This window comes from Trematomus bernacchii, unplaced genomic scaffold, assembly GCF_902827165.1.
Source record: "Trematomus bernacchii unplaced genomic scaffold, fTreBer1.1, whole genome shotgun sequence".
Classification (NCBI taxonomy): domain Eukaryota; kingdom Metazoa; phylum Chordata; class Actinopteri; order Perciformes; family Nototheniidae; genus Trematomus; species Trematomus bernacchii.
In genome coordinates, this window is record NW_022987905.1 from 138,723 (window position 1) to 260,618 (window position 121,896).

The 121,896-nt window shown below is 39.6% G+C and overlaps 4 protein-coding genes across 55 annotated transcripts; 3 read left to right on the forward strand and 1 right to left on the reverse strand.

The window, feature by feature from the left end:
• Window positions 1-10,869: 10,869 nt before the first annotated feature.
• LOC117470176 (von Willebrand factor A domain-containing protein 5A-like) lies at window positions 10,870-82,358 on the reverse strand. 50 transcript variants are annotated; one of them, XM_034114784.1, is made up of 30 exons: window positions 82,204-82,358; window positions 81,331-81,378; window positions 80,750-80,952; window positions 80,441-80,663; window positions 80,149-80,309; window positions 79,931-80,045; window positions 79,649-79,824; window positions 79,478-79,566; window positions 79,043-79,187; window positions 78,628-78,707; window positions 78,430-78,544; window positions 78,157-78,315; window positions 77,941-78,044; window positions 77,323-77,555; window positions 60,092-60,157; window positions 59,332-59,367; window positions 59,043-59,084; window positions 23,489-23,524; window positions 23,200-23,241; window positions 20,058-20,093; window positions 19,610-19,642; window positions 18,983-19,018; window positions 18,694-18,735; window positions 15,546-15,587; window positions 15,095-15,130; window positions 14,419-14,454; window positions 14,129-14,161; window positions 13,015-13,196; window positions 11,783-11,906; window positions 10,870-11,696 (listed from the first exon to the last, which is right to left on the reverse strand). In XM_034114784.1, the coding sequence occupies exons 2-30, from the start codon at window positions 81,371-81,373 to the stop codon at window positions 11,617-11,619; spliced, it is 2,748 nt and encodes a 915-aa protein (XP_033970675.1). In that variant the 5' UTR covers window positions 81,374-81,378; window positions 82,204-82,358; the 3' UTR covers window positions 10,870-11,616. The 50 variants fall into 50 exon arrangements, with proteins under 50 accessions (XP_033970675.1, XP_033970670.1, XP_033970673.1 ...); XM_034114779.1 differs by having other exon boundaries at window positions 20,058-20,099; XM_034114782.1 differs by lacking the exon at window positions 23,489-23,524 and adding an exon at window positions 58,589-58,624.
• Window positions 82,359-84,265: 1,907 nt separating this feature from the next.
• On the forward strand, window positions 84,266-85,994 carry LOC117470165 (zinc finger protein 239-like). The gene is made up of 2 exons (XM_034114759.1): window positions 84,266-84,283; window positions 84,779-85,994. The coding sequence occupies exons 1-2, from the start codon at window positions 84,266-84,268 to the stop codon at window positions 85,901-85,903; spliced, it is 1,143 nt and encodes a 380-aa protein (XP_033970650.1). The 3' UTR covers window positions 85,904-85,994.
• Window positions 85,995-89,232: 3,238 nt separating this feature from the next.
• vwa7 (von Willebrand factor A domain containing 7) lies at window positions 89,233-121,679 on the forward strand. Of its 3 annotated transcripts, XM_034114776.1 has the most exons (18): window positions 89,233-89,492; window positions 105,703-105,833; window positions 106,928-107,210; window positions 107,574-107,807; window positions 108,385-108,481; window positions 109,357-109,491; window positions 109,629-109,824; window positions 109,950-110,119; window positions 116,110-116,222; window positions 116,339-116,455; window positions 116,881-117,096; window positions 117,721-117,853; window positions 118,009-118,161; window positions 118,250-118,342; window positions 118,455-118,744; window positions 119,917-120,053; window positions 120,235-120,394; window positions 120,908-121,679. In XM_034114776.1, the coding sequence occupies exons 3-18, from the start codon at window positions 106,962-106,964 to the stop codon at window positions 121,451-121,453; spliced, it is 3,039 nt and encodes a 1,012-aa protein (XP_033970667.1). In that variant the 5' UTR covers window positions 89,233-89,492; window positions 105,703-105,833; window positions 106,928-106,961; the 3' UTR covers window positions 121,454-121,679. The 3 variants fall into 3 exon arrangements, with proteins under 3 accessions (XP_033970667.1, XP_033970665.1, XP_033970668.1); XM_034114774.1 differs by lacking the exon at window positions 89,233-89,492 and having other exon boundaries at window positions 105,495-105,833; XM_034114777.1 differs by lacking the exon at window positions 89,233-89,492 and having other exon boundaries at window positions 105,495-105,833; window positions 106,932-107,210.
• LOC117470179 (von Willebrand factor A domain-containing protein 7-like) lies at window positions 89,481-101,982 on the forward strand. Its single transcript, XM_034114832.1, is given in 13 exon segments — window positions 89,481-89,639; window positions 90,739-91,021; window positions 91,417-91,650; window positions 92,228-92,324; window positions 93,200-93,334; window positions 93,472-93,667; window positions 93,793-93,962; window positions 98,395-98,507; window positions 98,624-98,740; window positions 99,166-99,381; window positions 101,184-101,316; window positions 101,472-101,624; window positions 101,713-101,982. Coding segments are annotated over 12 exon segments (1,989 nt in total). The 5' UTR covers window positions 89,481-89,639; window positions 90,739-90,772; the 3' UTR covers window positions 101,889-101,982.
• Window positions 121,680-121,896: the final 217 nt, after the last annotated feature.

Genomic DNA, 121,896 nt, shown 5'->3' on the forward strand with positions numbered 1-121,896 from the left:
TCGGTAAATTATCAACGGGGGGGGGTGCTAGTGAGTTATCCGAGCGGCCCACCTCGGTGCCGCAAGTAAATACCGCGAGGAAATTGTCGACGGGGGGGGGGTGCTAGTGACTTATCCGAGCGGCCCACATCGTCAGTGGCCAGTCCGCCCCTGTTCAGAGATATCCTGTAAACAACACTTTATTGGAGGTCAATTAAAGTAAACAGGAAAGAAAGAAGCAAATGTCAAGTTTTTACACTTTTTTTGGTTCTTAAATGTATTTATCATGTGTAGTAAGCAGATACATGTAGGGCTGCATGATTAAAAAAATAATAAAGAATTGCGATTATTTGACTGAAATTGCAATAACGGTATTGGATGAAGTGGTTGTGCATCTGTATTCTCATATTAAAACAGAGGCTATGAAAGATTATTGCGAATTTTCGAGATCTGTATCCTAAAGATACGTTTTTTTTAGTAGGCCTGTATGGCTGCCGCATTACAATACTCCTTTCAAATTGTATTTTAACACATAACCTTCAACTAATATATTGATTCGTGCGATATGAATATTACACTAGTCCATATTGCGATTTCGAAAAAACAAAATTATTATCGATGAATTGTGCAGCCAGTCAGCCGACATGATGAAGACATTCTGCTATGCAGGCATGCGTTTGTGTGACGACAACAACAGGTGTTTGGACACTGGACACAGTTCATGATACTTATAACAACATCAATGCTGTTGTTTTGCTAATTAGGCCAAATAAGCCTAAAACTGACAGTTGCATACATGCCTAGCATCAAACAGCTGACAGACACAGTGGCGCATTTAGTGGCTAAAGAGCCAGATACATGGCGTGTTGATGGAGAGACTTACATGTTTGCGTCCAGAAAACGACTTTGAAGGAATGCCACGTGTGATCTGCTTGCAAGTATTGTTTGCTAACAACTTCAAACGTGGTGATCAATGTTGTGTTTAAAGATCGTTGTGCTGCCCCATGTGGCCAAACTAATATTGGTTCGATGAAAAATTCTATGCAAATGTGAAATGTCCATGTGTCAGAAATAAATGTTTTAATGAAATGGAAATGTTCCGCAGAATAAACAAATATAGAATCTTGTTGCTATAGAGATAAAGAAAAACAGGAGTTGTTTTTTTATGTTTTGCCTTCAGTGAAGCTCAGCATCACAATCTCCTTGTTTAATGTTACATGGCATGTTACACGCACACAATCAATTATTTATTGAACCTGGCTGTTTATTCCCATACTGAAAACATGTTGTAGCACAGGCAGCTGTCCCTACTGAGTCTTTTAATCAACAATAATGCAGCAGGTTGGGTTTCTAAGTTAACTTTTAAGACCTTGATAAGATAATGTGTTGCTATGTTACACTCTCGTCCTCATTTTTCCCCTACTGGTTTTGAGTTAATCACACCGAAATTGTACTTAAATGTGAAACTTGTACTCACACATTTTCTGTTACCATTGAGGTGTTAGTAAGTGGGTTGTGTGACATCTCATACAGCAACCAGTTGGATGATGACACTAGGTCACCACACACAGCAGGTTTTACATTTGTGTGTCTGCATGAGTGTGTGTGTGTTTGTGTGGGTGGGTGGAAAACAGAGGTGAGAAAAACAGAGAGATAAAGCCAAATTGGGCTGAAACTAAATTAAACAGTAGCTGCCCGTCAACATGCTATTTGTATTCACAGTCCTCCAACATTCATCGTTTCTGCATTAGCGCTGCAATAATTAGCAGAGGAACTTGTTGTTAAATACTGAAAACTTGTCAGCAAACAGTTGCTTATTCCAAATTCAGTGAGTGTAGACATGCCTGGCTAGTTATTCCCAGTCTTTGTGTTCATCTATGCTAACCGTCTGCTGGCTGTAGCAATATTTAATGAAGGAGAGTGGCAAAATATAAGTCTCCGCCAGAAAGAAAATAAAATGTCAAACATTTGAATGTGTGGGAGAGAAACTCCCTCTATCATACACTTTGGGATTGTAGCCTTTGCAGAACATTTACATGGACAAAAACCTATAACACACTACAGGAAAGGGAAAACCCCAAACAGGACAATAGGGCCCCTTTAAGTATTTACATTTGACATAACAACAAAGAACAACATACTTTAATTCAGTGACCTCTCATTCTACAGGTTTCATGCATTTGGAATATCCATCTTAACAAGGGCATTGATCATTGAGAGTTTAAATGTAATTGTTTATGGAATTTAGTAGAACATATTGGGGTGTTGGCACTGGGTTGGTCTTTTAAAACCATGGCACATAAAAAGCTATCTACTGACCTCATAACACAGTAAAGGAAAATTGTTTTCCTATATGTAATGATAAATCCTCAGCAAAAGCAGAAGGTGTTTCACTGTGTTGCAGATGATGAGTGTGCATAATGACGCAGTGTGTGTGTGAAATGAATTCACTGATGTCTCAATTAGGAAATGTCTCACAGAACATATTTGAAACTTTCTTAATTCAGTTTTTATTGTGTTCTCTTAAATGTTTTTTCCCATAAATCCAGGCATGTTTATTTTATTTCAATGCCTTTGTCTTACTCGTAATAACTTTCTATCCATGATCCATTGGCTGTGAGACTCCACAAGAGATGCAATGTTTCCGTCTTTATTACTTTTGTTCCCTCTTCGCTGCCTCTTCTCTCTTCCATCTCCCTCCCAACCGTGTAATAATGCATTTAGTCATTAGATGGATTCCCAGGGGGGCGATATACGCCCAGACGGATCCGAGGGACCTTTCTCTTTCCGTTCATCTATCTCTCCCTCCCTCCTGCGTCTAATAGGTTATTTGCGCATATGAGGTTTTCCAGGAGGGTTGCGGATTCAGAGACTGAGCTAATGCTGTGTGTTAATGGCTCCTGCCCTAAACATCCATCACCACCTAGTACATCTCTACCAACGACACACTGATATACGAGCACAGAATAAATAAACCTGCCTCTTTTGATATTCTTACCTGCATACTGACACCTGTTTTCTAATAAAGGAATAGTTTTAAGTTACAAACTGTTCTTTTCTAAGGCAGACTCTTGCATAGTTTGACTTCAACTGATGCATTAGTTATCCATGATCACATCTGATGCATTTTATTCCATCTAAACTAAGATAATTTTCTTATTATCATTAGGTGATCAGTTAATGGTTGTTGTACGTCTGCCTTAAAACTTGCTCCGATTGAGGCAAGCTCTGTGTCAACGGACGTCACAACACATTAATATATCATATTTGAAGTTATGATTCAAGCAGACAACAGTCTTTAGCCACAGGTGGTAGAAACACACCGAGAAAGAGAGTAATGCAGCAGCAAAGGCAGCGAGGAAGACTGCAATCTAGTCTGCCCTCTTATATAGTAATGGAGAGGAAAGCGGAAATACTTGAATAAAGGACACGAATCAAAACAATTATACTTCAGTACAATACTTGAGCTAATGTGAAAGAAAACACACATGGTGCTGTTATACAGGGGTGTGTTGCATCTGTGATAGACTGTAAAAAGGACACTTTGCACTTTAATTAATATTATTATAACCAATAGTAAAGCATTATAATCTAATGAATTCAAACTTTTATTTATTTTTGATTTATTTAATATCCCTTTGCTGGGACTATGGGAACTGCTCATTTTTCTTGGGTGTAGAAATGTGCACAGATATATGTACCGTACATACACTTATATAATATACCTATACATTTAACATGTTCTTATGTAATTCAGCCATTATCCTTATAGCTTCGCCTTTCTCATCTTTCACTTTCATTGAACCTTCTTCTTGTTAGCATTCTATTTTTATTGACCTACTCCCTTCCCCCCTATAGTTCTCTCTGCTGGTGGATTTTAGTAAAAGTGACAGCAAGCCCACCCATAAACGCACTCTTCCGGATCTCTCTTACACACACACACACACACACACATAAATGTACACATCCACACACACAATCACACACCACCAAAGATAGATACGGACATGCGCTCATGCATACATTCGCTTCTTGTGCACATTCATACACACAAATTAACGAGCTTTGACATTAGCACACGCACACGCACGCGAACACACACACACACACACACACACACACACACACACACACATTGCACCTCCTCCGCCCACGGCCTCCTCGGTGCCTTCACCCCCCCTCCTCCCTGTTGTTCACTCTTCCAGACGACTTTGATCAGAGAAAAACATTCATTTAATTCACGTCCTTCCTCTTCACTGCAGCTCTGGCATAAAGTATAAAGAGCGGCACATGGACCCCGGATCCAGCAAACACAATGAGAAACCTCCACAAGGGCAACTGCAAACACTAAGCCCACCTAAAAAAGATTTAATCAGGAACGCTCTGAGAATTTCTTCATGTTCCACTCGATAGATACACAAATAGAAACAAGCTGTGAAGTTTCTCCCATTCCTCCAGCAGTGACTTGTGTGTCACTCCATCAAAGCTGCATTGATCTCATCAACAAGGTATAATAAGAGAAGGATTCATAGAGGAAGAGATTGGTTTGGAATCAATTAGAGCCAAACAATAGAGAGAAGCAATTGAATTGAAGAGCAATAGAGGGTTGGAAAGCTTTGCATAATGATCTTCAAGAGGCGATGAGGTACAATCAGAGATGAGACTTAATTGACTGCAGGAGCATGTGTGACGGACGTGGGAAAGGAGGTGAGAGTGTCTGCAGGTGGAGGATGGATTAATGAAAGACGGTTAATGATGAGCAGAGTGAGCAGAGGAAGGAGGAGAGGAGAGGTGTGAGGAAGAGACAGCAGGTATTTGACTTTATCACCTCAAGAGGACGACTCAAGTCAAGATCGGTACAGATCAGTGAGAGAAAAAGCTTTGGCACAATGAAAAACATGACAAAAATAGAGGTATGATAATAAAGGAAAAGAGACCATTCACTTTAAAGGGGAATATACTTTTTATTTTGATAAACATTTTTGTCTCTGATGCGCAGCTATTCTGCTGGCTCTGCAGAAGCATTGACACTGGTAACGTAAATCACACGCAGCATGTGAAAGTGCATAATTGTGTGCATGCTCATGTGCATTGAAGAAACTGTGACGAATCCCAAACTCTCTCCACCTGAGAGGAACAGATTAGCCCCCTCTCCTTTGAGCTGGAATCAGAAGCCAATCGTACACCAGCACAGCAGGACTGTGATTTGTCAAGCCTCTTACTCTGGAATGCTGTGTCATGAGCCTTTCCATCTTTCTTTGTTATTGTCTTTTTGTTTGGGGGTTATTTATTCATATCTTGCACTCTGCATTCTACTGTAAATCTATTGGTCAATTTGTTTTGCTTTGTTTTTCTACATATTTCTTTTCTTATGTAAGCTCTTTGAAATTGTGTTGAAAGGTGCTGTATGAATACATAATCAATAAATTAACATGAGCATGATTTATGGCTTTTATGGATTTATGAATAAAGCCTGAATAAATAGTCCAAAATCAGCGATTTCAGACCATGCTTAAAGAGCTTCAGCTGAAATAATAACTCCACAATGAGCACATCTCACATCCGACAGATGGCAAAAGTATATAGAAAAGTTGGTGGTAATTTTAAACATTTACAGATGTTGTGAAATCTTTTTAAAAATTCAATACGTCACATATTTCCAAGAAAGATATATAGTTTCATGTTACATGTTACACAATTGATATTTCCTAGGAGTAAAAAAAGCAGTTTTGGAGAAAGTAGAACGCAGCGTAGCATACAGTAAGAGCCATAGAAAAGTCATAGAAGCTGCAGCTATGTCTATTTCTAGTTCATAAACATTTGCAATCATGAGGCACCATAAGGTTCTGGTTGTTACAGACTCAAATATGCTATCATGGAACAGGGTGAACCATCTCTGTTTTATTTCAATATTTTATTTGTAGGAGGAAGAATGCGTAAATCTTTCAAAATGACAGTCTCACTTACTAGAAAAGAGCACAATGAAAAATTATATTTTGTAAGAGGAATAACTGAAGTGCGTCACATTTTATTCCAATGATGCAAGTGGAATTTTACCTTCCTTTGCTTTAAAAGACTTAATTCAAAAGCTTCATCCCTTGTCTTGAAAGATGCTTAATGTTACTATTACCACTCACACGCAGAGCTTCCTCAGACTCATAAATCAAATAACATTTCCTCCTTCACTGCATACAGTAGGGACCATGTTTCCTTAGGGGGAATGTTGCTCACACACACACACACCACCATGTACTGTACTGTATATGCTCATGAACATGAACGAACACCCACTGGGATACATGCTGGAAAATTCATGCATGCATGAAGACATTTACCCATTGGCTCAGACTTCTAAAAATAAAACATTTATGTCCCAGAATGGTATCTGTTGCTTCCCCTTGAAGATCCTTCAGTGGTTTGAACACAGTATTTTGAGTTAAATAGATAAAAACATTGAGAAACACTGATCTTATCCTCCCACTCACATGCAGAAACTTGCACTTCATGCCCCCACTCACCATCCCCCCCCGCAATCAAACAACAACACACGCATAAACATAACATGGTGCCATAAACCATCAGAGAATATAGCACCACAACCAGACATTGCAGCACCGTTGCAGCGTTACTAGAAAGACAATTTGCGTGCCAGCAGGTTTCCTCTGGCACTCTCACAGCATGTACACACACACACACATCCATATGCAAACTCACGCCTATTCCACTCAAATAAAAACACACACAGAGCAATTCTTTTCCTCAACTTTAAGAAATTAAAAAGCACAAATAACCCTAGAATTAGATTCACACTTTACTTGATTGTGTGTGTGTGTAAGTGTTATACTAGCATGCAACTCACACAGGCTCCCTACTCCAGCTGGAGAGTTCTCACACAAATCAGCACACACACACACGCTCTTCCCATCATTCATTTGGCGTACAGTTACATGTGGACAGCAGCCAACAGCAGCAGCAGTATAACATCTCTGCTGTGTTTTTGCTCGGGTGTTAAAGCCTTACCTCGGTTCCCCTGCAGATCCTTTACAAGCTGGGGTGAACATCTCGCAGTCAGTGGATGGTGCAGCATTAGCAGGAGACCAGCTGCCAGAGCAGGAGAGGTTGAGTTTGTGTGTGTGAGAGAAGGAGGGAAGAGTAAGAGAGGAGAGGGAGTGCATATATAGGGGGAGGGTACAGCCGTAGAACGCAGGGTAGGACAGAATTATGAGATGAGAGACCTCAAGTAAATGTGCGTGTATGTGTGTAAAAATGGGAGATGGTGTTACCATGGTGAGGGCTACGCCTTAACTCTCTAAGACCAGGGGATTAAAAGACAGCTGACAGGGAAAGTCAGGTTAAAAATAAATGGCAGAATTCACTTTGACAAAGCGGAAAAGACAGACTAAACAGATCAAAGGAGAAAGGCATCATACATTGATATTAATAAGGTGGAAGGGTGAGGTGAGGGGGCGCTGGAAAAGTTCAAAGGCCATGATCAGGGGCAAGATGAGCTCTCGACTCGGATCATTAGCACCGACTGCAGCGCCACAATTGCCTCGACACAGGTTAAGTACATAATCCCTCAGTGGCTGAAGACAACTACAAAAACAACATTTGAAAATCTAATTTGAGGTGCTGACATGGGAGGAAAGCAGAAACGTAAGCAGGAGACGTTGGGTTAAAAGCACACTGTGACATATAAGGTTGTATCTTCTTCATTTTAAGCCTTTTCAAACTGAGTATTTTAACTAAAATAGAATTTGCGTACAGTAAACCCACACCACATCCTTAAAAAGCCTTTGGATAATCTTCACGAAATTATAAGGAAAGCAAAATTAGTTACATAAGATTTGTAGTTTTTTTTGCTACAAAAAACAACAACAATATTCATAACTCACGGATTAATATACTACGTTTTTCTTGTTATATATCTGTTCATCTTTGGTTTTCGGTACATTGAAATAAAAAAAACGAATTATTATTTGATTAAATACAAAGAAACATGAATTATATGTGGCATGGCTTGACCCCATGAGATTACATGAAACCATTACAATAAATTGAGATGGCAGCTAAATGTATGTGGGATTTGTTTTCTACATCATGATTTAGATTTGGATACTGCTTCATTCAATTATGTGGAAATTGATTACCAAGATAAACGCTAGGAGACATAGGACCATTTACTTTTATATTTACAGCTAAAGCTAGCTGTTGTCATACCAGCTAGCTTTCATATGATATAGCACTCTTGCTATAGTTAGATGGTTAGCTGTTTCTCTGTGACATTATAAGAAACAGAAGATCTTTATTGAAAATATAGTCGTGTACAATTACATGTTGCAGGCTTCTCTCTGTGCTGTTTAAAATAGAAAAGAAATAAACAAAAGCGTTGACAAACACAGTATGAAAAAACAAAAATAGAAGGTTTTAATTGTTTGAATTTGCAAAGTTACAAAAGTTTTCGGGTAAAGGCACACAATGTATAGACTTTGTTTATGTGTAAATGAATGGATATTTAAAATAGCAAAAATCAATTAATCCTTATTAATTTGCATTTGCAGTCCATGAGGGGTTGGTGTGTGTGTGTTTGTGTCTGTCACAGTCCTAACAGTAATTGAATAACGTTAATTGAAGGTTATTTAGCTCACGCTTTTATCCAAAGCAACTTACATACACTTCCATATAATGCTACATTCACACAATAGTGACCGACTGGGAAGAACAAGAGTTATTCTGACTCGGACAATGTTTGCTCATGGGTAACATCATTTACTTTAAGATTTGCATGGTTACGTATTTGAAGCAAGTGAAAATGTGTAAAGTGGTTTTTAATGCTTCCACTTGCCATTGTACCTGAGGTATCTTGTTTGAGTGCTCCGCAAATATCGTTGGTCGCGTTCAAGGGAATAGCGCCCGTCATGTTCTTCCCAGTGCTTGCCTGTTATGACCAAATATTAAGTGGGTGCGCTTTGTAGAGGAGTACGACTGTTGGGTGAATAAAACCCTGCCTGCACCTCAGGAGCGTGCTTGAAGGTATTTCAGTAAAGGTCACTTATTTTGACACACATTTTTTGCTCCCAGAGAAACTGGCACTGACACACATATCCTCACAATAACCAACAAACACATGGAATCATAGGTGCCTGTTACTCTATAAAGCTGATCCCCCATTGAAGTACAAAGGCTTCTGGATCAATCCCACAGTATGTGATTCATGTGCAGCTCAGAGGCCTCAGTGCTCCATTGATGACCTATAAAGAAAAAGAGAAACATTGGCCACTCTAAACTGTTTGTTATTGATCTAGTTTCCTGCCAGTGGCTCTGACAACACACACAGAGTCTAACACAGAGAGAAACACGGGGAGGGAAGGACAGATTGCAGGTTTAATTAAATCCTTCCCCCTAATGCACAGACCAAAGCAGACACAACTGAGCCCACAGGTGCATGCCTCTTTTTCATTGCCGCACGCACGCACGCACGCCCGCACGCCCGCACGCACGCACGCCCGCACGCACGCCCGCACGCACGCACGCACGCACGCACGCCCGCACGCACGCACGCACGCACAGACATCAGAGCGTCCTCCTTTGATTTGTTGTGTTTGTTTTGAGGATGTGTCTTCTTATACACTAATCTCCGGGCAGTTTAGTGCTCAGAGAACCTTTGTCAATTCTAATTGGTCCTTCTGGTTGGGGGTTGCCCTGGAAACCAGTTTAGAAAGTGTTGGTTGGAGGTCTGCCAAAGGTTCGGATAAGATTGGCTATAACGGGCTTCTGTAAATGACACTGCATCGTTGACGCAAACAGGCATGCCAACACTATGTATGGTGACGTTGGATGTTTATCCACATTGGAAACATGTAAAACTCCAAACACAATAAAGTGCACCGTGCAAATCTCACTTTGAGGATGACCAACATCCAAATAATTCATAACCTGAATAGTTAAGAGGATGATTTTGATGCTGTTAATTAGAGGAGCCCGGGTTGACGTTGGTGTGTGACAGCGGATATCACTGTTGCATGCAGTGTCTGGAATAGTAACAAGTCCCCCACAGGCCCAAATCTGTCTCCGTGAGCTTTAGTAACAAGCCACACGTCTGAGCCTTTGTCAGAGTGTGAGCTGATGGCACATGCCTTATGCTCAATGCAAGCTAAAGCTCATAGGCCCTTTTATATCTGTGAGAATTAAATTAAACCCCTCTGCAAACAAACCAGCTCCGCTATGGGCAACAATCTCTTCTTTACTTCTTGACACACACATCAAAAATGACTTGTTTTTGCAATTAACTTCATGAATAAATCCCCATTTTCCTAATGATACATGTTTTTACTCTAACATATGATAGAATGTATGTTAATATTAATCAATAAACTGCCAGCTAATAAACCCACCATACTCCACAATATCAATAAATTATACATTGGATTAGTAGAGCAGAACAATTCTGAATTGATTTGGAGTCGTAAAGTCACAATATGTAAGCTTTTTATAATTTAAAATAAAATTGTTTTATTCAGTACATATTTAATCTTTTGACATCCAGGATGTTTTTTATTTATAAATAGTTGTTTATATGAAATAGAGGATGGACTACATTTTAATAAAGAGATGTGTCCTACATGTACAGTCTAGTCGAATACAATGCTGCATTGATTTAGAAAATCGAAATTTGAAAAAGAAGATAATAAACAAATATCAATAAAGAAACTGCTTCATATTCATAACAATGTTCATAACAAGTAGAAGGTGAACACCCCGTGATATGGAAGCTGTTGATAAATATAAAAGTTTCTCTAATAAAAATGCAAATCCTTCCTAAGAATATTTATATAAAATACATGGTGCACTCAGTTCCAATAAAGAGAGATATGTCATACTTGTTCAGTGTAGTTTTATAATGTTGATTTAATTTGTAGTCATTGGGTCACATGATGTGGAAACTTTTAAAAAGAAATTAGAAAGAACTGCGGAATTTTCTTAATGTCCAAATAAAAAACCCCTACTTGTATAGTGTAGTAAAACAATTCTGAAGTCATTTTGGAGTCATATTGTCACATGACCTAGAAGCTTTATCAACAAAAACACTGTTTAATCTGCTGATTCTTTCTTAAAAATATTCATATCAAAATAGAAGCTGGACTTTTATCCAATTAAAAGATGGTACGTCTTATTCGTCCAGTGTAGTAATGATATCTGGTATGGATTGGGGACCACAGGGTCACATGACACAAATGCTATTTAAAAATAATTTGAAGTTTAAACAAATGTCAACACATTTATTATTTTTTTTTTTTCTTTAACATGTTCCCACACAATTTGAACTTTTAAAGAGTTTGCAGCAAGGAATTTATTGGCATATTTGTTGTCACTTTGCACACTTAACAGATGGAGATTATTTTGTGATTAACAAATATTTAACCAGAGGTTCAGGCTTCATTTTCACTAGATATTATATTTCACTAATATTCATATAGTTACTTAAAAAAACATGTTTTACATAAAGTAGCAGGAAGTAATAAAACAGTTGCAAATGTAAATGTGGATAGTGCAATTTTGATGAAGTAAACATTGCAGTAAAGAGTTTAAATGCTTCTGTGCAACAATCCTGAAGGAGAAGTTGCTTTAATGAAAACCTCAGATTCCCAGGGCATCTTTCTGCACCTTACAACCCAGCAGAGTGTTTCCAGCCTCCACACACTCCGCCACACATGGAGCTGAAAACAAACACAGAACCAGTCATCACCAGAGGAGAACAAACTGTTAAAAACAACAGAACATCGATCATTGTTCTGCTTATTACCGTTCGGAGCACGGAGCCATGACACAGCCTTCATAGCCAGAAGCTCCCACTCCTTCTGAGCATCCATCTTGAAACCATGAAGCCAGATCAGAGCCAGAATGGTGGCCCACACTTCCTTGTTCTCCTAATTTACCACAAAAAAACAATAAAACATGGATTAGAACCAACAGGCGAGAAAAAATGTCCCAAAATAATACTGAATTTCCTTGGTCATTTCATCTCTCATCTTCAGAACACAGCAGTAATGTCACCAAAACCTCACTTTAAATTATAATCTATGCCTAATTGCTCCCTATTTGTTTAATAATCCAATATTGTTTCATATTTTCTCTCGTTTGAGTGCTTCATTATTTAGTAAACTCTTGATTGTTGCAGCAATTAGTTTTTTAAGTTCAATATTTTCATTTTTAACAGTTACAAGACGATACAATAGTTAAAAAGCAGCAGTCACAGCCTTGAGCAGTAACCAGATGTAATTATGTTAAATGTGTTTCCATCATTTTAATAACACCATTCCTCTTTATGTATAATGCTATTTGGAACTCACTCATCAAGAGTTCCTCTTAACACATTAGATCATCTTTCCAATGGCAACATGGACATACATTTGAATTGTTGGAGTGCTTAAGTATTTAGTGAGCTCTTGATTCTTGCCACGATTAAATAATAATCTCACACATTTCAGTTTAAACCAGGGGTGTCCAAACTGCGGCCCGGGGGCCAAATGCGGCCCGTTTTCCATATCTAATTGGCCTTCAGCAAATTCTTAAAGTATAATGGTATATGGCCCCCACCTGAAACTCGTGCTTGTCTTATATTGCACTTCTTAAATATATATGTGAGCCTATATTACACAGTAGTTTTCACGTGTTAATAAGCCCACTTTTCAAATACATTCAATCAATTAGAGCTTAGAATCTTAGTTTGATTTCCATAACAAGCTATAAATAGACCCTTCATATTTCCCCTTAAGCAATCTGAGGTGTCTGTTTTAAGGGATGAGCTGCAACAGGATAACTGAAACCCTCTGGAGAGCTGTGAGGTTTCTTAAATCATATTCAAGTAGAAAGCATGATTGATTTTGCTGAATTATAACTTAACCTATGAGGCAGTATACGTCTAGTGAGGGGCCCCGCCCTTTGTATGTTTTTCTGTATGTGGCCCTCAGTGAAAACTGTTTGGACACTCCTGGTTTAAACAAAATGAAAGAACTAGATGAGCAAGTAACCCACCGATGCAGGTTTTGTGTTTTCCACCTCCTCGCTGGTCTTTCCCACAGCAGCAGCCAGAGCTGGATCCAGCTCCCAGCAGCCGGACGCCTTCTGCAGGGAGACCAGCTGCAGCAGAGGGTCTCTGGGAGGCTGCTGGGGCTCAATGTCCAGGGAACAGTTTAATGACTCACGTTGGACGACACCTTCATGTTCAAAAGACACAAGAATTAGCTTAGAAATGTAATGAAATACCATGAAAGTATAATATTTGGCCACAAGTATATACTTAAACCAAAGACATATTATTTCGGAAAAAATGATAGCCACAAAAAAAATCAAAAGGTAGCACAAGATGAAATGGAAAACAATCATCTCTAAAGAAGAGTGGGATTATGTGGAATAATAAATATGCGTGGCTATATGTGTGTTTTTGGTGGTTGGATGTATTGAGCTGTCAACCTAGTTATCTGAAGTGTTGAAGCGATCCTATTTATTTATTTTTTACTTTTATTGTCATTACACAGTAGGCCTACTTACTATGTAACAAAATGGTTTCTCTGCATTTGACCCATCCTAGTGTTAGGAGCAGTGGGCTTCCATTATGAACGGCGCCCGGGGAGCAGTGCCTTGCTCAGGGACACCTAGGTAGCACTTGGTCTTGCCGGGGACTTGAACTGTTGACCTTCCAGTTGCCAAGCCAAGTCCCTATCCACTTCGCCACCATCGCCCCCTATTGACTGTTTTTGTCTCTTTTATTTTTATAATCTAATGAGTGTTATTTCTCTTATTGTATCTTATTATTGTATTTGACTTTGTCTTAAAATGGGAATGTAATCCCCCCCCTACACTGTTGTTGTGTCCTTGTCCTAAAGCTAGTAAGAATGTAAACAATGTTGTTAAAAGAGCTTGGTGAGTCTCTTGCAAATGTCATTTGAATAAATGGACAATGACACAAAGTTTGCAGAAGCAACAATTGTCTATATATGTTTTAGATATTTACTGTATTCCAATAGACCATAGGGACTAGTTCCAATGTGAAGCTAGTAAGAATGTAAACAATGTCTTGTGTCTAATGTTCACAGTAAATACTGAGATACAAAAATCTGTGTGATGAGAAGAGGCTTTGGTTTCTTACCTTTCGATGTGGGCCTTCGTACACATGAGCTTACTTCCATCACCCCATAGAAGAACAAAAACAATAATGAGTCTCTTGCAAATGTCATTTAAATAAACTGGCAATGACACAAAGTTTGCAGAAGCAACAATTATCCATATGTTTTAGATATGTACTGTATTCCAATAGACCATAGGGACTAGTTCCAATGTGAAGCTAGTAAGAATGTAAACAATGTCTTATGGCTAATGTTCACAGTAAATACTGAGATACAAAAATCTGTGTGATGAGAAGAGGCTTTGGTTTCTTACCTGTTCTCCTCATGGCCGTTAAAAGTGTCTTCATTCCTATCATTCCACAGTAAAAAAAACAAAAAAACAAAATGTAGCCCCGGTCTCTTGTCTTTCAAGTCATTGTCTGATTACACAAGACTTACAGAAGCAACAATTATCTATATACATTTCACATTTCACATATTTAATATATATATATTTAATATGTTGTTTTTGGTGGTTGGATGTATTGAGCTGTCAACCTAGTTATCTGAAGTGTTGAAGCGATCCTATTGACTGTTTTTGTCTCTTTGTTTTATAATCTAATGAGTGTTATTTCTCTTATTTTATTATTTTATTTTACGTTGTTGTAAAATGGGAATGTAATCCCCCCCTACACTGTTGTTGTGTCCTAGTAAGCTAGTAAGAATTTACCATTGCTGCGCTTAGGCTTGCTTCCATCATTCCATAGCAAAACAAAAACAACATTTGAGTCTCTTGCAAATGTCATTTGAATAAACTGGCAATTACACAAAGTTTGCAGAAGCAACAATTATCTATATATGTTTTAGATATTTACTGTATTCCAATAGACCATAGGGACTAGTTCCAATGTGAAGCTAGTAAGAATGTAAACAATGTCTTGTGTCTAATGTTCACAGTAAATACTGAGATACAAAAATCTGTGGGATGAAAAGAGGCTTTGGTTTCTTACCTTTCGATTTTTTGGACATTGAACAGTTCTTCCTTCCTATCATTCCACAGTAAAAAAAAAAATGAATCCCCGGTCTCTTGCCAATGTCTTTCAAGTCATTGTCTGATTACACAAGACTTACAGAAGCAACAATTATCTATATACATTTCACATATGTAATATATATATATATATATTTGTTTGGTGGTTGGGTGTATTGAGCTGTCAACCTAGTTATCTGAAGTGTTGAAGCGATCCTATTGACTGTTTCTATCTCTTTGTTTTATAATCTAATGAGTGTTATTTCTCTTATTTTATTATTGTATTTTACGTTGTTGTAAAATGGGAATGTAATCTCCCCCTACACTGTTGTTGTGTCCTAGTCCTGAAGCTAGCAAGAATGTAAACAATGTTGTTAAAAGAGGAATGCAATATTCACTGTACATTATGAGATAAGTAAAAGGTTACTTACTTCCGCAGCTTTCCATTGATTTACATGATTGTGCTTCTATCACTCCATAGAAAAACAAAAACAATAATGAGTCTCTTGCAAATGTCATTTGAATAAATGGGCAATTACACAAAGTTTGCAGAAGCAACAATTGTCCATATGTTTTAGATATTTACTGTATTCCAATAGACCTGAGGGACTAGTTCCAATGTGAAGCTAGTAAAAATGTAAACAATGTCTAATGTTCACAGTAAATACTGAGATAAAAAAATATGTGTGATAAGAAGAGGCTTTGGTTTCTTACCTGAGGCCTGTACTATGAAGCTGGATTTTCGCTTAGCCGGCTAACTTCAGGGAAATCTCGGGCTTTCCGGTCCTACGACGCTGGTTCTCTTTTTAGCAGGCTAGATTTCCATGGTAACTTATGCTGAGCGGCAAACCTGCTCCGGAGCAGGTTAGGTGGCAGGCTAAGAGATCAACTCAGTGAAAGCACCGCCTGCTGACCAATCAGAGCTCCGTGTGCGGAGTTTAAAGCGATCAATTCATATTACAGGATAGAGGAAATACAGAAAAACTGCCATTGAAGGAAAGACGGCCGACCAAAATCAACTGACTGTGTGAACGTGAACATTAATAGAATATCCCCGCCCATCTTCAGAGCAATCTGACTATTATAATATTAGCGTTAAGAAAGCTTACTTAAATATCTGCCATGACATAAGTAACCGGATCAGAGTAACATTAAGTCCGCGGCACTGTGAGTGCAGACGTCGATGTGTCCCATTATCATTCATATCATATCACATCATAATGTATCATATATTTCCTTATTTGAGTCAGCCCTCACCCTCCACACTGCCCTCTCACACCTGGACCCGAAGAACAGGAACACATATGTGAGAATGCTGTTCATTGACTACAGTTCAGCATTCAACACCATTGTGCCCTCCAAGCTGGCCATCAAGCTCAGAGACCTCGGGCTCAACAGCGCCCTCTGTGACTGGATCCTGAACTTCCTGACGGGCAGACCCCAGGCAGTGCGGGTGGGAAATATCACATCCTCCACCCTGATCCTCAACACCGGTGCCCCTCAAGGCTGCGTGCTCAGCCCTCTCCTCTACTCCCTGTTCACCCACGACTGCGTGGCCACACACAGCTCCAACACCATCGTGAAGTTTGCTGATGACACGACCGTCATCGGCCAGATCACAGACGATGACGAGACGGCGTACAGAGAGGAGGTCGAAAACCTGACATCTTGGTGCCAGGAGAACAACCTCCATCTCAACATCAGCAAAACAAAGGAGCTGATTGTGGACTACAGGAAGCAGCAGGGAGAGGGACACGCCCCCATCGCCATCAATGGGACTACGGTGGAGAGAGTCAAAAGCTTCAGGTTCCTTGGGGTCCACATCACTGAGGACCTGACATGGTCTCTTCACACCACCACCATCACCAAGAAAGCTCGACAGCGGCTCTTCTTCCTCCGCAGGTTGAGGAGGTTCAAAATGGATTCCAGGATACTCTGCAACTTCTACAGGTGCACGATAGAGAGTATCCTGACTGGCAGCATGACGGCCTGGTACGGCAGCTGCACCGACCTCGATCGTAAGGCTTTACAGAGGGTGGTGAAAACTGCACAGCACATCACCAGGACGGAGCTGCCATCCATGGAGGACCTTTACTCCCAGCGGCTCAGGAAGAAATCACTACGGATTATCAAAGACCCCCATCACCCCAGCCACAAACTGTTCTTTCTGTTGCCGTCTGGCAGACGTTACCGCAGCATCCTGGCAAGGACAAGAAGATTCGGAGACAGTTTCTTCCCGCGGGCAGTGAGACTGTTAAAAAATTGAACTGTTGAAACAACTTCAAACATTCAACTGCTACTCAGTAGTATGTATCTAATACCTAATATATATATATCATTCCAATAACTTGTATATAGACTCATACTGCACTATTCCACATCATAACTTTATTTCATTTTTATAACTATTATTATTTTTGTATTGCTCATGCTCTTATTATTATTATGTTATGTTATTATGTTGCATTGTTGGAGAAGCCTGTGACATAAGATTTTCAACTGCATAATTACTCTGTAGCTATGTCAGATTGACAATAAAGAACCTTGAACCTTGAACCTTGAAGCTTCTTGAGCCGTATCTGGCCGTGCAACACTCACAGTGTCACATACTGTATGCAGAAGTATTATTTTAAGCAACACATTAAGTTGACGAAACACTCGAGTCAAATGTAATTAAAGTCAGATCCACTCGTGTCTTGGACGGGGCAGTGATTTCATAAACCTGTTAATGTACGCATTCAAACACTTTTTCTTTTACCAGCTGTATTCACCTTGCAGGTGCAGCTATGTGGCTTTTATCCTGGATAAAGTGTTTAAGTCATGGATGTTTAAAGTTTAACTTCTTCATATTTGACTAATATTAAAGTTCACTTTTCATTCAGGAAGTATGACGCTGCGCTGTCAGTACGCTTGTCCGTGTTTGAGATTGGTCGAATGCTCCAAATACCACCCCTTTCATGTGAATGCGCACCTAACTAGATAGGACACGGCTGGCTTGAGCGATCCACTTGATAACCAGCGTCGTAGTACAGTTTAGCCAGAGCGCGTATGTTTTGGATTGGGCCAACCGGCTAACTCAAACATATCCAGGTTAGGTTGAACCAGCTTCGTAGTACAGGCCTCTGTTCTCCTCATGGGCATTGAACAGTCCTGTATTCCTATCATTCCACAGTAAAAAAAAAAAGAATCCCTGGTCTCTTGCCAATGTCTTTCAAGTCATTGTCTGATTACATAAGACTTACAGAAGCAACAATTATCTATATACATTTCACATATTTAATATATATATATATATATATATATATATATATGTTTGGTGGTTGGATGTATTGAGCTGTCAACCTAGTTATCTGAAGTGTTGAAGCGATCCTATTGACTGTTTTTGTCTCTTTGTTTTATAATCTAATGAGTGTTATTACTCTTATTTTATTATTGTATTTTACTTTGTTGTAAAATGGGAATGTAATCTCCCCTACACTGTTGTTGTGTCCTAGTAAGCTAGTAAGAATGTAAACAATGTTGTTAAAAGAGGAATGCAATATTCACTGTACATTATGAGATAAGTAAAAGGTTACTTACCTCCCACATTGACCATTTGTGCACTTGGGCTTGCTTCCATCACTCCATAGCAAAACAAAAACAAAATTTGAGTCTCTTGCAAATATTATTTGAATAAATGGGCAATGACACAAAGTTTGCAGAAGCAACAATTATCTATGTTTTAGATATTTACTGTATTCCAATAGACCATAGGGACTAGTTCCAATGTGAAGCTAGTAAGAATGTAAACAATGTCTTATGGCTAATGTTCACAGTAAATACTGAGATACAAAAATATGTGTGATGAGAAGAGGCTTTGGTTTCTTACCTGTTCTCCTCATGGGCATTGAACAGCTCACCATTCCTATCATTCCACAGTAAAAAAAAAAATGAATCCCTGGTCTCTTGCCAACGTCTTTCAAGTCATTGTCTGATTACACAAGACTTACAGAAGCAACAATTATCTATATACATTTCACATATTTAATATATATATATATTTGTTTGGTGGTTGGGTGTAATGAGCTGTCAACCTAGTTATCTGAAGTGTTGAAGCGATCCTATTGACTGTTTCTATCTCTTTGTTTTATAATCTAATGAGTGTTATTACTCTTATTTTATTATTGAATTTGACTTTGTCTTAAAATGGGAATGTAATCCCCCTACACTGTTGTTGTGTCCTTGTCCTAAAGCTAGTAAGAATGTAAACAATGTTGTTAAAAGAGCTTGGTGAGTCTCTTGCAAATGTCATTTGAATAAATGGACAATGACACAAAGTTTGCAGAAGCAACAATTGTCTATATATGTTTTAGATATTTACTGTATTCCAATAGACCATAGGGACTAGTTCCAATGTGAAGCTAGTAAGAATGTAAACAATGTCTTGTGTCTAATGTTCACAGTAAATACTGAGATACAAAAATCTGTGGGATGAAAAGAGGCTTTGGTTTCTTACCTTTCGATTTTTTGGACATTGAACAGTTCCTTCCTATCATTCCACAGTAAAAAAAAAAATGAATCCCCGGTCTCTTGCCAATGTCTTTCAAGTCATTGTCTGATTACACAAGACTTACAGAAGCAACAATTATCTATATACATTTCACATATGTAATATATATATATATATATTTGTTTGGTGGTTGGATGTATTGAGCTGTCAACCTAGTTATCTGAAGTGTTGAAGCGATCCTATTGACTGTTTCTATCTCTTTGTTTTATAATCTAATGAGTGTTATTACTCTTATTTTATTATTGTATTTTACGTTGTTGTAAAATGGGAATGTAATCTCCCCCTACACTGTTGTTGTGTCCTAGTCCTGAAGCTAGCAAGAATGTAAACAATGTTGTTAAAAGAGGAATGCAATATTCACTGTACATTATGAGATAAGTAAATGGTTACTTACTTCCGCAGCTTTCCATTGATTTACATGATTGTGCTTCCATCACTCCATAGAAAAACAAAAACAATAATGAGTCTCTTGCAAATGTCATTTGAATAAATGGGCAATTACACAAAGTTTGCAGAAGCAACAATTGTCCATATGTTTTAGATATTTACTGTATTCCAATAGACCTGAGGGACTAGTTCCAATGTGAAGCTAGTAAAAATGTAAACAATGTCTAATGTTCACAGTAAATACTGAGATAAAAAAATATGTGTGATAAGAAGAGGCTTTGGTTTCTTACCTGAGGCCTGTACTATGAAGCTGGATTTTCGCTTAGCCGGCTAACTTCAGGGAAATCTCGGGCTTTCCGGTCCTACGACGCTGGTTCTCTTTTTAGCAGGCTAGATTTCCATGGTAACTTATGCTGAGCGGCAAACCTGCTCCGGAGCAGGTTAGGTGGCAGGCTAAGAGATCAACTCAGTGAAAGCACCGCCTGCTGACCAATCAGAGCTCCGTGTGCGGAGTTTAAAGCGATCAATTCATATTACAGGATAGAGGAAATACAGAAAAACTGCCATTGAAGGAAAGACGGCCGACCAAAATCAACTGACTGTGTGAACGTGAACATTAATAGAATATCCCCGCCCATCTTCAGAGCAATCTGACTATTATAATATTAGCGTTAAGAAAGCTTACTTAAATATCTGCCATGACATAAGTAACCGGATCAGAGTAACATTAAGTCCGCGGCACTGTGAGTGCAGACGTCGATGTGTCCCATTATCATTCATATCATATCACATCATAATGTATCATATATTTCCTTATTTGAGTCAGCCCTCACCCTCCACACTGCCCTCTCACACCTGGACCCGAAGAACAGGAACACATATGTGAGAATGCTGTTCATTGACTACAGTTCAGCATTCAACACCATTGTGCCCTCCAAGCTGGCCATCAAGCTCAGAGACCTCGGGCTCAACAGCGCCCTCTGTGACTGGATCCTGAACTTCCTGACGGGCAGACCCCAGGCAGTGCGGGTGGGAAATATCACATCCTCCACCCTGATCCTCAACACCGGAGCCCCTCAAGGCTGCGTGCTCAGCCCTCTCCTCTACTCCCTGTTCACCCACGACTGCGTGGCCACACACAGATCCAACACCATCGTGAAGTTTGCTGATGACACGACCGTCATCGGCCAGATCACAGACGATGACGAGACGGCGTACAGAGAGGAGGTCGAAAACCTGACATCTTGGTGCCAGGAGAACAACCTCCATCTCAACATCAGCAAAACAAAGGAGCTGATTGTGGACTACAGGAAGCAGCAGGGAGAGGGACACGCCCCCATCGCCATCAATGGGACTACGGTGGAGAGAGTCAAAAGCTTCAGGTTCCTTGGGGTCCACATCACTGAGGACCTGACATGGTCTCTTCACACCACCACCATCACCAAGAAAGCTCGACAGCGGCTCTTCTTCCTCCGCAGGTTGAGGAGGTTCAAAATGGATCCCAGGATACTCTGCAACTTCTACAGGTGCACGATAGAGAGTATCCTCACTGGCAGCATGACGGCCTGGTACGGCAGCTGCACCGACCTCGATCGTAAGGCTTTACAGAGGGTGGTGAAAACTGCACAGCACATCACCAGGACGGAGCTGCCATCCATGGAGGACCTTTACTCCCAGCGGCTCAGGAAGAAATCACTACGGATTATCAAAGACCCCCATCACCCCAGCCACAAACTGTTCTTTCTGTTGCCGTCTGGCAGACGTTACCGCAGCATCCTGGCAAGGACAAGAAGATTCGGAGACAGTTTCTTCCCGCGGGCAGTGAGACTGTTAAAAAATTGAACTGTTGAAACAACTTCAAACATTCAACTGCTACTCAGTAGTATGTATCTAATACCTAATATATATATATCATTCCAATAACTTGTATATAGACTCATACTGCACTATTCCACATCATAACTTTATTTCATTTTTATAACTATTATTATTTTTGTATTGCTCATGCTCTTATTATTATTATGTTATGTTATTATGTTGCATTGTTGGAGAAGCCTGTGACATAAGATTTTCAACTGCATAATTACTCTGTAGCTATGTCAGATTGACAATAAAGAACCTTGAACCTTGAACCTTGAAGCTTCTTGAGCCGTATCTGGCCGTGCAACACTCACAGTGTCACATACTGTATGCAGAAGTATTATTTTAAGCAACACATTAAGTTGACGAAACACTCGAGTCAAATGTAATTAAAGTCAGATCCACTCGTGTATTGGACGGGGCAGTGATTTCATAAACCTGTTAATGTACGCATTCAAACACTTTTTCTTTTACCAGCTGTATTCACCTTGCAGGTGCAGCTATGTGGCTTTTATCCTGGATAAAGTGTTTAAGTCATGGATGTTTAAAGTTTAACTTCTTCATATTTGACTAATATTAAAGTTCACTTTTCATTCAGGAAGTATGACGCTGCGCTGTCAGTACGCTTGTCCGTGTTTGAGATTGGTCGAATGCTCCAAATACCACCCCTTTCATGTGAACGCGCACCTAACTAGATAGGACACGGCTGGCTTGAGCGATCCACTTGATAACCAGCGTCGTAGTACAGTTTAGCCAGAGCGCGTATGTTTTGGATTGGGCCAACCGGCTAACTCAAACATATCCAGGTTAGGTTGAACCAGCTTCGTAGTACAGGCCTCTTTTCTCCTCATGGGCATTGAACAGTCCTGTATTCCTATCATTCCACAGTAAAAAAAAAAAGAATCCCTGGTCTCTTGCCAATGTCTTTCAAGTCATTGTCTGATTACATAAGACTTACAGAAGCAACAATTATCTATATACATTTCACATATTTAATATATATATATATATATATATATATGTTTGGTGGTTGGATGTATTGAGCTGTCAACCTAGTTATCTGAAGTGTTGAAGCGATCCTATTGACTGTTTTTGTCTCTTTGTTTTATAATCTAATGAGTGTTATTACTCTTATTTTATTATTGTATTTTACTTTGTTGTAAAATGGGAATGTAATCTCCCCTACACTGTTGTTGTGTCCTAGTAAGCTAGTAAGAATGTAAACAATGTTGTTAAAAGAGGAATGCAATATTCACTGTACATTATGAGATAAGTAAAAGGTTACTTACCTCCCACATTGACCATTTGTGCACTTGGGCTTGCTTCCATCACTCCATAGCAAAACAAAAACAACATTTGAGTCTCTTGCAAATATTATTTGAATAAATGGGCAATGACACAAAGTTTGCAGAAGCAACAATTATCTATGTTTTAGATATTTACTGTATTCCAATAGACCATAGGGACTAGTTCCAATGTGAAGCTAGTAAGAATGTAAACAATGTCTTATGGCTAATGTTCACAGTAAATACTGAGATACAAAAATATGTGTGATGAGAAGAGGCTTTGGTTTCTTACCTGTTCTCCTCATGGGCATTGAACAGCTCACCATTCCTATCATTCCACAGTAAAAAAAAAAATGAATCCCTGGTCTCTTGCCAACGTCTTTCAAGTCATTGTCTGATTACACAAGACTTACAGAAGCAACAATTATCTATATACATTTCACATATTTAATATATATATATATATTTGTTTGGTGGTTGGGTGTAATGAGCTGTCAACCTAGTTATCTGAAGTGTTGAAGCGATCATATTGACTGTTTCTATCTCTTTGTTTTATAATCTAATGAGTGTTATTACTCTTATTTTATTATTGAATTTGACTTTGTCTTAAAATGGGAATGTAATCCCCCCCCCTACACTGTTGTTGTGTCCTTGTCCTAAAGCTAGTAAGAATGTAAACAATGTTGTTAAAAGAGCTTGGTGAGTCTCTTGCAAATGTCATTTGAATAAATGGACAATGACACAAAGTTTGCAGAAGCAACAATTGTCTATATATGTTTTAGATATTTACTGTATTCCAATAGACCATAGGGACTAGTTCCAATGTGAAGCTAGTAAGAATGTAAACAATGTCTTGTGTCTAATGTTCACAGTAAATACTGAGATACAAAAATCTGTGGGATGAAAAGAGGCTTTGGTTTCTTACCTTTCGATTTTTTGGACATTGAACAGTTCCTTCTTATCATTCCACAGTAAAAAAAAAAAATGAATCCCCGGTCTCTTGCCTAATAACTGTAATTATAATAACACAGTGTGTTGAAAGTGACTTGTTACTTACTTGGAATAGGCCTACCCATCATTCCACCACCAGATGCACCACCTCCACACATGGCCATCATTGGCACTTCCGGGGGGAAAAAACATACATACTGTAAGTCCTAGTCTTTTGCAAAAGTCACTTCAATTACTGGCTGATTTTACAATATTTCCAAAAAGCAACACTTTTCAATAAACCATGGAATAAATATATTTACTGTAAAAGCACAAAAAGTCAAGGGAACGATTAAGAAAAAATAGCAAACTAGCAAACTAGTATTTATCCTAAATTTTCTTGAATGTTTTGAGTGTGCTCCCCAAATGCAAAACTTTCCAGAAGCACCTCAATAGAGCCTTGTTTCTTACTGGATGTTGGAACATTTCGGCGCACCAGGGGTCCTTGAATCGTCTCTCCGTTGCCTTTTTTGACAGCAATGAAGGCAGTGAAGGCACTGCTCACTCCTGATTGGACGCTGAGCTCCACCACCTTCTTCTTCACTCCTTCATCTGGCTGTCCTCTGCACTCCATCTCCTCCATCTCCAGGGAGCGAATCAGAGTCCGAGCAGCCAACCTGTGCACCGTTAATCTGCGGATAGGAGAGAGTAAACATCGATCAAGTATGAGTCCCACATGCAAGTTTATCTAAAGACATACAGGTCTTAAACATAGGGTTCATGTATTATCTGCAATCAGAATCAGTTGATTTAAAATGGCATCTCTAAAGCAAAGGAAAGAATGTCCTTCCAATACAAATGTCGGGCAAATATTAAGTAATTAATTGTAGTTATGTCATGCTCTTAAGGCGCAATGCTGTAATAAATATCTTTATATACTGTACTTAATTGGGGCAAATTACATGATCCAAGACAAGTCATACAAATCAATTGGGGGACAAAAAGATCATTAGTGTCATTTATCCAATTCAGGAGATGCTTTTATTATTGCAACTGCTCCAACATCCCTCGTTTTCTACTTTAGCAAAATGGCTTAAACATTCACATTCATCATAGATATTATAATCTAAATTCACAGATAATAATAATAAGTCTGAATAATGCCTGTTTTACCCAGAGTCCTCTGCAGGTTTGAGGCTGAAGTGGAGCTTGTTCTGAGAGGGATGCCCTGCCAGGCTGTACTTCACCGTCACAGAGCCCTCTGCTGCCTCTGGACTCTGAGAGAGCATCACAGTGTTGGTGACGGTCAAATAATACTCAAAGTCATACATTATTTGTGTTTGGCTTCAACATTTACAGTTTGTTTTGATTCTGCCTGTGTTAAAAGATTTCTTAAAAAAAAAAAAAAACAGTCACCAGAATGCCACAAAATTACTTTTAATTACAACCACTCTAAGTCTACACTGTGACACTACTGAGCAATGACATATGGAACTAAAAGTTAATATACAGCACTCCAGTGAGCAGCAAACCCATGGATTATCGTAAGGTATAGCACAATATATATATACAATATATGTGTGTTGTGAATTGACTTAATACAGTCGTTATTCATTTTCACTCTTAACAACCTCATAGTTTGTATTGTTAGGGCACATTACATTTGCACCCTGAATATTCTTGAAATACATTTGGTCTAGAGAAGTTTTATTGGTCCTTCATAAGAATCTAAAGGATGGGATGGGGCTGCACTTACCTGTCCAGTGAGCTGGGCATAAATCAGTGACCTTTGACCCTGGAAAAGTGAAGTGATTGGTGGTGAGAGAACAGTGACAGAGGCTCCCTTCGGCAAATCCCACTTCACTGAGATATCCACCACAGTTGGTTGTAGAGCAAAACGCAGCGACTGCATCACCTGATGAGAAAATGTAATAAAAAAAAATTAGGGACAGCCACTTGGATCTTACTAAATCTATTTAAATACATTTGTAATGATGTCATCCGTCCAAATGTATATAATGACTGTGATGTCTTACTTTGGGTTGCATCCTGTCAGTGCCTGTGATGAACTGAGCGTGACCTCCTCCTTCTTTGGCCAACCCATTGATAAGAGCAGAGCTGGCCCCTCCACCAATCCCGAAAGAGAAACACCTACACAACACAAAGCATTAGAACATGGGACATATTCTGTGGATTCTGTGATCGTTTGCTGTGTTTTGGTGCGTTCACCTGTGGGAACCTGAATTCTTCTTCACCAGATTGATTACTTCTTTGGTGTTCCCCACTTCTCCGTCAGTGAACACAAATAGCTAAGGAGGAGAGTTTACATAGCACTTAAAGAAACATAACATCACACCCAAAAATGTGCAGCATGTGTTGAGTCATCCACTTTATTCTCTGAAACACACATGGTTTAAACGGTAAATTGCAAAGAACAAGGTGTGGCTGAATGTGTGGGGAAATATTTTCACAACCTGTCTAACGTGTGTGTGTGGGGTGTGTATTACTTGTCTAGGTTGATTGGGAATGCAAGCATGGCTGTAAATGTCTTTGAGGGGCCTCAGGATCTCAGTTCCTCCCAGATTTGCTTCCATCTCTCCAACTTTCTTCAGAGCCTCTTCCATGGTCTCCTGGCTGTACTCCACACTCTTACTGCAACCAATGTGCATATTCATGCACAAGCATTAACACCAAAGACAGGAATGAATGTGTTGGGTAATAGTGAGAGACTTACGGGAAGATGTGTTCATGACTGGACCCGAAACTGTAGATGTTGAAAAAGCAGCCCATTGGTAGACTCTTCAACAGGAGCAGCAGAGTATCCTGGAGAGAGGAGATAATAGATGGTAACGCCACTATGTCTAAAAGACTGATTATACCCTACAAATAAAAGATAATGCATACCCTGGCACTCTTTATACGGTCCCCCTGCATGCTGCCAGATCGATCCAATAAGAACACAAACTCTCCACATGAGGCGAGTGAAGACATCACAGCCTGGGAGAACTCAGGGTACAGACTCAGCATCACCACTGGATCCCCCATCAGAGTGCCTGAAACACAGGAGAGACACAATTAATGACCACCACCACTAGAAACTCAAAATAAAAATGTTGAATAATCTCTATTGTCATTATACTGAGGTTTAATGGAAAAGACACAAGAGCATATCAAGGCATTTTCCTTTAGATAGAGGTGGATGACAATGGAACACCTTCACTAAAGTGCACTCACCAGACTTGGCAGAGGTCTGTCCTGCCTCCACCACAGCTGTGGGCTGGTGGGCATCTTTGTAATAAATCAGAAGTTCAACATCTCTGTCAAACTTGTGTCCTGCAGCCAGCTTGACCTGCAGTTCACAGTAAAAACACACTGATTATCTGAGTAAAGAGGAAGAACCACATTATGGAAACATCAGCACTCTACCCACCGTGGCCTGGCTCTGCTCCGTGTTCAGATACTCCAGAGGGTCCAGGGGACAGTTGGACTCTACTTTAGAGACTGGACGAGGAGAGGACACTCGGGCAGAGAAAGACAGACTGTAGGGCACCAGAGAGGCGGGAACAGAGGTCACCTGGACACTGCCACCTTCACTACCTGTAAACAACCAGAGACACATTAGGAATTCTATTGTAAACACATGTGTTGGCCAAGTGCAACTGTGAGTGACAGAGGGAGGTCAGAGAAAGAAAATTGCAATTACCAACTGAAAGACTTGATATTACTTTAAACAAGGCACCAACATACAGAACAACATGCCAACTATTATATTAAAATGAATGTATATTTTTTAGGGCTGTCAGTCGATTAAAATATTTAATCGCGATTAATCGCATGATTGTCCATAGTTAATCGCGATTAATCGCAAATTAATCGCACATTTTTTATCTGTTCTAAATGTACCTTATGGCGCATTTTCATTGCAGCGCGTAGCTCGCTTTAAGCGTGCCGTGTCGTGCCGTCCCCTTTTTTGGTTGTGCTTCCACTAGGCCTCGTTCCGGCACGGCACGGCGCGGGGCCACTTTTTCCCCTCTTTTCTGGCCCTAGAAAATTGTGGTTCTATCGGGGCCAACAAACAGGGCTGAGTCGGGCTGAGTATGCTAAACTAGAGAGAGGAGCGCTGGCAAGAGGGCTAGAACTACAACAAGATGGACATATTTGACCGTGATTTAATTGTAATACACGTTTCAAAATGATGCCGAAGTAACAACATACTGATACCGGTTAGTAAAAACCATGAATTAATGCTTTGACAAGTCTGCAGACAGACGGCAGGCGAAAAACCTTTTAAAATTCGTGTTTTTCTAGATGGAGATTGGCTAAGCTAACGCAGTATATGCCCCGACCGTCCACACTCACAACAACGGCCTATACAGACATAAATAAAGCAGCGACTGTATTCACCATGACACAGGCAGTCTGTGGTTTGTACTTGTTTAACTTGTGTCGAGTTTCTGAACATATATAAGGAGCTGTGAGCTCTGAGTGCTCACAGCTAACGGCTGTGTTGTGTTTCTGGATTTCTCATTGAAGATGACGTCACGGCTCCGCCTACACTGCGTTACTATAGTAACTACCCCAGTTCCTAAACTGTAATGGAAGCGCAGCATGAAGTGAGTCGGCCCTGTTAAGGCCCAACGCGGCCAAGCCGTACCGAGCCGTACCGAGTGTGGCCGAGGCCGACCGTGTAGTGGAAATGCGCCATTAGAGGGATATCTTTCAAGTTTTTAATACTCTTATCAACATATGAGTGGACAAATATGCTTTATATGTTTGTTTATTATCATTTGAACAATGACAAATATTCTCATGAATATTAAACACAACAACCTCTGAACATTACAAATATTCGCTTCAATTCAACCTAGAACCTCTCTCATACAATAATTGTGTGTGTGTGTGTGTGTGTGTGTGTGTGTGTGTGTGTGTGTGTGTGTGTGTGTGTGTGTGTGTGTGTGTGTGGACACTATGATGGATCGTTGGAGGAGCTATGTGCAGCTCAAGGCATATATGCTCCAACGGGAGCTGCCTGGATGCTGCAATCATGTTGCGCGCACTATCCGTGCTGAGTGTGCTGACTTTGCGTACAATGTCCCACTGTCTGGCTACCTGCATAAAGTCAAGTGCTCGGCGCAGTTGTCGGCGAAATGTCATTGAAACAGCTCCTTATATCCGTTAGCGCAGCTAGCTAGCACCAGATGCTAACAACAACAACACGTAAGGTGTGCCTCGCTCGCGCGAGTCGCACCACACATACACACTCCCTCCCGGTCCTCCCGATGGCCAGTCCGGGCCTGCCAGTGAGCGTGGAAGTGTGGTCTGCCACAAGCGGGCGGTAGGAGCGGGGCTGTCAGCATCAGCTTGTCGATGGTATTTTAAACTCGATGCGCTCTGAAACTACGGCGGCCGAGGACAAAAAATACACATGCGTTAATCGCGTTAAAATAATTAGTGGCGTTAATTTTTTTTTGCGTTAACGCGTTATTAACGCGTTAACTTGACAGCCCTAATATTTTTGTATAAGCTTATTCTATAGTAAATATGCATATAAGGTCATGTTATAGCTAGTCTTTTCTGTTTCAATTGATGTACCCTACTATTAATTAATTACAATAATATACATGACTTAATCCGTTTTTCTTTTCATTGTAAGTTTATTGCTATTTTATTCCTGTTGGCCTTTTCATTTAATACCGATAATAAAACCAAAGGAGAACATAAGCATTTTTATGGCCACACTTCAGGACTTTTGGGGAAGTCGCAAGACAATACAGTCAACAGCAGGTGAAATATTGTGTTGGCAATCTTTTTTTAAACGGTAAACTGTTGCATGTGACTGTTGCAATGAACCCCTCTGTATGAACAGGTATAGTGTACATTACACTAAAGCTTAAAGGTTTCTGATGAAAGTGTTGGCTGGTTTTCCTACCCTGTGGATGGTAGCGAGGGTTGAGCACAGCAGGCAGAACAAACCTCAGCCCTTCATCAGCCTGCACAGCCAGCTCAGTGACGTATTCCAGCCTGATGGAGGCGCTCTCTCCTGGAGGCAGACTGCCCACACTCAGAGAGAAAATATCTGGACTCTGATCACTCTCCTCCAACAGGAAGGCCTGCTGACCGGAGCTCAGAGCGTCATCGTACTCCTCACGAGCCTGGGGTACAGAGGACACTTTGAGCAACATTCACTGGGTTTACTGAGTTGTTAAGCTCCATTGTAGTGAGTGTTTCTCCAGCTCACCTTCTGTTTCTCCTTCACCTCAGCCACAATCTGTGTCTGTCCAATCGTAGCACTGAAATGACAGACAGCAGCATCTCCAGGCATAGGGAAGACAAACACAGCCTCCAGTGGTTTGTCCTCCTTGTTCTCATAGTTCAGAGTGGACACCACTGTAGCCACATGGTCCCTCACCTCCAGCTCCACCTCCACACTCTTCAGAGGAACTGACCGAGAAACAAGATAAAATGTGTCAAGTTTCCTAAACTCCTTGTCCATAAAATTGCATGTTCCTTTTTTATTAAAAGCTCCTTTGCTGCCCCCATGTGGCACAAACACGCACTTGCATGGAACACTTTTTCCAAGCGCACACACCTACTCTTTTAGAAAAGCGCTTTATAAGTGTCGTGTATTATTACTATTATTACTAAAAGAACCTTATTAAAGTAAAAGAACAAACTAATTCTTACACACACACAGATGAATGATTAAACACACTTAGTTCTAAATGAAAATCAAATGCAGTGGATGAAGTTCTCTGATATGTTAACTGCTGCTTGCCTATCAAAATATGACCTATGTAAAAGTAGAAAAGTATTACAAAAATTCAGAGGTAACTAAGTACATTTACTCAAGTACTCACTTAAGTACAATTTTGAGAGACTTGTTCTTTACTTGAGTATTTCTATTGTATGCTACTTTGTAGGGGAGACCAGGGACAGTTGGAACACGGGTTGGTTGTAACACCTTCAATATCTCCAATCACAAACAAGCTAGAGTGATGACACTCACTCTGCACATGCGCAGTTAGATGGTGAGATCGATGAGAAAAAACGGAGCCACGTTTGAATTTCTCGCGTAAGATATCGGCAAAAGTGTGTTTCTGAGGTAAAATATTAACTAAAATGATATGATGTATTTTTTGGATACTGTCTTGAGTTCAAATGTCTAGGAATCCAAACTAGTATTATTAGAATCACTGTTTTGTAAGCTACACATATAACTAGCTAAATATGGGTCAAGCTAGCAATCAGGCAGGTTCACAGGGGGTGAAAGCAAGACTGGTGGTCCTGGGACGGTTGTAACGGGACGGTTGTAACATGGCACATTTACAATGATGGCTCATTTGCTTGAATTATCAATTGTTCATTCAAGCATACAGTTGTATTGTTGATTGGTGTGCATTGTCCCTGTAAAAATAAACAGAATAAAATACTGTACAGTAGGCCTAAAGTGTGTGTGTGTGTTTACAGTATGTAAAATGTCAGAAAGAGGAAGACAGACAGGGGAGTGCCACTTGCTCTGCTGCAGATGGGCTCAAATTAAGTTCAGGAGGGCAAATCATTCAGGGAAGTGGCAAAGTCCCTGGATATATGCCATGTCACCCTGTACCGGTTCCATAAGAAGAGGCTGAGGTTGGAGAGTCAGACAAACCCAACAAGAAGCAGAAGATACAGGACTCATCTGATGAAGATGAGGCCCAATACTGCATTGTGTGCCTGGAGAGCTACTCCAGGTCCAAGGAGATCTGGCTGCAGTGTTGCTCCTGTAAAGCCTGGGCACACAAGGACTGCACAGATGGAAGTGCCTTTTACACCTGCCACAACTGTGAATCTGATTAATTCTGGTGTTCTGTTTTAAGTTCTGTTCAAGTTCTGTTAATTGTTCATTGTTTGTTGGAGGATGTGTGAAACCCCATTAAAATCTTGTTGCCTTAGAATTTGACTGCTTTCCCTATTTTTTGTCATGTAGTGTGAAAAAAGGGAACCGTTATTAACATGTTACAACCGTGCCTGGCATGTGCTACAACTGTCCCTGTACACAAGGACAGTTGTAACAGTTGAGTTTTTTTTTTTAAATACATTTTCCAACCTGTACTTATTTCATAAAAACATCTTAAATACATTGTTTCAGTAGCTGACATATTGATAATGTATAATATAGCAAAATGGCTATCCTATTGTAAATGGTTTTTTACTTATTGGGGAAAAACCCAAAAAGTGTTGCAACTATCCCTGGTCTCCCCTACTTCTACACCACTTCAGAGGTAAATCGTGTACTTTTGCTCCACTACATTTATTTTGTACCTTTAGTTACTTTACAGATTTGGATTAATAATGTGAAATATAATCAACTCTTAAATAAGACTTAAATTACACCTGGAGTACATTCACAATCTACCCTGTAGTATACAAAGTCATTAAAAATAATTGCACCTTTACCAGCTTTGATAAGACATTAATGCATCAATAATTATAATCAAAACATATAATAGCCTATATATAATTCTGAAATGGAGCAAACTCTCATAACTCTTTACCTGGTTCCTTCCCGGAAGTGAGCAGACCACAGCAGATCATTGTTGTACCTATGAGAGGGGAGGATAGTCAGTTACATTTCCTGTAACGTTTCAATACTACTTTTATCATTTTCGAATCATAGATTTACGATTTGAAAATTATAAAAGTAGGGTAGACATGTGGAGATTATCCGACTGAGCAAAACGTGATCCGTCTCTTAAATGTGTGTCAACCACAGACCTTATTTCGAGCCATTTTCCAAAATCCTATGGAGAAATTGCATTGCTTTTTTGTCGAGGGAACGGGAAGGTACCCATGCGCGGCTTACTTCCGGGTTTTAGGACGCGTCACTGCACCACTCTATTTGTAGCTAAATTATACTTGAAAGATCTTCTGCCAAAGACTTTTTTAAATACTTTTTGATTTTCGTCAAATTTGTATTAGTTTGCTTGTGAGCTTAATTGTTATTTAAACAAAATGCTGTCATATCAACATCGTCATATTTACGACGCTGAACTTGGCTTCCGATTCAGAGCTTCCGATTCGGCAGTTAAGGGGAAAGTTAAGGGAAATTTAATTTACAGCGCTGAGCGAACAATCCTCCGTGTTTCAACCTCTTAAATCGCTGCATAGCCGATTTATTTGGACTGGATTATCCCAGAGGGTCTAAACATTCTTTATAACACAGTTTTAGATTTGTGAAACCTTAATTCTATTTGTGAAAATACAAAAAAGGGAGATTTCAGTGCTTTTTCGCATCCTGGCCACATTAGACCAGGGGCCTCATTTATAAAGGGATATACGCTCAAAAAATGGCGTACGCCAGTTTCTACGCAATGTTTGCGATTTATAAAATACTAACTTGACGGGAAAATGTGCTGTCCTCCACGCAAACTCTAACCCATGCGTACGCACTAAGCACACAAACGGGAGAGACGAGAAACTGCGACACCGTTGGCAGAAGGAAGAATGGAGAGAAATATGTGGAAATAATACCATAAATAAAATGTTACCTCTCATTTATCAAATATGAAGAATTCATTTTCAAACATTGATTAAAGCCAATCTTAAAATGATTAAACAAACGCCTGTTTGAGACTCCTCAGTGCACACAAAAACATAAGTTGGAGAAATATATAAATACAGATATGTTATTTAAAACCACCTCGAATATGTTGTGTTACTGTTATGAAATGTTTTCTCATAAATTATGCGGTAAGCAGGAGGACAGAATTACGTCTAAACTGACGCCGTTTTGCATTTCTATAGGTTGTAGATACGAGCATGGTTTTATATACTATCACGTTTAATCGTGTTTTATGCCGTTTGCCAAGACTTGATAAGTCGCTCGTAAAAGACAGGAGGTATGGAAACTAAGAACACCAAAGGCCTATGTGGTAAATTGTACAGCTAATACAACACAACACAGTTGTATTTCCTTTAACTGGTGGATTATGGATATATAGTTGCTGATCGACAGCTGGAACACAAACCACCAAATACAACAAAATAATTCAGATCCAGTCGTCATGACTCCACTCCGGAGGGATTCCCCGATCATTTCTTACAGTTTCTCATCAAGGGGGTGTCTCCTGTCCCCGGTACAAACACACTGCCTGAGGAAGGTTATGTGTAATTTTTTTGTCATTAACTTTTTTCGGACCACTTATTTATTTATTTTGGTGACGATCCGACCTCCATGCTGCTACTCTGGTTCAAACTGCATCCACCAAACAATATGATTTATCTCCACCTCCCCACAATAACCTAAATCTGACACGGTGTGAGATGTCTTTTTTAGCTGTTCTATCGTCATTTCCTGCGATCTACTTCATGCAGTCAGTCAAAATGAATGAATGAATGGGCGTTTCTTTGACTATTTATAGGCAAATATGGGCGTTACGTGAAGCCTGCAAAAGCTGCGCCGCATTTCGAGTCGATTGTGATTTAAAAAGGGAAACAGGCGTAGGAAGTGCCGGTACGCACTTCCCTCGCCGGTACGCAATGTTTTGTGAATCGGAAAATGTCTGAACATTTCTGTACCTATTTTTTTGCTTTGTACTACGTAAGCAACCTTCTCACGTCAATCCTACGCAAGGCGTTATAAATGAGGCCCCTGGTCCTGATCTAAAAATCTAAAAATGTTTGGTTTTTGTGACCAGTTAAGACTCATTAAGGCCATTGTTTCCCTTCATAAGTGCAACTACGGAAGTGGATTGGAGTCTTTCAGAGCCTGTCACAGTTCCAGATCATACCAGTGTAAAGCTATATGTACATTAGTAATCATAGTTTTTCTATGTCAAAAAAAGTATTCAATATCAAAACTTGCTAAACATGCTCACTTTATTATATTTGTGTTGCAAAGGTCATGCCACAGTCTGATAAGCATAACTTGTTTAAGAATTCAAAATGCAGCCCCCACTTCAATCCATAAAGCATTCCAAATATATATATATCATGTGCAGTGCTCATTAGTAGCCGTCATCCCATGCAGTTGAAATATACTAGGACCAGAGCAAGGCAGCGTTACACTGGTGAGTACATGTGAAAGGATTTCAGGAGCCTTTTGCTTTATTTACATTATTTTAGTGGTTTGAGTAAGACTACTTTTTAGAAATTCTAACAATGTATTTTTGAAAATGTATGAAACTAAAAAAAGTCTCCATACCTGTTAAATAACAAACTAACTTTCTACAAATAAATTCAAGATGTTTTTTAAGATAGACTATATACATGTTCTGAAGCCACTGTGGCCTCAGGATGCTTCCGACACAACATTCAATAGCTTTAGCCAACGAGCTGCTGGGTCAGGTGAGGCTGCAGCAGCTCTGTGCCCTGATGTGAGCTACATAATCTGTCTTTTGGAGTATGTGGTGTTCTAAGGCTCTGTGCCTGTTAGCATGTTAGCTTAGCTCCTGCTGGGTGACAGACCCTGCAGTTTGTGATGGACTCTTACCGCTGATGCACTGGCAGAAAGAACATAATTGCGAGGCCTGGGGCCTCATTTATAACGCCTTGCGTAGGATTGACGTAGGAAGGTTGCTTACGTAGTACAAAGCACAAAAATAGGTACATACATTTTCTGCCATTTTCCGATTCACAAAACATTGCGTACCGGCGAGGGAAGTGCGTACGGCACTCCCTACGCCTGTTTCTCTTGATAAATCACAATCGACTCGTAACGCCCATATTTGCCTATAAATAGTCAAAGAAACGCCCATTAATTCATTCATTTTGACTGACTGCATGAAGAAGATCGCAGGAAATAACGATAGAACAGCTAAAAAAGACATCTCACACCGTGTCAGATTTAGGTTATTGTGGGGAGGTGGAGATAAATCATATTGTTTGGTGGATGCAGTTTGAACCAGAGTAGCAGCATGGAGGTCGGATTGTCACCAAAATAAATAAATAAGTGGTCCGAAAAAAGTTAATGACAAAAAAATTACACATAACCTTCCTCAGGCAGTGTGTTTGTACCGGGGACAGGAGACCCCCCCTTGATGAGAAACTGTAAGAAATGATCGGGGAATCCCTCCGGAGTGGAGTCATGACGACTGGATCTGAATTATTTTGTTGTATTTGGTGGTTTGTGTTCCAGCTGTCGATCAGCAACTATATATCCATAATCCACCAGTTAAAGGAAATACAACTGTGTTGTGTTGTATTAGCTGTACAATTTACCACATAGGCCTTTGGTGTTCTTAGTTTCCATACCTCCTGTGTTTTACGAGCGACTTATCAAGTCTTGGCAAACGGCATAAAACACGATTAAACGTGATAGTATATAAAACCATGCTCGTATCTACAACCTATAGAAATGCAAAACGGCGTCAGTTTAGACGTAATTCTGTCCTCCTGCTTACCGCATAATTTATGAGAAAACATTTCATAACAGTAACACAACATATTCGAGGTGGTTTTAAATAACATATCTGTATTTATATATTTCTCCAAGTTATGTTTTTGTGTGCACTGAGGAGTCTCAAACAGGCGTTTGTTTAATCATTTAAAGATTGGCTTTAATCAATGTTTGAAAATGAATTCTTCATATTTGATAAATGAGAGGTAACATTTTATTTATGGTATTATTTCCACATATTTCTCTCCATTCTTCCTTCTGCCAACGGTGTCGCAGTTTCTCGTCTCTCCCGTTTGTGTGCTTAGTGCGTACGCATGGGTTAGAGTTTGCGTGGAGGACAGCACATTTTCCCGTCAAGTTAGTATTTTATAAATCGCAAACATTGCGTAGAAACTGGCGTACGCCATTTTTTGAGCGTATATCCCTTTATAAATGAGGCCCCTGGTCTCCTGAAAAGCAGGTGCAGCCTACAAACAAGAGCAGGGAGGAGGAGACACATGTTGGCACAGTCATGCATTACAATCATAAAGCAGAACAACAAAAACAGTTAGCCAAAAGCAAAGCTGGATCATTTATTAATTGCTGTTAAAGCATAAACAGTTAGAATGCTTTAGTAAGTTTTGCTTGAACTTTAATAAAATGATCCTGTGAGGATAATAAGTTAATTTGAAGCAGACTCAGTGTCAGGGTTGGGGAAAAATAGGACCCAAATGCAGTAAAAGGACTAAAAGGTCAGGTAACAAAAAGCGAGCTTTATTTCCCAAAGCTGACAAAAGAAAACAAGGAACAACTTAACATACCAAAACCGGGGGAGTACGAGGAAGGATCAGGACAAAAAACCTCAGGAACAAACATGGAGCGTGACAGGTAGCATGGACAAGAGCAAAGAGACTAACAGGTATCATAGACGAGAAACGACGACGAACAGACATGGAGCACAGGGGAAGACAAGACAAGATGCGAAAGAAGCACTGAAATCTCCCTTTTTAAAATGTTCACAAATAGAATTAAGGTTTCACAAATCTGAAACTGTGTTATAAAGAATGTTTAGACTCTCTGGGATAATCCAGTCCAGATTTGATGAGTCTAGGTATAGTGGTTTTAGATCAGGACCTGGTCTAATGTGGCCAGGATGCGAAAAAGCACTGAAATCTCTCTTTTTTGTATTTTCACAAATAGAATTAAGGTTTCACAAATCTGAAACTGTGTTATAAAGAATGTTTAGACCCTCTGGGATAATCCAGTCCAAATAAATCGGCTATGCAGCGATTTAAGAGGTTGAAACACGGAGGATTGTTCGCTCAGCGCTGTAAATTAAATGTCCCTTAACTTTCCCCTTAACTGCCGAATCCGAAGCTCTGAATCGGAAGCTAACTTCAGCGTCGTGTCATATTTGACAAGTGGCTTTGTGAAATGAATGGCTCAATAAAACTGTGTCTGGTCATCAATGATCATTCTAAAGTTATACGAATACAAAACTCTCAGGAGAACTATGCTTTTGAATTGTTTTTTAATTAAGTGAAACTAATTTAAACACCTGTCAATAATCTAAAAACGGATACGTTGCAACCAGCGACATATTCACTGTCACAATCCTGCACTGTGAGAACATGCTTAGTATTTTATTTCGTCTAGACCTCCCGGAAGTGTTTTTTTATTTGTATAACTTGTTTGTTGCTTGACAACATTCGTGTTATGCCAAATTACATTTAACATAGTAACATCTGTTGGCCTATTATTGTTTGATATGTAAAGACATGCCTACCTTAGAAGAGAAGGGTGCACGCGCCTGGACAGTCCTCGGTGTTATTTCCTCCTGCAGAAATGTGGAGAAGCTTACTGTAAAACCCATACATACGAGTTGGGCTTGATTCATGACGAAGCATCGGGCGGAGCTTGGAGACGACAGTTTCTGTTTTGGAACTGGCCAGAGGTGGGGGTAGTTAAGTAAAAGTAGAAGTACCAGAGTGTAAGATTACTCTGCTACAAGTAAAAGTCCTGCATTCAAAATGTTACTCAAGTAAAAGTACCAAAGTATTCGCATCAGAATATACTCAGATACTCATTCTGCAAATTGGTCCAATAATATATGTTTTGATTATAATTATTGATGCATGAATGTGTTTATCAAAGCTGGTAAAGGTGCTCATTTTAATGACTTTGTTTACTGCAGGTAGATTGTGAATTTACTCCAGATGTAACTAAAGTCTTATTCAAGGGTTGATTATATTTCACATTATTAATCGAAATTTTCAGTAACTCAAGGTATTAAATAAATGTAGTGGAGTAAAAGTACCCTTTTTACCTCTGAATTGTTGTGGGGTAGAAGTACAAAGCAGCAAAAAAGTTAAATACTGAAGTATCTAAAATGTGTACTTAAGTATAGTACTTCCTAGAACCGCCCAACTGAAGCAAACCATTTCCCACCATATCACATTAACTGCTGCTTTATCTATGTATGAGGAAGCAGAGTACACAAATTAACACTAATGACTGTGTATGCTGCACATCAGCCTGTGAGACAGTCTGTCCTTGTCTCCTTGCTTCCTGGCTTTCTAAACTCCTCAGTCCTCACTATCAATATGAGTCAGGAAACATGTGAACGCAGAGTCTTAGTCAAACAGCTGGCAGCCAAAAGTTTCAAAAAGTAAAAGGAACAAGTGGCAAGTGTTAAATTAGTAGGTTTTTTGAGGGAAGATGAAATAATAAATATACGATTTTGCCAGTATTTACATTCAAAGAACACAGTTTGAAGACATTGCAGATCTAAAGTCACATTTTTCTGTCCAATTTGAATTGTTCCAGTATAAACTCCAAACAGGTAATGAAATCAAGGAACAACCGTGGCCCATTTGTATTGTTTTTATTAGATTTGAAGGAAATTAGCACACCCCATATTTGTCATTGCATGTAACATGGATACAGTAAATGGTTATATTGTTAACTCAAATAAGGCTGAGAAAGGACGTACAACAGGACATCATTTTGGCCAATGCTAAAAAACAATCCCTTGGTTTGAAGGACAAAGCCTTAAAATATGTTTTGAGCCTATTAGTATGGTAGTACTCCTATAGTATTTGGTACAAACCAGCGCCATATAGATAGAATTCTATTATACGGCTCTGGTACAAACTATAAACAGACAAGCAGTAAAATAGTTCAGCTTTTGAAAAACATGATGAAATAATCCCTTCATGAGGATACTCTGTGTCCAAAACCACTCACTTGTTTACTCATGTATTATTACCTCGATGTGGTGATCAATTGAACTCTTCTTAATCATAATTTAGCTTGATCAACAACAATTATACTATTTGCATCTATGAATGTGACTGAAATTGATGCAGTGCACTTAATATTAAAAGGGGAGTGATTTAAGACAGATGAGGGAGAGGCAAGCTTACATCCACTTAGGTTTAAGCCATTTCTATGCAGTTTGGCAAGACAATAATGTATGATGAAATGTACATAGTGCAAAGAGTGAAGTGCACTGATAGCAGAATAAAGACAAGGTATTCGAATTACAGTAAATCTGATTTCTGGTAACAATCCTGAGGGAGAAGCCGCTTTAAAAGGCGCGTTCACACCGGAGTACTTTGGAGTACTTTTCCCACAATAGTTAATCAGAACTAAGATATATTTGCGTTCACACCAAAAAGCCCCAGGAACTAAAGTAGTTCAAATTAGTTCATCTGACCCACTTTTCATGGGAGAAAATAGTTCATACGTCTGATTGGCTGTGCGGAATGCAAACCACGCCCGTTTGACTCTGAATTTTTTTTTGTAAGCGGCCATTGTATTTGCTCGCTTCGGCCCTTCGGCCAGCGCACCCGAAGAGATTACTTTTGTGAAAGCAGTTATTATAGCAACACTAAATAAATCATCGGAGCGGTGGAGTGATGAGGATGTGTCGGCGCTTCTGGCGATTTACTCGGAGGACGCGAAGCGCCGCATTCAGAAGCTTCTACTGAATGCAGTTTCCGTGGCTCAGCAAAGTTAGCAGACCTGGCAAAGTCATGTCGGGACGACTACGAAGGTAAAATAAAATACATGCACTGCACTGTTTTAATCTGCACAATACTGGTCTAACAACTGGCTAACAACATCTAGCTAGCTAGCTATTCTCAGCCGTGCCCGCTATGAACACGTTTTGACTTGTGAATAAGTGTGCAATGTTCTGTAATTTGCTTCACTAACTCATGGCACTAATTGTGTGTTTCAGGTGAGGTGTTTCTCTCAGGATTAGAAACTAGTTTTCCCCTCCGGGATAAAACGATAATATAACGTTAGCAATTAGCATGCTAGCTGGACATAATGCTACCTCTAACAATACATTGTAGTTGCTATAATTTCAAGTCATTTGCAACATTCATTCTACATGTTAATGGTAAAAGCTTAAACAGTTGATTACCTGCATGTCACAAAGACTGATGTTCTAATATTTTTGCACATTTAAGTAGAAATTCTATTTATTTTTCCTTTTTTTTATTGATTGTTATAATTGTACTCAGCCATGTTATGTTAGATGTCAATCCACTTACACTGTAACTACTCTGGCCTTGAAAGAAGGTTACACATCTAACTGATGTCCACTAATCCCTATAAAACAAAGTTCAAGCATACATTAAGCACAAAACAATAAATAAGGGCACTTTGATATTTATTTTTTATTTGATATTATTTGATCCTATCTTATCTTCTACTTTACACCTGCATTTTGTACACTGTCCCTGCCTGCACCATGTTCAATGTTGGACAATGTTGTCTCGTTGTTGCGATTAAACTGATCTTGTATCTTGCATATTTCACCTTAGGAAAGCAGGCACGGGATGACAGCTTCCTTGACACCATCATGGCGATGGACCGCTGTGCCATGGTCAGCAAGGAGAATGAGGACCTGCGTGCCAAGGAGATGCAAGACGAACGGCTGCTGCATTCACACAAGGCCCAGGAATCGGACGACCAGCTGCTCATGGTGCCAGGTGGAGCAACAAAATACCTTTCAGGCTGGGCTTCTGGCAGTGCTAAGCGAGCTGATTAAATCCAACAGGCCTTCAATACAAAAATTAAGAAAAACTTGTCGTCATTGATAAACTGTACAATGACTTGTTGGGAGGCGTGTGGTGCAGTGGTCTGGTGTGTTGGTGTTCGGATCAGGGGAGCACAGGTTCAAACCCCACTGCAGTCAGGATGTCGTTGTGTCCCTGGGCAAGACACTTCACCCCAAATTGCCTACACCTGGGACAGTTAATTTTGTATTATTGTGATTATATATATATATGCCACTGTTATTAATACTGACACCTAACTTTGCACTAAGGTGTGTCTGCTGCTGAGCCTACCTATTGTTATTATATATATATATATATATATATATATATATATATATATATTGCCACTGTTATTATATTGTTTTGATACTACTGACACTTATTGATCTGCTGCTGATAAATAAAAGAGAACCTACATGCACGGCACTAGCATCATGACTGTCTTTGTTTAAACCAGCAGCAGTGCAGCGGTACACAGACTAACCTGTGTGTGTGTAACGTAGTTCTTCAGGTGTGTATGCTTAACATGTATGTATTTATCACAGTAAAGATGGTATACACAAAAGCTTTTTAAAGAGCTTTCAACCTCATCCCATTGTCTTTAACACACATTTAACATAATAATATACTCATATTAATATACAAATATACAGTATGAGTACTGTTTTGATACTGACATTTAATCTTTGCACTAAGGTGTGTCTGCACTATTGTAATTGTGTCTGTTGACTGTGGTAAATAAAAGAGAGAACCAAATGCACTGTACCAAAGATCAGCTTTATTGTCAATTTACAATTTCCATGCTATTCAGATGCCTCATAAGGGCTGTGCGCGTGTCTTGCCCCGCGGTGATTTTTTTAGGTTGCGTCTCCCCAACGTTGCTTCAAGGCGAATACAGAGGAGTTGAAAAGAGCCCTTGGACATTCGGAAATCTTTGATCCACTGCATATTGGTGTACGTTGGCACCACCTTCTCCCACCAGGCCGATGTTCTATTGTTCACCCAGAGAGAGCGCGGGACACGACGCGTTCCGTAGTATTCGCATATCTGGAACACATACAAAGACACAAATTAGCCCTACATAACTCCATAAATCCTACATTAGATAGTATTAATGTGATTTAATGAACGTACCATTGCTGTTCTTTGGGCGTGATAACGGTCATTATCCTCAGCTGTCCTACGGCGAAACATGTCCATAGCGTGTGCTTTTCGTCGTCCAATCCTTTTGTTAAGGCTTCTTAACCGCCTTCGCCTTCGCCTCAGCATTTCTATTGCATTTGAATGGTCGATCTGTATTTGTACTTGTGGCTTTGTCAACTCCATACCGTGTCTGAGGTCGGAAGGTAAACGGAAGCATACAGCGGAAGCGGAAGTTTTTTTTTTTCTTCTTCTCTCGGTTTTTTGGCGAATTGCAACTTTAAGGTGCATACCGCCACCTACTGTACTCGCCGTGAAGTTGTTTGCGGCCTGCCAGTAAACCCAAAGCAGAAGAAGAAGAAGTGACGTCAGCGGCTCATTTGCCTAATCCACCCCCAGGAACTCATTTTGGTGTGAACGCGATCTGCTTTAGTTCATCAGAACTAAAAGAGCTCTCATGAACTAAAGTTCTCATGAACTATTGTGGGAAAAGTACTTTGAAAGTACTTTGAAAGTACTTTGAAAACCTCAGATTCCCAGGGCATCTTTCTGCACCTTACAACCCAACAGAGAGTGCGCGGAAGTTGTATGTGAAGTCTGAGAGCGTGTAGCTCCCGTAGCAAACTTTTTGAGAAGTCAGATTATGATCAGATGAGCAAGTTGATCACTCAAAGTTTATAGCGAAATACGATGTGGGGAATGTAATGCCATCGAAGAAACCAAACAAAAAGGCTAAAGTGCCATTGAATGAGAGCAGCGGTCTTTCGGGAGGGAGTGACACACAAGCAGCAGAGGAGAACGCCATGGAAAGCGGGGCCTCGCAGGTGAACCACTCGGAGCTGTCGTCGGTACTAATACGCACCATAATAAGAGAGGAGATAGGGGGCGCTTTCGAGAAATTCCAGCCGCAGCTTGATGCTTTAAAGGGAGAACTTGACTCATGTTGTCAGAAGTTGAGATTGCATACAGGATTGGGCAGGGGACTGATTTGAGACCCAGACCTATGATTGTCACTATGCAGAGATATCAAGCTAAGGAAGCTATCTTGAAGCTGGCAAGAAGCAAGGGAGAGATTATTTTCCGTGACATGCGAGTGAAGATATTTCCTGATATTACTCCGGATATTGCCAGGAAGAGAGCCCTATTCAATGACGTCAGGATGAAGCTGCGCAAGGCTGAGGTGAGGCATGGACTATTGTTCCCCGCAACGCTCATCATAACCTTCAATGGACAAACCAAACTTTATCTGGACTGTAGTGAAGCTGAGCATTTCTATAAAACAGTGATAAGCCCGGTTTCAGTTCAAACCAGAAATGAAGGTGGGAAATGACTGATGGACATGACCTGATAGATGGTATGATTATACATATAGGAGAAGAAATTAATTGCATTATGAAAATGGGAATTGTTGCAGTTTTGGTGATTTCCACAATTGTTTTATTTTCTTGTAGACCAATATTCCCTGGTCTATGAGTTATCCACTCATTTATTTGAAGTTATTTACTTCATCATCTGCGAGTATGAATTTATGTTTATTAGATTTTGAATAGAGACAAATTTCAACTGGTCTCTATTGTTGTTCATTCCTCCTAAAATGTAATTTTGATGTATTGATTAGATCTAGTGTTGCGAGACATTACCATGAATCTATTTCATACTATTATTTAAAAATGTTTTGGAGCTACCAGGAGGCTCGTCTAATTGAGCGAGTGAGTATGCACATTTATAGCAATCTATGTAGAGATACATGTTGGGTTATGTATGTGATGGTATGTGTGGTTTAAATTGTGTTACATGTATGTTTTAGTTCAGCTCTCAATTTGATAGGAAGTGAAAAAGAGATAACATTTAAATTGCCACCTTAATGTTGAATAAGTTACCAAGTAAAGGGTTTAAATTGGCTCATATAAATATATGTAGTCTAAGAAATAAAGTGTCTGAGATAGAGGAAATATTATCATGTGGTATTCATTTGTTAGCAATATCTGAAACTCACTTAGATGACACATTTAATGACGCTGCTGTGGACATTGATAGATATAGAATATTTAGAAAGGACAGGAATGCATATGGAGGTGGGGTGGCAGTATACATTCAAAAGCAAATACCAGCTAAAGTGAGATATGATTTGATGTCTGCTGATATTGAAGTACTTTGGTTGCAAATTCATTTACCTCACTTGAAACCTTTGTTGGTAGGATGTTGTTACAGACCTCAAAATGCAAACTTAATTTATTTAGACAAATTATGTGAAATGTTAGATAAAGTTTGTGATCTTGACAGAGATTTATTTTATCGGAGATTTAAATATTGACTGGAATATGTTGCACTGTGCCCTTAAAAACAAGCTGCAGACAATAACTAATACTTGTAACTTGGTACCAATGGTGACTAAACCTAGGATATGCATAAAGAAAGATGGGTCAAAAAGTGCAACTTGTATTGATCATATATTTACTAATTTTAGCCATGTATGTTCTCAGGCAATATCAATTCCAGTAGGGTGTACTGATCATAATTTAATAATTATCGTGAGAAAGACAAAGGTGCCAAAAGCAGGACCAAAAGTAATTGTGAGGAGATCAATGAAATATTTTTGTGAAGAGTCATTTATACAGGATGTTCAAAAGATATGTTGGAAACATGTTTTTGAGAAAGTCGATCCAGATGATGCTCTTGATGTCTTTAATTTGTTATTTATGCAGGTGATTGATAAACATGCTCCACTTAGAAAGCAGACAGTAAGGAACTTTAGAGCACCCTGGTTGAATTAAGGGATCTAATGAAACAAAGAGATGATGCAAAACATGTAGCTCTCTCATCAAGTTATGAGTCAGATGGGCAAATGTATAGAAGGTTAAGGAATTATGTTACAGCATTAAATAAAAATAAAAAACAATTGTATTATGGAAATAAAATTAAAGATATAAAGGATGACAAGAAAAAACTGTGGAGTTTAGTGAATGGCATGATGGGCCATAAGCCGAAATCCACCTCAACATATCTTGAGGTGGAAGGGACATTTTTGACAAAACCAGTACAAATTGCTAATTATCTGAATGATTATTTTCTTGATAAAGTAAAACATTTGAGGAGAAATATGAATCAAACTATAAAATAGTAACTCCACATTTCTAATAAATGATTTAATTATGAAAAATAAGAAGTGTACATTTAAAATAGAAAAAGTGACAATTACAGATGTTGAATGTCTACTAGGTAAATGTAATGATAAACCACCAGGAGTGGATAATTTAGTTGGTACATTTCTTAGATATGTTGCTAATTTTGTTGCAGAGCCTATCTGTCATATTATAAATTTGAGTACTGATAAATGTATTTGCCCACAGGCAGGGAAAATAGCAAAACTTATTCCACTTGCAAAAAATCCAGCTGGACATGACACGTGCACCGCTTTAACACAAATGACAGATGACTGGAAGGGCGAACTAGATAATAGGAAGTTAGTGGGTGCAGTACTACTTGATTTTAGTTCTGCTTTTGATGTCATTGACCATTCTTTGTTGTTACACAAGCTGGAACAATATGGTTTTCATTTTGAAACGCTGAGGTGGTTAGAAAGTTACCTGACAATTTTTTTACAAATGACCTACCATTAGTGTTAGAAAAAGCTAAAATTGTAATGTATGCAGATGACTCAACAATATATTATGCAGCATCAACTACAAGAGAGTTGACAAATGTTATGAATAAAGATCTACTACTGATATCAGAGTGGGTCATACATAATAAGTTGGTACTTAATGCGGGAAAAACAAAATCGTTATTAATAGGATCAAATCATCAGTTAAAAGGTGAACCAAAATTGCAACTACATTTAAACCATATTGAAATTGAACAGGTCAAGGAGACAAAATTGCTAGGTATAACCCTGGACCATAAATTATCTTGGTCTAAACAAATTGATAATGTTGTATGTAAAATGGGAAGGGGTGTGTCACTTGTAAAAAGAATTGTAAAATATTTGCCAATGGATGTCAGTCGACAAGTTTTGGATGCTTTGGTTCTGTCGCAGCTTGATTATTGTTTGGTTATATGGTCTAGTGCTGCTGAAAAATATTTAAACAAACTACAAGTAGCACAAAATAAGGCAGCACGATGTGCACTGCAGTGCTCCTACAGAACCAGAGTCACTGAAATGCTGGAGACACTGAAATGGTTAACTGTCAGACAGAGGTCAACTTATATTTTGTTAAATTTTGTCAGAAATATTACAGTGACTCACTCACCAGATATATTATCACAAAGGTTTATAGTGCAATATGCACAACATAACTATCAAACACGACATACAATAGAAGGAAGGTTTGTATTACCCAAATCTAAATCAAATATGGGACAGAAAACAGTAATGTACAGAGCCATGGTCAGCTGGAACTCTTTACCGGTCCACATCATTCAGGAACATTCTCAAGTACATTTCAAAAGGTTGCTAAAAAATTATTTAAGTATTGTAAAGTAAATGTGAACTGTGTCTGTGGCTATGTATGCATATATTATTATGTACACTTATTTGTATTTACTTTTGTTTGGCCTTAGGATGGCGATAATTGGATGACCATTTTAGTTTTCACTTCATACAGCACTGTAAATTGCATGAAATTATGAGCTGTTTTGTTTTGTTTTAATTTTGTTGTATGTATGTTTATGTATGTTTTGTGTGTGTGAGGACCCCAGGAAGAATAGCCAATGCTCATGCTAGTGCTAATGGGGATCCTAATAAAGACAAAGACAAAGAGTGTTTCCAGCCTACACCATAGCCCCCGCCTCTCCATAAAATACATGCACTGCACTGTTTTAATCTGCACAATACTGGTCTAACAACTGGCTAACAACATCTAGCTAGCTAGCTATTCTCAGCCGTGCCCGCTATGAACACGTTTTGACTTGTGAATAAGTGTGCAATGTTCTGTAATTTGCTTCACTAACTCATGGCACTAATTGTGTGTTTCAGGTGAGGTGTTTCTCTCAGGATTAGAAACTAGTTTTCCCCTCCGGGATAAAACGATAATATAACGTTAGCAATTAGCATGCTAGCTGGACATAATGCTACCTCTAACAATACATTGTAGTTGCTATAATTTCAAGTCATTTGCAACATTCATTCTACATGTTAATGGTAAAAGCTTAAACAGTTGATTACCTGCATGTCACAAAGACTGATGTTCTAATATTTTTGCACATTTAAGTAGAAATTCTATTTATTTTTCCTTTTTTTTATTGATTGTTATAATTGTACTCAGCCATGTTATGTTAGATGTCAATCCACTTACACTGTAACTACTCTGGCCTTGAAAGAAGGTTACACATCTAACTGATGTCCACTAATCCCTATAAAACAAAGTTCAAGCATACATTAAGCACAAAACAATAAATAAGGGCACTTTGATATTTATTTTTTATTTGATATTATTTGATCCTATCTTATCTTCTACTTTACACCTGCATTTTGTACACTGTCCCTGCCTGCACCATGTTCAATGTTGGACAATGTTGGACAATGTTGTCTCGTTGCGATTAAACTGATCTTGTATCTTGCATATTTCACCTTAGGAAAGCAGGCACGGGATGACAGCTTCCTTGACACCATCATGGCGATGGACCGCTGTGCCATGGTCAGCAAGGAGAATGAGGACCTGCGTGCCAAGGAGATGCAAGACGAACGGCTGCTGCATTCACACAAGGCCCAGGAATCGGACGACCAGCTGCTCATGGTGCCAGGTGGAGCAACAAAATACCTTTCAGGCTGGGCTTCTGGCAGTGCTAAGCGAGCTGATTAAATCCAACAGGCCTTCAATACAAAAATTAAGAAAAACTTGTCGTCATTGATAAACTGTACAATGACTTGTTGGGAGGCGTGTGGTGCAGTGGTCTGGTGTGTTGGTGTTCGGATCAGGGGAGCACAGGTTCAAACCCCACTGCAGTCAGGATGTCGTTGTGTCCCTGGGCAAGACACTTCACCCCAAATTGCCTACACCTGGGACAGTTAATTTTGTATTATTGTGATTATATATATATATGCCACTGTTATTAATACTGACACCTAACTTTGCACTAAGGTGTGTCTGCTGCTGAGCCTACCTATTGTTATTATATATATATATATATATATATATATATATATATATATATATTGCCACTGTTATTATATTGTTTTGATACTACTGACACTTATTGATCTGCTGCTGATAAATAAAAGAGAACCTACATGCACGGCACTAGCATCATGACTGTCTTTGTTTAAACCAGCAGCAGTGCAGCGGTACACAGACTAACCTGTGTGTGTGTAACGTAGTTCTTCAGGTGTGTATGCTTAACATGTATGTATTTATCACAGTAAAGATGGTATACACAAAAGCTTTTTAAAGAGCTTTCAACCTCATCCCATTGTCTTTAACACACATTTAACATAATAATATACTCATATTAATATACAAATATACAGTATGAGTACTGTTTTGATACTGACATTTAATCTTTGCACTAAGGTGTGTCTGCACTATTGTAATTGTGTCTGTTGACTGTGGTAAATAAAAGAGAGAACCAAATGCACTGTACCAAAGATCAGCTTTATTGTCAATTTACAATTTCCATGCTATTCAGATGCCTCATAAGGGCTGTGCGCGTGTCTTGCCCCGCGGTGATTTTTTTAGGTTGCGTCTCCCCAACGTTGCTTCAAGGCGAATACAGAGGAGTTGAAAAGAGCCCTTGGACATTCGGAAATCTTTGATCCACTGCATATTGGTGTACGTTGGCACCACCTTCTCCCACCAGGCCGATGTTCTATTGTTCACCCAGAGAGAGCGCGGGACACGACGCGTTCCGTAGTATTCGCATATCTGGAACACATACAAAGACACAAATTAGCCCTACATAACTCCATAAATCCTACATTAGATAGTATTAATGTGATTTAATGAACGTACCATTGCTGTTCTTTGGGCGTGATAACGGTCATTATCCTCAGCTGTCCTACGGCGAAACATGTCCATAGCGTGTGCTTTTCGTCGTCCAATCCTTTTGTTAAGGCTTCTTAACCGCCTTCGCCTTCGCCTCAGCATTTCTATTGCATTTGAATGGTCGATCTGTATTTGTACTTGTGGCTTTGTCAACTCCATACCGTGTCTGAGGTCGGAAGGTAAACGGAAGCATACAGCGGAAGCGGAAGTTTTTTTTTTTCTTCTTCTCTCGGTTTTTTGGCGAATTGCAACTTTAAGGTGCATACCGCCACCTACTGTACTCGCCGTGAAGTTGTTTGCGGCCTGCCAGTAAACCCAAAGCAGAAGAAGAAGAAGTGACGTCAGCGGCTCATTTGCCTAATCCACCCCCAGGAACTCATTTTGGTGTGAACGCGATCTGCTTTAGTTCATCAGAACTAAAAGAGCTCTCATGAACTAAAGTTCTCATGAACTATTGTGGGAAAAGTACTTTGAAAGTACTTTGAAAGTACTTTGAAAACCTCAGATTCCCAGGGCATCTTTCTGCACCTTACAACCCAACAGAGAGTGCGCGGAAGTTGTGTGTGAAGTCTGAGAGCGTGTAGCTCCCGTAGCAAACTTTTTGAGAAGTCAGATTATGATCAGATGAGCAAGTTGATCACTCAAAGTTTATAGCGAAATACGATGTGGGGAATGTAATGCCATCGAAGAAACCAAACAAAAAGGCTAAAGTGCCATTGAATGAGAGCAGCGGTCTTTCGGGAGGGAGTGACACACAAGCAGCAGAGGAGAACGCCATGGAAAGCGGGGCCTCGCAGGTGAACCACTCGGAGCTGTCGTCGGTACTAATACGCACCATAATAAGAGAGGAGATAGGGGGCGCTTTCGAGAAATTCCAGCCGCAGCTTGATGCTTTAAAGGGAGAACTTGACTCATGTTGTCAGAAGTTGAGATTGCATACAGGATTGGGCAGGGGACTGATTTGAGACCCAGACCTATGATTGTCACTATGCAGAGATATCAAGCTAAGGAAGCTATCTTGAAGCTGGCAAGAAGCAAGGGAGAGATTATTTTCCGTGACATGCGAGTGAAGATATTTCCTGATATTACTCCGGATATTGCCAGGAAGAGAGCCCTATTCAATGACGTCAGGATGAAGCTGCGCAAGGCTGAGGTGAGGCATGGACTATTGTTCCCCGCAACGCTCATCGTAACCTTCAATGGACAAACCAAACTTTATCTGGACTGTAGTGAAGCTGAGCATTTCTATAAAACAGTGATAAGCCCGGTTTCAGTTCAAACCAGAAATGAAGGTGGGAAATGACTGATGGACATGACCTGATAGATGGTATGATTATACATATAGGAGAAGAAATTAATTGCATTATGAAAATGGGAATTGTTGCAGTTTTGGTGATTTCCACAATTGTTTTATTTTCTTGTAGACCAATATTCCCTGGTCTATGAGTTATCCACTCATTTATTTGAAGTTATTTACTTCATCATCTGCGAGTATGAATTTATGTTTATTAGATTTTGAATAGAGACAAATTTCAACTGGTCTCTATTGTTGTTCATTCCTCCTAAAATGTAATTTTGATGTATTGATTAGATCTAGTGTTGCGAGACATTACCATGAATCTATTTCATACTATTATTTAAAAATGTTTTGGAGCTACCAGGAGGCTCGTCTAATTGAGCGAGTGAGTATGCACATTTATAGCAATCTATGTAGAGATACATGTTGGGTTATGTATGTGATGGTGTGTGTGGTTTAAATTGTGTTACATGTATGTTTTAGTTCAGCTCTCAATTTGATAGGAAGTGAAAAAGAGATAACATTTAAATTGCCACCTTAATGTTGAATAAGTTACCAAGTAAAGGGTTTAAATTGGCTCATATAAATATATGTAGTCTTAGAAATAAAGTGTCTGAGATAGAGGAAATATTATCATGTGGTATTAATTTGTTAGCAATATCTGAAACTCACTTAGATGACACATTTAATGACGCTGCTGTGGACATTGATAGATATAGAATATTTAGAAAGGACAGGAATGCATATGGAGGTGGGGTGGCAGTATACATTCAAAAGCAAATACCAGCTGAAGTGAGATATGATTTGATGTCTGCTGATTTGAAGTACTTTGGTTGCAAATTAATTTACCTCACTTGAAACCTTTGTTGGTAGGATGTTGTTACAGACCTCAAAATGCAAACTTAATTTATTTAGACAAATTATGTGAAATGTTAGATAAAGTTTGTGATCTTGACAGAGATTTATTTTATCGGAGATTTAAATATTGACTGGAATATGTTGCACTGTGCCCTTAAAAACAAGCTGCAGACAATAACTAATACTTGTAACTTGGTACCAATGGTGACTAAACCTACTAGGATATGCATAAAGAAAGATGGGTCAAAAAGTGCAACTTGGATTGATCATATATTTACTAATTTTAGCCATGTATGTTCTCAGGCAATATCAATTCCAGTAGGGTGTACTGATCATAATTTAATAATTATCGTGAGAAAGACAAAGGTCCCAAAAGCAGGACCAAAAGTAATTGTGAGGAGATCAATTAAATATTTTTGTGAAGAGTCATTTATACAGGATGTTCAAAAGATATGTTGGAAACATGTTTTTGAGAAAGTCGATCCAGATGATGCTCTTTAATTTGTTATTTATGCAGGTGATTGATAAACATGCTCCACTTAGAAAGCAGACAGTAAGGAACTTGAGAGCACCCTGGTTGAATTAAGGGATCTAATGAAACAAAGAGATGATGCAAAACATGTAGCTCTCTCATCAAGTTATGAGTCAGATGGGCAAATGTATAGAAGCTTAAGGAATTATGTTACAGCATTAAATAAAAAGAAAAAACAATTGTATTATGGAAATAAAATTAAAGATATAAAGGATGACAAGAAAAAACTGTGGAGTTTAGTGAATGGCATGATGGGCCGTAAGCCGAAATCCACCTCAACATATCTTGAGGTGGAAGGGACATTTTTGACAAAACCAGTACAAATTGCTAATTATCTGAATGATTATTTTCTTGATAAAGTAAAACTTTTGAGGAGAAATATGAATCAAACTATAAAATAGTAACTCCACATTTCTAATAAATGATTTAATTATGAAAAATAAGAAGTGTACATTTAAAATAGAAAAAGTGACAATTACAGATGTTGAATGTCTACTAGGTAAATGTAATGATAAACCACCAGGAGTGGATAATTTAGTTGGTACATTTCTTAGATATGTTGCTAATTTTGTTGCAGAGCCTATCTGTCATATTATACATTTGAGTACTGATAAATGTATTTGCCCACAGGCAGGGAAAATAGCAAAACTTATTCCACTTGCAAAAAATCCAGCTGGACATGACACGTGCACCGCTTTAACACAAATGACAGATGACTGGAAGGGCGAACTAGATAATAGGAAGTTAGTGGGTGCAGTACTACTTGATTTTAGTTCTGCTTTTGATGTCATTGACCATTCTTTGTTGTTACACAAGCTGGAACAATATGGTTTTAATTTTGAAACGCTGAGGTGGTTAGAAAGTTACCTGACAAATCGAAGTCAAACTGTTTTTTTTAATGGAAGTCTCTCAAAGATGAAAACAGTCACTTGTGGAGTACCTCAGGGTAGTTGTTTGGGACCACTTTTATTTTCTATTTTTACAAACGACCTACCATTAGTGTTAGAAAAAGCTAAAATTGTAATGTATGCAGATGACTCAACAATATATTATGCAGCATCAACTACAAGAGAGTTGACAAATGTTATGAATAAAGATCTACTACTGATATCAGAGTGGGTCATAAATAATAAGTTGGTACTTAAAGTGGACCTATTCATGCTATATTTGAATAATATAGTGTAGGACCATACCTATATAAGGCATATTTATACTTTTTTTTTTTCAAAATACCAAACAGATCATGCATTTTAGCCATGCCTCATTTCGCTCAATTTGACATTTTTTAGTTCTGGATTTGCAAGGGCAGATTCAGTGAGAACAGCACCATCTACTGGCCTGGCATATGTACTACAGCGTCTCCAGCGCTTTCGAACGGCAATGGCCGTGGCTGTCTCCTCCTGATTGGTGAAGTTGGCCCAATAGCCGTAGCGCCACCGTCCTGACGTCAGGACAGTGTTCAAATCTGGATCAGTTTTTATCAGATCCGTTGCAGCCCCTTTTTTAGAGATTTGGGTATGGAGGAAAATAGAGAGGGTTGTGTTTTCTGACACTTGGTGAGTTCCCTGGAACACCGGGGACAGATATTCATGTATAAAAGATGTACAAAAGTGTATTTTGCATGATAGGTCCCCTTTAATGCGGGAAAAACAAAATCGTTATTAATAGGATCAAATCATCAGTTAAAAGGTGAACCAAAATTGCAACTACATTTAAACCATATTGAAATTGAACAGGTCAAGGAGACAAAATTGCTAGGTATAACCCTGGATCATAAATTATCTTGGTCTAAACAAATTGATAATGTTGTATGTAAAATGGGAAGGGGTGTGTCACTTGTAAAAAGAATTGTAAAATATTTGCCAATGGATGTCAGTAGACAAGTTTTGGATGCTTTGGTTCTGTCGCAGCTTGATTATTGTTTGGTTATATGGTCTAGTGTTGCTGAAAAATATTTAAACAAACTACAAGTAGCACAAAATAAGGCAGCACGATGTGCACTGCAGTGCTCCTACAGAACCAGAGTCACTGAAATGCTGGAGACACTGAAATGGTTAACTGTCAGACAGAGGTCAACTTATATTTTGTTAAATTTTGTCAGAAATATTACAGTGACTCACTCACCAGATATATTATCACAAAGGTTTATAGCGCAATATGCACAACATAACTATCAAACACGACATACAATAGAAGGAAGGTTTGTATTACCCAAATCTAAATCAAATATGGGACAGAAAACAGTAATGTACAGAGCCATGGTCAGCTGGAACTCTTTACCGGTCCACATCATTCAGGAACATTCTCAAGTACATTTCAAAAGGTTGCTAAAAAGTTATTTAAGTATTGTAAAGTAAATTTGAACGGTGTCTGTGGCTATGTATGCATATATTATTATGTACACTTATTTGTATTTACTTTTGTTTGGCCTTAGGATGGCGATAATTGGATGACCATTTTAGTTTTCACTTCATACAGCACTGTAAATTGCATGAAATTATGAGCTGTTTTGTTTTGTTTTAATTTTGTTGTATGTATGTTTATGTATGTTTTGTGTGTGTGAGGACCCCAGGAAGAATAGCCAATGCTCATGCTAGTGCTAATGGGGATCCTAATAAAGACAAAGACAAAGAGTGTTTCCAGCCTACACCATAGCCCCGCCTCTCCTGCTCACCCCCGCGTCATTGCTGATCTGTTTCGCCAACAACAACAACAACAACAGTGTTCCGAGTGTTTCGAGCCAGGTCCCGGTGAAGCGCAGGACGGAGCACCCGGCGGGAGCCTCCAGCAGACCCCCCCGCACGGTTCCCTCGTCCCTCGGAAGAGGCGGAGAGGTGGGTGTTTTTCATCTGCTGGCGGACCGCCGGGGAGAACGTCCTGCTCGGGAGCCAGGCTCAGAGTTAGTGGCAGTGGGTGCGGTGCACCTTCCTTTTACAGCAGGAGCACACGCTCGCCTCGGGGAGGGAGAAAAAGAGAAACAGAAGCAGCCGAAACAGCCAGAGCCCTGCCTCTCCCCACCTCTGCTGCTCACCCCCGTGTCAAATCTACAGCTCCTCTACCACAACCATCAGCAACAAGTGGACATGGAGAACTACATGAACTACATGTTGTTGTTGTCCTACTTTTTCAGTCTAAAACAATGCTGCGTTGATTTAGAAGCTGAATCAACAAAAACACTGTTTAATCTGCTGATTCTTTCTTAAAAATATTCATATCAAAATAGAAGCTGGACTAAAATCCAATTAAAAGATGGTACGTCTTATTCGTCCAGTGTAGTAATAATATCTGGTATGGATTGGGGACCACAGGGTCAGATGACACAAATGCTATTTAAAAATAATTTGAAGTTTAAACAAATGTCAACAACATTTATTATTAGTTTTTTTTCTTTAACATGTTCCCACACAATTTGAACTAAAGAGTTTGCAGGAAGGAATTTATTGGCATATTTGTTGTCACTTTGCACACTTAACAGATGGAGATTATTTTGTGATTAACAAATATTTAACCAGAGGTTCAGGCTTCATTTTCACTAGATGAAAATATTCATATAGTTACTTAAAAAAACATGTTTTACATAAAGTAGCAGGAAGTAATAAAACAGTTGCAAATGTAAATGTGGATAGTGCAATTTTGATGAAGTAAACATTGCAGTAAAGAGTTTAAATGCTTCTGTGCAACAATCCTGAAGGAGAAGTTGCTTTAATGAAAACCTCAGATTCCCAGGGCATCTTTCTGCACCTTACAACCCAGCAGAGTGTTTCCAGCCTCCACACACTCCGCCACACATGGAGCTGAAAACAAACACAGAACCAGTCATCACCAGAGGAGAACAAACTGTTAAAAACAACAGAACATCGATCATTGTTCTGGTTATTACCGTTCTGAGCACGGAGCCATGACACAGCCTTCATAGCCAGAAGCTCCCACTCCTCCTGAGCATCCATCTTGAAACCATGAAGCCAGATCAGAGCCAGAATGGTGGCCCACACTTCCTTGTTCTCCTAATTTACCACAAAAAAACAATAAAACATGGATTAGAACCAACAGGCGAGAAAAAATGTCCCAAAATAATACTGAATTTCCTTGGTCATTTCATCTCTCATCTTCAGAACACAGCAGTAATGTCACCAAAACCTCACTTTAAATTATAATCTATGCCTAATTGCTCCCTATTTGTTTAATAATCCAATATTGTTTCATATTTTCTCTCGTTTGAGTGCTTCATTATTTAGTAAACTCTTGATTGTTGCAGCAATTAGTTTTTTAAGTTCAATATTTTCATTTTTAACAGTTACAAGACGATACAATAGTTAAAAAGCAGCAGTCACAGCCTTGAGCAGTAACCAGATGTAATTATGTTAAATGTGTTTCCATCATTTTAATAACACCATTCCTCTTTATGTATAATGCTATTTGGAACTCACTCATCAAGAGTTCCTCTTAACACATTAGATAATCTTTCCAATGGCAACATGGACATACATTTGAATTGTTGGAGTGCTTAAGTATTTAGTGAGCTCTTGATTCTTGCCACGATTAAATAATAATCTCACACATTTCAGTTTAAACCAGGGGTGTCCAAACTGCGGCCCGGGGGCCAAATGCGGCCCGTTTTCCATATCTAATTGGCCTTCAGCAAATTCTTAAAGTATAATGGTATATGGCCCCCACCTGAAACTCGTGCTTGTCTTATATTGCACTTCTTAAATATATATGTGAGCCTATATTACACAGTAGTTTTCACGTGTTAATAAGCCCACTTTTCAAATACATTCAATCAATTAGAGCTTAGAATCTTAGTTTGATTTCCATAACAAGCTATAAATAGACCCTTCATATTTCCCCTTAAGCAATCTGAGGTGTCTGTTTTAAGGGATGAGCTGCAACAGGATAACTGAAACCCTCTGGAGAGCTGTGAGGTTTCTTAAATCATATTCAAGTAGAAAGCATGATTGATTTTGCTGAATTATAACTTAACCTATGAGGCAGTATACGTCTAGTGAGGGGCCCCGCCCTTTGTATGTTTTTTCTGTATGTGGCCCTCAGTGAAAACTGTTTGGACACTCCTGGTTTAAACAAAATGAAAGAACTAGATGAGCAAGTAACCCACCGATGCAGGTTTTGTGTTTTCCACCTCCTCGCTGGTCTTTCCCACAGCAGCAGCCAGAGCTGGATCCAGCTCCCAGCAGCCGGACGCCTTCTGCAGGGAGACCAGCTGCAGCAGAGGGTCTCTGGGAGGCTGCAGGGGCTCAATGTCCAGGGAACAGTTTAATGACTCACGTTGGACGACACCTTCATGTTCAAAAGACACAAGAATTAGCTTAGAAATGTAATGAAATACCATGAAAGTATAATATTTGGCCACAAGTAAATACTTAAACCAAAGACATATTATTTCGGAAAAAATGATAGCCACAAAAAAAATCAAAAGGTAGCACAAGATGAAATGGAAAACAATCATCTCTAAAGAAGAGTGGGATTATGTGGAATAATAAATATGCGTGGCTATATGTGTGTTTTTGGTGGTTGGATGTATTGAGCTGTCAACCTAGTTATCTGAAGTGTTGAAGCGATCCTATTTTTTTTTTTTTTTACTTTTATTGTCATTACACAGTAGGCCTACTTACTATGTAACAAAATGGTTTCTCTGCATTTGACCCATCCTAGTGTTAGGAGCAGTGGGCTTCCATTATGAACGGCGCCCGGGGAGCAGTGCCTTGCTCAGGGACACCTAGGTAGCACTTGGTCTTGCCGGGGACTTGAACTGTTGACCTTCCAGTTGCCAAGCCAAGTCCCTATCCACTTCGCCACCATCGCCCCCTATTGACTGTTTTTGTCTCTTTTATTTTTATAATCTAATGAGTGTTATTTCTCTTATTGTATCTTATTATTGTATTTGACTTTGTCTTAAAATGGGAATGTAATCCCCCCCCTACACTGTTGTTGTGTCCTTGTCCTAAAGCTAGTAAGAATGTAAACAATGTTGTTAAAAGAGCTTGGTGAGTCTCTTGCAAATGTCATTTGAATAAATGGACAATGACACAAAGTTTGCAGAAGCAACAATTGTCTATATATGTTTTAGATATTTACTGTATTCCAATAGACCATAGGGACTAGTTCCAATGTGAAGCTAGTAAGAATGTAAACAATGTCTTGTGTCTAATGTTCACAGTAAATACTGAGATACAAAAATATGTGTGATGAGAAGAGGCTTTGGTTTCTTACCTGTTCTCCTCTTGGGCATTGAACAGCTCTTCATTCCTATCATTCCACAGTAAAAAATAAAATGAATCCCCGGTCTCTTGCCAATGTCTTTCAAGTCATTGTCTGATTACATAAGACTTACAGAAGCAACAATTATCTATATACATTTCACATATTTAATATATATATATATATATATATATATATGTTTGGTGGTTGGATGTATTGAGCTGTCAACCTAGTTATCTGAAGTGTTGAAGCGATCCTATTGACTGTTTTTGTCTCTTTGTTTTATAATCTAATGAGTGTTATTACTCTTATTTTATTATTGTATTTTACTTTGTTGTAAAATGGGAATGTAATCTCCCCTACACTGTTGTTGTGTCCTAGTAAGCTAGTAAGAATGTAAACAATGTTGTTAAAAGAGGAATGCAATATTCACTGTACATTATGAGATAAGTAAAAGGTTACTTACCTCCCACATTGACCATTTGTGCACTTGGGCTTGCTTCCATCACTCCATAGCAAAACAAAAACAACATTTGAGTCTCTTGCAAATATTATTTGAATAAATGGGCAATGACACAAAGTTTGCAGAAGCAACAATTATCTATGTTTTAGATATTTACTGTATTCCAATAGACCATAGGGACTAGTTCCAATGTGAAGCTAGTAAGAATGTAAACAATGTCTTATGGCTAATGTTCACAGTAAATACTGAGATACAAAAATATGTGTGATGAGAAGAGGCTTTGGTTTCTTACCTGTTCTCCTCATGGGCATTGAACAGCTCACCATTCCTATCATTCCACAGTAAAAAAAAAAAATGAATCCCTGGTCTCTTGCCAACGTCTTTCAAGTCATTGTCTGATTACACAAGACTTACAGAAGCAACAATTATCTATATACATTTCACATATTTAATATATATATATATTTGTTTGGTGGTTGGGTGTAATGAGCTGTCAACCTAGTTATCTGAAGTGTTGAAGCGATCATATTGACTGTTTCTATCTCTTTGTTTTATAATCTAATGAGTGTTATTACTCTTATTTTATTATTGAATTTGACTTTGTCTTAAAATGGGAATGTAATCCCCCTACACTGTTGTTGTGTCCTTGTCCTAAAGCTAGTAAGAATGTAAACAATGTTGTTAAAAGAGCTTGGTGAGTCTCTTGCAAATGTCATTTGAATAAATGGACAATGACACAAAGTTTGCAGAAGCAACAATTGTCTATATATGTTTTAGATATTTACTGTATTCCAATAGACCATAGGGACTAGTTCCAATGTGAAGCTAGTAAGAATGTAAACAATGTCTTGTGTCTAATGTTCACAGTAAATACTGAGATACAAAAATCTGTGGGATGAAAAGAGGCTTTGGTTTCTTACCTTTCGATTTTTTGGACATTGAACAGTTCCTTCTTATCATTCCACAGTAAAAAAAAAAAATGAATCCCCGGTCTCTTGCCTAATAACTGTAATTATAATAACACAGTGTGTTGAAAGTGACTTGTTACTTACTTGGAATAGGCCTACCCATCATTCGACCACCAGATGCACCACCTCCACACATGGCCATCATTGGCACTTCCGGGGGGAAAAAACATACATACTGTAAGTCCTAGTCTTTTGCAAAAGTCACTTCAATTACTGGCTGATTTTACAATATTTCCAAAAAGCAACACTTTTCAATAAACCATGGAATAAATATATTTACTGTAAAAGCACAAAAAGTCAAGGGAACGATTAAGAAAAAATAGCAAACTAGCAAACTAGTATTTATCCTAAATTTTCTTGAATGTTTTGAGTGTGCTCCCCAAATGCAAAACTTTCCAGAAGCACCTCAATAGAGCCTTGTTTCTTACTGGGTGTTGGAACATTTCGGCGCACCAGGGGTCCTTGGATCGTCTCTCCGTTGCCTTTTTTGACAGCAATGAAGGCAGTGAAGGCGCTGCTCACTCCTGATTGGACGCTGAGCTCCACCACCTTCTTCTTCACTCCTTCATCTGGCTGTCCTCTGCGCTCCATCTCCTCCATCTCCAGGGAGCGAATCAGAGTCCGAGCAGCCAACCTGTGCACCGTTAATCTGCGGACAGGAGAGAGTATACATCGATCAAGTATGAGTCCAACATGCAAGTTTATCTAAAGACATACAGGTCTTAAACATAGGGTTCATGTATTATCTGCAATCAGAATCAGTTGATTTAAAATGGCATCTCTAAAGCAAAGGAAAGAATGTCCTTCCAATACAAATGTCGGGCAAATATTAAGTAATTAATTGTAGTTATGTCATGCTCTTAAGGCGCAATGCTGTAATAAATATCTTTATATACTTAATTGGGGCAAATTACATGATACAAGACAAGTCATACAAATCAATTGGGGGACAAAAAGATCATTAGTGTCATTTATCCAATTCAGGAGATGCTTTTACTATTGCAACTGCTCCAACATCCCTCGTTTTCTACTTTAGCAAAATGGCTTAAACATTCACATTCATCATAGATATTATAATCTAAATTCACAGATAATAATAAGTCTGAATAATGCCTGTTTTACCCAGAGTCCTCTGCAGGTTTGAGGCTGAAGTGGAGCTTGTTCTGAGAGGGATGCCCTGCCAGGCTGTACTTCACCGTCACAGAGCCCTCTGCTGCCTCCGGACTCTGAGAGAGCATCACAGTGTTGGTGAGGGGTCAAATAATACTCAAAGTCATACATTATTTGTGTTTGGCTTCAACATTTACAGTTTGTTTTGATTCTGCCTGTGTTCAAAGATTTCTTAAAAAAAAAGAAAACAGCCACCAGAATGCCACAAAATTACATTTAATTACACCCACTCTAAGTCTACACTGTGACACTACTGAGCAATGACATATGCAGTGGCGACTGGTCATTAGGGGCAGGTGGGGCACAGCCCCACCTAGTGTCAGCAGAAAGTATTACAAATAATGATTACAATATTTTTTGAAAAAATACAAAAAATAAATAAAAAAGTATATAAAATATATTTTAAGATCATGGTTAATCATCTGATTCGTCTGTACATTGCTGTTTTAGTCTGTGTTCTTCTAATTAGTGTCTACAGTGTGTGCCTATTGAGCTGTTTAGAGCCATGTGGGACAAAACCTGATCATGCCCCTCCCTCTCACTGTCTGAGGCCCCGGCTCCACGAGAACAAATACGGCAAAACGCATCGGAGTAACGCAAACGCAACCGCAAAAAACCTTCCGACCCCACGCAATATACACCGGATTGTGTCAAGCTCCACGAGACGGCTCCGTTTACATCCAACCGCTGGAAAAGCTGCAGTACATATGCCGAACCTGTACGTGGCGCTGTAACTTCCTCCACAAAAGCAGCAACTTCCTCCACAAAAGCAGCGAAGAAGAATGGTTGTCATGGCTGCACTTCTGTTTATTCTCCGCGGTGGGGGCACATCCATGGGTGGGGGCCGAGGGAACCGCGCAGAGTTTTTCGCCGGTCAATGTGTGTTAAAGTTTAAATCTTCATGCTTCCTCATGCAGCAGCTGATCCAGTAAGTAAACCCGACAGTAAAAATAAACATATTTATAACTAGTTTAGGTAGTTTGAGAGGTAATTAAAATAGCTAAGGGTGGTGATCTGACTTGAAGTGTGTGTTTTGCTCTCGCTGCTTCACAGCCGGAGGAGCTGCGTGTCTCCGTCCTGTCAGATTAGACTTCACTCGCGTTTATGTTCATATCGAGATAAAGATAAATAATCTGAATTCAGTGTGCAGTGTACTTTTGCGGAGGTGAGCAGCAGAGGTGGGGAGAGGCGGGGCTATGGAACGCATGACCGTATAGGCGACCCCACGGCCCCGTTGGACCCCCCAGAGCGCTCCGTTCCCAGATCTATCCACCTTTGGACCCGTTGTCGTTTGCGGAGTATGTTTCTACGTTTCCCTTACGGCGTCGTCGAGCTTAAAGGGCTATACGCATGAGAAATATGCGGATTCAACCCGTTTTCGTCCTCGTGGAGCCTACGCCTAAGTGAACGGTGACTGTAAAAACTACACTGCGCATGCTCAGAGTATTTTCCTATTTAATGTGTGTGGCAAAAAAATAATGACCATAGGGGCACTGAGCTGCCATCCCCACCATACGTCATCTCACATAATTCAGAGCTGATTGGCTGTAAGTATGTGTGCCGTGAAAAGTGTGGTGTGTGAAGAGGAGACGAGAGAGCTGCAGTGACGCGTCCTACAACCCGGAAGTAAGCTGCGCATGGCTTCCCTCGACAAAAAAGCAATGAGATTTCTCCATAGGATTTTAGAAAATAGCTCGAAATAAGATCTGTGGGAAACGTACCTGTTAGATAAATGCACGTTTTGATTAGCCGGATAACATCCACATGTCTACCCTACTTTTATAATTTTTTAATCATAAATCTATCAATTAGATTTATGATAGACTTTTGAAACTACAAGAAGATAAGGAGGACTTTTACAAAAAAGTAATAGAATTTTTTGTCCAGAAGGATAGGCAAATGGACTTCATCTTCAAGTCAAGGTAAGACCGCAATTTTATTGAAAATGGGATCTTACTAAGAGAGAACAATTCAATATTTAAATGATAAAATTACATTTTTTGGGTATCCTTTTGTTGAACTGTCTGTTTAAAATTAATCGAAGCATCAGACAAAAAAAGCTTTTGAAAATAATATTATATTTTGGTTTAGGTCAACATATAATATTTGTAAACCTGAAGAGTCAGTGCCAGTGCCTCACCAGCCATGAACCTCACTGCACGTCACTGCAGAAGCTTATATATAGACATCTAAGTTTTTTGTGCCCCACCACTTTTGTACATATAAAAACGCCACTGGACATATGGAACTAAAAGTTAATATACAGCACTACAGTGAGCAGCAAACCCATGGATTATCGTAAGGTATAGCACAATATATATATACAATATATGTGTGTTGTGAATTGACTTAATACAGTCGTTATTAATTTTCACTCTTAACAACCTCATAGTTTGTATTGTTAGGGCACATTACATTTGCACCCTGAATATTCTTGAAATATATTTGGTCTAGAGAAGTTGTATTGGTCCTTCATAAGAATCTAAAGAATGGGATGGGGCTGCACTTACCTGTCCAGTGAGCTGGGCATAAATCAGTGACCTTTGACCCTGGAAAAGTGAAGTGATTGGTGGTGAGAGAACAGTGACAGAGACTCCCTTCGGCAAATCCCACTTCACTGAGATATCCACCACAGCTGGTTGTAGAGCAAAACGCAGCGACTGCATCACCTGATGAGAAAATGTAATTAAAAAAAATTAGGGACAGCCACTTGGTTCTTACTAAATGTATTTAAATACATTTGTAATGATGTCATCTGTCCAAATTGCATCTTTTCTTTAAATGTATATAATGACTGTGATGTCTTACTTTGGGTTGCATCCTGTCAGTGCCTGTGATGAACTGAGCGTGACCTCCTCCTTCTTTGGCCAACCCATTGATAAGAGCAGAGCTGGCCCCTCCACCAATCCCGAAAGAGAAACACCTACACAACACAAAGCATTAGAACATGGGACATATTCTGTGGATTCTGTGATCGTTTGCTGTGTTTTGGTGCGTTCACCTGTGGGAACCTGAATTCTTCTTCACCAGATTGATTACTTCTTTGGTGTTCCCCACTTCTCCGTCAGTGAAGACAAATAGCTAAGGAGGAGAGTTTACATAGCACTTAAAGAAACATAACATCACACCCAAAAATGTGCAGCATGTGTTGAGTCATCCACTTTATTCTCTGAAACACACATGGTTTAAACGGTAAATTGCAAAGAACAAGGTGTGGCTGAATGTGTGGGGAAATATTTTCACAACCTGTCTAACGTGTGTGTGTGGGGTGTGTATTACTTGTCTAGGTTGATTGGGAATGCAGGCATGGCTGTAAATGTCTTTGAGGGGCCTCAGGATCTCAGTTCCTCCCAGATTTGCTTCCATCTCTCCAACTTTCTTCAGAGCCTCTTCCATGGTCTCCTGGCTGTACTCCACACTCTTACTGCAACCAATGCGCATATTCATGCACAAGCATTAACACCAAAGACAGGAATGAATGTGTTGGGCAATAGTGAGTGACTTACGGGAAGATGTGTTCATGACTGGACCCAAAACTGTAGATATTAAAAAAGCAGCCCATTGGTAGACTCTTCAACAGGAGCAGCAGAGTATCCTGAAGAGAGGAGAGAATAGATGGTAACACCATGTGTCTAAAGGACTGATTATACCATACAAATAAAAGATAATGCATACCCTGGCACTCTTAATACGGTCCCTCTGCATGCTGCCAGATCGATCCAATAAGAACACAAACTCTCCACATGAGGCGAGTGAAGACATCACAGCCTGGGGGAACTCAGGGTACAGACTCAGCATCACCACTGGATCTCCCATCAGAGTGCCTGAAACACAGGAGAGACACAATTAATGACCACCACCACTAGAAACTCAAAATAAAAATGTTGAATAATCTCTATTGTCATTATACTGAGGTTTAATGGAAAAGACACAAGAGCATATCAAGGCATTTTCCTTTAGATAGAGGTGGATGACAATGGAACACCTTCACTAAAGTGTACTCACCAGACTTGGCAGAGGTCTGTCCTGCCTCCACCACAGCTGTGGGCTGGTGGGCATCTTTGTAATAAATCAGAAGTTCAACATCTCTGTCAAACTTGTGTCCTGCAGCCAGCTTGACCTGCAGTTCACAGTAAAAACACACTGATTATCTGAGTAAAGAGGAAGAACCACATTATGGAAACATCAGCACTCTACCCACCGTGGCCTGGCTCTGCTCCGTGTTCAGATACTCCAGAGGGTCCAGGGGACAGTTGGACTCTACTTTAGAGACTGGACGAGGAGAGGACACTCGGGCAGAGAAAGACAGACTGTAGGGCACCAGAGAGGCGGGAACAGAGGTCACCTGGACACTGCCACCTTCACTACCTGTAAACAACCAGAGACACATTAGGAATTCTATTGTAAACACATGTGTTGGCCAAGTGCAACTGTGAGTGACAGAGGGAGGTCAGAGAAAGAAAATTGCAATTACCAACTGAAAGACTTGATATTACTTTAAACAAGGCACCAACATACAGAACAACATGCCAACTATTATATTAAAATGAATGTATATTTTTGTATAAGCTTATTCTATAGTAAATATGCATATAAGGTCATGTTATAGCTAGTCTTTTCTGTTTCAATTGATGTACCCTACTATTAATTAATTACAATAATAATATACATGACTTAATCCGTTTTTCTTTTCATTGTAAATGTATTGCTATTTTATTCCTGTTGGCCTTTTCATTTAATACCGATAATAAAACCAAAGGAGAACATAAGCATTTTTATGGCCACACTTCAGGACTTTTGGGGAAGTCGCAAGACAATACAGTCAACAGCACGTGATAGGAAATATCTTTTTTTAAACTGTAAACTGTTGCATGTGACTGTTGCAATGAACCCCTCTGTATGAACAGGTATAGTGTACATTACACTAAAGCTTAAAGGCTTCTGATGAAAGTGTTGGCTGGTTTTCCTACCCTGTGGATGGTAGCGAGGGTTGAGCACAGCAGGCAGAACAAACCTCAGCCCTTCATCAGCCTGCACAGCCAGCTCAGTGACGTACTCCAGCCTGATGGAGGCGCTCTCTCCTGGAGGCAGACTGCCCACACTCAGAGAGAAAATATCTGGACTCTGATCACTCTCCTCCAACAGGAAGGCCTGCTGACCGGAGCTCAGAGCGTCATCGTACTCCTCACGAGCCTGGGGTACAGAGGACACTTTGAGCAACATTCACTGGGTTTACTGAGTTGTTAAGCTCCATTGTAGTGAGTGTTTCTCCAGCTCACCTTCTGTTTCTCCTTCACCTCAGCCACAATCTGTGTCTGTCCAATCGTAGCACTGAAATGACATACAGCAGCATCTCCAGGCATAGGGAAGACAAACACAGCCTCCAGTGGTTTGTCCTCCTTGTTCTCATAGTTCAGAGTGGACACCACTGTAGCCACATGGTCCCTCACCTCCAGCTCCACCTCCACACTCTTCAGAGGAACTGACCGAGAAACAAGAAAACGTTTTCCAAGTATAGACACACCTACTAAAAGAACCTTATTAAAGTAAAAGAACAAACTAATTCTTACACACACACAGATGAATGATTAAACACACTTAGTTCTAAATGAAAATCAAATGCAGTGGATGAAGTTCTGATATGTTAACTACTGCTTGCCTGTCAAAATATGACTTATGTAAAAGTAGAAAAGTATTACAAAAATTCAGAGGTAACTAAGTACATTTACTCAAGTACTCACTTAAGTACAATTTTGAGAGACTTGTTCTTTACTTGAGTATTTCCATTTTATGCTACTTTGTACTTCTACACCACTACAATTCAGAGGTAAATCGTGTACTTTTGCTCCACTACATTTATTGTGTACCTTTAGTTACTTTACAGATTTGGATTAATAATGTGAAATATAATCAACTCTTAAATCAGACTAGTTACACCTGGAGTAAATTCACAATCTACCCTGCCTGCAGTATACAAAGTCATTAAAACTAGCTGCACCTTTACCAGCTTTGATAACATATTAATGCATCAATAATTATAATCAAAACATATAATAAATATTATTCTGAAATGAACCAAACTCTCATAACTCTTTACCTGGTTCCTTCCCGGAAGTGAGCAGACCACAGCAGATCATTGTTGTATCTATGAGAGGGGGGGATAGTCAGTTACATTTCCTGTAACGTTTCTATTTGCAGCTAAATTATCAAAGATCTTCTTTACAAAAATCACTGCCAAAGACATTTTAAAATACTTTTTGATTTTCGTCAAATTTGTATTAGTTTGCTTTGGATTCCTAAAGCTTTTAGTCTACTAACCCATCATCCAAGGGTAGTTTTCACTAGAAGTAAAAAATGTGGACGGACACTATAATTTACAGTTTTTTACTATGTTCAATATGAATTTTCTTTAAAATAAAAAACATCTATATTGATTCTGACTTTTCGACATCCAACTCACAGGTTTATCATTACTTTGAGAATAAAGATTATCAATTTAACCCTTTTAGAAGGGAAGATATGGTCATTTTTCTGGGAATGTCATTTTCGAGCCTGAGACCTGAAAAACAGGCTCAGGGCTTAAGAGGTTAATTGTTAAACATATCAACATCGTCATATTTGACAAGTGGCTTTGTGAAATTAATGGCTCAATAAAACTTTGTCTGGTCGTCAATGATTATTCTAAAGTTATACGAATACAAAACTCTCATGAGAACTATGCTGTTGTTATTTTTTTTAATTAAGTGAAACTAATTTCAACACCTGTCAATAATCTAAAAACGGTTACGCTGCAACCAGCGACATATTCACTGTCCACATTTACACAAATCCTGTGAGAACATTCTTATTTGATTTAGTCTAGACCTCCCGGAAGTGTTTTTTTATTTTTATAACTTGTTTGTTGCTTGACAACATTTGTTTTATGCCAAATTACATTTAACACAGTAACATATATCTGTTGGCCTATTGTTTGATATTTGAAGACGTGTCTACCTTAGAAGAGAAGGGTGCACGCGTCTGGACAGTCCTCGGTGTTTTCCTCCTGCAGAAATGTGGAGGAGCTTACTCCTGAGTCACACATACGAGGTGGGCTTGATTCATGACGAAGCATCGGGCGGAGCTTGGAGACGACTTCAGTTTCTGTAACTGGCCAAAGGTGGGGGTAGTACTCAGATCTTGTACTTAAAGGTAGGGTATGTACATTTGAGAAACCGGGGTTGCGGTCGAATAGTCCAAAAATCAGCTCCTAAATTCTAACCCTATCGTCTACTCTGAGTGAAACGTTACGGGGTTAAGGGATAGTGGATAGGAGAATTCAAAAGGATTTAGGAGAAGAGACTGCGGTACTTTAGAGAATCCGACTGCACTTTCACTATCCGACGTGTTTATGATGCGCCAGCGGAGGTCATAAATGTGCGTCTGCTGCTGTGGGGAAACTATGGAAACTACAGTTTTCTATACAGCGGACTACAACATGGATGTTTAATAAGAACGAGGGACTACTGTAAACTCATCTAGAGACTCTGCACCGTGCTCTGATGCTGTTGTTTTATGCTTTATGAACGGGGACAACAGAGAAACATATTCTTCATGACCAAAGTTGGAATTGAAATAAAAAAGGAAAGTGAAACTTATGCTCGTCACCCTCTCCCTCCGGTCCACAGTAATACAAATGATCCCAATACGTATGACTGCATGAAAAGATCTTAAAATCAATACAAATGTATTTATTATAAACGTTAGTCCTTAACATCTATCACTGTGTATATCACCATTCAAACATATTTTAAAAGTTGAACAAACCCCACACAGCTCAGTAAAGACTGAAATGTTGACTTTATTTGATAATTTCAGTAAAAACTAACGTTCATATTTCTCTTTTTGATTATAATACTGATGAACGTTCAAAACAAAGCACTTTGGCAACTTACCACATACGTTTTAAAATGCTTAATAAGCACCGTAACTTTCATGATATCATTTCTCGTTCATAATCGGTTGTTTCCGTGAACGGCCGACTGTTGTGTGACGGCAAATGCTGCGGCCGCAAGGCATTGTGGGGCAGCATTTTCTCCTCTCCTTTCGGTTAGGGAGGTCCAGTGGTTCCTAGGCTAAAGGAGGTTATAAAGGAAGTTTGAAACCTCCTTTCCTTTTAATTTAGAGAATTCGAACGGCACTTATCATGGCTGCCACTGAGGGACTTCCGGGTCATTTCACTCCGTTAGGAAGGTTCCTAAGCTAAATGGACTATTCGAATGCAACCATGCATTCAAAATGTTACTCAAGTAAAAGTACCAAAGTATTCGCATCAGAATATACTCAGTACTCATTCTGCAAATTGGTCCAATAATATATGTTTTGATTATAATTATTGATGCATGAATGTGTTTATCAAAGCTGGTAAAGGTGCTCATTTTAATGAGTTTGTTTACTGCAGGTAGATGGTGAATTTATTCCAGGTGTAACTAAAGTCTTATTTAAGGGTTGATTATATTTCACATTATTAATCGAAATATGCAGTAACTCAAGGTATTAAATAAATGTAGTGGAGTAAAAGTACAAAAAAAAAAGTTTTGTGGGGTAGAAGTACAAGGCAGCAAAAAAGTGAAATACTAAAGTATCTAAAATGTGTACTTAAGTACAGTACTTACAAGAACCACCCAACTGAAGCAAACCATGTCCTACCATATCAAATGAACTCCTGCTTTATCTAATATGTGAAGAAGCAGAGTACACAAATTAACACAAGTGACTGTGTATGCTGCACATCAGCCTGTGAGACAGTCTGTCCTTGCTTCCTGGCTTTCTAAACTCCTCACTATCAATATGAGTCAGGAAACATGTGAACGCAGAGTCTTATTCAAACAGCTGGCAGCCAAAAGTTTCAAAAAGTAAAATGAAGAAGTGGCAAGTGTTAAATTAGTAGGTTTTTTGAGGGAAGATGAAATAATAAATACAATTTTGCCAGTATTTACATTCAAATAACATAGTTTGAAGACATTGCAGATCTAAAGTCACATTTTTCTGTCCAATTTGAATTGTTCCAGTATAAACTCCAAACAGGTAATCAAATCAAGGAACAACCGTGGCCCATTTGTAGTGTTTTTATTAGATTTGAAGGAAATTAGCACACCCCATATTTGTCATTGCATGTAACATGGATACAGTAAATGGTTATATTGTTAACTCAAATAAGGCTGAGAAAGGACATACAACAGGACATCATTTTGGCCAATGCTAAAAAACAATCCCTTGGTTTGAAGGACAAAGCCTTAAAATATGTTTTGAGCCTATTAGTATGGTAGTACTCCTATAGTATTTGGTACAAACTATAAACAGACAAGCAGTAAAATAGTTCAGCTTTTGAAAAACATGATGAAATGCACTGATAGCAAAATAAAGAAAAGGTATTCGAATGACAGTAAATCTGCTTTCTGGTAACAATCCTGAAGGAGAAGTTGCTTTAATGAAAACCTCAGATTCCCAGGGCATCTTGCTGCACCTTACAACCCAGCAGAGTGTTTCCAGCCTCCACACACTGCGTCACACGAGGTGCTGAAAACAAACACAGAACCAGTCATCACCAGAGGAACCAGATTTTAAACGGCACACTGTTAAAAACAACAGAACATTACTTGTTTTTCTGGTTTTTACCGTTCTGAGCACGCAGCCATGACACAGCCTTCATAGCCAGAAGCTCCCACTCCTCCTGAGCATCCAACTTGAAACCATGAAGCCAGATCAGAGCCAGAATGGTGGCCCACACTTCCTTGTTCACCTAATTCACACACAAAAAACAAAAAGATGTATAGGATATAAATAATAAGTGATGAGTGACAATCAATGGATGTGGGTCTTTTACTTTCACTGGCCTTGTGGATTCAGTTCATATAGCGCTAACTTTGTATCATGACTATCTGTTTTTGTTTTACTATCAGTGTTTCCTTGCTGGTTACAATTGATGGACCAAATATCCAGTGCCGCTTAGACATGTTAATGTGTCCGTTGGCTGACAGATTGAAAAACTTTGAAGACTCCTTCTCTTCAGTAACATGCTCTTTGTATTACTCTTATACAACAATATGTTCCTTTAATATCACCAGTGTATTTCTGTGTTTCTATTGTGATATACTCTAATGTCATGAGTTCTTATGCTGCGTTCACACCGGACGCGATGCGAATATTCGCTTCGCTCCTATCGCATCGCTCTAAACGCTCGAGTTTCACCGCGGCTGTCAGCTGTGTTTACTCACATCATTCAAACAAGATGCGCTGGCTAGGGGGCTACAACTACAACTAAATTAACATATTTTACCGTGATTTAATTGTAATACACGTTTCAAAATGATGCCGAAGTAACAACATACTGATACCGGTTAGTAAAAACCATGAATTAATGCTTTGACAAGTCTGCAGGCGAAAAACCTTTTAAAATGCGTGTTTTCTGAATGAAGATCAGATCGATCAGGCTAAGCTAACGTTGTATATGCTCCGTCCACACTCACAACAACGGCCTACAGACATAAATAAACCAGCGACTGTATTCGCCATGACACAGACAGTCTGTGGTTTGTTCTTCTTTAACTTCTGTATAGTTTTTGAACAGATATGAGGAGCTGTGAGCTCTGTGTGCTAACTGCTAACAGCTAACGGCTGATGTTTTCTGGTTGAAGACTTAACAACGTTAACAGACAGCAGAGCAGTGGGAGACGGTTGGTCAATCCCCGACCCGTATTGCGCATGCACAGATCTAAGATCCTGTAGAAATGATAAAAAAGTAAAAGTCTGCTGCTTATTGTTCTACTAGGCCAAAATAGAGTCAAAGAGTATATGAGAGTGAGAGTGTGTTAATTAATATATTTGGCAGTTTGGAGTAAATCTGTAGATTTGTTTGTGTGTGTGTGTTTCATGTATACAGTAGGCCTCTCACGATAATTAATTTTGTTGGATACATTTTCCCGGAAATTATTGCGATAAACGATAATATTGTCGTCACCGTTGTATGACCATTTTAGACCACTGACATAATGATAATATAAAATAATAATTCAAGTACATCCTTTCAAACTGCTAGTCACATCCTCATGTAAATGTAAATTTATCGAGTTCATTTTTATTTATCGTACGATAAGTCATTTAATTGTTTATCGCGACAGGCCTATGCACACAATAAAACAGGAAACATGTGTTTGACTTTCATTAGTGAATGAAACTTTGTGCCCTTTATAGTCTGTGTCCAATATTGTGTATTTGTATATATTGTATATATATCCTACATGCTAAGGTCCCGCTACTGACACGATAGCAGTCATTTAGTATATGTGTAATTAAACCCATGATATCAAAATCTCACTCCAGCCAGGTACCCAAAGTTGGCAACCCTGTTGAACGTCAGTGACAGCAGGCTGAGATCCTCACCGCTGATTGGCTACCGCAAGATCGCGTCACGCGAATATGACGCTCGAGTTGAAAGAATTGAACTTGAGCGTTTGTCGCGGCCCCCTTAAGTCGCCTCAATCGCGCCGCGGAATTCGCGTCCAATTTCTGATATTTTATATGGAGTGCTTTATTAAATGCAATAATTTGAATTAGTCCCATCAATATAAAACATTTAATAACCTCAGCTTCAATCAGTCCCATTTGTATTAGTGTTTTGGATAAGGACTCACCTCTGAAGGTTGGGTCATCTCCACCTCCTCGCTGGTCTTTCCCAGCGCAGCAGCCAGGGCCGGATCCAGCTCCCATCGACCAGACGCCCTCTGGAGGGAGACCAGCTGCAGCAGAGGGTCTCTGCGAGGCAGCTCAGGCTTTGCCTCTGGAGGCTCATCATACATAACTGAAATATAAACCAAATATATAATAACTACTGAATAAACATATTTTTACCCTATGTGATGAATGAGTTTTGATATAGTACGAGGCAGATCAGACCATTTGTGCATCTAACTCCCACCAGTGTTTTTTCAGATTTATATCCATGCACTGGGTAAAATAAACAAAATGGTTGCATATTTATGTCTTTTTTGCATTAACAGCCAGATGTTTTTGTATTTACGGACTGATATTTTGTATCTATTTCAAAACCTTAACCAAAATCAGTATGGGTTGAGAGCCACTCATGGCTGAATCATTTGCTATCCCCAAAGTTTTTATGTAACACTTAGTTTAATCATTGCTCTCGATCATGAATCTTGGCTGCCTCTGGTTCTGCTTGACACCCAATTTATTAATTATTTTGGTAGCATGTGGAAGCTGTTTGACATCGTTCTAGATACATCTTTTCAATATATTCATAAAATCATATTGTGAAATGACTTGTCTATGTTGTAATTGTTAATGTTCCTGAACTGCACACATAAAACATCACATTTTATGAGTCTGTATGAAAATTAACCGATACAGTGTGGATCCAACTGAAACAAATCAGATACCTTCTTGTTCGAAATCGTCTGCCATTTGATATCCATCAGATTCTGTCTCAGAAGAAATACATAGTTACAATAGCAAAAGCATACCAACATATTTATTACATATTTTGGTAACATTTGGAAGCTGTTTGACATCCTTCTAGATATATCTTTTCAATATATTCATAAAATAAAATTGTGATACGAATTGTTTATGTTGTAATTGGTAATGTTACTGAACTGCACACATAAAACATCACATTTTATGAGTCTGTATACAAAGAACCAATACAGTGTGGATACAACTGAAACAAATCAGATACCTTCTTCTAAATTGTCTGCCATTAGAAGTCCGTCAATCGCAATACCTGTTTCAGAAGAAATACATAGTTACAATAGCAAAAGCATGCCAAAATCTGGCGACGGCATGTCCCGTAGATGTCTTCACGGCTGGACTGTTAGCACACATGTGAAGTTTGAGCACTTTTTCAAAACGTGAAGCATGTCAAGGAAGTTGAGTATCTGAAGTGTAATTTTTGTGTACTTTCGGGTTAATAATGTGGCCTTTTTGGCAGTTTAACTAAAAGGTGTGCGGCTGCTGCTGTGAGGAAATATCAGCCTGAAATTACAATGGGTTTTAATGGAGACATGTTGAACGTTTTTGTCACTTCATGCCCTCAAGAGGCATTTTGTTTAATTATTTTTGCTTAATTATTTGTCATTTTTCAAGCTACGAGATGTTTTCCTACGTTTGTCATGAAAAATTATGTCTCAGGAATGTAGGGTTTGGGAATTATGGCAGTTTTAAAAAAGAAATATGAAGGCAAATTTCAAGATTTCCTACCCTCTAGCTGTGACATCACGTACTCTGCCTTAACGAGCTGCGCAATGTTAAAGTTAAAATGTTAAAAATGGGATGAATTATGGGATGTATCTCTGGAATTATGAAAATTATGAATGATAAAAGTAATAGCGCTCGATTCCCGACCGAGCTGAACGTTATGATGTTTGAACGGAGTTTCTGCGATGTTGAATGTGGGAGGAGAAGACGGACAAAATAACTGTAAATAATTAACTTACAACTAATAACACTTCCCTGTAGGGCTGTGCGATTATGGCAAAAATCCTAATCACGATTATGTTGGTCAATAATTGATATCACGATTATTAAAAACGATTATCCATTTACTTTGAAAACATCCATATATTGAAAAAAAAATGTGAACAGTATGTTTTTAACAGTTGATTACCCTGAACTTTAAGTATAATTCAACAGAAAAAACAATATTTTTAATTAAAATAATAATCGTTTTATTTCGATTACATTGTTTTCGTAATCGTTGCAAGCCAAAATCGTAATCGAGATTAAAATACGATTAATTGCACAGCCCTACTTCCCTGCATCTTAACTTGTTTCGGAAAAATACACTCTCTGGGTATTTCACATTAAAGCTTCATTTCAAAAAGCAATCCCCCCAGAAAAATGTGTTATAGTTTTGACATCGATACACATTTTGATTCAACTCCCATTCAGCTTTTTACTTACCTCCAGCCGCAGAACAATGGTACATCCTCATCATGCACGGCGTAGGACAGCCCATCATCACTTTAAGATTTAAAAAAGTAAAGAAAATTAAAAAGGGTATACTGTAGCTGTCAAAACATGAGACTTTTTTTCGAATCACATGAAACTAAGGCTCCGGCTCCACGAGGACAAATACGGCAAAACGCATCGGAGTAACGCAAATGCAACCGCAAAAAACCTTCCGTCCCCACGCAATATACACCGGATTGTGTCAAGCTCCACGAGACGGCTCCGTTTACATCCAAACGCTGGAAAAGCTGCAGTACATATGCCGAACCTGTACGTGGCGCTGTAACTTCCTCCACAAAAGCAGCAACTTCCTCCACAAAAGCAGCGAAGAAGAATGGTTGTCATGGCTGCACTTCTGTGTATTCTCCGCGGTGGGGGCCGACAGAACCGGGCAGAGTTTTTCGCCGGTCAGCGTGTGTTAAAGTTTAAATCTTCCGGACAAAATTATAAAAGTGCCGGTCAAAGGTCTTCATTGTTATTTATTGAGCTTTAAAACAAATGAATAACGACGATATAATGATATATAATCATCAAATACATCTCTTTTTCCTCTCTTCTGACAGCGTCAGTGTCTGTCTCATGCAGCAGCTGATCCTGTAATGAGTGACCCGACAGTAAAAATGAACATATTTATAACTAGTTTAGGTAGTTTGAGAGGTAATTAAAATAGCTAAGGGTGATGATCTGACTTGAAGTGTGTGTTTTGCTCCCGCTGCATCACAGCGGCAGGAGCTGCGTGTCTCCGTCCTGTCAGATTAGACTTCACTCGCGTTTATGTCCATATCGAGATAAAGATAAATAATCTGAATTCAAGGAGGAGCTCCTGTAGATGTTGCACAAAGAACTGTAGCATGGTCAGTAGCGACTGGAGCACGATAGCAACCCCGCGGGGGAGAGGCAGGGAGAGGCGGGGCTATGAAAACGAATGACCGTATAGGCGACTCCACGGCCCCGTTGGACCCCCCAGAGCGCTCAGTTCCCAGATCTATCCACCTTTGGACCCGTTGTCGTTTGCGGGGTCTGTTTCTACGTTTCCCTTACGGCGTCGTGGAGCTTAGAGGGCTATACGCATGAGAAATATGCGGATTCAACCAGTTTCCGTCCTCGTGGAGCCGGGGCCTAAATTACTAGTTTCTGAGCTTATTAACATTACTCACAAAATATTTTTTAATAGTACTTAAAGGTCTCCTATTATACTATTTTCAGGCATATATTATAGGTCTCAGATATATAAAAAACATGTCTATGATGTGTTTTGCTCAAAATACCAAACAGATCATGCATTTTAGACATCCCTCATATCCCTCTGTTTCAGCCCTGTTAGAGAACTGCTGATTCTGGGTCCGTAGCTGCTGGCCCCGCCCCCTTTGGAGCACACAGGCACACTGTGAGCTGCAGAGAGAAGAGAAGGCTGATAACTCAGCAGATTCTCAGCTAAATTCTGCCTTGATTAAACGCCATATCATGTTCCAAACCACATCATAGATTATTTATGAAACAGTATGGAGCTCAAATGCTTTTTCTCTTGCGGGTTGGGGCGGAACGTTGCCAGGAGTTCAACATAAAGCCAGCTCACATTTTTGTAAAGTCGTCATGACCACAGAAAATGTGGATCAGCTCCGTTGTACCCCCGTTTTTAGAGATGTAGGTAAGGAGGAAAAGAGAGAGGGTAGTATTTTCTGACACTTTGTGAGTCTCCTTACACACCGGGGACACATTTGTAAAAAGGTGCATTTTGCTTAATTGGTGACCATTAAGATACTCAAGTCTTTTAAAGGTCACCTAGTATGCAAAATCCACTTTTTTATGTCTTTTATACATAAATACGTATATTTATATCAGAATTAAGAGATTCTGAAAGTTGGGGGGTGGAAGCTCATTTGCATTTAAAACTACAAACACAGAATCAGCTATTTTGAAACAGGGCTGAAACAGAGGGTTATATGGCATGCTACAATGCATGATTTGTTTGGTATTTCGAGCCGAACACTTTGTATATATCTGAGACCAATAATATATTGTTGAAAAATAGTATAATAGGGGACCTTCAAAGATAACAAAGGTTTAAAAAGTTAATATTTTTTACGTACAAACTTATAGGCATGAAAATGAAGATGGTATTTATTTTTCTTTGAAACACTTACTGGGTGTTGGAACATTTCGGCGCACCAGGGGTCCTTGAATCGTCTCTCCACTGCCTTTGTTGACAGCAATGAAGGCAGTGAAGGCGCTGCTCACTCCTGATTGGACGCTGAGCTCCACCACCTTCTTCTTCTTCACTCCTTCATCTGGCTCTCCTCCTTCTACTACCTCTTCGTCTTCCACCATCTCCAGGGAGCGAATCAGAGTCCGAGCAGCCAACCTGTGCACCGTTAATCTGCGGTAAGGAGAGAGTAGACACAAGTGGATTTAATTGTTTTCATAAGGTGAACATTAGAAGCAAAATAAACTTCCGCATTCTAACGTGATCATGTTTCCCATGTTCACTAGCTTAGTTTAGCGTGTTAGCAAGCTAATTGCTAATTAGCACATTATTTGGACTAAACATCTCTTTTAGGTTACGTTTTAAAGTCCATATTTCATATAAAAGCCGATGCAGGTGATTGCAAAACGTGAATGTGCTGTCTAAAAATGTAGCTTAAGCACATACATTGTAACAACCCTTGTTACCACTTGACTATATACAAATGAAATTAACTCTGTATTGTTAAGTGCTTATCTGATTTAAAGTACTTCTGCAGTCTGAACAAAGCCTGTTTTACCCAGAGTCCTCTGCAGGTTTGAGGTTGAAGTGGAGCTTGTTCTGAGAGGGATGGCCTGCCAGGCTGTACTTCACCGTCACAGAGCCCTCTGCTGCCTTTGGACTCTGAGAGAGCATCACAGGCACAAATGTATAATAATAGCTACAGATATGTTTTTGAACCCTGACAAATCTAAAAGTGAAGTATTTCAGTCTGAGATTTGAGTGTTTCTCCTACCTGTCCAGTGAGCTGAGCATAAATCAGTGACCTTTGACCCTGGAAAAGTGTTGTGATTGGTGGTGAGAGAACAGAGACAGAGACTCCCTTTGGCAAATCCCACTTCACTGAGATATCCACCACAGCTGGTTGTAGAGCAAAACGCAGCGACTGCATCACCTGAGCGGTAAACAGCGTTTTACAAAAAGTTGGCAAAGGCAATGGGTGTTTCACTTAATGCATATGAATTTTCAATTTTTCCTTAAAATTGATACAATAACTGTGAAGTCTTACTTTGGGTTGCATCCTGTCAATGCCTGTGATGAACTGAGCGTGACCTCCTCCTTCTTTGGCCAACCCATTGATAAGAGCGGAGCTGGCCCCTTCCCCAATCCCGAAAGAGAAACACCTACAATACAGTAATTTTGTTTTCAACACACACAGAACTACGACATATTCTGGGAATTGTGTGGGTGTTTGTCGAGTTATCACCTGTGGGAAGCTGAATTCTTCTTCACCAGATTGATTACTTCTTTGGTGTTCCCCACTTCTCCGTCAGTGAAGACAAATAGCTAGGGAGGAGAGTTTACATTTAACTTCAAGAAACATAGCATCACACAATGTGCAGCATGTGTTGAGTCATCCTCATTATATGAGAGTTGTGTTAGATTGCTGTTTTAGTCACACACATGGTTTAAATGGAAAATTCTAAGGAACAAGGTGTGGCTGAATCAATGAGGTTACAGGCAAGATATATTTGCAAAAACAGTTTAAAGTGTGTGTGTGTCTCTGTGTGTGTGTGTGTGTGTGTGTGTGTGTGTGTGTGTGTGTGTGTGTGTGTGTGTGTGTGTGTGTGTGTGTGTGTGTGTGTGGTGTGTGTGTGTGTGTGTGTGTGTGTGTGTATTACTTGTCGAGGTTGATTGGGAATGCAGGCCTGGCTGTAAATGTGTTTGAGGGCCTCAAGGATCTCAGTTCCTCCCAAATCATCTTCCATGCCTTCAACCTTCTTCAGAGCCTCTTCCATGGTCTTCTCACTGTACTCCACACTCTTACTGCAATCAGAGTCACATTAATGGAAGAGGTCAGGTGGGGAATAGCTATGTATGTGGCACTAACAACTTCAACACTGTATTTCATATACCAGCTCACCCTACAATCTTTCCATAGACTAAAGCTTATCTACAATCTACTGAATATATTTTTCATTAAACAATCTATAGTTTTGCAGGATCACACAATATGACTGACCTTTTTGCCAATGCTAACATGAATTACAGAGCGATATCAAAAGATTAAGCACATTTTTGTGGACTGAGTGACATGCAGTAAGGAAGTGACTCACGGGAAGATGTGTTCATAGCTTGACCCGAAACTGTAGATGTTGAAATAGCAGCCCATTGGTATACTCTTCAAGAGGAGCAGCAGAGTATCCTGAAGAGAGGAAAGAATAGATGGTGAAGACTACTATTTCAGAGACAATGATTTTATGACTTAATTAAAACATAATGAATACCCTGGCACTCCCAATGCGAGTCTGTGAACCCTCGTTGTTGTTCATAGGGACACCCATGCTGCCAGATCGATCCAATAAGAACACAAACTCTCCACATGAGGCGAGTGAAGACATCACAGCCTGGGGGAACTCAGGGTACAGACTCAGCATCACCAGTGGATCCCCCATCAGAGTGCCTGAAACACAGGAGAGACAGAAGATGTAACCACTAATTTGGGTTTTTATTTTTTTATTACAACATATAACTGTGAGGCTGAAGATAGTGAACTAAAGTGCACTCACCAGGCTTGGCAGAGGTCTGTCCTGCCTCCACCACAGCTGTGGGCTGGTGGGCATCTTTGTAATAAATCAGAAGTTCAACATCTTTGTCAAACTTGTGTCCTGCAGCCAACTTAACCTGCAGGTCCAAAAACACACTAATAAATATAATGAGGTGACACTTCTTGGTCTTAGTAATTAAGAACAATCCCACACACGGCACATTTAAGCACTCTACCCACCGTGGCCTGGCTCTGCTCTGTGTTCAGATACTTCAGAGGGTCCATGGGACAGTTGGACTCTACTTTAGAGACCGGACGAGGAGAGGACACCCGGGCAGAGAAAGACAGACTGTAGGGCACCAGAGAGGCGGGAACAGAGGTCACCTGGACACCTTCACTACCTGTTAACAACACAACACAAGTTAGGAATATTGTGAGAAACAGTACAGTGAGAGAAATTCACGCAGTGTGAATCTGGGAGCTCTATTGTATAAACCCTACAGTACAAAAACATGTTGGCTGGTTTTCCTACCCTGTGGATGGTAGCGAGGGTTGAGCACAGCAGGCAGAACAAACCTCAGCCCTTCATCAGCCTGCACAGCCAGCTCAGTGACGTACTCCAGCCTGATGGAGGCGCTCTCTCCTGGAGGCAGACTGCCCACACTCAGAGAGAAAATATCTGGACTCTGATCACTCTCCTCCAACAGGAAGGCCTGCTGACCGGAGCTCAGAGCGTCATCGTACTCCTCACGAGCCTGGGGTACAGAGGACACTTTGAGCAACATTCACTGGGTTTACTGAGTTGTTAAGCTCCATTGTAGTGAGTGTTTCTCCAGCTCACCTTCTGTTTCTCCTTCACCTCAGCCACAATCTGTGTCTGTCCAATCGTAGCACTGAAATGACAGACAGCAGCATCTCCAGGCATAGGGAAGACAAACACAGCCTCCAGTGGTTTGTCCTCCTTGTTCTCATAGTTCAGAGTGGACACCACTGTAGCCACATGGTCCCTCACCTCCAGCTCCACCTCCACACTCTTCAGAGGAACTGACCGAGAAGGATACACAATGAAACAAATATGTTTTTCACTCCTGGTAATAGAGGAATTTGTATTTGTTATTTCCATGGCCCTGGATATATTATTATATATCAACATTTGTGAACATCAGGTATTCTTTCTTTAAAGCATTTTTTCTGGGTAACATCACACATTGTCATTTTATCCCCCCAGTTTTTGGATTTGGTAGATAGTTGTTCATGTCGTAGACCATAGAAATCACATGTATGAATTCTTATTTAGGATTATTTTTGAAAATGTGCCCAATGGCCTTTACAACTAGCATAAGCTTTAGAATTGTAATCTTACATGACTCATTATTATAGAAAAAAATACTTTTTTTATCAGTTTTGTTTAAACAACTGTACCTGGTTCCTGTTTAGAGGTTAGCAGACCACAGCAGTTCTCCATCTTAGCTGTAAAACAAAGAACACATACATATGAGATATTCTTCCTGCTGTAGAGATGAATGGTTATGATGTCCATCTACAAACATCTCACCAAATACATATTATAACAGTAGTAAACAGTAACACAGACACACTGGTGATTCAAGTGAAAGAGTATATTGCTGTAAAAAAGTGAAAGAAAACAGAATACTTCCATCAACAGTATGTGTCTGCAGACTTAGATCATTTTACAGCTTTAATATATCTGTCAGCATCATGTCATCCTTCTGTAGGTGACCCATAACCAATTCCATAGGATTTAGCATGCAATCATGACACAAAGGTTATCCGATATGAACTGATGATTATATCAAAAGTACAGATTACTTCTACAAACAAAATTACGAATTCAATTATTAAATCCCCCCATACATGCCAGATGACTTCAATGTGCGCATCTCTCTCAACAAATGTACTGTAATCCGCTATAAATAAATACATAATTAAGATCTCTTTTGCCTTGGCCTACTGCTCCACCCTTCCTGGTTCAGTCTGCGTCTTAAAAATGTGTATTTCAATTATTATTCTCTATTAGCATGCATTGCTATACAACTGTGTTATTTAGACAAACAGCTGCATGCTTAATGATTACTTAATAATATAATAAAAAAATAGGCTTATGTCACTCAAGAGTGTTTAAGTATAAACAAAATAGAAGCTGATGTCTGTAAAGCTCAGATGTAAATTCAAAACAACAATATCAACAGAAACACGCAGTAAAACGGGGTTTCAGTGCGTTCATTTTTATATTACCTCAGACGTAGTAGTTTAAACGGACATAAGAATTCCTACCTGTCAGGACCGGTCAGGACCAATGTTTCGTGTCCGGGGTTTACTGAATTTGCTTCAGGTAAATGTGGGGAGGCAACTTTTCAAAAGTAAAAGCTTACAAATACAAAAATGAAAGTCATGCTTTCCGGGTACGCTTGATTTCAGTACATGAGCGCTCCCGGTGGGTGGAGCTTGATGATGCAATATGAGAGCTGTTCAAACAGCTTTCTGTACAACTCCTATCATTCACAAATGTCTCTGAAGTACTACAATAACTTATAAATATGCTGACAAGTTGCAGATATTGTATTCTATTGTTTAATTTAAATCACAGCTTAGACAATCCTACTTCCTTGAATATCTTGTTATTGTTAATTTGTAAATTCAACATGTATTTTCTACTTTCTTGTTTACTTCTTTTAATTTTTATTGTACATTGCCATGTCTTTTTATGCTGCTGCAACACAAACATTTCCCAAATTGGGATCAATAAAGTTCTATCTTATCTTATCTTATCTTGTCTTAAAATGGATCAGACTGCTCTTCTGTTATTCTCTTCTGTTAATAAAGACTTCCACTGAAGTGTGAGATTATTTTTGAGGGACAATCATGTCCTGGACCTGGAAGCATTTTAGGATTTACAAACCCCAACATTTTTAGAGAGTTTGTTAAAAGACCACCAAGGTTACGGCAAGCAGATCTTTAAGTTGTTCAAGTTTTCTCCATTAGCACCAAATCGTCATATTCTTGATCTGACGGGAGACTCACAATTCATATTCTGTGGCCATAAATCTACGCTAAACGCTCAAGGTTTGATTTTTCGTGTTTATTGTCCAATGTGCACAAGGTTTCTCATAGTTTGTGCTGCACAAATAATAAAGCAGGTGTGGAGTCTTAATTTAAGCCATTAATGCTAAATGTGTTCAAATGTCAAAGCTCTGATACACATTTAAAAGACAAATAGTAATCTACCAGGGGGAAATAGAAAACATGAAAGTGCAGGATTTTATTGTTGCTGGGTAGGCTAGGTAGTAAAGGTTGTGGCAGAGGTGGGAGAAGTACTCAGGTCTAGTACTTGAGTAAAAACTAGTGTAGGGATACTCTGTTAGAAGCAAACGTTCAAAGAGTAAAGGTGCTCATTATTCAGATTGGACTATTTCAGAATAATATATTATATTTTTGATTATTATTGATGCATTAAAGTGTTTATCAAAGCAGGTAACGTTTCAGCTACTTTTAATTACGTTGTATACTGCAGGGTAGCTTGTGAATTTACTCCAGGTGTAACTAAAGTCTTGTGTTGATTATATTTCGCATTATTCATCCAAATCTGCCATGACAACCACTTTGGATCCAGTTTCCCCCCTTTTTATTTAGATGAGTTAATAACTACATATCTTTCTTCAGTGTGCAGTATTTTGGTTAAGATTCAGACAATATCATATATTTATTGTGGGGATTGTGTTTACTTTTAAAACATTTAAATTGGAATCTTTGAATTGGATTCAGCCGTGGTCACCATGGAAACAATCAGTGCATCTATCAAACCTCACCCGAGTAAAGACGTTAACCTGCGCAAGTTATTTAAACTACTTCCTCACAACGGTAAGAAATACAACATTTTTAATGCTGTGTGACGGTCTCTGCTTTACAGGAGCAACTTCGTCTGACTTGTAGTATTTTGTTCTTTATATTGGTAACTGGTAATGATATAGATTACCTGTTTTCGCTGCACATGATTGGCTGACTTGAGTTGCTCGACTTAAATGGTGTTATTGTCGCTATTAATGTTTACGATATAAAGCCATAGTTCATTTTGAAGCTGCATGTATTTAAGAAATGCACAAACTAAAGCACAAGATACTTCTCTATTGTTAGATTTACAAGTGTCTAGCTGGATCGACTCTAACTCTCTTTAAGCTTTGTGGTAGTGATTGTTTTGTCAAATTCAAGTTTCCAAGGTTAACATTTTGAATAACAATACATGTTTTTTTGTATTCTTGTGTTTGGTAAATAAGGTTTATGGTCATTGCTGTTATTGCATATGGCTGAACATCTGGTAGAAGATAACACAAGCTGCAGAATGAGTTCATCAGCAGAGGTAAGTTACTTTAACTTTTAGGTTGACTATAGATCAAATGAGATTACTGAAACAATGTCATTATGTTAAAAGTTTAGCTGTCCATTTTCCATCATGATATTGGTTGAAAAAAAAAGAATTTAGATTTTGCATGTCCTTAATAATATTTAATTTAAAGGGTTCCTTAAAAAAATGTGTCTGAGCGCCAAGCCCTTTGTATGTATTTTTAGAGAAAAACAAATTCAGTCTGAATCAAACAACCAATCAGCGCGTATTTGTGCAGTAGTTGTATCAAGTTAATGGGTAGTTATATTTTTTCTGCAATCCTGTGTTTATTCAGTGGTGTTTAATTCTACGAGTCAGAATGCCTGTTCAGGTTTCATTAAAAACCTTACTATATTACTTCTGTCACATCCAATTTTGACTCTAGACATTCCTATGTGATTAGAAATTGTGATTTAACATTTTGTATCTTCTAATACACTTTCTATGTCCTTTTTTTGTTTTGCTTTATAGAAAGCGACCAGCAAAAACCCAGTGAGACCTCATGATGAACGTAAGGAGAGTATCATTGGAGAACAGCTGGAACAACATCAGTCTACCCACACTGTAGAAAATCCACAATCAGGTGACCAGTGTAAGAAGAGTTTCAGACTATATATCGATCTGGAGGCCCACCGGAGAATCCCCACTGGAGAACATCCTTACTCCTGTGACCTCTGTGAGAAAAAGTTAAAAAATGTTAGCAATTTGAAGGTCCACCAGCGCATCCACACCGGAGAGAGGCCTTACATCTGTGACCAGTGTGAGAAGAGTTTCAGTATCTCAAGCAATTTGAAGGTCCACCAGCGCATCCACACCGGAGAGAGGCCTTACATCTGTGACCAGTGTGAGAAGAGTTTCAGTAACTCAAGCAATTTGAAGGTCCACCAGCGCATCCACACCGGAGAGAGGCCTTACATCTGTGACCAGTGTGAGAAGAGTTTCAGTAACTCAAGCCATTTGAAGGTCCACCAGCGCATCCACACTGGAGAAAAGCCTTACATATGTGACCAGTGTGAGAAGGGTTTCAGTAACTCAAGCCATTTGAAGGTCCACCAGCGCATCCACACTGGAGAAAAGCCTTACATATGTGACCAGTGTGAGAAGGGTTTCAGTAACTCAAGCCATTTGAAGGTCCACCAGCGCATCCACACTGGAGAAAAGCCTTACATATGTGACCTCTGTGAGAAAAAGTTTCAAAATGTTAGCTATTTGAAGATCCACCAGCGTACCCACACTGGAGAAAAGCCTTACATCTGTGACCAGTGTGAGAAGGGTTTTAGGCAAAAAAGACATTTGAAGGTCCACCAGCGTATCCACACTGGAGAAAAGCCTTGCATCTGTGACCAGTGTGACAAGGGTTTTAGGCAAATAAGCCATTTGAAGGTCCACCAGCGTATCCACACTGGAGAAAAGCCTTACATCTGTGACCAGTGTGACAAGAGATTCAGTAACTCAAGCAATTTGAAGGACCACCAGCGTATCCACATCGGAGAGAAGCCTTACACCTGTGACCAGTGTGAGAAGAGTTTCAGAGAATCAGAACACTTATTGACCAGTGTATCGCACATTGGCGTAAAACCTTCACCAGTGCATTGAGACTTTAGAAACAGTGATGTGGACTTTTTGACACAGCTTGCTGTTAAAAGATGTTGTTTAGATTTTAAGAGTTGTCATGAAGTGTTCTCAATAAAATTCATATGCATGCACTTAAGTTGTCAAATTGTATTTTCTTCAGCAGGAAAAATGCACAAACAAACACAGCTCCCTAAAGAGCAAAAAGGTTTTCAAACAGAAAGACTCGTTATCACTGTGCTACATTGCTAATTTACCAAAATGATAAAGCATAACACTGCTGAGCGTGTGTAGAGAACCTTCAGCCTCATATGATGCTAGTTATAGAAGTGCTTTGAGACATAAATACAATATGTTGCTGACTGATTTATGAATGAATGATACTATTTTAAGACATCTTACAAGGTGTTGCACAGGGGTTTAGCCTTGGTCCATTGATGTTTATATTAGACATGAATTACATCATTATTTTTAAAGCAGCCCTATAAAAAGAATTTTTAGATTAATATTTGTATGTTGTGCCTCTACTGTGACATGTTTACATGCTTTAATGTTCAAAAAGGTCTTTATTTTTCTCATACTGCCTGTACCGCAGCACCTCTTTTCACCCTCTGTCTGAAACCAGAGCCCTGTCTGCTCTGTATATTGGATTTATTCTGCATGATATTGACTAAGTGGTGCCTCTGCGGCAATTCGATTTTTGAGTTTGTTTTTAATTTATTTGTTTGTAGTTTAGCTGTTACAAATATAAATATATATAATTATTATTAAATCAATCACATTGGCCATTTTTGCGAAATATTCTTTAATTTTTATGAACACCCCCAGTGTAGTTCTGAAAATACAGGTGTAGATTTCTTTCAAAATAAATCCACTGGCTGGTGGTCCTCTCTATGAAGCAAAATGTCACCAAATGCAATGACACACGTTTATAGTGTGGGACTATGACAATTCTAGAAAGTTCAACAGACTAATGCAAAAAGGCTTGTATTTACTGTACAGCAGTAGTCAAGCATATACACTTTGTAGGATTTATTCATTTTAAAATGTTGAGAGTGAACAATTAAACAATCTTTAAAAACAATCAATAGTGTTGGAGAATCACCTCATATCAATGATTTGTCTACTGTAAGAGCCATCATGAGCCAACAATGAGCCAACAATTACAGAGAAAAGATGAAGCGCATTTTTGTGACTGAGTCAAATACAATATGGGAGTGACTCACAGGAAGATGTGTTTACAGCTGGACCCAAAACTGTAGATGTTGAAATAGCTGCCCATTGGTAAACTCTTCAGCAGGAGCAGCAGAGTATCCTGAAGACAGGAAGAGAGAATATATGAAGACTACTGGATAACTAAAATCCTAAAAGCAACAACAGAATATGAAGGCACTTGTTCAATTATTTTTACACATTTAAGAATTTTCATTTAGATAGCTGTGGATGAATAGGATAATGACATTTGCAATAGCAATGGAACACCGTCACTAAAGTGTACTCACCAGGCTTGGCGGAGGTCTGTCCTGCCTCCATCACAGCTGTGGGCTGGTGGGCATCTTTGTAATAAATCAGAAGTTCAACATCTCTGTCAAACTTGTGTCCTGCAGCCAGCTTGACTTGCAGTTCACAAAACAAACAAATAAATATAATATATCAAGAGATACTTGTTTATAGTTGTGATAAAGAAGCACACAGCCGACTTCAGCACTCTACCCACCGTGGCCTGGCTCTGCTCTGTGTTCAGATACTCCAGAGGATCCAGGGGACAGTTGGACTCTACTTTAGAGACAGGACGAGGAGAGGACACTAGGGCAGAGAGAGAAAGACAGACTGTAGGGCACCAGAGAGGCAGGAACAGAGGTCACCTGGACACCTTCACTACCTGTAAGCAACCGGAGACACGTTATGAATATCAGAGGCAGTACAGACTAAAACCTAATTCTTACACAGGTAAAAATTATTAAACACAGTTATTATCAAAGGCATATCAACAGCTGTGGATGAAGGACTGATATTTTTCTTGCAATGTAAAAATACTCTAAGCAGTGTTGTAAATTAACTTTTACTCAAGTACTGTATAGACAGTTACTTTCACTTCATAGGTAATTTGTGTCCTTTTACTGAAATACATTTTTTAGTATCTTTAGTTACTTTGCAGATTTGGATGAATAATGTGAAATATAATAAACTCTTAACACTTTAGTAACACCTGGAGTAAATTCACAAACTACCCTGCAGTATACAAAGTCATTATCTGCACCTTTACCAGCTGTGATGAACACGTTAACGCAACAATAATTATAATCAAATCATATAATATATTTTTCTGAAATGGGCCAATGTACTTTATGAATACTTTTACTTTTTGTAGTTTAAGTATATTTTGATGCCAATACTTTTGCACTTTTACTTGCATGTGTAGTCTGAGAGGCATTTCCTTGCATCGCACCTGCAAAGAAAATGCGTGTGAATCATGAAAAGTGAAAATGAAGGTATACTTAAGGACATTTTGGGAATTAATAGAAAAGTTAATCAAGAAGATAAATCAGATGAAATGGTAGACTTGAGATTTCTGTCAGAAATGCCACCTCTGGCTGGGAGAAATACGGTTATGTGTACGTGCTTATTGTGATGAAACAGGGTCATGAGGATGTAGTGTCTACAGTAAAACCAGCATGAGAAAGTAGAACACAGAACAACATGTTACCACAAGTGTAACAGGAAACAAGCACCTGCAGCTGACTTCCAGTGAATCTGGAGGTGTAGCAGAATAGTTCCCACACAGGAATGTCCCTCAATGACTACACTAATGGTGTTACATGCTTTGCACACTGTCTAAAAATCAACTCTTGGGTGCGGTCAAGCTTCTAACTGACTTTCTGAATTGCTCATAAGATAAAATCAAACCAACTGAAAGACCATGGTTTGCAGACGTGTTGCAAACATATTGTGGTCAGAGCAGTAAATCTTTCTTGTTGGCCTGTTTGTATCATAAACAGAATATTTGTGTAATGTTTATTTATTAGCCCGGAAAGACAATAATCTCTTATTTTGTTTCTTTTTTGCAACATTCAACCCCACTAACTGAAGTTCAACACTGTCCCTATACCGTTGGCTAGCAACTGATGCCCCTCTTTGCATTGCCATAAGAAATGTGGGTAACCAGGGAGCGAGGAAGGGGTTGTAGTGTTTGCAGTTGTTTTTTTTTGTTTTGTGAGGAAAAGAGAGAGTGATAGATGGAGGGCAGGGGGGTTGGGGAAGGCCTTAGTTGAACACCCTGGCTGGTAATATATGCAGCCCTATTGTGGTGATTCAATGCACCGTGCAATAATGGGGAGTAAGGAGGGGCACAAGGCGGTAGGGGAGCTATGACGAGATGTCTTCTGCCTCATGGTGTGCCCCAATATTCTGAAAACACACTGAAGACCAGTTCACATAAACCAAGCTCTTGTCCCAGTTAAAAAGAGCTTCTCCCATTCGTACCTTGTTTTTTTTTTGGTGTTACTGAGGATCTGGCAAAAGACAAGAGCCCAAGGAAAGACACATTTGAAGACTGGCTTATTTTGCTGCACTGACAAGAATGCGGTGATACTTCAGTTTCCTCTGCTGACAGGTCGCAACCTGTCTACGCTGTTTACAAAGTCTACGCTGTCATATTCACGTACATGTGTGGTGTACCTCTGTAGATTCAGGACTGTGACGTCTCAGCTAATGCACCATTATCTCAAAAAGAGAAAAAGGTTTACCATCATGAAGTGAGGTGAGAACATTTTCATTTTCAACATAAGCTAAAGTTTGTCATTGCCTGCTAAAATGCAAACCTAAAGTTAAATCAAAATGTATTAGGTGTTGAACTTATTGAACTTTGACAAAGGAAAGTTGATGTGAAGTCAAGCTTTTGTTAACTTAATACCTAACTTGCTTTAGTTTGTTGATGTGCAAATGTATCAGAAGAGGAGAAGTAACTTAAAGTGAATCACAGTACAGTGATACACATACAAGTAATACATTTGTATATAATTTTAATAATCCATGTACTGGTGTCAGATATGTATTACTCCTGCAGAATGAGTGAAAGGAGCATTATTTGTGCTCTCAATGTAAACAGACAACGCCAATCAATTGAAGCTGCTCTGCTGAATGCAGGTTGGCAGAGTAGAGGGAGCAGTTGTTTACAGGCCTCCTGCTTTGTTTCGTTCTACCCCTTGTTAAAGCACAGACTATGAGAACAAAACCAAAGTATTGTATCTGAATAAAGATGACAAAGAACAATAGTAGCCTCTGTAAAGACAAGGCTGAGAAAAATGTAAGGGGTGGGGTTTTTTGGTGGGGGGAGGGTGGGTTAAGGAGTTTGGAGATGACAGAAAAGGACACCAACTGACCAAATTAGAACAAATCACTACTAAACAATAGGCTTTGGGTCAATGCATATTCCCCCGTTTAGCAAGCGGAAAACACTTTTTCCATGACTAAATCCTGACTCATTAAAGAACTAATTCCTTAATGATGGTTTAGTTCAACTAAAAGTGTTTCAATGTTTGATCACACAACATTTGTTACATGCTTTTTTAACAGCCACAGCTTAAAATATCAATTGTTATCCAGTTGGTGGAGACTAAAATTGAGGTAAGAGGAGAGTTATCATGTGACTTTATCAGGCGTGCAATGACACAACTCCAAATGATGTTGCTCCGCATCTGCTGTATGGGAAAATGTCTGCTGTTTGCCGGCATATAAAATGTGTCATATTTATACGATTTGTAGGATATTGGCTAATTCTAATCCAATTTATAAGCTTGTCTATCTGCCATGAATGCTGGAAATTGGACACAAAACTGTATTGCATATTTTTCATTCAGGTAGGATGTGAAGCACTCACCCCATCTCCAGGACATGATGTCACAGGACAGAAGAAGAATTTGGGAAGGGAGTGGAAAGCAGATGCAGTTGTTTATTCTCGCCTACCTTCTCCTCCTGGCCTTACCATGCATGGGCTTCCTCCCCAACTTTTGGTCCAGAGTGTTAACATTGTCATGGGACTCGCACACACACCAGTACATCACTGAGCAGGCTATTCTCAATGTCACCCTGGAGACCCTGAGGAGCACCAAAACATCTCAGGGGAACAATGAAGAGGAACAGGTGAGCTGATCTCAGGGTTTTTATTTTACATTCAGTATAAAACTGTATTAAATAACTACTTTTTCTATTACGCAAAGGGGTTGATAAAGGGATGTTGAATGAATGCTTGATTATTGTTTTCTTCTGTGTTCATATGACATTACATTCAATTTAGCAGAAGCTTTTATCCAAAGTGACTCACATACACTACAATTTCTTAGACATGCCTACAGGAGCAGTTTGGGGTCAAGTGTCTTGCCTAAGGACACTTTGACATATGAACTGAAAGGGCTGGCGATGAACCATCAAACCTCTGATTATTAGACACTAAAGTTGAACCTGTGAACCGCAGCTGACATTGAACACATGACTGCATCTTATTCTAAATGATAAATATCAGCCTGTATTTATTTTAGACCAGACTGGGCCGTGGCTTCTGGAGAGCTGTGGGAGAGGTGGTGAAGTCCAATGCGGCCATGGACTTCCTGAGCAGCACCAGGTCCGACCCGGTGTACCACTTTGATTCGGAGCAAGTGGACAGCGCCATGGGGATGTTACGGCAGTTCTGGGCTCAGACTCTGCTCTCAGTACGGGCCAAAGAGTACCAAAGTGCTCGTCACAGCTTGGGACAGCTGTTTCACTCGTTGCAGGTACACAGCTGCACTGTAAAGAAACATCAGGAGGATTTGAGGAAGAGAGGAGAGGAAGTTGATAGCATGCTTCCACATTTGAACCTCTTGGCTTATTGTTGGACAGAACTCTAATTCACACCACATGTTATATCAACCTTAATGGACAAATTAGCAAGTACCTGCAAAAATTCAAAATTGTGCAAAACATCAGCTCAAATTAAGCCAGATGTGCTTTAAAGATTAAGAGTCAACTTCTTTAAAATATTATTTTTGTGTAAAAAAACATTTATTTGTATGTATCCGTAGCTACAGACACTACAATTACCGCCATAAATAAAAATAAATGTGGAGTGGTGATGTCGTGATGATGGTTATTATATAGTGGAGAATTATAACTCTTCATCAAATAATAAAAAGGTAAAAACTAGGGTTGTAAACTCAAACACCTCAATGACGTTCTTCCAAACTGCTTGCATGGCCACTCATTTGTATTTTGCAATGGCTAAATATTCCCTCCCATAACGACCAAAGCAAAGTGTGCTGAAAATAAAAAACCTCAAGTAGTGCTTTGTGTTTCAATCTTCTGCTTTACCAGGATTTCTACAGTCACAGCAACTGGGTTGAGATGGGCCAGCGCTCCATTTACCTCCACCTGCTGCAGCCAGAGGAGCCTGCCGTGCCTGTGGCTGAAGGTAATACTTCATATCTGCCTTGACATGTGCTTTTTACTCTGGAGTTATTCACACATTGTTCATTGCAATATATCTTGATTATCAAAATCAACAAAGGTGATGGCCTTCACTACAGCATTGTTGTATTTATCCTCTGGATTCCTATTAGTCAGTCAGCCTTTGTCACTATTCATTTTCTGGCAGCACACACTCAAGTGCAGACACACAGCTCAGTCAGGTTGACTTAGAGCTAAGATAACTAGACGAAAGGTCAGTGGTTTGTCAATGGAAAGTAAGTTAGAACAGGCAGCAATCTGACTGGTTCTACAACCAAACCAAAATGTAGACATGCTTGCCCCTTTAAACAATATAAAATATGATTGTACTATTTCTACACTGTTCAATGTTAAAGACCATGAAAAGGTTTGCTGGAACGTGCCTAATGGACAGAGATGGGAAAACACTGAAAGCAACTATTTGAAAAGTGAAGCATGACAAACAGATTATCATTACTTTGTCTGCAAAAATGCTCATATTCTCGTGTTCCAGCTCCTCAAATGTGACAATTTGTATCTAGAAAACAAATCGCCAGATTGATAGAAAATAAAAATGATCTTTAGTTGCAGCCTAAATGTTGAGTTATATCCCACATTGATGGTCATCATGACTATATACAGTTGTATGGACACATAACATGTGATATAATTACAATTTATGTCATGGTATTCAAATAAATTCAGTGATGAATACGTTAAAAATCAATTTCATCCAATGTAATTATTTAAATGTAGGAAGTTACTTTACTTTTAATAATTGTTCAGACTAGTGAGAGCTGGCTGATGCAAACTGTGCCCAAACAATGAACATGACTAACCCTTCTTCCTCTCTGTCTACAGAAGACACTCCTACCTGCATGGAGTGCTTCAGCGCCACCTGTCGAGACAACCTCCAGCCAGGACTGACAAACACATAGCGAGAAACCCAGCTGCTCACCACTGGCTACTTCAGCACTTTCCCTCCAAAACCATACGGTACATCAGAGAAAAACTTTATTAGTGCAGTCCAAAAAAGCAAAATGTAAAATAAAAAGTATAACAACAACAACCACATGCTTTCTTTTACTTTCCTTCTTAACCTCGCTCGATAAAGCTTTGACTATTTCTTTCAGGCAAATGCAGTCATGGAGGTATTCTGGACAGTAGCCGCTATATGGGGGCCAAAGGGGGCATCAACAAGGACAGCACCTCCCCTGTCTTCTCCCCTCACCATTATCTCCATATGGAGGCTGCCAATTTGGCTATGGAGGCCACCCTGAGTGTACTGAGAGACCTCGGAGACGCTGTGGGCCCTGAAACGTTCCTCAGGTAGGCTTTGAAAACTGTTTATGGGTAGTTCTTGTATTTCCCATAGTGAAAACACAATAGGGTCCCCTTATGTGGTTAGTAGAGTATTCAACTTTGGATTGTCGTCTTATAAACTTCCTTTCCAGGCTCTTTAGTGTGAAGCAGATCCCTGCGTTGGTGTTTGTCATGGACACCACAGGCAGCATGTTTGAGGAGATCACTGCCGCTCGCTTCAGGGCTCACTCCATCATCGAGAGCCGAGCCAGCAACCCTGGGCTGCCTGGCACCTATGTACTAGTGCCTTTCCATGACCCAGGTGAGAGAAAACTGCTTATGTTTTAACAATTATGTTTAACAATAATTCAAAAGCTACTGTGATACTTATACCTGAATAAAGAGGAAATTCAAAATAGGTGGATGCTTTTAATGACCTTCTTAGAACCACAAAGGAATGCATGCATCGTACACAAAAATGTAAATCACTGCTTAACACAATCTATTAAGATATAAACACCTTTCCACCAAATGAGTTCACAAGAAAGAAAAGGTATTCTCCACTTCAATATCTACAAGCTTTGTCCACCTCAAAATAAGTCAAATTATACATCACAAAATGTCCAGAAAACCTAAAATGGGAGTTTATGTTCTCTCTTCAAAATGCAAACAGCAATCAGGAAAAGCAATGCGTTGCAAAAAAAAAGAAAAAAAAGAATCAAACCTACAGGATGTGAATAGTAGTGATGGCAGTTTGACACTGAAGCTTCGAACGGAGCTTCAACCCTGGACTTCCTATTCCATAGAAGCAGTGGCCGTTTCTCAATCGCGAGGATGCTGACTTGGTAGCACAGCCGAGCCGAGCATCTTGCTTCAGAAGCAAGTCAAGAATACTTCCTGCCATTCGGAAAACGAAGAGTGGAACAGGCTAGCAAGTGTGCAGGTGTGCGTCATATGAGAGGCCGCGCCTTACATCTTCCGCCACAGATTTGGGGAAATTGGTCCATGCACAAAGCATTGTGGGGATTTTAAGGACGCGAAGTCTACCCATGTGCAGCCTCGAAATTTCCCCCAAACCAAGGATGCGGCCTCGGTGGAATTCCAAGTATGCTGGAGATTGGAACAGTCCTTCGGCAGCACTCGATGACGTAGCATCCTTGAAATATTGGCTTGGAAGTCAATATCCTCGCGATTGAGAAACGGCCAGTGATTCGAAGCTTGCTTCAAATCACGTGACATGTGACGTCCGAACCAGCAACTGCTTCATTTCCTAAATGAATCACTTGACTGGTTCGCGGTCCAATCACGCGATTCAATGCACTGCCTCGTCTCTATAGAGTGGCGAAGTCCCTCCCCTTCCGGTGGACCTCCATGGGACCTTATTTCGGAAAAATTATGTATTGAAGTCAATGGAGAGAGAAAGATTATCTTTCGATCCCGTTTGAATTGTGCCACGAATTACACATATGATGTTTGTCAATTTAAAAGATAATTTTGCAAGTAAAAAAAAAAAAAATGTGTCGTAAAACTGTGAAGTAACACATTTGTTTGTGTGAAACGCTAAATGAACTACATCTCTGGTCTCACAGAACAACACACGTCACCAAGATGGCCGTCACTACTGTCTTGTCAACAAAACGATTGACTCCCCTCACTATCACCACAATGAAACACGTCCTGAAGAAAGTCATGCAAAGCTGCCTGCCTGCCTTCCTTTGATTCTCTCTGAACTGCCTGGTCTTTGTAATGTTTAATGTCAACCATTTGTGCAGATAGCATGAAGTAGAGAAGATCGCTAGCGTTAGCGTTAGCATTTCTCCCCCGGGCTTAAATTGTGTATTATAGAATGATCACACCGGTGTGACAGTACTCTTCAAAGGGTTCACGAAATATGACTACTACTCTTACTGTTTAACATTTTGGGTTACTTAATGTTACTTCATGTTAAGGCTAATACAAATGACAAGGCTGTAATGCTAACTAACGTGCTAGCTACTAGCTAGCTTGATCCAGACACTCCTGGTCCTTTCATCAGACGGGAAGCGAAAGAACGAGCAAGACCCATTGCTGGTATGATAACAACCTGGTACTAAGCACATCGGCATCTTGTTAAAGTTATCTTATCTTAGCCAGCGCCATATAGATAGATTCTATCTATATGGCACTGATCTTAGCTATCTCTTAGTGGAGGAAAACAATTGTGACATCACTTACGCGACTCTGGGATTTGTAGTCTTTCTAGTTGTGTATTTTTCATAGTCTTATATTTCAACAGTTTTACGACAAACTGTGACTTTTTTGACATGGAAATTATATTTTAAGATTGACAAACATCATATGTGTAATTCATGGCACAATTTAAACAGGACCGAAAGATAAGTTTTCTCTCTCCATTGACTTCAATACATAATTTTTCCGAAATAAGGTCCCATGGGGCGGAAGTAGATGGGCGTGACTTCGCCACTCTATTCTGACAGGTTGAAACAGTTTCGAATTTGAGCGCTTCAACACTTTATAACCGCTCTAAACAATGTGCAATGTGTGGGTTGTTGTCGTAGTTTGCGTTGTTGCTGTTGAGTTGTTGTTGGTATTGCATTTGAATTGGATCATTATAGAGCAAGCCAGGAAGAAAGATAGGTCGTTCTGGCTCGGGAAACACTTTGAAATGTGGAGAAGGTGTGAACAAAAAGACAATGAGTAATATAGAAACAGCACAATAGTTTAAAGAATAGATAGCCTAGTGGATAGAGCCAGCGGCACTAATGCGGTGATTCCCTCCGTGCAGCTGGTTCTAAGCCTGGAACGGATTAACTTTTAATCATTGCTTTTCAACTTTAATACTTTAATAACTGATAAAAGGCCCTCTCCGCCCAACATTTTTTCCAGCACTCTCTAGTCTCTTCTCAATAACCCAATACACACAATTATCAATCTTTAATTGCAAATAGAACATGGTATTCAGTCTTAGTGTGTGTGTGCATCGAATATTTTTCAAGGCAAAGATACGTTAAACCCACTGCAGCCTTGCACTTCGCCAGGAGAGGTCGCTGTAACTGAAGCTTCGAGAAATGAACCTATTTCCGACACAATTGTCCAAGTGGTTCGATGCTTCATTCAAAGCTTCATTTTGCCATCACTAGTGAATAGTATTCCGGTCTTGGCTTGATTTCCTCCTCTGTTCAATGGTAATGGTCCTTAAGTCACACTGATTTCCTTGTTCACTTTAAATAGATAATATCAACTATTAAAAAGAGCTGAATAATTTCCCCCCTCTCAATTGGAGGCTGCACGGCTCCTCCATTACTCCTCCATGTGTCTCCACAAACATTTCCTCTCTCTCCTCTAGCCCAAACAGTTCTCTTTAGGGGTGGGCGGATCGATCCCAAAATATCGATACTTCCGATATTACGTTACGTTTAAAAGTATCGATACTAGAGCCAATAGGATCGATACTTTTATACTTTTTTCCCCCTCTCCTCTACTCGTCAATTTCATCAAAAACTATGTGCAGACGAACACAAGTATATACGCTCTTTTCTTCTCTCTCCACTGCTGTCCTCCTCTCCCGAGGCTCGCGCACGTGCAGCGCGCTCCTTGCCTGAACGCCGATTATCAAGCTGACTGACAGCAGCCAGCGACTCGCGAGTGCGACACACGCGCATGATGGCTGAGAGAAAGAGGAGCGTTGTGTGGAGCTATTTCACAACTGTCAATGAAAACTTAGCGAACTTTGATGTGTGCAAGAAGGTAGTTCGCTAATGTGGCCACTTTGTATTGTTATTTTTCATGTTTGCACTTTAAATTTGCAAAAGTAAAACGTTTATTTGTCTATAAAAACGGTCCTGTCTTTAATCATGAAAATGAATTCAGATTTAGTCTAGTTATGATGCTTTCAGCTCAAAAATCATGTCATGCAGCTCTCCCCTACATGAAAGTACATGAAGCTTTTCATTAAAAAAGGTATCGGTATCGGTATCGGCGATACTGGCCCTGAAATACTTGGTATCGGATCGAATCCAGATTTGTGGTATCGCCCACCCCTACTTCTCTTCCCTTGTCCCCCAGGCCACGCCCCCTTACACCTGTGATCCTTAGGGAAGCAGATCACCTGACCAGGGGTAGATTTGTGACTAAATGCATGGCAAACAAGTTAAAGTATGGTTAGAATGGATTTGGTGTAACCTTGGAAGAGTTTTAAGTATATAAACATTTCCCAAATCTCACCTTCGTGGCAGTTAGACAGGATTATGTACTGCTTCTGCATCTCTGGAAAGAGAGACTAAATCTTTACATTTCCTCTAAGGTTATCTTTATATTACCTTTTATTTAAAACCCTTCTTTTGAGTTGCCATCATGTTATGAAATATAAAAGATAAATGCATTTTTCATCATTATTCTCGTCGTCACTGAAATATTTGAATGAGTATGGAGTGATTATTGTGGGGATCTATACTATGGTTAATTAGGATTATTGCATCATTATGAACATTTCAGCAGGCCATATTGCAATTTGGATGCAATTTAAAATTATTTTTGCAGCTCTACTTTGTACTAAGGGAAACGGCTAGTGACTATAGCTATTTATTTACCATATAAACAGCTGTGTCAATCAAGAGTTAGTGAATTCATGTTTGAACTTTAAATGGGATGTAGTAAGGCCCTCCGAACTTTGGTCTTGCTAAATAAGTTCAATACGATGGAAGATCTGCTGTTGTTGCTTGCCATCTGACACGTCTATCTCCTGTACTCTGCAGAGGTTGGACCCGTGTTTGAGACCGATGATCCAAACCAGTTCATCCAGCAGATGGATAACCTGATGGCGCTGGGAGGAGGAGACGAGCCAGAAATGTGTCTCTCTGCCATTCAGGTAAATTAAAATGCTGTTTCTTCTGTAACAGTGTTCAGGTGTTTGAACACATTATACAGTATTACAATTGAAATCATGTGTAGCTGCTAATTTTCCATTATTGTGTGTGTTTTCAGCTGGCCCTCACTCACAGTCCTCCACTGTCAGAGATCTTTGTATTCACTGATGCGTCCCCTAAAGACGCCCACCTGTTTGATGCTGTGAAGGCTCTGGCACTTGAGAAACAGAGCAAGGTACGATTTTATATTTTAAAGCATTCTTCTATAAAAAAAACTTCATTATCTCCGGTGTTGCACAAATGCACTTGGAACTTATGAGAAAATGTTCTGATCTGAAAAGCCTACATCTAAATAAAATGCATTATAATGTTACAGCTCACAACAAATTAAATGCTTCTGATGACATTACCAATTCATTAATTAATAATTAATGACAGGGCCACTCATTCATGAAGAAGTTATCTATGTTTGCAGATACTTACTTACAATAGTTAGTAAGTGTAAAAGGATTATGTAAATTGCATTTTAGGATCTTTTTGTTCCTGTAACAAACTTTATAAGCACACCCTGTTGTACTTATTGAGTACAGAAATGGAGACATTTTATCCTGTTATTTCCAGCTCAAACATTGGTCACATTTGAGGCGGATTTTTCCACAGGTGACGTTTCTTCTTACTGAAGACCTCAAATATACAACAGAGAGCAGAGGCAGGAGGAAGAGGAGGAGGAGGAGGAAGAGGGAACCTTTGTCTCCTGACCGTTTCTCTCTTTACTCCGCCCTGTCCTCCCTGTCAGGAGGTCTGACAATATTCACCACCAACTCTGACATCCGCAGGGTCTCGGCCATAGTGGAGGATAACACAGCCACTGACAAGGTGCAGCAGCCAGACCCTCTGCTGGGGATCAACCTCTACACCAGGGGTTTTCAAAGTGTGGGAAGGTGAGCCTCCCCTCAGAGAACATATGAACAGCCGCGCCCCCCCTCCCAATTATTATTGCTATTATTATTATTATTATTATTATTATTATTATTGTTGTTATTACATTGCATTTCAAAGAGGTCCAGTAAGAGAACATGTCATTAAATGCTCTGTTTTCGCTGTCTACCTTCCGCCATTTGAAATTATTCCGACTGTTTCTCTCCTCTTGTCTCGTCTCTGTGAGTGTTTGAATCTATTGTGCTGACTCACTGACTGCACCGATTTGATTGGCTGAGTAGCGTCACCTCCTTAAAACATTAAACAATCACTTTTTAAAACCTTTTTATCTTTATGTTTTAAACATATTGTATAAAACTCCTCCACTACTTGGACTATTCCTTGCACCCCTCTAGAATAAGCCCGAATGGTCTCAACCATATTGCATCAGTAATAACGTGCACTTGTTGACTTGTTATAACAAGATCGCAAGGACACTGGTAGCGATCGTACAATTGAGTGTTGTTCAGTTTGTGTGTTGTGGAACATGCGTGTCCGTGCATGAAAATATACCACACACCCAATTACAATAGCATGTTCAATTCACTACCCTGGAAGTTAATAAAGTTGTTAAAGTTGGAACAGCCTGTGGACAGCCGTTCTTCCTTGCATGTCAGTCGCCGACACCTTCTTACAGAGGACAGGCACATCTAGCTGCAGCACGACCCGTATATTTTCGCACGCCGTGTTCTCAACACACATTTTTAACATTTTCAACATCCTTATATGCTCCCGGCAACACACTGAACGTCAACTTTATCTCCTTATTACACTCACCCCTACTTTAGTGGGAACAATGAGTCTGCGTCTTTGATGCACACAGGAATAAACGCAGATCATCCTCTGGCTGCAGCCTTGACCGGCACTTCCTTTGATCAGAGTCAATGCGGAAAACCCGCACTCACACAGGTAGGTGGAGGTGAAGGGAGTGAGCACTTTAACAGCCTTTTTGGCGAGGTGGGGGAACTCGGTCTCCACAGACAGGCAAAAGTGTGCAAATGTCACTTTACTCGTCTTTTTCTCGTTATTATTTTTTCTCACGCTGCGCCTCCCCTGAAGCTCTCTGGCGCCCCCCAGGGGAGGCGCGCCTCACACTTTGAAAACCGCTGCTCTACACTGTTTAACCAAATCAAATGATTTTTAAAGGCAAAGAAGGCATAAGTGATTACCCACGTGTATGGATTTTGATCACTTGCAAATCCTCATTACTGATTGCTTATATCTACTGGTCATGAATAGCAATGTTTTGTGTTTTTTATTTCAATAATATTGAAGAAGTAAAGAGGCAAAATAAACTGTCAAACAAACCACAAAGCCACTGAGACAAGCTTAGAGGAAAGTCTGGACAAATATTGATTGTTATGGTCTTAGTAACTGAGCTATATCATGAATGCCTGTTTCATTCAGCTCTGAATATCTTCAACCACATTTAGGAAATAGCATCCAATATAGGCTAAGCATGTGAAAAACAAACAGCTTTAAACATGCATTAAATCTCTTCATTTTTTAGAGGTTGTGGAAACAAGCTGTAAGTTGATATATTAGCACATTATAAAGTTGCCTATTTACATATGCAATAACATTATAATTAATTTAATGTGTCCTTACATGTGAAGAATGAAAGCTCTCTTAATGATTTCAAGCCCTTTCTGGAAAACAAATATTATACTCCTGAGCACATTTTTCTTCCTCCTCCCCAGGTGACCCTCCTCCATGTGGAAAGCGACCAGGATTTGATGTCTTCCCATTCCTTCAGAGTTGACAGCTCAGTAAAAAGCGTCACATTGCACATCACTGGCATCCTGACAGAGTGCATCCTGACCAGTCCGTCAGGTAACTGTGCAGCAAAGATATTAGTTTTATAAGCTGTTGGTGGAAGTGCAATCCAGCTGTGAAATACACTTTAACTTCCTCATAGAAATCTTAAAATACCACTACTTCTTGATAATAAAATAATCCCAGATGTTCATCTTCCTCTCCAATGTTAGACCAAAGTCAGTCTCTGCTGAGCGGGGACGGCCCCCTGGCAGCTTTAGACCACTTTGAGGGTCTGTACCGCATCAGCCTGCTCTCTCCCATACAGCCAGGCCAGTGGAAGCTCCAAGCCAAGAGCGACGGACACCTCACCTTCAATGTGATAGGTAAAGGAAATGTTGGACACATAAGATATGAACTAACTGCACTTGAACTGATAAAAGACACAAATATTTGCCTCTTGATCTGCACCAGGTGAAAGCAGTGTGGATTTCCTGTATTACTTTGCCACCGTAACCAATGAGACACACCCAGGGTTAGAAAGAGTGGAGGGAAGTCCAGTAGCAGGTGAGAGATTGGGATTTGTGTCTTATACATTTAGAAAAAGCCTTGCATCTGTGACCAGTGTGACAAGGGTTTTAGGCAAATAAGCCATTTGAAGGTCCACCAGCGTATCCACACTGGAGAAAAGCCTTACATCTGTGACCAGTGTGACAAGAGATTCAGTAACTCAAGCAATTTGAAGGACCACCAGCGTATCCACATCGGAGAGAAGCCTTACACCTGTGACCAGTGTGAGAAGAGTTTCAGAGAATCAGAACACTTATTGACCAGTGTATCGCACATTGGCGTAAAACCTTCACCAGTGCATTGAGACTTTAGAAACAGTGATGTGGACTTTTTGACACAGCTTGCTGTTAAAAGATGTTGTTTAGATTTTAAGAGTTGTCATGAAGTGTTCTCAATAAAATTCATATGCATGCACTTAAGTTGTCAAATTGTATTTTCTTCAGCAGGAAAAATGCACAAACAAACACAGCTCCCTAAAGAGCAAAAAGGTTTTCAAACAGAAAGACTCGTTATCACTGTGCTACATTGCTAATTTACCAAAATGATAAAGCATAACACTGCTGAGCGTGTGTAGAGAACCTTCAGCCTCATATGATGCTAGTTATAGAAGTGCTTTGAGACATAAATACAATATGTTGCTGACTGATTTATGAATGAATGATACTATTTTAAGACATCTTACAAGGTGTTGCACAGGGGTTTAGCCTTGGTCCATTGATGTTTATATTAGACATGAATTACATCATTATTTTTAAAGCAGCCCTATAAAAAGAATTTTTAGGTTAATATTTGTATGTTGTGCCTCTACTGTGACATGTTTACATGCTTTAATGTTCAAAAAGGTCTTTATTTTTCTCATACTGCCTGTACCGCAGCACCTCTTTTCACCCTCTGTCTGAAACCAGAGCCCTGTCTGCTCTGTATATTGGATTTATTCTGCATGATATTGACTAAGTGGTGCCTCTGCGGCAATTCGATTTTTGAGTTTGTTTTTAATTTATTTGTTTGTAGTTTAGCTGTTACAAATATAAATATATATAATTATTATTAAATCAATCACATTGGCCATTTTTGCAAAATATTCTTTAATTTTTATGAACACCCCCAGTGTAGTTCTGAAAATACAGGTGTAGATTTCTTTCAAAATAAATCCACTGGCTGGTGGTCCTCTCTATGAAGCAAAATGTCACCAAATGCAATGACACACGTTTATAGTGTGGGACTATGACAATTCTAGAAAGTTCAACAGACTAATGCAAAAAGGCTTGTATTTACTGTACAGCAGTAGTCAAGCATATACACTTTGTAGGATTTATTCATTTTAAAATGTTGAGAGTGAACAATTAAACAATCTTTAAAAACAATCAATAGTGTTGGAGAATCACCTCATATCAATGATTTGTCTACTGTAAGAGCCATCATGAGCCAACAATGAGCCAACAATTACAGAGAAAAGATGAAGCGCATTTTTGTGACTGAGTCAAATACAATATGGGAGTGACTCACAGGAAGATGTGTTTACAGTTGGACCCAAAACTGTAGATGTTGAAATAGCTGCCCATTGGTAAACTCTTCAGCAGGAGCAGCAGAGTATCCTGAAGACAGGAAGAGAGAATATATGAAGACTACTGGATAACTAAAATCCTAAAAGCAACAACAGAATATGAAGGCACTTGTTCAATTATTTTTACACATTTAAGAATTTTCATTTAGATAGCTGTGGATGAATAGGATAATGACATTTGCAATAGCAATGGAACACCGTCACTAAAGTGTACTCACCAGGCTTGGCGGAGGTCTGTCCTGCCTCCATCACAGCTGTGGGCTGGTGGGCATCTTTGTAATAAATCAGAAGTTCAACATCTCTGTCAAACTTGTGTCCTGCAGCCAGCTTGACTTGCAGTTCACAAAACAAACAAATAAATATAATATATCAAGAGATACTTGTTTATAGTTGTGATAAAGAAGCACACAGCCGACTTCAGCACTCTACCCACCGTGGCCTGGCTCTGCTCTGTGTTCAGATACTCCAGAGGATCCAGGGGACAGTTGGACTCTACTTTAGAGACAGGACGAGGAGAGGACACTAGGGCAGAGAGAGAAAGACAGACTGTAGGGCACCAGAGAGGCAGGAACAGAGGTCACCTGGACACCTTCACTACCTGTAAGCAACCGGAGACACGTTATGAATATCAGAGGCAGTACAGACTAAAACCTAATTCTTACACAGGTAAAAATTATTAAACACAGTTATTATCAAAGGCATATCAACAGCTGTGGATGAAGGACTGATATTTTTCTTGCAGTGTAAAAATACTCTAAGCAGTGTTGTAAATGAACTTTTACTCAAGTACTGTATAGACAGTTACTTTCACTTCATAGGTAATTTGTGTCCTTTTACTGAAATACATTTTTTAGTATCTTTAGTTACTTTGCAGATTTGGATGAATAATGTGAAATATAATAAACTCTTAACACTTTAGTAACACCTGGAGTAAATTCACAAACTACCCTGCAGTATACAAAGTCATTATCTGCACCTTTACCAGCTGTGATGAACACGTTAACGCAACAATAATTATAATCAAATCATATAATATATTTTTCTGAAATGGGCCAATGTACTTTATGAATACTTTTACTTTTTGTAGTTTAAGTATATTTTGATGCCAATACTTTTGCACTTTTACTTGCATGTGTAGTCTGAGAGGCATTTCCTTGCATCGCACCTGCAAAGAAAATGCGTGTGAATCATGAAAAGTGAAAATGAAGGTATACTTAAGGACATTTTTGGGAATTAATAGAAAAGTTAATCAAGAAGATAAATCAGATGAAACGGTAGACTTGAGATTTCTGTCAGAAATGCCACCTCTGGCTGGGAGAAATACGGTTATGTGTACGTGCTTATTGTGATGAAACAGGGTCATGAGGATGTAGTGTCTACAGTAAAACCAGCATGAGAAAGTAGAACACAGCACAACATGTTACCACAAGTGTAACAGGAAACAAGCACCTGCAGCTGACTTCCAGTGAATCTGGAGGTGTAGCAGAATAGTTCCCACACAGGAATGTCCCTCAATGACTACACTAATGGTGTTACATGCTTTGCACACTGTCTAAAAATCAACTCTTGGGTGCGGTCAAGCTTCTAACTGACTTTCTGAATTGCTCATAAGATAAAATCAAACCAACTGAAAGACCATGGTTTGCAGACGTGTTGCAAACATATTGTGGTCAGAGCAGTAAATCTTTCTTGTTGGCCTGTTTGTATCATAAACAGAATATTTGTGTAATGTTTATTTATTAGCCCGGAAAGACAATAATCTCTTATTTTGTTTCTTTTTTGCAACATTCAACCCCACTAACTGAAGTTCAACACTGTCCCTATACCGTTGGCTAGCAACTGATGCCCCTCTTTGCATTGCCATAAGAAATGTGGGTAACCAGGGAGCGAGGAAGGGGTTGTAGTGTTTGCAGTTGTTTTTTTTTGTTTTGTGAGGAAAAGAGAGAGTGATAGATGGAGGGCAGGGGGGTTGGGGAAGGCCTTAGTTGAACACCCTGGCTGGTAATATATGCAGCCCTATTGTGGTGATTCAATGCACCGTGCAATAATGGGGAGTAAGGAGGGGCACAAGGCGGTAGGGGAGCTATGACGAGATGTCTTCTGCCTCATGGTGTGCCCCAATATTCTGAAAACACACTGAAGTCCAGTTCACATAAACCAAGCTCTTGTCCCAGTTAAAAAGAGCTTCTCCCATTCGTACCTTGTTTTTTTTTTGGTGTTACTGAGGATCTGGCAAAAGACAAGAGCCCAAGGAAAGACACATTTGAAGACTGGCTTATTTTGCTGCACTGACAAGAATGCGGTGATACTTCAGTTTCCTCTGCTGACAGGTTGCGGGCAAAGTCTACGCTGTCATATTCACGTACATGTGTGGTGTACCTCTGTAGATTCAGGACTGTGACGTCTCAGCTAATGCACCATTATCTCAAAAAGAGAAAAAGGTTTACCATCATGAAGTGAGGTGAGAACATTTTCATTTTCAACATAAGCTAAAGTTTGTCATTGCCTGCTAAAATGCAAACCTAAAGTTAAATCAAAATGTATTAGGTGTTGAACTTATTGAACTTTGACAAAGGAAAGTTGATGTGAAGTCAAGCTTTTGTTAATACCTAACTTGCTTTAGTTTGTTGATGTGCAAATGTATCAGCAGAGGAGAAGTAACTTAAAGTGAATCACAGTACAGTGATACACATACAAGTAATACATTTGTATATAATTTTAATAATCCATGTACTGGTGTCAGATATGTATTAATCCTGCAGAATGAGTGAAAGGAGCATTATTTGTGCTCTCAATGTAAACAGACAACGCCAATCAATTGAAGCTGCTCTGCTGAATGCAGGTTGGCAGAGTAGAGGGAGCAGTTGTTTACAGGCCTCCTGCTTTGTTTCGTTCTACCCCTTGTTAAAGCACAGACTATGAGAACAAAACCAAAGTATTGTATCTGAATAAAGATGACAAAGAACAATAGTAGCCTCTGTAAAGACAAGGCTGAGAAAAATGTAAGGGGTGGGGTTTTTTGGCGGGGGGAGGGTGGGTTAAGGAGTTTGGAGATGACAGAAAAGGACACCAACTGACCAAATTAGAACAAATCACTACTAAACAATAGGCTTTGGGTCAATGCATATTCCCCCGTTTAGCAAGCGGAAAACACTTTTTCCATGACTAAATCCTGACTCATTAAAGAACTAATTCCTTAATGATGGTTTAGTTCAACTAAAAGTGTTTCAATGTTTGATCACACAACATTTGTTACATGCTTTTTTAACAGCCACAGCTTAAAATATCAATTGTTATCCAGTTGGTGGAGACTAAAATTGAGGTAAGAGGAGAGTTATCATGTGACTTTATCAGGCGTGCAATGACACAACTCCAAATGATGTTGCTCCGCATCTGCTGTATGGGAAAATGTCTGCTGTTTGCCGGCATATAAAATGTGTCATATTTATACGATTTGTAGGATATTGGCTAATTCTAATCCAATTTATAAGCTTGTCTATCTGCCATGAATGCTGGAAATTGGACACAAAACTGTATTGCATATTTTTCATTCAGGTAGGATGTGAAGCACTCACCCCATCTCCAGGACATGATGTCACAGGACAGAAGAAGAATTTGGGAAGGGAGTGGAAAGCAGATGCAGTTGTTTATTCTCGCCTACCTTCTCCTCCTTGCCTTACCATGCATGGGCTTCCTCCCCAACTTTTGGTCCAGAGTGTTAACGTTGTCATGGGACTCGCACACACACCAGTACATCACTGAGCAGGCTATTCTCAATGTCACTCTGGAGACCCTGAGGAGCACCAAAACATCTCAGGGGAACAATGAAGAGGAACAGGTGAGCTGATCTCAGGGTTTTTATTTTACATTCAGTATAAAACTGTATTAAATAACTACTTTTTCTATTACGCAAAGGGGTTGATAAAGGGATGTGTTCATATGACATTACATTCAATTTAGCAGAAGCTTTTATCCAAAGTGACTCACATACACTACAATTTCTTAGACATGCCTACAGGAGCAGTTTGGGGTCAAGTGTCTTGCCTAAGGACACTTTGACATATGAACTGAAAGGGCTGGCGATGAACCATCAAACCTCTGATTATTAGACACTAAAGTTGAACCTGTGAACCGCAGCTGACATTGAACACATGACTGCATCTTATTCTAAATGATAAATATCAGCCTGTATTTCTTTTAGACCAGACTGGGCCGTGGCTTCTGGAGAGCTGTGGGAGAGGTGGTGAAGTCCAATGCGGCCATGGACTTCCTGAGCAGCACCAGGTCCGACCCGGTGTACCACTTTGATTCGGAGCAAGTGGACAGCGCCATGGGGATGTTACGGCAGTTCTGGGCTCAGACTCTGCTCTCAGTACGGGCCAAAGAGTACCAAAGTGCTCGTCACAGCTTGGGACAGCTGTTTCACTCGTTGCAGGTACACAGCTGCACTGTAAAGAAACATCAGGAGGATTTGAGGAAGAGAGGAGAGGAAGTTGATAGCATGCTTCCACATTTGAACCTCTTGGCTTATTGTTGGACAGAACTCTAATTCACACCACATGTTATATCAACCTTAATGGACAAATTAGCAAGTACCTGCAAAAATTCAAAATTGTGCAAAACATCAGCTCAAATTAAGCCAGATGTGCTTTAAAGATTAAGAGTCAACTTCTTTAAAATATTATGTTTGTGTAAAAAAACATTTATTTGTATGTATCCGTAGCTACAGACACTACAATTACCGCCATAAATAAAAATAAATGTGGAGTGGTGATGTCGTGATGATGGTTATTATATAGTGGAGAATTATAACTCTTCATCAAATAATAAAAAGGTAAAAACTAGGGTTGTAAACTCAAACACCTCATTGACGTTCTTCCAAACCGGTTACATGGCCACTCATTTGTATTTTGCAATGGCTAAATATTCCCTCCCATAACGACCAAAGCAAAGTGTGCTGAAAATAAAAAACCTCAAGTAGTGCTTTGTGTTTCAATCTTCTGCTTTACCAGGATTTCTACAGTCACAGCAACTGGGTTGAGATGGGCCAGCGCTCCATTTACCTCCACCTGCTGCAGCCAGAGGAGCCTGCCGTGCCTGTGGCTGAAGGTAATACTTCATATCTGCCTTGACATGTGCTTTTTACTCTGGAGTTATTCACACATTGTTCATTGCAATATATCTTGATTATCAAAATCAACAAAGGTGATGGCCTTCACTACAGCATTGTTGTATTTATCCTCTGGATTCCTATTAGTCAGTCAGCCTTTGTCACTATTCATTTTCTGGCAGCACACACTCAAGTGCAGACACACAGCTCAGTCAGGTTGACTTAGAGCTAAGATAACTAGACGAAAGGTCAGTGGTTTGTCAATGGAAAGTAAGTTAGAACAGGCAGCAATCTGACTGGTTCTACAACCAAACCAAAATGTAGACATGCTTGCCCCTTTAAACAATATAAAATATGATTGTACTATTTCTACACTGTTCAATGTTAAAGACCATGAAAAGGTTTGCTGGAACGTGCCTAATGGACAGAGATGGGAAAACACTGAAAGCAACTATTTGAAAAGTGAAGCATGACAAACAGATTATCATTACTTTGTCTGCAAAAATGCTCATATTCTCGTGTTCCAGCTCCTCAAATGTGACAATTTGTATCTAGAAAACAAATCGCCAGATTGATAGAAAATAAAAATGATCTTTAGTTGCAGCCTAAATGTTGAGTTATATCCCACATTGATGGTCATCTTGACTATATACAGTTGTATGGACACATAACATGTGATATAATTACAATTTATGTCATGGTATTAAAATAAATTCAGTGATGAATACGTTAAAAATCAATTTCATCCAATGTAATTATTTAAATGTAGGAAGTTACTTTACTTTTAATAATTGTTCAGACTAGTGAGAGCTGGCTGATGCAAACTGTGCCCAAACAATGAACATGACTAACCCTTCTTCCTCTCTGTCTACAGAAGACACTCCTACCTGCATGGAGTGCTTCAGCGCCACCTGTCGAGACAACCTCCAGCCAGGACTGACAAACACACAGCGAGAAACCCAGCTGCTCACCACTGGCTACTTCAGCACTTTCCCTCCAAAACCATACGGTACATCAGAGAAAAACTGTATTAGTGCAGTCCAAAAAAGCAAAATGTAAAAAAAAAAGTATAACAACAACAACCACATGCTTTCTTTTACTTTCCTTCTTAACCTCGCTCGATAAAGCTTTGACTATTTCTTTCAGGCAAATGCAGTCATGGAGGTATTCTGGACAGTAGCCGCTATATGGGGGCCAAAGGGGGCATCAACAAGGACAGCACCTCCCCTGTCTTCTCCCCTCACCATTATCTCCATATGGAGGCTGCCAATTTTGCTATGGAGGCCACCCTGAGTGTACTGAGAGACCTCGGAGACACTGTGGGCCCTGAAACGTTCCTCAGGTAGGCTTTGAAAACTGTTTATGGGTAGTTCTTGTATTTCCCATAGTGAAAACACAATAGGGTCCCCTTATGTGGTTAGTAGAGTATTCAACTTTGGATTGTCGTCTTATAAACTTCCTTTCCAGGCTCTTTAGTGTGAAGCAGATCCCTGCGTTGGTGTTTGTCATGGACACCACAGGCAGCATGTTTGAGGAGATCACTGCCGCTCGCTTCAGGGCTCACTCCATCATCGAGAGCCGAGCCAGCAACCCTGGGCTGCCTGGCACCTATGTACTAGTGCCTTTCCATGACCCAGGTGAGAGAAAACTGCTTATGTTTTAACAATTATGTTTAACAATAATTCAAAAGCTACTGTGATACTTATACCTGAATAAAGAGGAAATTCAAAAATAGGTGGATGCTTTTAATGACCTTCTTAGAACCACAAAGGAATGCATGCATCGTACACAAAAATGTAAATCACTGCTTAACACAATCTATTAAGATATAAACACCTTTCCACCAAATGAGTTCACAAGAAAGAAAAGGTATTCTCCACTTCAATATCTACAAGCTTTGTCCACCTCAAAATAAGTCAAATTATACATCACAAAATGTCCAGAAAACCTAAAATGGGAGTTTATGTTCTCTCTTCAAAATGCAAACAGCAATCAGGAAAAGCAATGCGTTGCAAAAAAAAGAAAAAAAAGAATCAAACCTACAGGATGTGGTGAATAGTAGTGATGGCAGTTTGACACTGAAGCTTCGAACGGAGCTTCAACCCTGGACTTCCTATTCCATAGAAGCAGTGGCCGTTTCTCAATCGCGAGGATGCTGACTTGGTAGCACAGCCGAGCCGAGCATCTTGCTTCAGAAGCAAGTCAAGAATACTTCCTGCCATTCGGAAAACGAAGAGTGGAACAGGCTAGCAAGTGTGCAGGTGTGCGTCATATGAGAGGCCCCGCCTTACATCTTCCGCCACAGATTTGGGGAAATTGGTCCATGCGCAAAGCATTGTGGGGATTTTAAGGACGCGAAGTCTACCCATGTGCAGCCTCGAAATTTCCCCCAAACCAAGGATGCGGCCTCGGTGGAATTCCAAGTATGCTGGAGATTGGAACAGTCCTTCGGCAGCACTCGATGACGTAGCATCCTTGAAATATTGGCTTGGAAGTCAATATCCTCGCGATTGAGAAACGGCCAGTGATTCGAAGCTTGCTTCAAATCACGTGACATGTGACGTCCGAACCAGCAACTGCTTCATTTCCTGAATGAATCACTTGACTGGTTCGCGGTCCAATCACGTGATTCAATGCACTGCCTCGTCTCTATAGAGTGGCGAAGTCCCTCCCCTTCCGGGGGACCTCCATGGGACCTTATTTCGGAAAAATTATGTATTGAAGTCAATGGAGAGAGAAAGATTATCTTTCGATCCCGTTTGAATTGTGCCACGAATTACACATATGATGTTTGTCAATTTAAAAGATAATTTTGCAAGTCAAAAAAAAAAAAATGTGTCGTAAAACTGTGAAGTAACACATTTGTTTGTGTGAAACGCTCAATGAACTACATCTCTGGTCTCACAGAACAACACACGTCACCAAGATGGCCGTCACTACTGTCTTGTCAACAAAACGATTGACTCCCCTCATTATCACCACAATGAAACACGTCCTGAAGAATGTCATGCAAAGCTGCCTGCCTGCCTTCCTTTGATTCTCTCTGAACTGCCTGGTCTTTGTAATGTTTAATGTCAACCATTTGTGCAGATAGCATGAAGTAGAGAAGATCGCTAGCGTTAGCGTTAGCATTTCTCCCCCGGGCTTAAATTGTGTATTATAGAATGATCACACCGGTGTGACAGTACTCTTCAAAGGGTTCACGAAATATGACTACTACTCTTACTGTTTAACATTTTGGGTTACTTAATGTTACTTCATGTTAAGGCTAATACAAATGACAAGGCTGTAATGCTAACTAACGTGCTAGCTACTAGCTAGCTTGATCCAGACACTCCTGGTCCTTTCATCAGACGGGAAGCGAAAGAACGAGCAAGACCCATTGCTGGTATGATAACAACCTGGTACTAAGCACACAGGCATCTTGTTAAAGTTATCTTATCTTAGCCAGCGCCATATAGATAGATTCTATCTATATGGCGCTGATCTTAGCTATCTCTTAGTGGAGGAAAACAATTGTGACATCACTTACGCGACTCTGGGATTTGTAGTCTTTCTAGTTGCGTATTTTTCATAGTCTTATATTTCAACAGTTTTACGACAAACTGTGACTTTTTTGACATGGAAATGATTTTTTAAGATTGCCAAACATCATATGTGTAATTCATGGCACAATTTAAACGGGATCGAAAGATAAGTTTTCTCTCCATTGACTTCAATACATAATTTTTCCGAAATAAGGTCCCATGGGGCGGAAGTAGATGGGCGTGACTTCGCCACTCTATTCTGACCGGTTGAAACAATTTCGAATTTGAGCGCTTCAACACTTTATAACCGCTCTAAACAATGTGCAATGTGTGGGTTGTTGTCGTAGTTTGCGTTGTTGCGGTTGAGTTGTTGTTGGTATTGCATTTGAATTGGATCATTATAGAGCAAGCCAGGAAGAAAGATAGGTCGTTCTGGCTCGGGAAACACTTTGAAATGTGGAGAAGGTGTGAACAAAAAGACAATGAGTAATATAGAAACAGCACAATAGTTTAAGGAATAGATAGTCCAGTGCAGGGGTCTCCAACCTTTCTTCATCTGAGAGCTACTTTCAAAAAATGAAAGTGGCCAAGAGCTACTTGCATCACATCGCTTACATTTATTCACATAGCCCTCATCAGTTGAATTAAGCTATACTTTTGTACACGTGTGAAATTGCAATACCTAAAGCTTATCAAAAATAAGGTCCAAGAAAACGAAGATTTCTCACATATTATTATGGCCCACATAATAAGTACATCACTGAACATTCACATAAGTGTCCTTAATCACCACCTTACAAGCATTTCACTCTTTTGTTAGTGAGATGAATGGCACTGCATGCAGTCCACCATAGATGTGTATGCTGGAGTCATAGAATAGAGTCATTTAAATGTTCATCAGTTGGTCTTGTTCTGTATTTAGATTTCATTCATGTCAGAAAAAGCTGCTTCACAAAGGTATGTAGAACAGAACCAAATAAAGCAGACATTTTCAGTGCTGCTTGGTGAATGTTCTATAGTTTTCGGGGTCTACAAGGCTCCAGAAATGTTGTGAGTTTTGCTGAGACTTAAGCTGAACATTATTTTGGAGATCTCCACAGGATTGACACTGAACAGTTGTTCAGCCATCTTTTTCTTCTTCTTCTTCGTCTTGACATTAAATTATAAACCATAATAAATTAATTGTATAGGTCTAGCCTCCCTATATCTGTGTGTGAAAATGGTTCCATCCTCAAAAACAAAAAACTAATACTTCTGCAGTCTAGCTGCAGCTTCTAGCTACAGTCTTCTGTTAAAAAAAAAGACACTGAATGTCTTGAATGCATCACACACAGGACTTGAGTCTGAAAACAGCAGGAGTATTTACAATAGCATTATAAAAACAAAAATAGTGCATGTGGGTGCACACTTACATTCTCTGTCTTACTGTTACATAAATCCCATGAATGTATGAGATTAAGTTAGCTTCATCATATCTCAATCAGTGATTAAGTGAATAATAAAGTTTCTATCGGGTCACTATCAGCCTGTCACTCATTATTTTCAGGGAGGGGGCGGGGTTTGGAGGAACGGAGAGGAGACGGTGATCGCGGAAGCTTTCCTCCTGCCTTCACAAACTTTACACAAGTATTTATCAACTGAAAATAGCAAGAGGACATTCATACTCTGCAATCCAAGACTTGATTAAATCCACCAAAAACCTGACATGACGATAACGAGTGTTTTTCAAAAAACACAAATCCCTCCCTGTGTGTCTCTGACGCGCAGCGACAGGGCCTGATTCAGAGCGGGTCATTCTGCTGTTAGTTCTGGACTGGTGTTGGTGGAGAAAGCAGACTGCTCCGTGTGTGTTGTCGCTGTGCTGCTGTCACGTCTGTTCCTTGATCTCTGCGTCACCGACCATTTGATATTCGTGTGACAGAAAAAATTCTAAAATAAAAAAACGTTATTGTCCAGCCGCGGCCGAAAAATCAATAAGCAACCTTACTACTACGCTATAATCAATAATCGAGCGGCGAGCTACTGAAAAGCTGCCCGCGAGCTACCGGTAGCTCGCGATCGACGTGTTGGAGAGCCCTGGTCCAGTGGATAGAGCCCGGTGGCCCTAATGCGGCGATTCCCTCTGCGCAGCTGGTTCTAAGCCTGGAACGGATTAACTTTTAATCATTGCTTTTCAACTTTAATACTTTAATAACTGATAAAAGGCCCTCTCCGCCCAACATTTTTTCCAGCACTCTCTAGTCTCTTCTCAATAACCCAATACACACAATTATCAATCTTTAATTGCAAATAGAACATGATATTCAGTCTTAGTGTGTGTGTGCATCGAATATATTTCAAGGCAAAGATACGTTAAACCCACTGCAGCCTTGCACTTCGCCAGGAGAGGTCGCTGTAACTGAAGCTTCGAGAAATGAACCTATTTCCGACACAATTGTCCAAGTGGTTCGATGCTTCATTCAAAGCTTCATTTTGCCATCACTAGTGAATAGTATTCCGGTCTTGGCTTGATTTCCTCCTCTGTTCAATGGTAATGGTCCTTAAGTCACACTGATTTCCTTGTTCACTTTAAATAGATAATATCAACTATTAAAAAGAGCTGAATAATTTCCCCCCTCTCAATTGGAGGCTGCACGGCTCCTCCATTACTCCTCCATGTGTCTCCACAAACATTTCCTCTCTCTCCTCTAGCCCAAACAGTTCTCTTTAGGGGTGGGCGGATCGATCCCAAAATATCGATACTTCCGATATTACGTTACGTTTAAAAGTATCGATACTAGAGCCAATAGGATCGATACTTTTATACTTTTTTCCCCCTCTCCTCTACTCGTCAATTTCATCAAAAACTATGTGCAGACGAACACAAGTATATACGCTCTTTTCTTCTCTCTCCACTGCTGTCCTCCTCTCCCGAGGCTCGCGCACGTGCAGCGCGCTCCTTGCCTGAACGCCGATTATCAAGCTGACTGACAGCAGCCAGCGACTCGCGAGTGCGACACACGCGCATGATGGCTGAGAGAAAGAGGAGCGTTGTGTGGAGCTATTTCACAACTGTCAATGAAAACTTAGCGAACTTTGATGTGTGCAAGAAGGTAGTTCGCTACTGTGGCCACTTTGTATTGTTATTTTTCATGTTTGCACTTTAAATTTGCAAAAGTAAAACGTTTATTTGTCTATAAAAACTGTCCTGTCTTTAATCATGAAAATGAATTCAGATTTAGTCTAGTTATGATGCTTTCAGCTCAAAAATCATGTCATGCAGCTCTCCCCTACATGAAAGTACATGAAGCTTTTCATTAAAAAAGGTATCGGTATCGGTATCGGCGATACTGGCCCTGAAATACTTGGTATCGGATCGAATCCAGATTTTGTGGTATCGCCCACCCCTACTTCTCTTCCCTTGTCCCCCAGGCCACGCCCCCTTACACCTGTGATCCTTAGGGAAGCAGATCACCTGACCAGGGGTAGATTTGTGACTAAATGCATGGCAAACAAGTTAAAGTATGGTTAGAATGGATTTGGTGTAACCTTGGAAGAGTTTTAAGTATATAAACATTTCCCAAATCTCACCTTCGTGGCAGTTAGACAGGATTATGTACTGCTTCTGCATCTCTGGAAAGAGAGACTAAATCTTTACATTTCCTCTAAGGTTATCTTTATATTACCTTTTATTTAAAACCCTTCTTTTGAGTTGCCATCATGTTATGAAATATAAAAGATAAATGCATTTTTCATCATTATTCTCGTCGTCACTGAAATATTTGAATGAGTATGGAGTGATTATTGTGGGGATCTATACTATGGTTAATTAGGATTATTGCATCATTATGAACATTTCAGCAGGCCATATTGCAATTTGGATGCAATTTAAAATTATTTTTGCAGCTCTACTTTGTACTAAGGGAAACGGCTAGTGACTATAGCTATTTATTTACCATATAAACAGCTGTGTCAATCAAGAGTTAGTGAATTCATGTTTGAACTTTAAATGGGATGTAGTAAGGCCCTCCGAACTTTGGTCTTGCTAAATAAGTTCAATACGATGGAAGATCTGCTGTTGTTGCTTGCCATCTGACACGTCTATCTCCTGCACTCTGCAGAGGTTGGACCCGTGTTTGAGACCGATGATCCAAACCAGTTCATCCAGCAGATGGATAACCTGATGGCGCTGGGAGGAGGAGACGAGCCAGAAATGTGTCTCTCTGCCATTCAGGTCAATTAAAATGCTGTTTCTTCTGTAACAGTGTTCAGGTGTTTGAACACATTATACAGTATTACAATTGAAATCATGTGTAGCTGCTAATTTTCCATTATTGTGTGTGTTTTCAGCTGGCCCTCACTCACAGTCCTCCACTGTCAGAGATCTTTGTATTCACTGATGCGTCCCCTAAAGACGCCCACCTGTTTGATGCTGTGAAGGCTCTGGCACTTGAGAAACAGAGCAAGGTACGATTTTATATTTTAAAGCATTCTTCTATAAAAAAAACTTCATTATCTCCGGTGTTGCACAAATGCACTTGGAACTTATGAGAAAATGTTCTGATCTGAAAAGCCTACATCTAAATAAAATGCATTATAATGTTACAGCTCACAACAAATTAAATGCTTCTGATGACATTACCAATTCATTAATTAATAATTAATGACAGGGCCACTCATTCATGAAGAAGTTATCTATGTTTGCAGATACTTACTTACAATAGTTAGTAAGTGTAAAAGGATTATGTAAATTGCATTTTAGGATCTTTTTGTTCCTGTAACAAACTTTATAAGCACACCCTGTTGTACTTATTGAGTACAGAAATGGAGACATTTTATCCTGTTATTTCCAGCTCAAACATTGGTCACATTTGAGGCGGATTTTTCCACAGGTGACGTTTCTTCTTACTGAAGACCTCAAATATACAACAGAGAGCAGAGGCAGGAGGAAGAGGAGGAGGAGGAGGAAGAGGGAACCTTTGTCTCCTGACCGTTTCTCTCTTTACTCCGCCCTGTCCTCCCTGTCAGGAGGTCTGACAATATTCACCACCAACTCTGACATCCGCAGGGTCTCGGCCATAGTGGAGGATAACACAGCCACTGACAAGGTGCAGCAGCCAGACCCTCTGCTGGGGATCAACCTCTACACTGTTTAACCAAATCAAATGATTTTTAAAGGCAAAGAAGGCATAAGTGATTACCCACGTGTATGGATTTTGATCACTTGCAAATCCTCATTACTGATTGCTTATATCTACTGGTCATGAATAGCAATGTTTTGTGTTTTTTATTTCAATAATATTGAAGAAGTAAAGAGGCAAAATAAACTGTCAAACAAACCACAAAGCCACTGAGACAAGCTTAGAGGAAAGTCTGGACAAATATTGATTGTTATGGTCTTAGTAACTGAGCTATATCATGAATGCCTGTTTCATTCAGCTCTGAATATCTTCAACCACATTTAGGAAATAGCATCCAATATAGGCTAAGCATGTGAAAAACAAACAGCTTTAAACATGCATTAAATCTCTTCATTTTTTAGAGGTTGTGGAAACAAGCTGTAAGTTGATATATTAGCACATTATAAAGTTGCCTATTTACATATGCAATAACATTATAATTAATTTAATGTGTCCTTACATGTGAAGAATGAAAGCTCTCTTAATGATTTCAAGCCCTTTCTGGAAAACAAATATTATACTCCTGAGCACATTTTTCTTCCTCCTCCCCAGGTGACCCTCCTCCATGTGGAAAGCGACCAGGATTTGATGTCTTCCCATTCCTTCAGAGTTGACAGCTCAGTAAAAAGCGTCACACTGCACATCACTGGCATCCTGACAGAGTGCATCCTGACCAGTCCGTCAGGTAACTGTGCAGCAAAGATATTAGTTTTATAAGCTGTTGGTGGAAGTGCAATCCAGCTGTGAAATACACTTTAACTTCCTCATAGAAATCTTAAAATACCACTACTTCTTGATAATAAAATAATCCCAGATGTTCATCTTCCTCTCCAATATTAGACCAAAGTCAGTCTCTGCTGAGCGGGGACGGCCCCCTGGCAGCTTTAGACCACTTTGAGGGTCTGTACCGCATCAGCCTGCTCTCTCCCATACAGCCAGGCCAGTGGAAGCTCCAAGCCAAGAGCGACGGACACCTCACCTTCAATGTGATAGGTAAAGGAAATGTTGGACACATAAGATATGAACTAACTGCACTTGAACTGATAAAAGACACAAATATTTGCCTCTTGATCTGCACCAGGTGAAAGCAGTGTGGATTTCCTGTATTACTTTGCCACCGTAACCAATGAGACACACCCAGGGTTAGAAAGAGTGGAGGGAAGTCCAGTAGCAGGTGAGAGATTGGGATTTGTGTTTTATACATTTAGAAAATGTATCAATGACAGTCTCACAACGAGGAACGTGCTGACATCTAGCAAAACCGCATTGTGATTTTGATTTCCCAGGTGTTCCTGCCTTTCTGGTGCTGGTTGTGACGGGCCTGGCTCCAGATGAGGAAGCGTCTTTCAGTCATGTGACGCTGCTGGGAGCTGACGGGGAGAGCCTTCAGCAGGTGAAGCTGAACGCCTCCTCCTCTTCCTCCTCTTCATCCTACTCTGTGGAGGAGCTGGTGGGATGGGTGGACTCGGTTCCCAGAGCTCCTTTCTGTGTGCGACTAACAGGCCGAGACAGCAGAGGGAACAAGCTGGAGAGAGTTTCCACAGAGAGGGTTCAGCCCACTCACGTTCAGATACAGGTAATGATAAGCAAAACATTTACTGTGATGTAGGACACAATTTAAAAACCATTATTGGTAATAACTTCAGCTTTGTATCTCAGTTCATAACTTTTTCATTCAAAACAGCACAAATATCTTTATCTAAATGTTGCCTAGATGTTGGAAGGTGACAAATGTCCATAGTGACGAACCTGTAGAGACATTTTCTTTTAAGCTTTAGAGAGCGTTTTAGTGCCTTTTAGCCTTTTGTTTTTATTTTATGTCCTGTAACTTTACTGTTTTGGTTCAGTCATTTCCAGAACAGGCTACAGGCTGCAGTTTTCAACAAAAAAGTTGTGTTAAACCAAGCACTAAACAGCAGACAGAAAAGTTAGCAAAATGTAAACATTGTGGAACATTTAGCCGGTAAATAACCAGATTCTTTCCTCAGGAGAAGCAAAGACTTATGTAAGGACTCTCCCTGCCATAATACTGTGTCAGTGCTGTGTTTACAGCTTGATCTGAACCAAGTACATAACTCAATTATTGTAGCATGCGTAGAGATGGATAAAAATGAAACACTGACACCGACTGTTACGTTCCCTCCAAATCTAGGGGTACCAAGGGAAGTAACAAAACACAACATTGACCAGGCACGAGAAAAAAGAGAGGAAACCGTTCTCTGGAGTCACGAACAGGCCTTTGAATAGTCAAGAAAATAACACGGGCTGCTCATCAGCTAACTTGCACATTAAACTAGTGTCCCATATCCAGGAGCACATCTCTTATTGATCTACAGAACACAGGTTGTACGCATGCAGCCAGAGAAGGAAAAATGGAGAATCACTGTAGTCTTCCTCCGGTCCTATATGGAGGCCCTGATTGGGAATTTGGAGCACCTGGGGAGAGGCTGCACCTGGGGACAATCAGGCTGCACCTGGGGAATCAGAGGGAGAGAGAGAAAGACACACACACACACACTACGGCACGTAACACCCCCCCCCATAAAACCAAACAAGTGTTTGGCCACAGTTACCAAAAACAATATCTCACTATTCAAAATGTGAAATTATGGTTTATCCTTAACCGACTTTTCATTCAACTCTGTGTTGGTGGGTTTTCGGATTCATTACATTTCACATTGATGTACCTTAATTCCACTGGCTCTTGTTCTGATAATATTTCATGGTTATGTGTCTCCATTTCTCCAGGTGTTGTCTGTCCCCCGCCTGGTACCCGGTCACAGCACGATGGTGGACTTTGACATCCTGAACCATGGCCCGGCCCGACTCTTCAGTCTGACTGCTGATGACGACTGTAAATATCTAAATAAGAGAGGACCTCACAGGTAGAGCAAAAATAAAAGAAACGTAAATCTCCTCGCCAAGATTGGACTCTTATATTGCCATTTCATTTCTTATTGGTCATCACTGCTATCATAAAAATAGATCATGGAAAAGAGAATAGCAAAAATACCATTTCATACATTTTGAGGACTGTTATAGTTCATTAGAATTTCTGTTCCTCAGCTTCCATGTTGCAGAACAAGGGTCTTTCCGTGGTCAGGTGGAACTCCACACCCCTGCCACGGCTCAGGCAGGAGCTACCGTCACCCTCACACTCACCGTGCGCGCTCTGGACTCCCCAGACTCAAATTACGCAGTGGCTTACTTAACTGTGATCCCTCCGGTGAGCATCAACTGAAAAATAATATCACATACTTTGTTTGGAGCTTTATTATTTTATCCAGAAGTTTCCTGTATTTTTTTTGTACGTACATAGTATTCAATTATCTTAAACTATGTACATTCGATTGTCTCTGTATTGCTGTTTTATATTAGGTTTATTTACACAATTTAAAATGCAAAAACATATAAGATAAGACATTATGTAGAGTACAGCAAGGGACAGGACACCCACTGGACCATTTGAAGCCTCCTCCTAAAATAAAAAATCAACACAAAACTATACAGACAATAATATGACTTAAGGGTTAAAGGTGTTTCAATGGTTTTGCACAATTTAATAATACACAAACATAACAGATAACAAATAACAACAGTGCAAGAAGAGGCAAAAAATGTATTTAAAGCTTCTCCCTAAAAAATAATTTAAATCAGAATTGTATATTCATGATATGTATTGCTACTACTGGATCAAGACATAATAAAAAACAAATCACTTCCTTATTTCTCCTTGTAGGATCCGGACACGTCCCCTCCCTCCTGCTCCGCGGCACGAGTAAAGTCCACCTGTCCCTCAACCTGCACTGAGTCCAGCTGGAGTGTTTCTCTGGTGGTCTCAGACAGGGGGCGCTCCGGCCTGGCCACCCTCCAGCTGCAGAAGGGTGAAGGCGTTCTGACTTTATTCCACAGCCCCCCACCCACAGAGGAGAGCCTGGAGGAGACCCAGCAACCGGCACACAAGGATACAACAACCATTGAAGGCCATCATCACCACCACCACCACCGAGCCAAATTACAGAGAGGAGACCCCCCTCTGAATGTTACTGATTGGGTACCGGGTTTGTCTCAGCCTCTGTGGGCAAGCTACTCGTCCAGCTGCTGCTCCCCTAAAGCTGAGCTGCTGGTTTGGGACACAGCTGGAAACATGAAGCGCTGCCGCCTAACATCTGGCCAGCAGACACAGCTGAGAGACAGGAGAACAGAGAGCAGCGGAGCCAGAAGGATTACACTCACCAGCGTCTCCGTCCTGGTGGGGGGTCTGCTGGGGTCTACTCTGCTCTAGGTCCATGGGATTACAGATGTTTTGCAGGTCAAACTAATCTGCGTGTTGATCACTAGAAAAGACATATAAAAAAAAGAGATACAAAAGGACAGAGGTAAAACTGAACAAAACTAATTTAGAATTGAAATAAATGCACTTAATACAGAAAACTGTCCTTTTTGATGATAATGTGATTGCTACTGTAATTTGTGAAGAAGTTGCACTGAATAAAGAATAAATCATTTTATATTTACTGTCACAAACTTGAATTATTTGCGATTACAATACCTGATATCATGCAATACAATGCTCAATAAGTAAATAATTACTTTTTCAGGAAGGAAATTGTACAATTCTGATGGAAATAATCAATAAAATAGGTTTAAACCAACGTTGCAAATTGTCATAAATAGAGATAATGAAATTGTTTAAAGTGGGACTGTATAGGTCTGTTAAACACATCC

Excerpts from the sequence above, each read along its gene's own strand:
- LOC117470176 (XM_034114779.1), bottom strand. The coding sequence starts at position 81,373 with ATGGAGAACTGCTGTGGTCTGCTAACCTCTAAACAGGAACCAG. Across the intron at positions 80,310-80,440 it reads CCCTCGCTACCATCCACAGG|GTAGTGAAGGTGTCCAGGTG; the intron begins GTAGGAAAACCA and ends TGTTGTTAACAG. Across the intron at positions 60,158-77,322 it reads CCGAAATGTTCCAACACCCA|TGCCAATGATGGCCATGTGT; the intron begins GTAAGTGTTTCA and ends TCCCCCCGGAAG.
- vwa7 (XM_034114776.1), top strand. The coding sequence starts at position 106,962 with ATGATGTCACAGGACAGAAGAAGAATTTGGGAAGGGAGTGGAAAGCAG. Across the intron at positions 110,120-116,109 it reads AGTGCCTTTCCATGACCCAG|AGGTTGGACCCGTGTTTGAG; the intron begins GTGAGAGAAAAC and ends TGCACTCTGCAG. Across the intron at positions 120,054-120,234 it reads AATAAGAGAGGACCTCACAG|CTTCCATGTTGCAGAACAAG; the intron begins GTAGAGCAAAAA and ends TCTGTTCCTCAG.